Below are 136,438 nucleotides of genomic sequence, written 5' to 3'. Positions count from 1 at the left end.
TAGGACAGTCCTCTCGCAGAGGCGGTTTTGGTTAAGCCCGCGATTTATCTGGGCGTTTATGGCGGTGAGTGCGGTGGTGGTGCTGTGCACTCGTCGGAAACCGTGCTAATGTGGGGCTGGGGCCAGGTGTTTCGTGTAGAGTGGCAGTAGGAGGGCTTCAAGTGTCTTCACTACTGGAGAAAGGAGAGTTATCGGCCGATAAGACTCCCCTTGGTTGCCGGCTTTCCCAGGTTTCAGTAGTGGGACCACTCTCCCTGCTTTCCACTTGTCAGGGATGATGAGAGTGGCCAGAGGCAGATTGAAAACCCTTGTGAGGAATCCTACTCCCAGGGGTCCCAGATGCTTCAGCATCAGCGCGTTTAAACCGTCAGGGCCAATGGCCTTCGATGATTTCGACTTGTTGATGGCCCCCTGAACCTCATCACCGGAGAAAGTAAGTGGCGCACTGTCGTTCGTCAGTTTGTGCAGCCTTCTGGTAGCACGACGTTTGGTTCTGTCGCCCAGAGGATGCAATATGAAAAGCCGGCTAAAATATCTCACGCATCTCTTTGGGTCCGACGAAGTGCAACCGTTGAAGGTGATAGCCACCTTGTCGTTGTGCTTCGTCGGGTTTGACAGGGACCTAACGGTGGATCAGAGCTTACTCACCCCAGAGGTGAGGTTGCAGGTCTTCAGGTGCTCAACCCATTTAGTCCGCTTATGCTGATTTACCAGTTGCCGGATCTCCAAATTGAGATCCCTTATGCGGGGATCCCCGGGATCGGCCTGGCGTAGGTGGTAACGCTCGTTTGCTAAACTGGCTGCTTCGGCTGGGAAATGAGGACGAATGTCCTTATAGCTTCCAGCAGGAATGAAGCGAGCCGCAGCAGCTGTGAGCACCTTGCGGAATGCGCGTTCGCCTACGCGCACATCAGTGGGGGTGGGAAGAGCGGCGAAGGTGTCCTCGGTGAATTCCGTGAAGCCGGCCCAATTAGCTTTTTTAAAGTTAAAATAGGACCGGTGATTCGCGGAAACAAAGTGGGCAGGTCTTTCAATCGAGACGATAATGGGCAAGTGGTCTGATGCAAGCGATAGCATAGGTCGCCACGTTATACTATTTATCAGACCCGCGCTAGCAATTGTTAGGTCAGGCGAGCTGCTGCAATTGCCCACTACCCTAGTGGGGGCGTCGTCGTTCACTGTGCTGAATGTCGAATCGTCTATCTGCTCTGCCAGTTGCTGTCCCCTACGATCATTTGGCAGGCTTGAATGCCAAAGATCGTGATGCGCATTGAAGTGACCTACAACCAATCGGTTTTCACCTCGGATGAGCGCACCTATATCAGGGTGATATCCTGCCGGGCAGCAGGTGACAGGGGGTATATATATATTATATATTTCGAGCTCGGCATCGCCTGACCGGACAGCTATACCTTGACATTCTAAGGTGCTGTCCCTGCGGTCGATTCCTTCATCGATAAGACGATACTTCACTGAATGGTGGACTATAAACGCTAGGCCACCACCATTGTCTCGCTCGCGATCGTGTCTGTGCACGTTATAGCCATCCCTGGTGATCATAGATGACCTAGCGTGCAGCTTTGTTTCTTGGACCGCAGCTATTTTAATACTGTGCCTGCTCATAAAGTCAACTATCTCGTCGACCTTACTCGTGAGTCCATTGCAGTTAAATTGGAGAAGCTTGAAGCTTCTCGGTGAGGTCTGTGTGATTCGGGTGGTGAGGGACGCGTGGGGTTGTCGACGTTAGACCTGCTGCGCAATCCACTATGGTTGTTGCGGCCAGATGGTGGTGGTCGGCCGAGCCTCCGCGGGCGGTAGTGGGTGCAGAGCTCTGCAGCAGGGATCAACGTAGGCAGTTGTCCACTCACGGGTGGTGCGCAGGCCGGAACATCTCCGAAAATGGCACCAGCCATTGCAAGAATTGCACTGGACTGATACCAGATTCCGAGGTATTATGGCCTGACACACGGAACAGACTGTGCGGGGGACCAGGAGCTGCTGGTTTGTCCCCGCACTGGGGTTGGAGCAGGAAGGAAGGGGAGGGGTTGAAGGGGAGTTGTGTTGCTCCGATAGGCTCCTCACTGTGGAGGTGTGGGTAGTGGTGGCGGTTGGTAGTGCCGGCCTATCAGGGGGTGTGTTAGCCGTGGAGGCATCAGACGCCTATGGCGGGAGCAACACGTGGCCACATACCGTGTGGACCACTCCCTATGTGACTTAAGACCCGAACAGGTCTTAAGGTGACTCCACCCGTTGCACTTGTTACACCTAACCGAGGTGGAGTTCGGGTGAAGCCGTTTGTGGCAGACGCAGCAGTAGAATACTTCTGGCCCAGGGTTGGATTCGAAGAAATTTTTATGGCGATATTTAAAGTAATTAACCACCCGGTTCTGAATTATGCTACACCCGTCTGATCGCCTGGCACTAGTGATTCGCAGTGGACAAAGCTCCAGACCCCTGATGTCCCTGTAAAGTACTCAGCAAGCAATTTCTGCTTGAGTGTTACCGTAGAAATCATCCTTGCAGACATTTTCTAGAGCCTAAGCCACCTGCCAGGCGAGTAGGAGGCATCTCTTCAACTACACTGACGAGAACAAAACACAACTGCAACTACTGCACCGGACATTCATCGGAAGACTCTAACCACCTTCCTAAACTCCCGACCCCCGAATGCCGTTATCGAAGGCCAACCACCAACTATTGCAGGCGATGGGCTTCAGCTGACTGGCGAGACCCACGTAACTTTGGCTCAATTACGGTCTATCCAGAATTGACTCCGACATACTCAATATATGTCCGGTAAGTCCACTCACCCTAACACCCCTCTCTCTCTCTCTGAACCCAACCTGTCGAAACAGCACGTTTCCTGGGTCTACCGTTACATGAGTTATACGATGATGATCGGTGACTACACCGCACTGGCAGGGCCTAGTAAACTGCTACAACAACAAAAACGCCGGAAACCAATCACAAAAGAAAAATTAAAATTTGCGCTGTATTATCTGAAATTTTTCTTAGACTTAGCATTTTGCTCAAGATCGAGATGTATTAAGAGCGTAGTATCACAACATTAATTCCATTCTTTCAATTCCAAACTTCTCAAATATTTTATTATAATTAAAAATTATGTACATTTACAAAATGGACATTTACGTTTTTTACAAAGGTTAGTTCCTTAGTTTATTCGTTTAGTTTTAACAGTTTTTGGTGCAGTTTCTTCTTCCTCCATTCTCGCTATTCTTTTGTCCACAATATGCCTAAGCCGTCGTGGTTGTTTGGTCAATTCTGTTTTATTCATCGGTTCAATTATCTGGCCTTTATGTGTTATAACTGCTGGTCGGGTTAGCATACGGAAAGCAGTCTCTGGAACACAATTCCGTCCAATTGTTGTTCGTATACTCGATTCGTATTCAGCGACAGATGTAAATGGAAAAGGCACATCGGATACTAGATGAGAGCGTAACTGTTTACTTGCTGTCTCATTTATGTACAGACTGCCTTTATTGTCGTCTCGACGTTTTTCCTTCTTGGCTAACTTAAGAACCAGTCTTTTATTTTTGTTAGCCCTTTCTTGTTCCGCGGAAATACCAGCGCCTGCCCAAGAACCCCAACCAGGCATGAATAAATCAATTTCAGCGTCTTTGATCTCAGTTTCCTTAGCTTTATCTCGCGTAAAATCTGCGATAATATCATCATCTTCAAATGCCTGACTGATTGTCATCTGCTGATCCAAAAGCAAACTATTGTCCTCGTCTTCACTACTCATTTCAACATCGTCTGCAGTATGTAATGTATCATTCAAACCAATAAAATTCTTTACATGCTGCTTAATTTTTACATCCGCCAATTTATTTGGATCAATTGTGGCCGGAAGATTCTTGTCATTTGAAGAAGGTATGGGCAGTAGTTCATTTACTTTTGCAGTTTGTTTTGTTTGATCCGTGTCAGTTTCACCTACTATTTCGTTCAAATCAATAGCAGTTTTACTTTCATTTATGTCTTCGTTATTAAGTTCTTCGTCAATCACTGGCGTCTTTGCTTTTGTTTTAAAAGATAGTTCCTTCAAATTATTCAGTTCATCCTTATTCTTTCGATTATTCTTGTTGTTGTTATTCTTCTCTTTTGATAGGGACTTTTCAAGAAGTTTTGCTTTTTTTGCTAATATTTTCATTTTTTTATTCAACCTTTTGTTAATTTTGTCTTCTTGCTTATCAAAAATGCTGTCGATATTAATACTACTACTTTGATCGGGCACATTAGTTGCACTGGTATTCGAAATATCTTCAACTAAAAAATCTCTTGTCTCTCCTTCAGCAATCTCCTGTTTAACTCCATCAGATATTTTTTTGCTCTTTTTGGCGTTTTTTCCTTTTACATTAGTTTTATTCTTTCGCTTAATGCTCTTTTTGCCCGGTTTGATTCCAGCAACATTGGTAATTTTGTTTTCGGTACTTTCAGTTTTTGCCGTCCCATCTTCAGTGCTTTGTTCTTCAACATCAGAACGTTCGCTTACATCTTCAGCTAACATCTTTTTGTACTCATCTAGCATTTTTTCATTTCCATTTCGTTCTAACCAGTATTTCCTCCAATTTTCTCCTTCGGGTTCGGTAGTTTCATCTGCCTTCTGAACGCTTCCTACACGTGTCCAGGGATTAAATGGATCAACGTCATTCACATTCTTTTCTATTTCCATTTGTGAGAATTCTGCTCTATTGTCATCTTCATTTTCATCGTCGCTATTATTTTTCTTTTCAGTTAACTGTCGACTGATCTGTAACTGTTCAGCTAAATCCTTTCGTACGTCCTTATCGTATTTGGCACGTATCTGTAAATTTTTTGCCCAAGTTCCGGTATTCTTATGACGTAAACTAGCTCTTTCCAACACTCGGCTCTTTTCTAATTCATGTAACTTTTCCAAAGCAGCTTCTGGATTAGTTTTTTGCAAAATCTCAAACTGTTTGATTTGCTCGTGCATTTTTTGTTTTTTCATTAATTTATGATACTTTTTTGATTTAATTTTATTCTGTTTGCGTGCTTTCAGCGACTTTTGCGACTCCCTCACTTTCAGATATGCCAACTCTTTACGGCGCGCAATAAGCTCATCGCGAGTTAGTTTTTTCTTCAACAACTCTTCTTCACGTTTCGCAAGCTCGTCTTCATTCTCTGTATCACCTGCCAATGCACGCTTTGCGGCTTTTAATCGCGCATGTTCTGCTTCCAACTCGAGCGCCAATTCAGATTTAATCGACCGTTTCAATGGTCCACGATGTATAGATGTATCTATGTATATAGTTTCTGAACGTAAAGGAAACACCTTAATAGAGAGAAATAAATACAACTAATTCCTACTGTGTCTTTAAAAAATACTCATATTCACATACTTGTGTCTCTGCATTACGATTTTGCGCCACAACTGCGTCCCAGCGCTCCAAGTCTTTCTTTGCCTTGTCATAGCCGATTCCTCGCTTAAGACGTTCCGCTTGTGGCTTTTCCAGTGGCTTTTCAAGCACTTTTTTCGAAGACTGCGCAACCTTAAATTGTTTTCCAGCATCTATATGACGTTTGGTTGTTTTTAACACCTGGACAATGTCAAGTAAGCCAACAGGATGACGTACATTGGACTCATCCACCGGTTTAACCAACTGAAACTCATCCTGCTGCCGTATAGGTTCGTTACGGGTGGCCTTCCTTACATGTTGGACTTTGCCGAGATTGCTTATGCCTTGTAAAAGTTTCTTGTGCACTTTTGGATTGAACTGCTCTTCGTCGCTCATGGTAATATTTAAACAAAAAATGTAGATAAATAGAAACACATGCGTTCACGAACTGTCTGTCATACCTTTTCAACTTTTGACAATAAATTGTTGTAGATTCATTGCACAGTGTTGCATTATATTAGCACTGTTCACGTACTATTGGATAGCAGTTGTTGCACATTATCGCATTTAAAAAGCATTGAACTTTAATAAAATAGGGAGGTAACATTTAATTGTCAAGGGGATTTTAAGTTTTTACTACATAACATTTTTTCCTTCAATTCACCAGTAAACAGTTGTTTACAAGCATGTTAGAGAAAAACAAGTTGTGATTTTTTTAATTAAATACAAATTATGGGAATTAATTACGAAATATTTTGAAAATATAACGAACAAAAAATTTTCGAGTTTGTAAATTTAAGCAATAAGAATGCCACAATCGTTCTGACTTTCTCAAAACATGCAGATTCTAAAGTAATAATAGTTTCCTTAAGGGGTTAGGGGTAGCCAGAGGGCCGAAAAAATGATGATTTTCAAACATTATTTTTGCTAATCAATAAAAATAAAAACATAGCATTAATACCTCATGTTTCGACTTGACTTTAGCAAAATTTCAATAAAAAATTCATATTTGTAAAAGTTATCGCGGTTTGGGTGGAGCCCGTTTTTCCAGAAGTTCCTTGCGGTGATCAACACAAGTCCTTGGAGATTCATCTAAAATCAATCGGACAAGAGAAACTAGTTTTATTAATAAATAATTTTGTGCCTGATCGAAGCTTTTTTTCAATATTAACAATATGGTGTTTTCAGGAAATACTTTTCAGATTTTCGAGAAAAACACCGACAATTAATTGTTAATAAAAAACCGAAATCGTGAAAAAACCAATCCTTCGATCAGTCACGAGTTTTTTTTTTTTTGTTTTTCAAAAGCATCTTAAATATTATTGAAATCTACCAAGCGGTTTTTAAGTTACAGTTATCACCAGTTCAAAAAACATAGTTTTGAAAAAAACGCATTTAAAGTTTTTGTTTTTGTTTGTTTTTGCCCGAGCGCCCTTTGTTAATTGTTGAATAATTCGAAAAGTATTTGTCGGATTCACTTCAAATTTTCATACAATATTTTAAAGATATTATACTTTAAGAAAATGCAAACATCCAATTTTTTGAAAATTTTGACTACCCCTAACCCCTTAAGTGTGTTTCTGGCTTCATAAAATCCGTCAAATTACGCTCCTGTGCAGCAACGGAAGTCAAAAGATTGCTTCTGTAATAAATAAAATAATCACAATCCAGTTTTGTTTCATAGTATAAGGGGGGTCGAATTTCGTGGCATAAATATTCCTAAAATAGAACTGTCATCATCCATTTCTGGAACAACGTCAAGACGCACGCTGCAAATAGGAGTAGGAGCTCGGCCAAATACCTAACAGAAGTATACGCGCCAATTATTATTATTTTTTTTAGAACTGTCCTCATTTGTAGGTTCATTTTAGGTATATGTGTTAATAAGCTAAAAATTAAAGGATCGCTTTAATTGGTAATCTTTTTATTCAAAAATTTTGTAACCTACCTAAGTTGTATTAAAAAATGTTAGGCTATTTAAATTTATAAGCCAAACAATTTGTAAAATCTACCTCAAGTATAAACGAACGATGAGCCCATTACTGCATTCAATAACAGGAGTCATCCAAGCTGACTTAAAATGCCGATAATGAATAGCACAGTTAAAACCTTTAAGACAACGTGAGTTTCTAGCCTTCCCCATCACATAGAGTTTCAGTTGGTGAGATCTTGTCGAAATCGGGTTGTTTTGGGAAGATCCCAACTTCAGTATTCAATTCGCCTAGAATTCAATCTGTATTCAATTCGCGTGGTGCTATAACTAACAAATGACATTAGAAATTCGTTATTGAGTTATTGGTGACGTATGTGAAACCAAAACACAAGGATGATAAGAGATTGCGCCCTCTGAATTCGCTGAATTCGCTGTGTCATCAATATTCGCTGCAGAAAATGCTGTAGTTCCGATAGTATCGATAGTCCTAAGCCATCGATAATGTTTTTTTGTAAAAACAAACCATCGATATATCGGTATTTTTTTTACCTGTACTGTTCATATGTTAGGATGCTAATATTATCGCGAGTTTACTGTATAGTTTAAGTTATACGGAACGGACGGGTTCTAGGCAAGGCGAATCTATTAAAGGTGGTGTTAGTGAATTAGCTGATTTGTTTTTTGTTTCTTTCGCTGCGTCCATATAACTGTCAGCACAGAATAAAACAAGGCGAATTGATTTTTTGTTTTCTACTTCGCCAATACCTTGCTGTGACAATCAAACGTACGAAACATTGTTGTTGGTATCGTGCCATCACCTTTAATAAATGCGCCTTGAGTTTTTGGTAAAATTATAATTTATTTATTCAATTACAAAGCAATAATAATTCTTAAACATTAGGGGGGCATCTTCATCTGAAATAAAATTCCGCTCAGGCTTTTTAGACGCATAAGGATTCAAGGTTGGCGGTAAAACTACATTCAAATGACGGCTGGACTCCTGCACCAAACGTGAAATGTCCAGTGGTGACTCATACTCTGTGTACGAAGTAACCACTATTGGGCATTTTATATTGGTAGCGACTCGAATTGTTTCAGGCCATGTATCCTCCACTTGGAATCCATTATAACGGTATAACCCAGCATTGAAAAAGCAAACTTCAAATTATAAAAATAATTAGTTTAAAACCCTAAGTGTACGAGTATGTAAATTTGCTTACTTAGATCGGGCGGAAGAAACGTTGGTAGGCTGCAGTAATTATGGTACAACTGACTTTGAAAGCGATAATTCACCGTGCGCTTCAATTTTCGACATGATTTGCAACACCTAAATGTATGCACAAAAATAAATAAGTTTTAAAATTTTAATAGATTTATTCCAACTGTATTTACTTAGTTTTCATTAATTGCTGAAACGGAACGTTGCCCTGATTCAGCTCAGGTCCAATGAAAACAACGTTAAGAGTTGTTGTATTGGGATTTATATGCAAGAAGAAAAGCTCCCACTTATGCAAGGCATCCACTTCGAACTCGATTTCGGCGCCTGATTTAAGAAAAACGTGTGTAACGGGATTAAAATAACAAATTCGTATTCGATTTATGTATTTATTATCTTATTTCTATATATAACCTATATCCCTACAAGACAGCTGACCATAATTTAAGCACTCATATTATCATTATCACTCATTAAACTACACATTTTCGTTCTAGCCATGGGAAAGTCCTGATAGTTTCCCCTAGTCGGTGTTATATTCTATCTCTCTATGTGTTGGAATTTTTGTCAAAAGTGCTCAGCACTGTCTTGTAGGGATTTGAGTATTAAAGCGTTTTTCAATAGGTGCGCTTCAACTTTTTTCCCATAGGGAAGGCGAACGACGCAATATTTTTTATTGTTCGCTTGTCATTTGTAAACTTCATTAGTATACATTTCATCATGGAACGCTACACACTTGAGCAACGATTGCAAATCGTGCAAATTTTTTATGAAAATAATCGTTCTGTTGCTGCTACTTTAAGAGCAGATTTTCCAAAAAATCATCTTCAGAGATGAAGCTCACTTTTGGCTCAATGGCTTTGTCAACAAGCAAAATATGCGTTACTGGGCAGAAAGCAATCCACACGTGATTCATGAGGCACCGTTGCATCCCGAAAAAATCACTGTTTGGTGCGGTTTACATGCCGGCGGCGTAATTGGCCCATATTTTTTCGTTGACGCGAACGATCGCCACGTTACTGCGAATGGAAATCGATACCGCGACATGATAAACGATTATTTTTGGCCGCAATTGAATGGTATGGACTTAGACGACATGTGGTTTCAACAGAATGGGGCCACAAGCCACACAGCACACGCTACAATTGATTTGTTGAAGAGTAAGTTCGATGAGCGCATGAGCGGTCGAGTGGCCGCCGCGCTCGTGTGATTTGACGCCTCTAGACTATTTTCTTTGGGGTTATGTGAAGTCATTGGTCTACAGTAACAAGCCGGCGACGATTTGTGAGCTCAGAGCCAATATTGAACGCGAAATTGCTGGAATTTCGGCCGATTTATGCAAAAGAGTGGTCGAAAATTGGGTTCAACGATTGGACTTCGTAAAACGTGCACGCGGTGGTCATGCAAAAGAAATCGAATTTCATACTTAAATGTATATGTTCAAACTCGATAATAAAAAAAAAATTAGTTAAAAAAGTAAACCGTTTGGGTTTTATTAAAAAAAAAAAAGTTTAAGCGCTCTTACTAAAAAACGCTTTACATATACGCATTAATACTAAATACCAATGAGGCGTACTCACCAATGAGGTGCACAGTTACTTCTTCCGATTTCTTTAAATTACCACATAACTTTAAAGCAAACCAAGCAGTTAATGGGCACGTAGAAATCTGACTGAGCGCAGCGAATTCACAAGGATCGCGGACGGCTATTTAATATATTATACATAAATACTGTTAAACAATGAATAAAAAATTTAAATCTCTTTTACCGCAATCTAATTTGGTGAGAATCTGTTTAGTGTTACAGCATGCGCCCGGTATATCAGGAAGTATTTTACTAGGCAATGCTGGTTCGATTTGTCCAAATTTCGCCTGTAGTAACTCCAACTTCTTAAATAGTTGGTGGGATTCGCACCACTGGTCATGTGATTTATTTAAATGTTCCGGTTTGTCGCGACAATACGCTGCCTTATAAATAAGCTCATATAATATAATTTCTCTGTAAATCCTCTTAAATGTGTGTTTGTGTATAGGTGTTTTTGTGAATCCACTTAAATGTGTGGAGGAGTGGATTGGGTGTATGTGTTTTTGAGGCTCAAATCGATTATATTTTACTTAATACCTGCCCACAATGTTCGCAATCCACAAGTTTCTTAAAATTGTATTCACGACAAGATCCGTTACAGCAAATGCGTGGAAACAATATCACCTCTTGCTCGGTGGCAGTCAAAGGACGATTTATTATTGACTCTATTTTGCGTATTGTAACAATGCGATAAGAACGAAATTGTTCAGCTGTGAACTCACCACATTTGCGAAAAATGTGTCCGCCTGCAAAAGTAAAAATAAATAGCTGCTTTAGTTTATTTAATAAGTTAAAGAACAGCTAGCAAGCACAAAACCTTAGATTTGTCTACGCCAGCTGTTCAAGTTTTCAAGTTTTAGAAAATAAAATAAAAGTACTAGCCGACGGCCTTGGCAGTCAGTGCGTTAGATTTAAGTATAGCAATTATTTATTATTGTTTCTCTTTATATAAATAAATAAATAATAATAAAAGTTGTTATTGCTATCACTGTATTGAACTCAATTGAGCAAACAATCTGTATATTTGTGGTTTTGAATACCTTTGAAAATGCAAGTAAATGGGCTCGACAACGTCGAAACAAAACATATGAGCAGGGCGGATTCATACACATACATATGTATCTATTCGCTTTGATATGAAAAACACAAAAATTTTGCAACAGCCCACATTCTGTTTAAAATTTTGTCTACATTTTTTTTTTTTGCGGGAATGTTAGTACAACTGTCCTCTATAGTGTCGCAGAGTTTGAGCGGGATCTGAACGGATAAAAACGTCGACAAAGTCAAGAAAATGATGCTGGAAAAGCATCATTTAAGTTTGAGGGAGGTAGCTCGTGACCTTAGCGTGTCTCACGAAATAATTCGCAACATTTTACACCATCAATTGGGCATGAGATGCGTCAGTGCTCAACTCGTTCCAAGAGAGTTGAATTTCTTTCAAAAAATTCATCGGAAGAAGGTGGCTGAAGACATGCTTGAGCAAGTAAATTCGGACCCAACGTTTATCCAGCGCATCATAACAAGCGACGAGACGTAGGCATATGAGTTTGACATGCAAACCAGACAACAGGCGGCTGAATGGCGCTATCCACATGAGCCGAAACCCAAAAGCCCACGTCAAAGTCGATCAAAAGTGAAAGTCATGCTACTCGTTTTCTTTGATTATAATGGTGTTGTGTACTCCGAATTCATTCCAAATGGTTCTACGGTAAATAACGAATATTATTTGGAAGTTATGCCACGTTTGAGAGAGAATATGCGTAGGAAACGGCTCAATTTGTGGAAAGAAAACTCATGGATCTTGCACCATAATAACGCACCGTCTCACAAGGCTCATATTGTGAACACTTTTTTGACCAAAAACTCGACAAATATCATCGAACAACTACCGTATTCATCGGACTTAGTCCCCTGTGACTTTTTCCTTTTCCCAAAACTTAAATTGCCACTCCGCGGACGCGTCTTTGAATCAATAGAGGCTATTAAGGAGAATTCGCTGAAGGAACTGAAGAAGATTTCTTCAAACGCGTTAGCATAAGTGTATTGCTTCGAATGAATCCTATTTTGAAGGCGACGAAATAAATTTTGATGATTAAACAATTATTTCGCGTTTTATTGAACAATTCCCAGTACCGTTTTGACAGAATGTATATAGTGCCTCCTTACGATTGTTGACTTCCGCGAAAAACAACTAAAATCAAAAAAGTTAAGAAAGTTTTCAAACAATCAGGGACCAAGCAGGTAATTTGGTACTTTTCTCAGATCGGTGTAGAGTGCGGATTTTGCGCAAGGATATTGCTAACGCTATAAAATATAATACTTCTATTGAGCGAAAATGTTATCGAGTGAACCTTCTGCCATAGATCTACAAATAAGAAAGGAGCCAAACATTTTCGAAATAGCGCCTCACAGACGAGTCAAACCCTAAAAACAAGGCATAAAAAACACGTCAAAATCTATCCAAAATCAATGTTTTCTTGAGAATTTTCTTTGATTTTCCTCATATGGGTCCCTCCAACTCCTCCGCTAGGCCAAGGAGTATATGAAGAGTATTATATGGGCGTATTGAAGCAATTGAGGAAGAATGTTTCTAGCTAGAGGTCAGATAGTGAAAAAACAACTCGTGGTTTCTTCATCACGATTATGCGCCAGTTTACATACTTGTATATAATCTTATACGCAAGTATTTGGCCGTAACGTAACAACCGTAACACTACTCCGCAATCTCCATATTCTTTTATTTAAGGCGCTATGCCACTATAGCAGGAAAAATAAGCCTATTTGAGAATTTTTCTCAACGGGACGATGATATTTCTGCGTTATACTTAAGCATTACTTACTCAATGATTTAAGTTAAATTTGAATATGCATTATCATTATAATACAAACCTTATGATACAAAAAGTTTTTTCTAAAGCGGTCGCCCCTCCGCCGACAATGGAAAACCTCCGAGTGTATTTCTGACATGAAAAAAGCTCCTCATTAATAATACCATTTCCCGTTCGGCGTCGCCAATTATCGGGCTGATTATTATATACAAAGTATTGCCCTAAGTACTCGGCTTTCACTGTCCCTATCAGAGTTATTGTCACCATCGACAGCCGAATAAATCGTTACATATGTACATATGTATGTATGGGAAAGTTCCTATATAATAAATTATCGCAACTTTACTTTCAGATCATATGTGTGCAACAAAATGCTACGGAGGCTTTTTAAGCACATATGCATATATTTGGTGAGTTATGTATGTCGAAATATAAAAACAAAAAATATTTTTCAATTCATGAGTTTCTTTAATAAAATCAACTTAGTTGTAATTTTTAAATATTTCAATAGTTTTGGTGTTCATGTGTCGCAAAATACTTGCAAGTGGGGGGGGGGGGGGGAAAGTGAGAGAGCAAAATGAAATATCATTTTGAGGGGAAATTGCAAGTTTCTACTGAATAAATTTTTACTTGTAAGTATTCGCAAGGGAGAAAAACTACTTAGTTGTATAATAATTATTATTTAGATGGAAATTATCATATAATTTAGTTTTTTATGAATAAAATATTTGGGCACTTTCGATAAATCACCTTATTTCCCTGTAATAATTTTTAATCTTAGATGCATAAATGCTTATATTTTATAGACGACAATATATCAATTCAATTACAATTGAGATGAATTTGCTTGCTTGTATTTCATTAAAACCCATAAAATAATTACTTGAATTGAGAAATTAAGTTAGCATCACCATTCCATCTTCGCGTTAATGGCCCAAAGCAATTAATTAATTTATTTCGCCGATTTATATTGATCAATTAGGGGATACCCACACACGTGCAAGTGGACCTATGTATATCACAAACCTGTTTGCACAGCTATGCATACATGTGTGTGTACGTCCCTATGGGTGCTCGCACGAAAGAAATTGATTAAGTATTTCCCGCCGTCTGGGGGTTGGGAACGTTGCCAAGAAAATTGCAAAGAAATTCATTCACATACACTCGCGGCGACAGCCAAAATAGTGATATAGATTTACTTGCTTTCACCTCCGTCATAAATTCACATTTCACGCATATGATATATACATACATTTATATGTATATATATAATATGCGTGTAAATCAGATAATTTATCACTTGCAAAATTGTGCTTTGACGACTGCTTTTTTAAATTGGGCGTGCAGGGATTCCTATAAATACATGTAAATACACGCATAATTGCACGTGAATGTGAAGAATAATAATTTTCTTATTTTGAACAAAGTGAAGAAAGGATATTTGCATCTTCATATATAACATAATGAAAATAAGCATATCAACTGAATATATAAAATTTGTCAAATAGGTCAAAAGGTCTGTCATTATATTTATGTTACAATTATTGTATAGTAAGAAATGCCAGATCTGAAGATCCAATGAAGTATTCTTTGTTGACGGCAAGGTATAACTTGATACATAACTACAGAAAAGGTTCAAACTTCGCCTGATGTCTCAATTATGGTTATTTCGCCCAATACAGGAGAGGAGAGATATGAATATTAAGCTATGGGAGTTTAGTTACAAGAGAGGCGCGTATACATATTTAGTTATAACTGACAATAGGCACCGTTTGAAAAGAGAGATATATCTCAAGGATGATAGATAGCAGGTTTGCTCGGTAGGTATGCTGAAAAAAAAAATTGAGGGGAACTTTGGACTCTACATCATTCCTTTTGTGTTTCACTAAGCTAAAGCTAAATTTTGTGGAACACAAAACGAATGACGAACGACTGTCAAATTTGCTCGGAGCCGAATAACGGTCTGCTAGGTAGTACACCTCTAAAAATCTTTTCACCATGATCCACCTTTTAGTTCCAATCGAAGTTTGAACTCCATAGCACGTTTAATTTTTGTTTTATGCGTGCTTTTCGAAAGTAACATTTTTAGCGGAGTCATGAATTTGAGTGACGCACATAACAACAGGCTTTTTTGCCCCTCATTCAGCAGCAGCACATAATGAATGAGTCAGATAGTGACTGAAGATGAGTATGAACAGGAGATCCACAAAAATAAAGTCAGCATTGATTGGCACCCTAGCGGCCAAGTCCCGACTGAAAGCATCGTTGATCGCTTTTATTCTTTGCTATTCTACTCCACGGCAGCGTTCACTGTATTATATATGTATACGTGACTGAATAGTACCATGTTGACGTTCTAGAGCGGCAGCCGATACGAAATTTCAATTGCGGCCCGTAATCGATGTTAACGGCTGAATTTTCTCCGCATCAAGGCGCCGGTCCATTTCTCGTTTATTGTATGCACAAAAGGTCTCCACTTGCAATTTTTTCTCATTCCCAAGATTAAGTCACACATCCAGGTAACTTATAATAAGGATGTGCATTTGGTCAAGAAAGCTGTAATCGCCGTACTGAATGGTTTAATTTCGAAGGATCGCCAAAACTGTTTTCAATTGTGCGAGCAACTCAGGAATCGTTGTATAGAGTTTGAACATCCTTCTATTGAGAACATCCATAATCAAATTTTGGCCCGTAACTTAATTTTCTTGTGTTTCATTGTTGAAAATTGCAGAAGCTCGTATTTCAGATATAACAAAACTTGGTGTATTAGAGGTGTATAGTTGATTTGGCAGTAAAATGATATTTCTAGAGCCTGTGAGTGTAATTGACGTTCGTCATTTCTAGAAATTATAAATCTTCCGCTAGGGTGATTAATTTTGTCCCCCTGTTGTAGCAGAGGTTCCTCGAGAAATTGTACAAAAATTACGCTTCATACGCTAATTGGGATTCGGACTAAACAAAACAAAGGGAGCCATAGAACTTTGACTGGCGGAAGTCTAGTTACACCAGTGAGGCTTCTTCGAACGATATTTTTAAACCGATTTTTGTGATTTTTACATTTTTAAAAAGATTAACGCTTCTGTAATTTTATGTCAAAATTTTGAGTAACTTAGATAAAAACTGAGAGGGTTATAAAACTTCCTCTGAAAAAATTTCGCAAGGGCAACTTGGCACCAGTGAGACTTTAGGTTCATTTCATTAATTTTTTTAAATCGATTTTTGCGATTTTTATATTTTTAAAAAGACTAACGCTTCTGTAATTTTATGTCAAAATTTTCAGTAAATCAGAGCAAAACTGATGGAATTATAAAACTTTGACTGAAGGAATTTAACAAAGGCAACTTGGCACCAGTGAGGCTTTAGGCTTATTTGACCCATTTTTTTAAACCGATTTTGGTATTTTTTACAAATTCTATTACTATCAACCAACTAAACATCACGGAATCTGCGATTTTCATCTCAGAAAAAATGTATGGACCCATTCTGCCTATAACGGCTCTACCTAACATATCTTTATATTAAATTCAATTTCATTGTGGGAGAATTCTGGAGACTGAAGAGGTTAAATACGTCCAGAATTTTAAAAAAATCAATTTTTTTGTACAGATTATTATTCTTTGTAGTTTTAGGCGTATTTCTGTGGAATGGAAGTCGATTGTAAAAATTCCTCATAGATACAAAGTTATGGTAGAAAATGTAAGTGCCTGAGGAGAGTTTGATGCGCACAGGTAGCTGTCCTTTGTTTGAGGCAGCTGGCCGTTACTTTCGGAGCCTTTCAGCCTGTCGGTTCTTTTGTTATTCTAAAGTATGTATAGGGGCATCTATAAAACATTATGAGTGTACTCGTATGTGTAGGGTCGATATGTTAGGGTTTATAAAACTAAAGATTAGTTGTTTTTGATCATTCGAAGCGAACATTTGTGTGTCTTTTTTGCCTCAAGCGAAATGCACTTGCAGGTTTAAACTCGTTTCGAGCAAGTTAGTGATGTGAAGAAGAAAACCCGTGCACGTCGCTCAAGAACAGCCGAAAATATTGCTGTTGTAGCCGAAAGTGTTGAAGAAAACCCAGGTTTATGATTCCTCGTCGTTCTTGGAAATTAGACATTCCACAAACATCATTACACTGTATTTTGCATAAAGATTTGGGTCGTAAGACTTATAAAGTCCAGTTAAGACAAGAACTCAAACCGGCCGATCATCAACAACGTCGTGTCTTTGCTGATTGGGTCGTTGAAATGCATGAAAATGATCCGGAATTCCATCGAAAAATCATCTTGAGTGATGAGGCCCATTTCCACTTCAGCGGCTTCGTCAACAAGCAAAATTGTCGGATCTGGGGCTCAGAAAATGCAAGAGTTATTGTTGAAAAGCCTCTCTATCCTCAACCTGTGAATGTTTGGTGCAGTTTATGGTCCGGCGGAGTCATTGGGCCTTACTTGTTCGCAAATGAAGCTGGAACAACAGTTACGGTGAACGAATTGCGCTATCGATAGATGATTAACGATTTTTTATGGCCGGAATTGGATGGTATTGCTCTGGACAACGTTTATTTTCAACAAGACGATGATACGTGCCACATAAGCAACGAAACCATTGATATTTTACGGGAAGAACACCTCTTATTGGAAAACCCTTTATAACTACCACTTTACTTAGTAAGAATTTTTTTTATTTTTTACAGATCCATCAACATTTCATGGAGAAACGATGCAGACCGTGGAGCAACTTTTTTTTCATTGTACTTTGGGTCACGTGAGTTTTTATATACTAATTTTTGTAAAGAAAAATTAAAATAATTTTTTTTTTATAAAGTTGAAGTACTAATAAACAATGTATAAACTTGTTTATATATATTTCTATTGTTATCCCTACTAAAAACAGGTTTTTTAGTGCGTTTTTGGCGCTGCTGGCCCTGAAGTTAGATGATTACAAAAAATACTGTGCTAATAAAAATACAAAAACTTGTTGGAATCCTATCTACAATACATGTGTGTTTACATTTACCTACATATATGGTACATACATAATATTTTACAATTATTTACCAGACTCATCTGCCACTTGCTGTAAGGCGTAACAAATTTGCCGATGCTGCACGTCGCCTTTCATGTGCTCCGCCGTACAGTAGTATACCAAATTGCATCGATTGCAGGGAATTTTCGTTTGTGTTGCCAGCTCATTTTTGCAAAACTGTTTAGAAAAGATTACTTACAAAATAATTAAAACTCGAGCTCCATATTTACGTACACTACAGAGAGCTACCAAAAAATGCTGGCGCGGTTTGAAAATGTACTCAACATAATCCTCTTCATCATCTGAAGATGCAATATCGCTTAGTGGCCCTTCGTTGAGTAGTTTTTGTAAGTTTTCCAGCAAAGTGTTGGGCAAATCGGTGCTACCTATATGTTTTTAATAAAGATCTTTTATGTTTGTAGTAACTAAGAATTAATTCGTAAATACTGTACTGCTAGATGGCTATTTAAAAAACAATGGCAATTATATTATAATTATCACGCGTTAAACAAAAATAAATATAAACACGAATTGTTTTCTTTTACCACGATTTTCAATATTTGAGCCGTTTTCTTTGAAAGTGGTATAAATCCATTTAATATTATATGGAGATATTTGAGGATTTGCATTTGAATGGTTTGAAAAATATTGGAATATGTTAAAGCACTGATTTTATGTTTTTTAAATATTAAATTGATTTAAATATATAATGTAATTATTTTTTAAGTGTGATTAACAAAAATGTATACTTTTAATGACTTCAGAAGGACTTACACCACTTTCGTGTAAAAAGAGAATCAGGTGAAAATAATATTAAAAAATTCTTTTTAGAGTTCACTTAAAATTTTTTTCGTACTTACACATTTTAATTCATTTAGAAATAAATTATTAAACGGCGAGATCAAAATCTAACGAGTCTCAGAGACTTTTCTTGATACTAATTTAAATGCTTCGTACATGCGTCGAAAAATCTCACGTTATTCGCTCTATTGGATTCAAGCCGTTTTCTTTGAAAGTGGTGTAAGTCCATTTTGACAAACAATTAGTTAATGATAAAAACAATGAAAATTTTAACAGATGTTTTTGGAAAAAGTGTATAAATAAAAAGTTGATAGTAAATTGTATTCATTTTTAACACTAAATAATTTTTTGTAAAAATGAACTTACACCACATTCAAACAAAACGGCTTGAGTCCAATAGAGCGAATAACGTGAGATTTTTCGACCCATGTACGAAGCATTTAAATTAGTATCAAGAAAAGTCTCTGAGACTCGTTAGATTTTGTTCTCGCCGTTTAATATATTAATTTATTTCTAAATGAATTAAAATGTGTAAGTACGAAAAAAATTTTAAGTGAACTCTAAAAAGAATTTTTTAATATTATTTTCACCTGATTCTATTTTTACACGAAAGTGGTGTAAGCAAAAAATTCGTGTAAAAAGAGAATTAGTCGTATATCCTTTCTTAATTTTTGTCATTTCTTTCGCTGGGTCGTTTTATGCTTCTGGTCGAAATAGGTGTTATGTTTTTTTTTTGTTTTTTGTATTGTTGTTTTTTTTAGAATAATTTTTAAATTTGAGCTTTTCGCATTTAATATTTCATTAATAAATTTGTTGTTTTTAACAAAACGTATCACTACTCGGCTCTCAGTGACTCACCATTTGGCGTAATCAGCTGTTGTAGTGACGTAAGTATAGAGATTTGTATGGATTTATTTTTATTTTCAAATTATTTTGTTCTTTTCATTCTCTTCCTTGTTTACATTAACCTAATCTAACCTTTTAAGTTTTTTGTTTTTACTATCGCTAGCCATTTGGATTTTGCGGAAGATTTTTATACCTTTGCACGTTGTCCATGCCGAGTATCGTAAGGGATGGAACAATGAGCTGTATGAGCTTTACCACGATTACAGATCCAGTGGTTTTGCTGGCTGCGATAAGTCGTCCGAATGGATACAAAGGCTCCGGCTCTGAAAGTATTCGATGCGGTACCAGCTGGTGGTAGCAGAGAAAGAAGAAGGCCGCCTCTGCGTTGAAAAGATCAGGTGGAGAAGGACTTGGCTTCACTTGGTGTGTCCAACTGGTCCCGGTTAACACGAGAAAGAAACAAGTGGCGCATTTTGTTATACTCGGCCAAAATCGCAAAAGCAGTTAACGCGCCAATCAAGAAGAAGAAGAAGCCATATTGAGACTTTCTTCTTGGCATTGTCGCTCCTGTCACCTGAGTTCTCGTCACAGCCAAAATGATGGTAATTTTTCCAATTAAATCTGAGCAAACTTATAATCACGGCCAGGGCAGGCACTTCTTACCTTGACGACAAGACGATTTCTTTTGAGCTCATTTTACCAGAATTCCCACACGGTACCTCTTCCGCATTTCATCAGGTGCGGCTTATGGTGCTCACACTCACTACGGAACGGAAATTTGGTGAGAACTGATTTACATGGGGCTCTGATTAGTTTCATCATGTCAGCTGATACAGGCGTACATTTACGTTGGCGAGTGTGAGCACCATTAGCATTCATTTTCAGTAGTAGGATGAAAAATTATTTGGACCGCTAATTTTCTCTAAGTATTTACAATTTAATGCTTATTTAAAAAAATTATTTTTAAACAATTTCAACACCAACGCAACGTAGAACATAAAACGCACCCTGCATACTACTCATTGACATACTTTAAATTTTTAATCATTACACTGTGCAACAAAAATCAACTTTTTTGGTATCCAAGAAAAAATTCACATGCATGAAACGTCATGACAAGTATAGATTTTTTATAGCATCCATACTATAGATTTTTTATTGTATTTCATAGCAAGAAAGTTCAACTATTTTTTACATTTTTATGAAACAAATCAAAATTTTATCAAATTTTAAAAGTAAATATTTTTTTATATTTCAAAATTTTCAAATTTAAAAGTAAATATTTTTTATTTATCAGCTGCATACATCCTCTTTCGTTTGATATCCATATATCAGAAAGTGAGTATAAGTGTTTAAACTATTTATTGAAAATTTAGTACTTTGAAACTTTATAGTCCTTTAAAAAATTAAATTTGTGAGATAATTAAAAACTGAGTATTTTACTTAATATTACAATATAAAATCTATAGTTTGGCGAACACATGAATCATAATTAAAATGTTTAGGCACGCATTAAAAACACCGTGGAAAGTTTCCATTCTACACTGGCAACCGAAATTGGAAGTACTGCATTTACGAACTAAACTCAGCTTTGTTTATGAAAGCCTTAATATTGCATACCGTTAGCCACAGAACTTTCCAATTTCTTTTGTAAATTAGCAACAAAAGTACTTTGCTCAGCTAATTTGTTGTCCTGCGAACTTTTCGTTGTCACTAATTCTCTCACACCTACTGCATTTCCGCTCACTTTGTCTTTACTTGAATTCGAACCCTTTTGTTGGTTTATTTTGCTTATCTTTTCATCAACGCAATTTGTGTTAGGTTTCTGCTCACTATTTTGCTGTTTTTGTAAAAGCTTTGCACGTATCATTTGTTGTAATATTTTCAAACTTTCATTTTGATCAAACATAGTTTGTGACACCACTTGGTCTTGGCTCGTGGATGACGTTTGATCTATGCAACTTTCAACTCTAGAATCTTTAACCGGTATTTCCTGTGCTTGCACATTCGTAACGGTACTTTCTTCGGCACCGTTAATTTTCCCTTCGTTCACGGCACTTTTAACTAATTCTTCGTTAAATTCTTTCCGACCTGATTCCTCCTTCAAACGATTCGCCTTATTTCTTGGTCGGTTGCGCTGACGCGTTTTCCTTTTATTTCCTTCCATAACCGTTAATAAAGTAAAAAAGAAATACAAGCTTATGCAATTCTCCTATCAAATCGGAAAAACAAAAACTTTCGCATTAGTTTTACATAAACTGTTCACTTCGAATTTTCGCCACGGAATGCAAACCGCGGCAGGCAGAGGTACCCTCACATCTAATTTAAATCTCAGCAAATTTCTTGTACTATTGTTAGTACATGCAATCCATTTTAGAGAACAACAAATGCAGTGAGTATTCCGTTTAGCTATCCGTTGTTGCTGCTGTTAAATAGTTTTTTTTTGTGTCTGTCGTTGTTGCCAGTACCTACTCGCATTGACGATTTTCTTTGCAAATTTTGTTACTTATGTACGAGCATACATATAGTATGTATATTTCAGAATGGGATTTTAACATATCTAATGTCTATGTATGTTCCTCTTGTTTGTTGCAACGTTGAGCACAATGATTTTTTTTTTTTTTTGTTTTTGCTTTTTGTATCCATTAAGGATATTTCAAACGTTAGAACAGTATATGAACTAAATGTACATACCTACATACATACACTTCTATTTTAAAAAGCACTCCATTATTTATTAAAATATCTAGCTAATTTTTGTTCAAAAATATATGATTGATTTTTAGAAACTTGCCAAAAATAACTCCGGCACCTTTAGTACAATACCGGAGGAACACGCGCAAATTCAATTTTTTGAAAGGGCAAAACGTTTTTCTGAATCTCCTCACACTTTCCCAAAATTTCGTTTTCACCCGTCTTTCCAAGTACAGTCTGTGTCAGAAAAAGGTAATCGTGATTATTCATGAAGTATAAAAGATATATATTTAAAATTTTTTTACATGAAAATTTGTACAAAACTACCAGTCGCAATTACTCAATTACTCATGCTTTGAACCAGCTTTTCTGCGTAGCTCGTCGACAAGCAGGACTACATTTTGTGAACTTGACGCACGAGTTGCTTTAAATAATGGACTGACCTTCCGGCAAGATGAGTTTTCTTAGTTTCTCACACATTTTCAATGGGGTTGGCGTCTGGGGACTGGGAAGGCCAGTCCAATATTATGACGCCAATTGCTTGTTTTGTTGTTTCTCAATGTGTTTTTCTGAGAGCAGTGGTTTTGATGATGTGGGTCGGGAGGATATGTTCGCCTCCTTCAGTCGTCTTTTGATGGTGTTGATACTCACATCTATTCCCTTTTTAGCAAGAACTGATCGTGCTTGACGTAGTCACAAAGGAGGGTCCCGTTTAAAAGTTGGACCATCACTTTATCCTGCTTTTTTTGTCGTCACTCGCTTCAAGTCGCGCTCGGAAGAGTCATCAACATTTTTGTACACTTTATACCGCTGATTCCACATCACAACAAACTTTTTTGAGTTTTTAATTACTTTTGCAGCCGCGGCGTAAGACAATTTCGGCCCTTTCGAGTGCGTGCATAAAAATACCGCCTGAAAACGCTTCGCGTACTCCTCACTCATTTTCGGTTGCATTTACGGGGAAAGTTTCGAACGACACTAACCTGAGTTACCACTGGCGTCGTAGCCCTTGAGTGGGACTTAAACGCAGCAAAAAGCAGAACGAAATATATCTTGAAGTTACAAGAAAAAAACCAGTTATTTTCTTCTGATTCTGACTGTATATTGATTTTGATGCCTTCAAACCTCAATTAGACTTAAGTTGACACAAGGAAAAAACGTACTTAACGTTAGCTTGGGGATGTCATTGAATCTAGTTCGGTGTGCTGCTGCTGAAAAATTAAATGAATAACAAATGAAAAAATAGCATATTTAAAAAAAATAAAAAAATAATTCACGCGTACACTTCTGTTTTCTGTGTTTGGCCGAGCTCCTCCCCCTATTTGTGGCGTGCGTCTTGATGTTGTTCCACAAATGGAGGGACCTACAGTTATAAGCCAACTCTGAACAGCGAATTGTTTTTTATGAGGAACTTTTTCATGGCACACTCGGAGGTTTGCCATTGCCTGTCGAGGGGCGACCACTATTTCAAAAAACTGTTTCTATAATTTTGCTGTTTCAAGCACGGAAATTCTAACCTACATGCTCTAGAATAGTAGTCACGCACGAACCCACACTTCTTTCGCTCAAAAATTACAGTCAGTGGAGTGGTTTGAAACGAAAAAGCTCCTTTTGCCCCACAGTGCGCCACAGTCATGTGAGTGATCCACAAAAAAAAAGAGGTTGTCTGTAAAGTCGGTTTACTGACGATAGTTTAACGTGATAACGTCATAAGAAAATACTGATTGAATGGTTGCATTTTTCAAAAGAAAATTTTAATTTTATTTGTTTGATAGATATTTTGTATGGATATAGAGAATGAGTTAACATTAACATAACATATATTAACATAACATAACATAACATAACGTAGCATAACATAACATAACATAACATAACATAACATAACATAACATAACATAACATAACATAACATAACATAACATAACATAACATAACATAACATAACATAACATAACATAACATAACATAACATAACATAACATAACATAACATAACATAACATAACATAACATAACATAACATAACATAACATAACATAACATAACATAACATAACATAACATAACATAACATAACATAACATAACATAACATAACATAACATAACATAACATAACATAACATAACATAACATAACATAACATAACATAACATAACATAACATAACATAACATAACATAACATAACATAACATAACATAACATAACATAACATAACATAACATAACATAACATAACATAACATAACATAGCATAACATAACATAACATAACATAACATAACATAACATAATATAACATAACATAACATAACATAACATAACATAACATAACATAACATAACATAACATAACATAACATAACATAACATAACATAACATAATATATATTATCATAACATAACATAACATGCTGTTCAAGCAAGGTAACGACGCATGAGCAAGATAACGACGCATTTATAATATATACAAAATAACATTAAAACAACAGGTATTATTAACAAACTTGGTTTTATTTTAAATTCTTCAAGTAAATCAAATTAATAATAATCAAAAATTAATAATAATAACATTAAAACAACAGGTATTATTAACAAACTTGGTTTTATTTTAAATTCTTCAAGTGAATCAAATTAATAATAATCAATAAGAAGGCATATGCAGGTACAAATACGTGAATTTATATATGTACATATGCGCATATACATACATATATACGCTCACTTAAGTAGGAGAGAGCAAGATGTCGAACGTTGCCGTTCGTTTGCTTTGTCGTTCGTTCTGCGCTTTCGCTTGCAGTTCATTCAATGCAATGAGTAAGGTAACGACAAATGAGCAAGGTAACGGCAATGAGAAAGGTAACGACATATGAGCAAGGTAACACTAATGAGCAAGGTAACGACATATAAGCAAGGTAACGACACATTTTTTCGTGCGTGCAGCCTGCTAAATCGAATTATAAGACGTTATCACGTCAAAAGCGACTTGATGTCATTGGAGCTTCTTTGAGTTTTTTGAGAAGAAAGTTATATGCATATGTACATATGTATATGTCAACAACTCAAGAACAATTGCTAAACTGAAATGCGAGATTCTTACGCGCGTCTAAAATTATATTCCAAAATTTTGCTAGCGTATGCCGGCACTGTGCCAAAATGCCATCAAAAATTGCGTCAAAAAAACCAACGTCATTTGGCGGCAGATATTACGTTGTGTACATAACGTCAGAATTTTTTAAATAAGCGTTGAGTGTTTTTTACAAATTTCCAATGAATCGTTTTAGTGGGATACGCTATTTTGTCTATTGACTCAGAAGTTAAGAACTTTGGCGAGAATATTTATTTATATATTTATGTATTTAAGTCTGTGAATTTCAGTCCTTGCAGACTGTGATACAAAAGAAACTTAGATTAAATTATTGATATATTGCATATATTTAAAACACTATAATATACTAGGTTGTTCAATATGCCTTGCGGTTCGATAAGAAAAACACAATTTTATGTTTTGAAATACACTTTATTATTCAGTATAGTCTCACTGAACATCAATACATTTGTTCCAATTTATGAATTCCATCCCTGAGGTGAGAATCTGGTAAGGCGGCAAATACGCTTTCACAGCTACTATGACTTCATCAAAGCAACTCCATGAATTTTTTTAGGTCTGGAAACTGATGGAAGTCGCTAGGGTCCAAATCTGGTGAATACGGTGGGAGCTCCAACAATTTGAACTTTAATTCACGGATTTCAGTCATTGTCAAAATGCTCTTGTGACACTGTGCATTGTCCTGGTTATTTTTCAATTCTTTTCTTTTGCAAACTGGGCCTTTCTTCACGATTTTTTCCTTCAGCTGGTCGTGAGGGTTACAATAATATTCAGAATTCATTGTAAGCATTATTAGCAAGTAATCCATAAACAAAATTCCTTTCGTAACTGGTGCCAACACCTTCTTAGCCGATTTCTGGACTCGAACTCGTTTTGTAACTGAAAAACCAGGTTCACACCACTCTTTGCCCTCTTGTTTTGTTTTAAGATCATGGTGATAGACCCAAGTCTCATCCATAGTGATGAATCGACGCATAAAATCCACCCTATCCCTTCGAAAATGTTCTAATTGTTGCAGAGAAAGGCGCATTCGAATGTGTTTTTGAGAACAAGGATCAGAGAACTTAGTGGCATTCCGTCTGGCGAAGCCCAATATGGAGAAGGATTTTGAACTAATATAATTTATATGGTTATTAAAAGAAAATTTGTATGGAAAACAACGCCAAGGCTCTCAATCTCACTAACATACTGAAAGATACAAGTCGAGATACTGTACTAGGTACGCGAGAGATAATGCGAGATAATTACGAGTAAGACATTTGAAAGCACTTGGACAAGTTCAGCGCAGCATGTGATTTCTGGCACCAGTTTTAATATCATTAATAAATAGCACAAATAAGAGCGGTCACTCGCTTGCTTCCTTGCGGAACACCAGACGTGGTACCAAAGGTCGTAGATAAAATAAATTATTACAACACAACGTCTATTAAGAGTTTATCCATTACAGAAAGGTAGAATGAAACCCAAAACAATCTAATTTTTTAATTAAAACACTATGCGAGACTTTGTCGAAGGCTTTCGACTTACTTTTCCTAGAAATCCCGTAAGCTCAATAATTTATAGCACTTCGAAGAAGATAGGTTAGGTTAGATTACTTCAATAAGACAAGACACTCGATAGCCTTAAGGTGCCATTGTGATACCTGCAATTGATTTCCATCACCTAACTAAGTTGCTTAAATCTTTTTAGGAAGGTAACTAACCCCTAGAGGGAGACATTTTGCAAATTTCCCAGGACATTCACAGAGGAGTTGTTATACCGACTCAATTTCTACTTCATCTCCACAATTCCTGCAGAACTCATAGTGGCTAGGGTGCCAATAATGCAGTGAACCGTTATAACACCTGTGAGGACTTTGGTAGTAGATCTGTTATATCAAAGCAGACATTTTGTCCTTTTAAGATTCATAGAGAGAGCCAGAGTGCTTTGGAGATTCTGTAGTTAGTAGTCGGAGGCCACCTTCTATTGGTTTCCACGATTGCGCTCAAGTCAATCGCAGTGTACAGCTCATTTAAAGGAATGCAAAAATTCTCTACCACTCGCTGAAGGTCAAGCTCAGAGTCTTTAGCTCCACTCCATAGTGGCCGGATGGTTTGGGTTTTTGGATAAGAGAGAGCGACCACCTGCATTCTTTAACACATCTTGAATTGATGTGCGCTGAGACCAGTGTCTGGATCGCTGCTTGACTATCAACAAAAATGGTAAGGTTTGCGGAGGCAAGTCCATTAGTTTTATCGTTTTTGCCGTTTTGTCTATATCGTAAATCTCAGCATGGAAGACGATACACCGGTCTGAGAGTCTAAGGGAGCAATTGAAGGATAATTGTTCCGAGTACACTCCCGATCCAGTGCATTATCCATAATTGAGCCGACAGTACAAATATGATGACCCTTATAATCTAATATGACTCTGGTCTGGCAATCCTCTCTGTAGGGTATTCTTATTTTATTGTCTTTGTTTATGTGGTTTTCGATGCTTTTTGCAAGTGTTCCACAGATAGTAGAACTGTTGCATGGCCGTGCGTGTTTTCTTTTAGCATTCCTGCTGCTCTGATCATGGAAGCAGATTTGGGCGCTATCCCTTTAACATATAAATCAATGGGTAGAATATATTAGATCACTTCCACCGTCACCTGAGGCGTCGATCGGAGCGCAATTCCTACACAAGCTAATCGTAGGACTTTTATGAGATTCTTTAGGTAGGATTGTGTCTGCACCGCCTCCCATCACACGAAAGCCCCATAAATCGTCCTGTGGCTTACATCCGGTTTTAGACACCAAATGCTCGCTTTTTTGCCAAATGTCCTCTCACAGATAAAGTGAGCATTAAAAGCTTTCTTCATCCTTTCCTCCGTGTTTCTTTTCCAAGAAAGCGTTGAGTCCATTATTATTATTATTAAATTTGTATAATAACAAGTTATACAAATATAAGGAGGCAGCACCACTAGCAGCATGGGCCATCCGCTAGCTTTGAGTCCAGATGTATGCCAAGATAGCGTGAGGAAAATAGCAGCAAAATATTTTTTTTTTTACTTAAAATAGGTAAATTCTATTGCTAGGAAATGTATTAGTATGGGAACGCGTACGTCTGCACTAAAGACTAGTAAACAGTACTACCACTTACTGATTTCATGTATTCGTACATACGAGTATGTAGATTTTCCTAGCAACGAATAAAATTAGTAAATAAACAACGTCAATTATTAAAGCTGGCACAAACAATTTAGTTTTTCGCTCTGCTCAACAATGAATGCAACTAGCAGAACTGGCTTAATACCAGCTAAGAGAAGAAATTTCTTAATAAAAGAAAAGGTAATATTTTTTAAAACTTTGCAGTCACTTTTTGAAATATAAATACCTATAAACACTTGTAGCCAAAGAAATTCACTGAGGATTTACCACTGAAATTTGAAGCTATGCCAATGGCTCTATCGTTACGACCATTTGGTGGCCTATATAACCCCTTTGCTAAGGGCTGCTCGGTACTATGCAACCATCCAGCGCCGTCAGACTTAAAAGATATTATAAGCCAAATGAAAACTTCGCTGGTAAGTGGGTACCTAAACCCTGTATACATACATCCATGCACATATACCGTAAATTTATGCTCATTTCCCATTAAATAAATATTTCAGACAGTGGATGGAAAAAGTGTGCACTTCCCAAAAGATAAAAACGTTGGCACACCCATCAATGAGCATGATAATATACCCGAAGACCTTGTCCGACGTTACACTGGCACCGACTCACGTCCCCTTACACCAACTCCAACCGTGACCAGTGCGCATACACGGAATAGCACAAGTTCCTTTTTGAACAATCGACGCTGCATAACACCTGAGTTGGGTAAAAATGAAATCATCAAACGGAAAAAAATTATTTTGGATTTACGACGCACACACTCTCAAGAGACACTGTACTGGAAGCCATCGTCGGATATGTCACAAAGTATTACGGATACGGGTGGCGTCAAACCTAAAAGTGCTGGCGCCAATGAGGAGAGAAAAAATAAGCAGCAACGTTCCGAAGATCAGCGGCCCAATACTTCATTAGGCAATGCACCAATTAGCGATGATACTAAAGAATTGGCAGGCGTTGAAATAAAGAAAGTACAAACTTGTATTAATGAGCAGCATATCGACGACGGGGATATACGACGGGGCAAGAAACGAAAAAAGATAAGACCGGCAACTAGTAAGTAGCCATCATTAAATATATTACCACAAATAAGCATTTAAATAAGTATTCTTGTTTAGCTACAACAACTACATTCCATCTGAGCGAAGATCCAGAAACACAAGTAGCTGCACTTGGCCCGGACTCCCTTAATCCAAGTACACGTCCTAGTCTTATACCGAATTCGGCTAGTTTGCTACCAGGCAAAGAAAAACGAGACAGCGAACAAATACTATTGAAAGGCAGCTTCCTCACAGATGAGGCATTTCAAGCATTGAAAACTGAGCTGGATATTGATGTAATTGAAAACACCTTTGATAGATACGTAAGTAATATTTCATATTTCATATCAAGGCGAATCTATTAAAGGTGGTATCAGTAAATCAGCTGATATGTTTTTTTTCTTTCCCGTGTCCATGTGGCTGTCAGGCCAGAATGAAACAAGGCGGATTCGTTCTTTGTTTTCTACTTTGCCAACACTTTGCCATGACAATCAAATGTACAAAACATTGTTGTTGGTCTAGTGCCACCACCTTTAATGAATGTGCCTTGTTTTATTTATATTCATTGTATTTGAAGCTTATACTTTCTTTGTATAAAAACTCCTTTTCCAACTCAGTTGAATAGAGCTTTGCGCGAAGCAATTAAGTATCTGCCGGAAAAGAAGCCAAAGCCGATCAAGAAAGTTTTAGAAGAAAATGAAAATCCTTCATTCGTATCTCAGTCAAAAATGCCACGTAAATTGTCAAAGTCTGCAGCAAGATTTGATGTTCCGTTGAATCCCAAATTACTAGAAGGTTATGTAATGCCACACAGCTATAAAAATTCTATTATAATCATGAGTTTATCTTTAGATATGACTGTTTTAGAATACCTTAGCCAATATGTGTGGGTCTCCAGTCAACGAAAGCAGCTTTTTAAGCGCGTTTTTCTTCAATATTTGCCGACTGAAATAATTGAAACCGAAGAGGCCGCAGATGTAAATCTATTAAAAAGCAATGGAAATGTCGATGAAGACTCCTTACCTGTACTGAATGAGTATGTGGAACGTAAAATTCCCATGAAATGTATAGCCAAAGCACTTGAGGATGTTTTGGAATTTTATGGTACTGAAAAAAATATATCGGAAATGTTACGCTTATTAGACTATGAGAAGGAGACGTCGTCGAAAGAAATCAATTTTCGTACTTGGTGTGGTATTGTATCACTTGCTGAACGATTGGCGCTGGAGAACCCGAGTGGTTCGGATTCATGTGATGAGGTGAATATTATGTATATTTTTGTATTTATTATCAGTAAAAAAAAAATTATAATAGTAAAATTGTTACTCTACTTAAAAAGCTATATTCGGCGAAGGCTTTCAACTGTTAAATATTTACTTTTCTATTAAATGTCGAGTCGTAATGGTAATGGTTGTACAGGATAGGCTTAGCCTTTATGCACTGTGACCAGATGGATCTATTGTGCGCCCCTAATTACTTAATTAACTTAATTACAATTATTTAGTATACCGAGGAATCGAACCAGCTCCTTAGGAGGGAGCGCAATTGTAGGTCTTCCTCCTCTAGTACGAGCCCAGGATTCTGTGTCTCCTGTGGCCTAATGCCTCTTAGTTGGTAATTAAGTGTTCCATAGACTCCTCTTCATCACAACTAAACCTGCATGATCTTGTACTGGGTTATCTAGTAAAAGTGTTTATTACAGGCAAAGTGACCTGTAAGTGCTCCACAGAGTAATCTGAGGCCCTTTTTATCTAGGATTAGAGCAGGTTTTGCTCTGTTGGCATTGAATTTCAAAAACTTTTTGGAGTTATTAAGGCCGCTTGTACCGTTCCAATGTTCCCTGATTTTAGTTTGGATCCCTTTTTTGGTTTCCTGTTTTATATTATTTTTATTAAAACCGAAAAATAGGGTTGGTGCAATAAATAGATCTTCTGCCCCTTTTTTTGGGCATGAAAGTCTGCCTTCTCGTTTCCTTCGTGTCCCTCATGTCCTCGGTGCCTAAATCAGTGAGACCTGATTATGAGTGGCCAGTTTGTTGAGTGCATTTTTACACGCTATTAGGACTTTTGACTTGAATGTGTCTCTATTTCAAGGCTTTGAGGACCGATTGCATGTCCGGAAGTATTTTAATTTTTACTTTCTCGAACCCCATTTTGTTTATAATTTCCACTGTTTCCATTATGGCAAAGAGCTCCGCAGGGAAAATTGTGTGCTCTAGGCCCCACTATTCCTGCTCCTACTCCATTTTTGTGAGTCCTTATTTAGCCATGTTGGATTAGTGTTCCACTCTTCCCTAGACGGGAAGATAACCTTGTATCTCTTTATAAAATTGCGTACGAGTTCCATGTGATCATTCGCCTGGGTTATGCATACTGCATGTTGAACCCTGTTCAAAATATTGAGGTGTCCAGTAAGATCTCCTGGTTTAAGTTTTCCTTTCATATAAAAAAGGAAGCAGAAGAAGAAGAAAAGAGAAGCTTGCATGGTAGCTTCCTCTTGTATTGATAATGTAGCGGGTGGTAAATTTAATAGCGCTTCTATGCCAGCAGTTGTGGTAGTTCTCATTTCCCCTGTTATGGTTAGGCACACCAGCCTTTGTCGTTTACACAGTTTTGATATGGCAGTAGTTTGATTTGTTTTAACCCACCATACCAAAGCCCCATATAGTACAATAGGTCTTACCATTTGAGTGTAGATTCAGAAGGTAATTTTAGGGCTCAGACCCCAGGATATACAGAAGAGTTGCTTTGTTGTCCAAAGGGTTTTCGTTACCTTTTTTATTACTAAGTTGAGGTGGACCTCCAAAGTGAGTTTTTGATCCAAGATAACTCCTAGATATTTAACCTATTCCTTTAGAGATACCTTATTTAAGGCATTCTGCATTAAGTCCTTTATGGTCCTTTCGTCGAGTCGTAATCGGAATATAAATGTAGTGAAATTAAAAATGGTATCATCAATTGGTTCCATATTTGTTTCTTTTCCTGATGAAATATAAAATTAAATTTATCTGAGCTAAACTATTAAATTTATGCAACTTATATCTTTCAGTTGGAAAAAGTGGACTTTGGTAGCCTAGAAGAGAGATTGGAAAATTTCGATATACAAGAAAATTTATTGGAAGTTTTCAGAATAATTCGTTCAACACATAACATAAAAAATTGAAGCTCCGAAACAACTGAAGTATTAAAAAAAATTAAAGACATCGAAAGTGTATATGATGCGTATCAAGGCGCATTCATTAAAGCTGGTGACACTAGACCAACAACAATGTTCTGTACGTTTGATTGTCAAAGCAAAGTATTGAGAAACTAGAAAATAAATGATGAATTCGCCTTGTTTCGATCTGAGCTGACAGCCACATGGACACGGCGAAAGAAAGGAAACGGCTCAGCTGATTTACCGATACCACCTCTAATAGATTCGCCTTGATGCGTATAATGCGATGATGACAATTCAGAATTTGAAAATTCGGATTAGTTGTGCATATGGCATATCATAAGCCATTTAATAAATAATACTTTCTTCTAGAACAAAAAATTAATTATTTCATATTATAAACGTTGTGAAAGTAAACGATGTGAAATTTTACACGATAGAATAACGCGTTAAAATTATTGAAACTTATTAGGAAAATGGTCAATCTTTAAGAACATATCGCAAAACTCGTGATTTTTTAGGTGGAAATAATTGTCCGAATAAGTCGACAATTCAAAGGATAGTGAACAAATTTCAAGAAACTGGTTCTATGGAGGATAAAAAAGCAACTGGCATACCAAAAAGTCGAGGTTGTGTTGAGAGTATTGCTGCTGTAGCGCAGTGTAGTTGAAGAACCTTCAACAACGATAGCTCCAAGTTTTCAACAATTAGACATTGATGAATTTAGTGTTTTAAATTATGTAATTTTTCACATATACATATCGTTAAGAATAAATTTATTTATTTATAATACAGGAATTAAGCGATAAATCGCCTAACTACAACATAGGAGCTCGAGTAAATAAGACCATTCCCATGGCAGCCGGTTCTACGTTACCGGAATGACTCGGGTTTTTCCCGACCAAGGGCTGCCGCCCCAGTAAACTAGCCCTGTCTAGTGTACCGTATCCTACCCCCAATCTTTCGTCACAGGAGCAACTCATTGCAGCTAGTTTGCTCCAAATACTTCTCTTCCGGGCTGGCGTCGAACCCGGCACGTCACACTGCCGCCACAAACAACACTTCAACGGTAAGGAGCCCCCACGAGCAACACAACTCCCTCTCTGACCCACAACCCTCCTGCTTCTACCCCAGTGCGGGGACAAACCAGCAGCTCTTGGTCCCCCGCACAGTCTGCTCCGTGTGTCAGATCGTAGTTCCTCGGAACCTGACAACTGTCCAATGCAATTCTTGCAGGGGCTGGTGCCATTTTCGGAGGTGCTCCGGCCTGCACACCACCCGTGAGTGGACACGCGACTACGTTGCCCCCTGCTGCAGAGCTCTGCACCCGTAACCGCCCCCAGTGGCGCGGCCACCAGTCAACATCAGGCCACAACCTATTTTGCGGAACGCACAGCAAGACCAACGCAGACAACATCACGCATCCCTCACCCCCCGAGTTACGACAATATTCCCGCGAAGCTTCAAGCTATTGCAACTTAACTGCAACGGACTCACGAGCAAGATTGACGAAATAGTCGACTTCATGAGCCGGTTTGGAATCAAGATAGCTGCGGTCCAGGAGACAAAACTGCACGCTAGCTCCCCCCTGATTACCAGCGACGGCTACAACGTGCATAGAAAGGACCGCGAGCGAGACAACGGTGGTGGCCTAGCGTTCATAGTCCACCATTCAGTGCAGTATCGTCTTATCGATGAAGGCATCGACCACAGGGACAGCACCTTAGAATGTCAAGGTATAGCTGTCCGGTCAGGCGATGCCGAGCTCGAAATATATAATATTTACATACCCCCTGTCACCTGCTGGGCGGCAGGATATCTCCCGGATATTGGTGCGCTCATCAGGGGAGAAACCCGATTGGTAGTAGGTGACTTTAACGCGCATCACGATCTTTGGCATTCAAGCCTGCCAAATGATCGTAGGGGACAGCTATTGGCAGAGCAGATAGACGATTCGACGTTCAGCACTGTAAACGACGACGCCCCCACTAGGGTAGGGGGCAATTGCTGCAGCTCGCCTGACATAACAATTGCTAGCGCTGGTCTGATAAATAGCATAACCTAGCGACCTATGCTTTCACTTGCATCAGACCACTTACCCATTATCATCTCGATCGAGAAACCAGCCGACTTTGTTTCCGCGGATCACCGGTCATACATCAACTTTAACAAAGCTGATTGGACCAGATTCGCGGAATTTACTGAGGACATCTTCGCAGCCCTACCCACTCCCACCAATGTGCGCGCAGGCGAATGCGATTTCCGCAAGGCGATCACAGCCTCCGCGGCTCGCTTTACCTGCTGGACGGATCCGGGACTTACGTCCCAATTTCCCAGCTGAAGCAGCCGTTCTGGCGAACGAGCGTGATCGCCTACGCCAGGCCGATCCCGGGGATCCTCGAATAAAGGACCTCAATTCGGAGATCCGGCAACTGGTAACCCAACACAAGCGGACTGCATCCTCCGGTCGACAGATCCAAACGTTGTGCTACCAGACGGTTGCACAAACTGCCATACAACAGTGCGCCGCTTACTTTCACCAGCGACGAGGTTCAGGGGGCCATCAAACATATGAAACCATCCAAAGCCATCCTAACGGACTAAACATGCTGATGTTAAAAAAGCTGGGTCCATTGGGAGTAGAATTCCTCACCAAGGTCTTCAACCTGTCTATGGCCACTCTCATCATTCCTGATAAGTGGAAATTAGAGAGAGTGGTCCCACTACTGAAGCCTGGGAAATCCGCCAACCAAGGGGAGTCTTATCGTCCGATAACTCTCCTTTTCCCAGTAGTGAAGACGCTTAAAGCCCTTCTACTCCCACTCCTCACAGAACACCTGACTCCAGCCTCACACCAGCATGGTTTCCGAAGAGTGCACAGCACCACCACGGCACTCACCGTCATAAACACCCAGGTAAACCGTGGACTAAACCAAAACCGCCCTGCGAGAGGACTGTCCTAGTAGCGTTCGACCTACAAAAGGCTTTCGATACAGTCAGCCACGCCACGCTACTAGATGACATTTTACAGTCGACACTCCCGCCAGGGCTGAAGAGGTCGACCGCGAACTACCTGAGTGGTCGTCACTCGTCGGTGATATTTCGAGACCAAACTTCAAAACAGAGAAAAATAAGGCAAGGAGTTCCTTCGCGATGGCAGACACCTTGCCGTGGTGCGGAGGCTTAGTCGAATCACTAACCAGACCTTACCAATGGATGATAGTGTTGTCACTTGAATGCCTTCCAGTATTGAGCGAACGCACTTCATTCCCTTGGTTAGGGCTGCTTTTTGAACGATGACCAAGCTCTGCCCTGGGTCGGAACAAGGTGTTATACGACCCGTGCCGAGGTTCAGCCTGGCTGGGGACCCAGACCAAAAATAGCCCAGTCTTGAACGGAGTGCTCCGGATACCTGGCGACCTCCGGTTCTATCTAGCCTTACCTGTGCACACGGACCTCTGCACAGGCGGACCTCCCTTGTCCGACACTCGTGGGACCAAAAATGAATTCGTCAAATAAGAAAAACTTTTTTCACAAGGAGGTCGGTCCTCCCAAAAAACCGACAAAGGTGGCTTCGACTACTGCTACAGCCGAGAGCAAGGCAGTGGTCAGACCGCCGATATTAGGAGTTAGAGGGGGCCTAAGCGAAAGGGCTGGTCCCAGCACGAGTACTGCAGGAGGCAGCGGGGGGCGAGGAGGCTTGGGTAAACCGGCCTCAAATCAGTCAAGGGCAGAAGCTGCGAGGGCAACTCTGCGCAGGACAAACAACCCCCATCCCACCTCAACCTCTTATAGAGGACGGGGGTCGGCACCTGCTTCTAGGATTCACCGGCAGGTTGCCATAGAGGGGCCTAGTACCTCTAGGCAGTTCATAAGCGTAGAACGGGGGGGGCCGGCTAAACATGTCCGCCCCTCCAAACAAAACTACTACGAAAAGAAGGCGGCCAGCAGGGTCCTATTTAGACTAGGAGAGGTAGCAACAGACCAGCTAACCGAAGACCAGGCTAAATCGCTAGAGTGGGCAAAGGGAGTAATATCCGACTTGGGAAAACCGGCGGATGCTACTCCCAAAAGACAACGGTCTGCAGAGCAGACAATGGAAAGGGCCGCCAAAAGACAGAAGGTAGGTGGCCAAAAACACCAAACTTTTAGTGAGGTGGTAAAAGGCGGCGGTGAGATACTGGCCGTCATCGACAAAGGAGAAGAGGAAGGAGTGATTCCTAAGGAAAAATGGAGGTGGATTGAGGAGGCTATCGCCGAAGTGTACCTCCAGATCCTAGAGGAACACCCCGGACCTCCTCCCCTTTGTCATGACGCAGGCTGGTATCAAGGTAGAGCCAAACTCATCGCCTGCGAAGACACTAGGTCAGCCACGCTCTACAGGTTGGCTGTAAACAAGATAGGAGAGGTTTGGCCGGGCGCCAAACTCGAGGCGGTCAGCAAGGATGAAATTCCGAGCAGGCCTCGAGCTCGAGTTTGGATTCCGGCCAAGCCGGCAGAGCCAAGCAAAATCGAGGAAATTTTCAAATCCTGCAACAGAGACCTGCCAACACATAACTGGAAGGTAGGTAGAGTAGAGGAGCCAGTAGAAGGTAGACGACAGGTGATGCTCATCCTCAATGGAGAATCGCTCGGCCCACTGGCGCAGAAAAATAATGTCGTGAGGTTCGGGTTCGTTGACGCAACCATTCGAATCTATCGCAGCGACGGGCCAGCTTTGAACTCAGATGAGGAGAGTGACAAAGCCAGTTTGCGGAGCGATACTGCAGAAGGGTTGGCCAACAGCCAATGTTCAACCGACTCGGAGAGGCTGACCGGTGTGGGGCCGCTGTTTAATGAAGATGATCTCCTCGCTGACATTGAGGGTGGGGAGACCTCGGAAGAGGACGTCGAGGTCACGATGGTGGAGATGAAACGGACAGATTCTCATGAAGCTGATCCAAATTAATCTCCACCACTCCAAACTTGCGTCCGCGCATCTTTCCGTCCGCTTGGCTGCCGGTGGACTTGACATAGCCCTCATTCAAGAGCCGTGGATATACGGCAATAAAATCTGCGGACTCGGAGTGAAGGGCTTCAAACTGATTGCCGTACAACACAGAGGTAAGATCCGTAGCTGCATCCTCGCTAAAAACAATATAAATATCTTCTTGCTCCCACAGCTTAGTAGCGGCGACATGGTAGCGGCTAGCATCGAGCTCGGGAAAACCGGTTTTTGGCTAGCCTCCGCCTATATGGCCTACGACAGGGATGCTCCGCCGGACGAAGTCCGTACTCTGGTGCAAGAGGCAGCCCGGAAGAACAAACACTTGGTTGTCTCCTGCGACGCAAATGCTCACAACATCCTGTGGGGAAGCAGCGACACTAACGCTAGAGGTGAGTCACTACTAGACTTTATCTTAGAAAATAGAATTAGTGTTTTGAATATAGGCTCAGAGCCGACTTTTGTTACCATGAACAGAGAGGAAGTTTTGGACATCACCCTGGCTTCCGACATGTTCTCTAATCACATTAAAAGATGGCGAGTTTCAAACGAAAATTCGTTCTCAGACCATCGGTATATTGAATTCGAAATCGACACTAGGTCTCCCCAAGTTAATCAGTTCAGGAATATACGGAAAACTGACTGGGGAGTTTACAATAAAAAATTAAGAGCTCTACTGCCAAAGAAAGCCCCCAAAACCCCCACTACTTGTGGGGAGCTGGATAAACTGGTTAATCAGGTAACTAGAGCAATGAATAGCTCGCTAGCAGCAAGCTGTCCGGTTGTCCGACCCAGAGGGAAGTCTAAACCACCTTGGTGGTCCAAGCAGCTAACCTCGCTACGACAATCCCTTAGAACACTATTTAATCTGGCCAAGGCCACGAGAAGGTCAGAGGACTGGCAAGCCTATAAGGCTGAACTGAAAAACTACAAAAAAGCAGTTAGAACTGCGCAGCGTGAATCATGGCAAAATTATTGCAAAGAAATTGAAGAGACTTCAGAAGCGGCCAGACTAAGAAAAATTCTCTCAAAGACGCCATGCAACCTAGGCTACCTACAAGGTCAAGGGAATACATGGACTACGTCAAGTGAGGAATCATTAGGTCTTCTTCTAGACACACACTTTCCAGGAAACAAGCCGGTGGAACAAAACCATTCCGCCAACAATGAAAGGCAATCCGACCTAGGAAATCTCTTAGTTACACAATCAAAAATCGAATGGGCTATTAACACTTTTGGTCCTTATAAATCGCCAGGAACGGACGGTATCTACCCCGCTGAACTGCAGCAATCACGGGGCATTGTACTACCGTATATCAAAATTGTCATTAGAAGTTGTCTTAACATGGGCCACATTCCGCTAGGATGGAGGGAGGCAAAAGTCTCCTTCATACCCAAGGCAGGCAGGTCCTCACACACTAACCCTAAAGACTTCAGACCCATTAGTCTAACGTCTTTTCTTCTCAAGATCCTGGAGAGAATAATAGATGAATACATACGGGGTGTCGTGCCTTTAAATAGGCTCTCTTCGGCGCAACATGCCTATACTAAAGGGAAATCCACAGAAACCGCCTTACACGCACTAGTCGGGTTGGTGGAAAAAAGCTTATCAGACAAAGAGTTTGCATTGGTTGCTTTCGTAGACATAGAAGGCGCCTTCAACAATATAAATGCAAACGCTATAGTAGATCCATTAGAAGATTTTGGAGTTGAACCACATGTCGTAGCCCTGATAGAAGATATACTCATCAAAAGAAAGGTAACGGCTAAATTAGGAAGCACTACTCTAAGCAGACAGGTCTGCAGAGGCACACCGCAAGGTGGAGTCCTCTCCCCTCTTCTTTGGATTTTGGCAGTAAACTCCCTGTTGCTAACCCTGGAAAGAGGGGGTTGCCACGTCACAGCTTACGCAGATGACGTAGCAATCGCCGTTAAGGGCAAATATCCTAACACCCTTATGGATATTCTGCGCTCTAACATGGCCACGCTTAGAAGCTGGACTGAGAGCAGGGGACTCGATATAAACCCCTCAAAAACTCAAATAATTCTCTTTACAAAGAAACACAGGCTCCCTATAATCTCCCCGCTAACTCTTAAGGGTGTGGAGATTCCTTTGAAAGAGAATGTCAAGTACCTAGGACTCATATTAGACAGGAAACTCACGTGGAAATCTAATATTGAGGAAAGAGTAAAGAAGGCCAACGTTGCATTATACACTTGCAAAAAAGCGGTCGGTATCAAATGGGGACTTACACCCCGTATTACGCACTGGCTCTATACTTCGGTAGTTAGGCCAATCTTAATGTACGGAATACTTGTATGGTGGCCATCTGCTCAAAAGGCGACTTACGCTAAAACCATGAGTAAGGTCCAAAGAACAGCTTTTTTGTGCATCTCTGGCGCCTTAAGGACTACTCCGAACAAAGCGCTGGAAGTGCTAATCAACTTACCTGCCCTAAATCTGGTAGGAAAACACGTGGCCGCCGCCTCGGCGCTCAGATTAAAAAGTATGGCGCTATGGAAAGACCGGTTCTTTGGCCACGCTTCCATTTTGCACTCTCTGAATAGTCATAAACAAGAAATAGACTACTCTATCCCTAGACTCACCTTTGAAAGACTCTTCAAGACGAGTATACCGTCAAGAAGGGAGTGGCATACAAGAAGGCCATGGAGAAGGGGGGAATTAAACTTTTATACAGACGGCTCCAAGCTAGACGATAAGGTTGGCTACGGAGTTTTCTCGAAAGAATTAGGACTGGAACTATCCGTTCGACTACCAGACTACTGCAGCGTCTATCAGGCAGAGGTATTAGCTATAAAAGAAGTGGCTACATACCTAAATACGCACGCCTTAACAAAAACGACTATAAATATATTCTCGGATAGCCAGGCGGCCATCAAATCAATGAATGCGGCATTACTAAGATCGAAGGTTGCACAGGAATGCCGGGCAGCTCTAAATGATATTAGTGACGTATTCAAGGTCAGCCTCATTTGGGTTCCGGGACATAGAGATATTGAGGGAAACTGTAAAGCAGATGAGCTAGCCAGAAAGGGTACCGCTCTCCAACTGCTGAGTGATAAAAGTACCATTGGAATACCCATGGCCACGAGTAAACTAATAATAAAAAACCACTTTATCCAAGAGGCCAATAGGTCATGGAGAAATGAAGATACGTGTCTAACAGCTAGGCTACTATGGCCGCAAATAAACAGGAAAAGAACAAAGGAATTGCTTAGTCTCTCAAGAGACAATATCTCGAAGGTCGTGGCTTGCTTAACCGGTCACTGGCTATTTGGCAGGCATTCCTCGAGGCTAGGAGTCTTCTCCCATGAATATTGCAGAAGTTGCAGAGATGAGGAAGAGGAAGAAACAGTTGAGCACTTCCTCTGCAATTGTCCAGCCCTAGCTAAAATCAGAGCAGGTTGTCTAGGTAAACACTTTTTTAACTCTCTTACAGAACTGTCGGGCGTGGGGTTGGCATCAATACTACGCTTCATAAGAGCCACGAAATGGTTCCACGAAGGAAGATAAACGAGGTTCCCGTGTAGCACAGTGGTATCACAACGGACCTGTAAGGTCTAAGTGAGTTGGTCGTGCAGACCGACTACCACCATAACCTAACCTAACCTAAGGCAAGGAGTACCGCAGGGTGGTTTCCTTTCACCCTTGCTTTTTAATTTCTATATTTCGAAACTCCCCCAGCCACCAGAGGGAGTCTCACTGGTCTCATACGCCGACGACTGCACGATAATGGCGTCGGGCAATGACATTGATGGCCTATGCACCAAAGTAAACGACTACCTCGCCCGCCTTTCGCGATTCTTCACTGCGAGAAACTTAAAACTTTCTCCCACTAAATCCACGGCGAACCTTTTTACCACCTGGACAAAGGAGGTCAAGCTGCAACTTCAGGTCCACGTCTATGATACCCCAATACCGACGGTAAATAACCCCAGAATATTGGGAGTCACCTTAGACAGGTTGCTCTCCTTCTCAGCGCACACAACCGCTATTGCAACGAGAGTACAGAATCGCAACAAGGTTCTCAGGTCGCTCGCCGGCAGCACTTGGGGCAAAGACAAAGAAATGTTGCTGTCGACTTTCAAAGCAATAGGCCGACCGGTTCTTAACTATGCTGCGCTTGTCTGGTCGCCAGGAACCAGTGATACGTAGTGGACGAAGCTCCAGACCTGCCAAAATACTGCTATTAGGACCGCGACAGGATGTCTCCTGATGTCCCCAATTCAACACCTGCATGACGAGGCTCACATGGTTCCTGTAAAGGAGCACAACAAAATGCTCGGCAAGCAGTTTCTGCTAGGGTGTCACCGTAGGCCTCACCCATGCAGACACCTGCTTGAGCCTGAGCCACCTCCCAGGCACATCAGGAGACACTTCCTCAACTACGTGGACGAGATCCAGGACAAAACAGACAGGCCACTCCAGGATCAGACAGTGTACAGACAGGCCATAAACGACATTCATCGGGAGACCCTTACCACCTTCTTAAGCTCCCGACCTCCGAATGCCGTTATCGGAGTCCAACCAACACCTATTGCAGACGAAGAGCTCCAGCTTCCCCGAGAGTCCCGCGTAACCTTGGCACAATTACTTTCTGGATAATGTAGCGGGTTAAACTCCTACATATCCAGAATCGATCCCGACATACTAAACATATGTCCGGCATGTGAAGGCACCCCGCACGACACTAACCACCTTTTCACATGCCCCATCAAACCCACTCATCTAACACCTCTCTCCCTCTGGACCCAACCCAGTTTCCTGGGCCTACCGGTAGATGAGCTAGACGAAGACGACCGGTAATCACACTACACTGACAGGACGAAGATACTGCTACAACAACAACAACAACAAGTAAATAAGACCTTCGGCTTAAGAATTAAAGAAAATAGTGAAATCGGTAAGAATCTAAGCATTTTAAACATAGCATAAGGTTCACCCTGTGCGTGCGAATTGTAAACATGTGGACTGGGCTTAACGATCAGCTGATTTACTAAATGTCAATTTATATTGCATTAAAACGATATATACACAGTAATTAAATTTAGGGAAATCGAATTATAAGCAGAATCAAATTATATTAACAAATTAAAAATGGCAACTTTAGAAGACAAGTTAATGGGTGAAAAATTAGAGTATTATTGCAGCAGTAGTGAAGGTGAGGACAATGATGGTGATGATGCTGGCAGCAATAAAAGGGGCACAGGCGGAAGTAAACAAGGGGCTACTGGTTACACCGACCCCAACGTATGTCCCCCAGCACCGGGAGAAGGATACCGTTCTCAGGTTTCTACTAACACTGGACCTAAGGGTGTTGTACAGGATTGGCAACGTTTTAAGCAACTTCAAGCAGAGAAGCGCGAAGAATCTGAACGCCAGCGTATAGAATTGGCCAAAAAGCTGACCATGACGACTGCAACTGCCAAGGAAGATGAAGAGCGGAAGCGGCAAGAGGAAATCGATGCTGAATTAGATGAACTCATGAGCGAAGAATTCTTACAACAATATCAAAAACAGCGTATGGCCGAAATGTTGCAACAATGTGGTCATGTAAAGCAATTTGGAAAAGTTGCTAATTTAACAACTCACGATGAATTTTTAAACTTTGTTGAAAAAGAGAACAAACACACCACCGTCATAATACATATTTACGATAAGAACTTAAGCGCTTGCTCGACTCTGAATCGTTGCCTTGATACGCTAGCGACTGAATATCCGTCCATAAAATTTGGCAAAATATGTAGTTCTATTGCTGGAATGAGTCGCGATTTCCGCTCTAAAGGACTGCCTGCTTTGCTAGTGTACAAAGCACAGGCACTAATTGGAAATTTTGTTCGGGTCACTGACGATTTATCAGATGATTTCTTCCCATCGGATGTGGAAAGCTTTCTGATCGAAAATGGCATATTAGTCGACAAAACACTGTATAATTAAGAAAAAAATAAATGATGTAACTAGAAAAAAATAGCCTATACAATTTGAAGAGAATGGTGAGTAAAATAATAGTATTTCCAATATATGTATGACTATTTAAAAATATAAAAATTTCGTTACAGATAATTAATATATTTTTTACAATGTGCGATAAATCAGAATAAAGTTCGTGCTATGTGTAACGTCGTAATCATCGGCAGAAAAAAAAATTAGAGCTGTCGGTTTTGAGATATTTTATGTAGCTTTGTGAAGTGTCACAAAGTTCCTAAAAGGCAAGGAGACTTAATATACACTCGCGTGGATGTGTAATTTTACGGCGCACGTAAGATTTCATAACTTTTATTGTCACATATTGTAATGCTGCGTGTAACTGGAGGTCTGTCGCTGTGCCGTTTATTGTAAAGGTTTTCAAAAAATGACAACTACAGCAAATTTCTTTATATTTATATACAAAGTAAAAATGATCACAAAAATTAGTTAATTAGATATACACTTTAAAAGATAATGGACCACGACCAATTTTATTGTTCTACCCAAAATTAAGGGGGGAGATACATGTAAATGCTTAAATTTTCCTTGATGTTTGTGATTTATTTTTTTTATTAAAGAGTCATTATATGTTTTTAAAAATTGGCATGTATTTTGTTTAAATATTAAAATAATACAAAAAAAATGTTTTGATTATAATAATTTAAAATGGCGGGTATACGTGAAATTCTTCCTGTGAAGGTCGGAGCGAGGCTTTTTAATCGGCGGGCATTCTAGCATCGTTTCTAGTGATCTGAAAACCAAAGAACAAACATTTTTGTGTTTATTAATGTCATAATTTGTCGGTGAACCTAAAAAAATTAAAAATTCACGAAATACAATGCTTAAAAAAAGTAAAATGAATTTTGGCCCTAATTTTTCATTTTGTTTTGCTCTAAAAAATTGTTTTCTCAAAAAATTTTTGGAAACTTGTAGGTTCACATAGAAAGTAATATCATTAGAAAGATGTGTGCAAAATTTCAGGAAGATCGGTCAATAACTTTTCGAGTTATCGTGTCCGCCAATGCGAGAAATATAGTATTGAGAAAAACGTGACTAAAAAGTCCCAGAGCTCGAAGGCAAAGAATAGAGCTGTCACGGTTTACGCTCTATAATATGAGAAATGCTGAAAATTATGTTCTAAAAATTTGGTAACATATTCTGTTAGTATGGACCTTTCATACTAACATATTATGAAAAAAAAAAAAAATTTTTTTTTCAACATTTTACATGTATCTCCCCCCTTAATTTGTTATCCTCTGTATCGCTTTACATGACTTGATACCGCTCTCTTCATCCCCAACACTGTTGTTGTTGTTGTTGTTGTTGTTGTAGCAGCATAAACATTCCCCATACTTACATACTGACAGTCCTATCATCCTCAACACTCTTCTGTTTGCGAAGTTTGCTTCAAAGCAATGTAAGGCTAAGGCGAGCGCCATTGTTGTCCAGAACGAAAAACGTTCATTTTGTTAAACATCCGATAATCTGAAATATTTTAATTATACTCGTATACCATATGTATATGTTATAATTATTTATGTGTTAATTATATGTTATACCTTGTTATATTGTTTTATGCATAACACACTAACTAAAAAATTCACGATGTCAAAACATTACTGCACACATTAAATTTTCATTATATGGTACTTTCACATTCATATTTCTCTTTACTAGTTCACACTGGAACCTCCACCCTTCGTATGCGGTCCAAAGTTGAAAAACTAATTCGCCTCTAATGTGTTCCTTTAAAATTTGTACAAATGCTACATATGTATGCATAATAAAGTTTAAGATGAAAATATCAACTAAGTATACATATACTAAAATCTCAATTTCATAATACTATATTAAGGGGTGCCGGTGGTCTAGAGCTCGAAAAGTTAGGGTATTTTTAGCATTTTTTTTTCACAATAAAAAAATGAAAAAGGATATTTAAATTTTTTTAGACTTTTTATTTAAATTCTTTTACATACAAAAGTGAATTTTTTTTTTTTTTAATTTAAAACTGGCGCTGAAGTTGACCCTTCCGAAAAATTTGACAAAATGGCGCGGTTTTGAATATTACACTCTAAAAATCGGTTTTGTTTTGTATTTTAATAAAAAAAAAATACGAAATAATTGAAATCATAAAGGGTGTTTTTTTTAGAGGTTAGATTTTCAAGTTGGCACTACTTTTTTCGTAGATGGTCTTTTTGACAGCTGTCACTTGATTTATGCTCAGTTTGGTTTGCCATTTCATAATGAATAGATTTACACCTGAACAACGTTTGCAAATCGTGCAAATTTATTACGAAAATAATGGTTCGGTTCGCGCGACGCATCGAAGAAAATTTTGTTCAGCGATGAAGCTCACTTTTGGTTGAATGGGTATGTCAATAAGCAAAATTGTCGCATTTGGAGTGAACATAATCCACAAGCCATTGCTGAGACGCCGTTACATCCTCAAAAAGTCACTGTTTGGTGTGCTCTATGGGCAGAGGGAATCATTGGTCCATATTTCTTTAAAAATGAAGCCGGCCATAATGTTACAGTCAATGGAGAGCGCTATACAGCCATGATTAATGACTTTTTCGTGCCTGAATTGGACGATGTTGATGTGGACGACCTTTGGTTCCAATAAGACGGCGCTACATGCCATACAGCCAACGCAACAATCGATTTATTGAAGGAAACTTTTGGTGAGCGCATTATCTCGCGCCGTGGACCTGTGGCGTGGCCTCCAAGATCGTGCGATATAACACCGCTGGACTATTTCTTGTGGAGCTATGTGAAGTCGCTTGTCTACGCAGATAAGCCCGAGACGATTGACATCTTGGAAGAGAATATTCGGCGCGTTATTGCTGACGTACGGCCCCAATTGCTGCAAAAAGTGGTCGAAAATTGGGCCTCTCGGTTGGAATTTATTCGAGCCAGCCGCGGCGGCCACTTGCCCGAAATCATTTTTAAAACAAATGGCAAACCCTTATCTTTATAATAAAGCTAAATTCTTGGCCATAACATTAAATTATATACGTTTTATTTCATCTTGAAACCCTAACCTCTAAAAAAAACACCCACGATAACCATTTATGCTGTGAACAACATGTTAAACGATTCGGTTGAATATTTTTTTTTTTTTTTTTTGACAAAACCAGGCCGAAAAAAGTAGTTTTGAGATATTTGAGTTTAAAGTTTTGAGAGTGAATATTTTCTATTGATTCCGCCGCGTCACGAATCTGACTCTACCTGCTAAAACGGCTGTAGAATCGAAAATACTGGGAATATATCGTTCCAAAAATTTGACAGTATATTCTTAAAGGCCTATACTTTCGAAATATTAAAACAAAAAAAACAATTTTTTGAAAATTCTAGACCACGGGACCCCTTAACTCAGTTATTGTGCACTAATAAATACTTAAGAAAATTTAGATATTACATACTCTAAGTTTATGTAAAAATATGTATGTAAAAATGGTATTATATTTATATAATAAAGGATTATATCAATTTGTATGTTTTTCCATAATAAAGTTGTTGTAATATGGCATATAACCTTAGCGGGGCGGTACTGTGGGCATTTAGGACCCGTATTACAATATATACCTAAGTCATATGAATGAATCCGCTAGATGGCGCAGCGATTGTGAAAATCTCCAAAAAGTGTTGGCTACTCATGAAAAAAAATATATCTACAAAATTAAAATTAAAAAGATGGATTGATCATTTGGAAATCGTTCCCACGTCAGTCGGTTGTACGTTATCGGAACGACCCGGACCCGAACTGCCACTCCAGCAGCATTCTCTTCTGCTGCTACAACAACCACATTTGAAAATATTTGGAAAAATGCCTTTATGAGCTGATTTGCTGCATATTCAAAGAAATACAAGGTGGGGCACTATTAAACACCCTATCGAAAGATTTGTAATTTTTGCAAATGGCGTCGTACGTTAATAATATCTGACACGATTAAAGGCACCTAATAAAGATTTCCATCACTCGAAATATATATATTTTTTTATTTAGTAAGGAAGTTATTCAAAAACTGGCAGGCCGCAATTTGTTAGCGGCACTCACATACAAATGGAAATTGCAAACAATGATAACTACAGATTTTGCAATGAACCAGAAGAGAGCGAAACTCTTGAACACCTTCTATGATCATGCCCTGCATTAGCTGGAACCCGAATGAAATGTTTAGGAGCTCTACAATATCAGAGGTTCCAATGTCTCTCGGGGTTAGAGCTTCAGAGCTTACTTAGATTCGCAAAAGACGCAGGCTTATTAGAAGAAGCCTACTACAAGGAAACGTAAGGGTCACGCTCCATCTGGTACCACTAAGGACCAATAGGTCTATGTGATGGCTTTCAGCCAGCCAGGTCAACATAACCTAACCTATTCAAAACCAAAATTGATGACTAATTTTGCGCCACCCTGTATAAGTACAAAATTAAAATTAAACATATTGTTATATTATGATATTTGGCTACTATTTCGGTCATAAGAAGGTGAAGAGAAATTTAACGCTTTCTGCCCATTTTTAGTCGCTTCGACTACAGGGTTAGGTTAGGTTGAAGCGGTTGTCCACTGTGGAACACACTCAGGCTCATGGCCCATTGTGATGCCGCGTGGGGAACTAGCTCTCATTCCTCCTAAAACCAATGCGTACTTTTCAAAAGTTTTGTAACATCCTTAATTTCGACAGAACCGAGATCTTCCAATTCATTAAAGGATTGTCTACCCAAAAGGGCAAGTCTACATCTGGATGGAACAAGACAGTGACACAGAAGGGGCGGTCGTCTCTTCCTCGTCTAGACAACTTCTGCAGAAGTCATGTGTTTGCACACCCATTCTCTGGGCGTGCCTATCGATTAGGCAGTGCCCCTTAATAACTGAAATCAGTGTGTTAAGAGTGTGCTTATTTCTTCTTAGTAGAAGTTCCGTGCTTTTAGCATCGAGGGTCGCTCACAGCTGTTGGGCAATTTTGCAAGTGGCTTCATTCCGCCATCTTTCATTCGCTACTCTTACTATTTCTTCGAGGATACTACAGGGTTGAATAGTTAAATAAACATAAAATTATCTCCATATATGACATATTATTTTGGGAAAAAAGGTCGATTACTTTCGTTGGCTGCAGTAAGCGATATCTCGTAAAGTATCGATCAAACAATTTAAAGTTTATGCTCGTTGTCAAGTTGACATTTCACACTATACAAATTCTTTTGCTATTTGCAGTTGGGCTAGCCCATATTACATATATATAAAGGGTTTTCCAATAGCAGGTGTTACAGGTGAATAGATTGCGCTATCGAGAGATGATTAACGATTATGGCCGGCATTTGATGGTATTGGAACTGGACAACGTTTATTTTCAACAAGATGGCGCTACGTGCCACACAAGCAACGAAGCCATTGATCTTTTACGGGAAAAGTTTCCGAACCGTGTTATCTCCCGAAGAGGGGATCATAATTGGTCACCGAGATCTTATGATTTAACACCTTGTGACTTTTTTTGGGGCCACGTGAAAGAGAAGGACTACGCCAACAGCCCAGGATCGATTCAAGACCTCAAAGATGGAATTCGTGAGGCTATCGAGGACATAGGGCAGCCACCTTGCAATTCGGTTATGGAAAATTTCATTCATGTAAGCGTCTTTTTTCATGGCAGAAATACCCTTGGAGGTTTGGCATTGCCTGCCGAGGGGCGATCGCTATTAGAAAAAAACTTTTTTTAATTTGGTGTTTCACGGACCTATGTTCTCCGTTTTTCCGAATGGTAGTCACGAACCAACCCATTCGGCGACCGCCCATATTAAAAGTAAAAAAAAAAATATTTAAAAAAATTAAGCAACTGTATTGTTGTTGGAATCACAGCTTTCTTCATATTTTCCTTGCTTCTGTCTATATTGCCAAATTAGTTGATAACCATGAAGTAGAAGCATAAAACACCAAAGATATCTTCAATGCTTCCGATTTGCATTTCGTAAACTGCAGCAACGGTGACTGAAGGCTGTCGGCAGAAGTACATACATACATACCTCTACATAATTGGCCGATCTTTATTCAATATATATTCAATTTGATCTAAAATATTTTTACTTAGAAGAAATGGACCAACTTTTTTTTTAATTTAGAACTTTGACTTAACTTGACAAATTTTATTTCGTGTTTATTTTTACTTCGCGATCAACTGCTTTTGTCACTTGCAAATTCTTACAAGTAAAAATGTAACCAGCAAATATTTGCAACTTCCCCTCAAAATGAAATCCCATGAACACCAAAATTTGACAGCAATTGCAAGTTTAACTTTACTTTCCAGTTAAAATAAATATAAAAAAATTGAACACAGTTAACCAGCACTTATTAGTGCAAAATATCTTACTTACCTAATCGTATCGTTGCCTAATGAGGCCGATTGAGTACAACGCCTGCACAAAACTCGGCTGAAAAGGCCCAACCTTCAGCAGTCCACAAACCACAAGAAGACAACTGGCTAATGGTACCGGCCACTTACTGCTCAAGTTTAATAAAAAAAGAATCGCAAAGTTGCATTAGAAATTACATAACAATGCAATCACTTTGATTTACATATACATAGCACGAGCTTTTATTTATTTTTTAGAATTTACATTATAATTTACTAATACATTATATGTACTCATATATACATAGTAAAATTCGAAATTTTAAACTGCAATTGCATTTTTCTTTTTTCTTAAATTTATTTACATATATTGTGAATCATTAACTATACTCTAGCTGTAATAAAACGTACAAATATGATATAGATTTTTTAAAAAAGAGATTAAGAAGTATTCTTCTATTGGATAAAAACTCGTTTGAAATTTCAAACACACTGCAAAAACATCCTCAAATAGGATTTATACAAATACTATATAGTAAAAGCAACAAGTATTCATTCAGTTTAAAACAACTAGTCTGTTAGGGCTGTAAAAAAAAAACAAATTAAATAGTTCCGAAATTGTACAAAATAGAACATTCGTAAATTCAGATAAGTTTAGGATAAATTTGGATTTAAATTATACCATTTTGTAGTTTTTAACTAACCAAATTGTTCTCATACAAATACACATACATATGTATAATAATTATCATTACCTACATTAGATGCATAAATAATAATAAAATTGGTGTTTGGGGCTTTTTACCTACTTTGGGGCTTACCTACTTAAAGTCATAGTATTTGCTTGCCTTTTTCGCAAGTAGGTGATAACATTGAAAATTTGATTTATTTCACTCATTTATGCTTATATTATATTTTAATCACTCGTATTTATATTATATATAGATGTATGTAAATAGTTTATGTGCATATAATTGGTCAAGCTATGCCGCTGATTTGTAATGTACAGTAAGCACAAAATCACCCGGCTACTGTGGCCCCCACTCAACTGGTTCAATAGTTTAAGGGGTTAGGGGTAGTAGTTTAATTACAAGCAAAGTCTTCGCTCAACAATTGTATACGTACATATATGTACATATATTATATATGCATGTATGTGTGTATATGTTATTTACATATATGTATGTACATTTATATTATATTATATTTTTACACATATAAATTTAAACCCGCTATATTCAGGAAACTCTTACATTTAATTTGACATAGACCCTTTTTAAATGTAATTGTTTTTTTTTTTTTTGATTTTCATAAACTTAACTGAATTTTAATGTATTTTTTACTTCTAATTAATATTTGTTTATTATAATACAATATATTCAACCTATTTATCACTGCATGAAAAAAGAAAATAATTCCAATTTAAAAAAACGTACGTACAAAGTGGCACAAAATTAATCATCCAATTTTTTGAATAACTTTTTTACTAAATCAAGAAAAACATGACTTTGAGCGATGTAAATCTTTACATGGTCCGGCACTCAAAGTGTAACCAACTTCAGACCGCTCGCGCAGCGCATGCACGGGCTCAGCTATTTGTTAGTTAGTTGGCTAAATAGCAGTTCAGAGTATTGTTTACAAGCGTGCGAAAGCATTTCGCCGAGAGTAAACGCGAAAAAAGAAAATCAGTAGTGGATTTCAAACGTAATAGTGTGATTGCATTGTATTTGGCTGAAAAATCACAACCAGCGATTGTTCGTGAGCTCGAGCACTTTAAAGTAAATAAAGTTTTTGATTATCGCACCATTAATCGTTACAATGATACTGGTAGCATCGTGAAACGTCATGGAGGTGGGCATCAAAAGACTGCAACGTCACGTGAAATGGTTCAAAAAGTGAAGAAGCGACTTGAGTGAAAACCCCGACGAAGTGCCAATCAAATTGCGAAAGAACTGAAAATATCTGTCTGTAGCATCCGCCGCATATTGAAAAATGACCTTTAAGTCAAGTCTTACAAGATCCAAAAGGCGCATGATCTCACACCAAAGATGAACAAGTCAGACTTGAGAAAGCGAAGGAGTTGCTTCGCTTGGCCGAAAGCGGTCAATATCCGAACATTGTGTTTTCAGACGAGAAAATTTTTCAAATTGAGCAATTCGTAAAATCCCAAAACGATAGGGTTTATTTAAACGACCGTTCATACGAGAATTTGAGTCATCGATTGGCCACCAGGAGGCAGCGCCCGCCACAGGTAATGGTTTGGGCCACTGTAACCGCAGATGGGCGCTTTCCAATCATTTTCATCGAGCCCGGCGTCAAGGTATATGCGGGAAAGTATTCTTGAGGTTGCTTTAAGGCCGTGGGCAGACAAACATTTCGGTCGCACACCATGGACATTTCAACAGGACTCGGCACCATCTCACAGAGCTCGATTGAACCAAGAATGGCTAAAAAACAATGATCCGAAATTCATGACGTCCATACAATGGCTCTCAAATTCACCAGACGCGAATCCGATGGATTATTCTCTTCGGGCCATTTTGGAGAGCAAGGTCCAAACTAAAAGTTTTACCAGTCTCGAGACGCTGAAAAAAGCCATTGTCCGCAAGTGGGCCAAAATACCTGCAAGTCACATTCGGGCAGCTTGCGATTGATTTCTGGACAGTCTCAAGGCCATAGTCAAGGCAAAAGGTAGTCATATCGAGCAAAAGTAAATAGATTCTTAATTTTGTATTTTTTTTTAAACTCTGTAGTATGGCTATGGATCGAAATGCATGGAGAAAAATAGTGTAGGAAGCTAAGATAATTTAAGAAGATTATTAAACGGATTCGAATGCATGATATTTGTTATTATATACAATTAATTTTATTTACACATACACACTTAATAACTGTTTTTATTACATACGTATACGCTGAGCTAAAATTTTTTTAATAATTTTTTCTTAATTAAACATTTTGTTTATTTTACTTTATATCTGTAATGATTTATAAATATTTTCACTCGTTTTAGCTGCCACTTTATGTAACTTCGATATATGCATGCTATTGCTATTCTGAAATTCCATTTTTATTCTTTGTATATTTGTATATATGTACATATGTATGTATGTCCTATGTACGTTTATATGTATACATAGTAGCCCGCCAAAATATTAGAAACGTCCTAATCTAAATTTCCAATTAGATACTCATTTTTGTAAAAAAAAACCTCTTGCAGGCCGTTGATGATAGAATACAGTAGGCTGCGCATAAACCCGGTACCGTTACACAGATCTCAGTGAACTTCACAAAATCAAATTTTGGTTTGCGTAATTGTAGATGGTTATTTAAGACTTTTATATTTAAATAAAACTTTTTTCTTCATATTATCTTCTTTATATTAACATAAACTTACTTTATATTTTTGCTCATAGATTTCATCTACATTCACCCCACGAAAAAGTTACACGCAGTCTTTTTTCTATCATTCCTGTGTCCACTCTATTACGCCTTATGTTCGCATTGTTGCAACTGTATAAAAATAATTAGCGAACCCCCTTTTATGAAATATAAAACCAATTTTAAATTGAAAAATATTTTTTTACCCATTTTCTCTTCTCGCTTAGTGAAAAATATGTATGGGCACAAATTAGTTCTTAACCCTTTTGCATCATTCGACGAAATAATCCGCGCACAAAAACTCTCTCTTATCACCAAGAACGGAATAGTCCGCAATAAATTACTTTTTTTTTATTTTATTAAAGTTTGAAGAAAATCAAAAATTTTGGTAATCCTGTAACATTCTTAGCTTTTAAGCAACTTGCTTAGGTCAGCGCTTCCAAGTACTTATATATAGGGGAACATTGCATGAATTTTGGTTTTTTGGAAGCGCAAACCAAAATGTCATTACTTACAACAGCCGATGTCCTTTTTAATATTTTTTGTACATTTATATACTTTTTTTCTTTTTCTTCTTTACACTGAGCACTCTCATAACTCTTTTTATTGCCAATTGTTAACGAAATCTTTTCAGTACTCCCAAATACTCGTACATACGCAACCAGCGACTTGTTTTATGCGCAAGTCGCGAAGTGATTGGTGAATTGAAAGCCGCTTTAATAACAAGACTAAATAAAGTTGTTTTGTAGTGTTGCAATTGAGAAATTGCGTACTGTAACGAAGATTTCCAACAATAACAATTAATGTTATCTCGAGATAAATGAAAATTGAATTAAGACTAGTTATCTGTCAAGTTTTGCTGTTCATGTATTAAAAAAATTTGCAAAGTAGGGGAAAGTGAGAGAGCAAAAGGAAATTTCATTTTGAGGGGAAGTTGCAGATTTTTACTGGATAAATTTTTACTTGTAAGAATTTGCAAGTGACAAAAACAGTTGAACGCGAAGTGAAAATATATTATACACGAATACAAATTTCGGATTGAGCGAAAGTTCTAATTAAAAAAATGGTTATTAAAATGGAACTTGTAAGAAAAAATATTTTAGATAAAATTTAATATATATTGAATACGGATCGGCCAATGATATAGATGTATGTACTTCTGTCCAATCCCCGTTGCTGCAGTTTCCGAAACACAAATCGAAGGCATTGAATGTATCCTTTGTGTTTTATGATTCTACTTCTTGATTATTAAGTAATTTGGCAATATACTTATACATAAATGCATAGACAGAAGCAAGAAGAATATGAGGAAAGCCGTGATTCACAACAATAGAATTGCTAATGGAATGTTCTTCATCTGTTAGCGATAATGAAATGGAACAAATTATTGTGGACAAAATAAAATCATGTGATGCCTAAGCTCGTTATTTTGCATTTTATTTGCTTAATTTTTTTAAAGCAGAGGAAGAGCAGGGCCTCACCTGCATTGGAAAGATCAGGTGGAAAAGGACTTGGCTTCACTTGGTGTGTCCAACTGGCACCGATTAGCACAAGAAAGAAACGACTGCCGCGCTTTGTTAAACTCGGCCTAAATCGCGTAAGCGATTAATTTTTGTACTTTTTTCCGCCAACTATTTAAACAGCTGCTCGTGAAACTTGCAAATTGTTACTGGTTTTGCGTTCATGTACTTTTTTTTATATTTTTTTCTTTGAGAGCGAATTCTCGGACATTAAGTTACTGACAAGTCACTGGATAATTTTTACATGAAAATAAAAAAGATAATAATAAGCCCAACGGCTACTGTTCTACAGCCCAACTAACACTTAGCTCCTCGTCGGCGATATTCGGCGGTTCGAAATTAGAGCAACGGTGCATGAAATCTTTTTTTTTTTTAATATTATATTTTTACCTATTTGCTTTGATGAAAATAAGTATGGGTATGTTCAACAATGCATTATAATGCGCAACATACCATTTCAGAGTGAGCAGTGCGTTCAAAAATGCAAATATGGCAGTACTGCAAATGCAACGCGTTCTTAAACGTCATTTTTGTATCAAAAGTCGTGCATTATTTGCAGCAAAAATTTTCACACTGCCAATAAATACGCTAGTACAATGTCTGATGAAAAGTGTGTGTTTAATTATTTATTTTAGCTTTTAATACAAAAATTGATGAAAAATACGATATTTAAACTTTATTTTATTATACAATACTTTTCTTGGTTTTAGTGATTACTTTAGTACATCGGAGATAAAATTACTGCTCAGAGTCCGACTGAGCATGGAGAACGAGTTCACGTCGGGAAGGAGGAAAAAGAGCGTTCTCTGGGCTCTAAGGTCGTAGATGAAGTAAAAAAAGCTAATAAAGATTTAAAAATAGATAGAAACATCGCCCAGTGAAAATTTTCTAATTTACTCATCACATATAAGCGAATAAAAAAAAGAAACAATACATCCGGTAGAGAATCAACATAATGGCTTCAAAAAAAGACTTATTTTTGGGTATTTTCCATTTTGATATTAAACTTTTGACAAGATATGTCCTTCTTTTAAGCTTTACACGGTTTTTTTTCTTAAATTTAATAAAAGACTATCGGTTTTTTCCTCACATACATCGTCCATGACCAAACTTAGTAACAATTCCATTTTACTGCACAGCGCGTTCATAAATGCAACAAATCTATTTGCAATTTTTCAACAAATCTATCAGTTGCATGAATTGTCACATTGACAGTGCTGCCAGCGCTGCAAGTACTGTGCATTATAATGCGTTTCTGAACATAGCCTATAATAGATTTTTAATTAAGAAACGCCGATTCAGAAGCAATTTCATACAGTGGCACAGTAAAGTCTACATACCCCATTGAAAAACGAGGTTTCGAGATTTCTGTGAACATTGTAGCATTAGAATATATTCCAAACAAATCCAATCTAACAACAAACAATAAATTTTAATAAAAAAATTTTAATCCGAAAATATTTATTAACAAAAACGAACAAAATCCATTTTCCAAACACAGAAAAGTCTGCATACTTTGTAAAAAGAATGTGTTTCACTTAAAAGGAAATAAAAAGACAACAGAATTAATACTTGGTGGATCCGCCACGACTTTCTAGAACAGCATTTAATCTATTTTGCATGGAATTTACCAATACTTTGGTGTAATTATTCGAAATTAAATTTCACTCTTCAAGTAAAGCATTTTTGAGGTCCTGTTTATTTTTAATTGTCCTTTTCCTAATGCGACGATCCAATTCATCCCATAAATTCTCTATGGGGTTCAAATCCGGTGACTGGGGTGGGGAATGAAGTTGATGGGGCACATTATATAGTAGCCATTCTTTGACAACACCAGCGGTACGTTTTGGGTCGTTATCTTGCTGAAAGTACCAACCCGCCGTAAGACCCAGTTTACTCGTGGATTGCTTCAAATTATCTTTGAGAATGTCCAAATATACCCAATGTCCAAAATTACCCACCCCAGCTGCTGACATGCAGCCCCAAACCATTATGGAGCCACCACCGTGCTTCACCGTAGGAAGCAAGTTTTTGGGCAATAATGCTTCATTATTTCGATGCCATACTTTTTGTTTGCCATCATAGCCAAACAAGTTGAACTTGCTTTCGTCACTAAATAAAACATAAGCCCAAAAATCTTCGTATGGATCAATATATTTCTTAGCAAATTCGACTCGTTTCACCATATTTATTTTGCTGATGAATGGCTTCTTTCGAGACACACGGTTGTGGATTCCATTGCTTCTCAATAAATGTCTCACCGTTTCTGGATGCACTGAAGCAATATCCTGATTTTTCAGGGTTTTTGCAATTTCTATTGCTGTTATTTTTGGATTTTCTTGCACGTCTAACAATATTTTTCGCTTAGCACGAGGAGTCAGTTTAGGTGGGCGACCACTTCTTGGTTTGTTTTCTACACTATTAGAGTGATTATATTTCCGAATAATTGTTTGAATGCTTGATTTTGGATGTCCGACCAGTTCTCCAATCTCTCTTAAAGATTTTTTTCCTTATAATATTTCACAATTAGCTCTCGTACTTTAACACAGATTTCTTTACCCATTTTGGTTAAATTAACACAGCTACAATATTAATATCGAAGAACTAAACTTCTTTCTAACTAACGGTATCTAGTAAAGACGCCTGAAGTGATTGGTAGCACTGTTTGAGTACAGAACTGCATTTTGTGTACTCCACTAGAAAGCCGTATGCAGACTTTTCTGTGTTTGGAAAATGAATTTTGTTTGTTTTTGTTAATAAATATTTTTGGATTAAAATTTTTTTGTTAAAATTTATTGTTTGTTGTTAGATTGGATTTGTTTGGAATATATTCTAATGCTACAATGTTCACAGAAATCTCCAAACCTCGCTTTTCAATGGGGTATGTAGACTTTACTGTGCCACTGTATACATACACACATAAGCACATGTACAAGTATAGAGAATAAAATATTTAGCTATGATCAAAAAGTACCGAGAATGTTTAATTTAAACGAACCGCGCACATGGGAACCGGTTCATATTTTTTTCTTATGTTCGTAGGACTGTAAGACACACATCTGTCACTATTTATCCGTTTTGAAGTGTTTGAGAGATGCTGTACGTCGCAAACGGCCGGAAATGTGGGCAAACAATTCTTGGATTTTGTATGATGATAACGCGCCATCGCATTGAGCGCAAATTGTGCAGGATTATTTGACCAAACACCAATTAAATACCATCGAGCAAGCACCGTATTCACCTGATAGGGCCCGTGCGACTTCTTTTTGTTTCCCAAGTTGAAATTAACAGTTCGTGGAAAGAGATTTCAATCGATTGAGGAGATCAAAGAGAATGCGACGAAGGAGCTGAAGGCCATCCCGTCGTCAGCCTACTAGGAGTGCATGGAGGTTAAACGTTAGCACATGTGTGTTACTTCAGACGGGTCATATTTTGAAGGAGATAAAATAGATTTGCCTGAAGCTTAACTCTGTTTTGTTTCTGATTATAGCGTATACCGGTAAATAATGTGTTATACTCAAACATACATACATACAAATGTATGCATGCAATGACACTTTTGCAATGCTATTTTACAGTTTTTAGTAAATATTTACAGCACTTCTTTCTAACTGTTTCATCAGCAAAATTTATACTATTACGCTCTCAATTACTATCGATGCGTATATATACATATATGCATACATGCAATCAAGTAAATAACTTAACATTTGTTATTTGAGAATTTTCTTAATTTTTCTATGTACATTACAAAATATTGCTACGACTAAATTTATTTAAATTACATTTTATTGTATATGTATGTACATTTCACTTTTTTCGATCCACACACCTAAAATATTCATTTATTATTATTATAGTAATTGTTTTTAATTTAGCTTTTTGTTCCTAATTCTGCCACCGAACACCCTGTATATATAAATAATATTTGTATGCATTCTTTCTCTATCGAATTTTATGATGCCAAAATTTTTAGGGAAAAGTTTTTCATAGCTAATGCATTACTGCCCCTTAATTTTCAAATGCACTTAATTTGGCATTTTCCTATTAAGAATAAACTCCCGTAGCTTACTTCTATTAAATAAGTATCATAGTTTACTTGCACACAATTGCAAAGCTTAAATATTTGCATCCCTTTTGCACTCTTTCGGTTTAACGAATTATATCGCATGTAATAATTATTTTGCTTCAGATACCTTAATTCTGCTATGCTATTTTTTATTCTCATACACGTGGCACTTTAAATGTTATAGTTGAAACACCCGCTTCCGTTTGGGCATCATCACTGCTCTGATTTTGTATTGCCATTTTTTGATGATAATGTCCCACTTGTGGCGAACTAACGACGTTTTCCAAATTCCGCGCAATATTATTTATTGTGCCTGTCGTGTATACCAAATTATTGTTGCCGCTTACGTCAGCGAATGTTGGCTCTAGGTTATCGCAGACTTTCATAGTTTCAGTAGTGTCCATTAGCATACTATCAAGACCGCAACTCACGACGCAACCGTCGTCTAAACTTTCACCATCTACAACGAGTGCCTCACCATCCATGCCAGCTAGAAATTGCTGTTTGCGTTCAAGTGAACTGGTGCAGTCTTCCAAGCGATTAAATGGAAATGTTGGTATGAGAATATGTTGACTACTGTCATGTATTGAAGCGACATTGCCGCAACATTCCGCAATGGAATTTCGCACTGATGGTGGTGCTGTAGCAACTGGCAGCATACAACCACTGCCGCCAACTGCGGAAACATTACCGGTGAGGACGCCATTGCTATCCACGACACTGTTGCCACTACCGTTGTTGACTGTGCTACCACTACCCACCTGCTTTTCTCTGTGCCGACGCAATGAGGAACGCAACGGGTACTGTCGTGGCACGTTTACGCCAATTAAACGTCGAGTGGATGGACGTCGTACGGTTGTAGCAGAATACTGAATGGACTCGGCGCTATTACTCAAACGGATGTTGCCAACTATGAGAGCCGCATAGCCACCCGCATATGTAAAAACCGTCCCATGCGTGGAATTGGTCAGTTGTTTGACGTGACGTGACGTTTGGGTCGATATACAGTTGGTGGACATTTACACAGGTTTTGTTTAGGTGGAATAGTCATGGCACGGGGAGTTCGCAAAATAGATAGAAATGGTAAGATAGAAGGTATTAAGGTATAATTATATTTTATAGGCGAAAAAGCATGGAAAATTTTTTTAAAAACAAAAAAACAATAAGTATAATAATTTTTAGAATACAGTTATTGTCTGTATATTTGTATTGCATAAAAATGCCGCAAATGGAACAGGCCAATAAAAATAAATGAGAGATTAGCTGATATACTTTTTGCAAGTGCATTTTGCTATTGTGTGTGAGTCAGAAATTGTTGGGTTATGGTTAATTTGCTGGTTGTCTAGTCTATATATAGTTTTGTATGCTTCATGAAAGCAGGAGAAGGTTAAAATTATTAAAAAAACGAACACAAATTTTATTAACCCCATAGAAGACAAATATGGTTGTTTACATACGCAAAAAAAAGATAAACAAAACTTTAAACACTCGAAAAAAAAGTTAAATGAAAAACATTAAGGGGTCATATACAGTTAGAATTTTCGAACAAACGATTTTTTTTATTTTATTTTCTTAATGTACATATATTTAAGAATACAAACAGAAAATTAAAAATCGCTTCTGAAAATATTTTCGAAGTTACACGCAAATTCGAAATACACGCATGACCAACATTACTCGAAGATAGCTAAACCAATCTCAAATTTTGACACGAGCTTCTTAAATATATTTTTTAGTTTCTTAATCTAAGATTTAGGTTTTAGTTATTAATCGAAGATTTTTTCTCATCGTTCAATATTTTTTTTATAAACAATTTAAGGCCGAAATTTGGTCAAAAATCGATTTTTTGTTTTACAGACCGCCATTTTGTCAAAAAAATTTCTTAAATATATTTTTTTAGTATTTCGAAGATCAAAGATTTTTTCTCACCGACAAATATTTTTTTATAAACAATTTTAGGTGGAAATTTTGGTCAAAAATCGATTTTTTTTTTGAGAAACCGCCATTTTGTCAAAAAATTTATTTTGCTTATTCCTTCGATTAATTACTAGATTTAACATTACTTTAACGAATTCTGTTTGGTTTTTTAATTTCAGAGGATCCAATTCAGAGATATAGTGGTCACCGCAGAACGTATTTTTGAGAGGAGTTCCCGGAGATCAGGTGCAGCTCCTTTCCTAATAAATATTTTTACTAATACTAAGTCTTAAAATACAGTTAAAAGATAACATAACATTCGTACAAAATTTTTAGATCAATAAATTTAAGGCACCTTTCTGGTCTAGAATTTCGAAAAATCTATTTTTTTCATGTTATGATAGTTTATACTTTCAAACATATACTTGCAAATTTTTATATTGAAATTCGTTGTAGTTTAGACGTTACAGTCCTTTAAAACAAGACTGGTTTGGAGTACGACGCCCAGGTATAAGCGCGTTAACCTTGTTTTTCTCGAAACTATTTATTTTTTCCGAGTTGGCATTGGTAATTTCTCAAAAAGTACCGAACCGATTGATTTGAGTTTTTAATATTGTTGCTCTCGCGGGTAGCAGAATTATAATTTTATAATTCATTTTTCTATTTTTTTTTAAAGCGAGAACGTGAAAAAAATCCTTTTTTTTTGTTTTTCCAATAAACAGATAAAATATCTAGAATTTTTTTTGCTACGCACCAAAGCAACATATTTCCTGATGAATAATCGATCAATTTTTTTTTCCAGACGTACCTGAGCAGCCCAATCAGTGGCATGTGTTACGCCAGGGGAAGCAATTTTTTTATTATTGTCATGGAAAAAAAAATATATTTTTGTTTAAATTGTTGATCTAATGAATAAAAACGATTTTCAATTGATACCGATTGTTTTCCTTCAACTTTCAACGCTTTCAATTTTCACGTCTCTAGACCAGAAAGGTGCCTTAAAAGTTATCTCAGAAAAAATTCTGGAAAATTCGCTTTTTTCGGCCTTCTTACTGTATATAACCCCTTAACGCAACCAAAAACTTAAAGTAGTTAAAGTCTTTATCTTTCCGACAACTATCGAAATGTTATCAAATTTACTAACGAACTAACTAATAAAATTAACCACATAAATAACAGAAAAACACGAAAAAACGCACAGTGTTAAGAAAAACTAAATATATTTATTTTAAACAAGACATGAACAAAAAATGCACACATTTATACGCTATGACAATTATTTATTTAAATTGCTATGAAAGCATACACCGATTAAAATGCCAAAACGCATGAATAGTTTGTATGCCCTCAAGTAAAAAACTTAAACGACACATTTTTAATACATATAACGTAACTATGTACATACAAGTATTTATGACAAATAATTCGATATAATTTTTTATTACATGGACAATATTACAATGACCTAATTTTTACAAATAAATTAAAAAAACCGAATAGAGATTTTCACGAAAACTAGATTAAAAAAGTAAAATTTCAGATTTTACTCCCAAATACGTGGATACATTATAATTATAGGTTTGAATTGAGCTAGATACTCTCCAGGTCTGGCACTCCCCAAGTAACACTAAAGCCCCGTTTTGATAACAGGCAGATGATGGAGATGCAATGGAGAAAACTGATGGGATTTAGGTTGGCGCGTATGAAGTAAATAACTGCCGGAATGTTTACAACTAATTTCATCTTGTATGCATAAAAATCATTAAAATTACGCGTTACACTTCTGTTAATTCATTACTTTCAATTAATGTTAATTAGTTAATTAATTTCAATAATTTCTTCTTAATTAATTAATTTCAACAATTTCTCCTTAATTCATTAATTTCAAACGATTTAATTTCATTTCGCTTATTAATACTAGCAATAGTTCATTAAAAATTATTTATTTTACATTCCATAAACAATTTAGTTGTACCTAACCTCACTTTAGAGCATGAAAAAATCTTGCGGTTCTTGAAGGTAGTTCCGCTTTAATATTTTTAACAGAACCTGCACAGCTCAGTTATCAGGCATGCAATATTACTGATGTTAAGAGATTAAGCGCGTAGAATTTTTACGTTTGAAGGCATCTTCTTAAAAACCAAAATAGTAAATTATTATATTATATTGCGTTTAGTGGTCATTGATTTATGCAAACAACGAGTTTAATGATTCCAAATACCATATTTTAAAAGTTCAGCAGTTACTTTTACACCCTGTCTCGACGTGCGCTCGCTGATCGATCGCTCGCAAATCGTCTCTTGCGATATAATGCAAATGGAGACCGTGCATTGCAGACCTCATGCGATCAACCGCTTTATCGCATGCAATGAGCTGTCACTATGGGTGTTTTGACAGCTTTACACAACCTCCTTCCATTGGATAAATTGCATATCGGAGAAATTTAAATGTTTTAAAATCAAGTTTGAAAGTTAATTGCTCTTGTAAAATTAGATGATATTAAAAATTATTTGTACGCATGGAATTTTGGGTTTTGGTTTAACATAGAACAATCAATGGTTAATAAATCCAACATATTAACTCACAACTCTGAAAATTTGTAAATTCATGTTTTTGACTTTAGGAAGACGAATACTATATTCAAATACTATAATTTTAAACTACTGAACTGTTAATTTTCATTTGTTTTTTCTTTTTTTTTATTCGTACACTTTTAGACTGAAGGCGTCTACAAGAATTGAATTTTAATTGAGAACAGTAATGAGCCAAGAAATGCGAAGATATGAGTAACCAAAAACTTTTTAATTTTCAATATTTTGAAATTGTTTATTTTGAAACGTTAACCCTCAGTTGGACACCTTTTTTAAAACCTTCGGTTGAGCACCCGAGTCTGGCCTTTTTTCGTCCTATTCGAGAATCCTTTTTAGAAGGTTTTAATATCCATAAATCGATAGGAAATTAAATTTAAAATGCTACGTAGAAGCTCAAGTCGTTGCTATAATAGAAAAAAGGTATGTTAAATTCACGTCCAAAGTTGGAAAAGTCTGGTCAGACGGAGGGTAAAACACGTGAATTTTCGGTACATAGAATTGACAGCACAAAACATATGAAAGATGGTTTCCGTGAGATAGTTAAAATACCATCTGGGAAAAAGAAGCGGAACTAACTTCTATAATTCTTTAATTCCTGCTCTAGAGTAAACAAATTTTAAGGTTATGTACACAAGGACAATCTCGTTTTCAAAGCAGTTTTTTATTTAGAAGTGAGTTTTTTTTATAATCTAGCTAACCCGAAAAGCCCTGCATTTGAATTGTTTTTTACGAATATAAAAACGTTTAATACAGGGGAAAAGTATGCGAATGATGATAAAATATCAAATAGGTTGCGAGTTTAGGTTATGTATCATATATAAATTACAAAACTTTGTACTCTTCAAGGATGTCAGCTGACGATTTGTTTACAATTGTTGTATTGTTATATTTTGTTGTATTTTGAATTTAAAAGAGAAAAGTGAGCTTGTAATGTACCTTTAATGGTGGCTTATAACTAGTTGTGTATTATAAATAACGCCATGGCATCTTCCCTGATTGGCGTATACGCTCTGAATATTCTGTTAAAATGAAGCCGAGACTCGGGGAAATTTTAATATGAAACACTTTTTCCTAAGAGCATTTATAACCTTTTGTGTATCAAATATGAACAAAAATGGCAAAAAATATCGTTGAATCTTGATTGCATCAATTGCTTTATAAAAAGAAAGGCGGTAGCAAATTCACATACACTTATGCGCTAAATAATAGAATTCCGTTATTTGTACTACTACTTGCTTTCAAGTACTTTTTTTTTTAATTTTTAATTTTCTTTATTTTCATTTAATAATTCAAAATAGTGCTCAGCTCTTCTACAACAAACGTTGTACTATATTAAATCAAAGTTTCAAAATTTATAAAAGTTGGACAAATTTTCATTAAAATTTCAAACTTTTTAATAGGAATTAAAACAAAATTGGGTAAGCAGTTTTATGGCCCATTAAACTTTTGCTCGGAGTCGGCTTAAAACTGTAGCTCCCTCTATTTGGGGAACAACATCAAGACGCACATCACAAATAGGAGAAGGCCCGGGCTACTTCCATATCCACAAGCATCCAAAGCAGGGTGTAGATGGCAATTATTTATTTATTTTTAGCTTAAAAAAGTGCAAGTTTAAAGTGGCTCAAAATTCTCGTTGCTTTTCAATAATTTTTAACCTGAATTAGAATTAAGGGGTTCTATACAGTTAGAATTTTCAAAAAAATCGACTTTTTTATTTTATTTTTTTATAATATACCTACATATATTATATTTAAGACTACACACAGAAAATTTAATATCGTTCTGGTGAAGTTACACGCAAATTTGAAAGGGTGTTTCAGAGTGCTTGAAAGTGCTTTTCAAACTTTAAACGCGTTTTTCTTAAAATGGTAATTTCAAAGTCGGTGACCAGCATTACACGAAAACGGATAAACCGATGAATCTCAAATTTTGACACGAGCTTCTTAAATATATTTTTTAGTTAGATTTAGTTTAGATTTTTTCTCACCGATAAATATTTTTTTTTTATAAACCATCTAGGCCGAAATTTTGGTGACACAACTTTTTTTTTTTGTTTTTGAAAAACCGAAATTTTGGTCAAAAATCAATTGTTTTTTTTTTTTGAGAAACTGAAATTTTGGTCAAAAATGGTTTTTTTTTTTTTGAGAAACCGCCATTTTGTCAAAAAATTTATTTTGCTTATTCCTTCGATTAGTTACTAGATTTAACATTACTTAACCGAACTCTGTTTGTTTTTTTAATTTCAGAGGATCCAGTTCAGAGGTCACCGCAGAACGTTTTTTTTTTTTTTGAGGGGAGCTCCCCCAGTCAGCTGTAGCTCCTATCCAAATAAATATTTTTACTAATACTAAGTCTTAAAATACAGTTAAAAGATAACATATGTGTACAAATTTTTAGATCAATAAATTTAAAAATTTTCCCAGAAAAAATTCTGGAAAATTCGTTTTTTTCGACCTTCTAACTGTATATAGCCCCTTAAACATTTCAATGTTGCCCATTTCCTCCATGAAACGACTGCACTTTTTTTCTGCTATGAAAAAAATTCGCGTAAACTCAGAAGCTGCATAGAAATGCAAGTTAAGTTACAACATTTTAGAGAGCTTTTTTAGAGCAACTACTAGGATAAAAACTCGGCAAAAACACTTTTCAAGGATATGCATACATATGCGCCACATTTTTATATTTTTATTATAGATATTTAAGAATTATCTAATTATCTACTTATAACACAATAAACTTAGCAAGAGAAGGATAGTTTTTTTTCTTCTTTTTTTAGGGTTTCGGATATGAAATTGAGCAAATCAATGAAGCAATTTCGCATTGAACTTTTCAATGTGTTTTTTCTTTAATTAACCCAAGTATTAAATTTGAATTAAATGCACGCGCCTAACAGCATTTAAAGTATTAATATTTGTACAAAATCAAATTAAAAAATAACAACATCAACATATTCACACAGACATTAAATTAAACACAGAATAAATATATAATATTCTAAATAGTATTAAAGCAAGTAATAGTAACCAAAAGTGTCGTTAATCACAACACAAATTTTATTACTTCGGAATGATAATAAAAAAAAGCATTGTTTACAAAAAAAGCCGCAACTATTCGAATAATTAATTTTAATTACTTAAAATTATAATTAAAATAAGAAGTCTAAAACATTGAAGATGATTGTAACGAAATGGCTGCCGCTTTCAATGCGCGCGTTACTGCCGCTGCCACTGCCGTTCTCGCCACCGCCCGCCGTCGTAAGTAGGCTGTTAGCATTGGTTGAGTTCAACGACTGATACTGCGTCGATGTAGAAGCTAAACGCTGCCGGCGTCGCATCTGTTGTTGGCGACGGTGCACACGCGGTGTACTCTGCCTATAACGGGATGTATGAATGTAATCGACTTCTTCGCGCGCTCCAAGTGGCAAAACACGTCCAGCGTCACTTGTAGTGATTGTCGCTACAGAAGTATCAACTGCACTCAAAAAACCTGTTGAATCGGCGGCATATGATTCACAAGATGCTGGCTGATGCTGCGTTATTGCCGACACCTCAAATGCATCGAAATCGGCCTCATTGTTGTGATCATTGGGCAAGGAATATGTTAGGTAATTATGATCGATATCACTGCTGTGCTCGTCACTATCATCACCATCACCAGCACCGTTGTCACCTTCGCCATTACAACAATCAGCTTTGTAAAGATCAATGGTGGAATTACAGCGTCTAGCCGCAAATAATTGCTTACGCGGACTGTAGTACAAGCGTGACGATGACGACGAGGGCATTGGCGGCTCAGTTACAATTTCAACATCTAAGTCTACGTCACAATAACGCACGGAATCGGTCGAATGGTAGTGACTGGGCAGCATTGAACAACGTCGCTGCTCCGGATGTTGGCGTTGATGACTATGTGTTTGTGAATGTGGATGCAAATATGAAGGCGATTGCATGTTTCTTGTATGTGAGCGGATGTAATGATTGCGTGGGTGTAGATCATATCGTGTCGCCGTTGATTTTGACGCTGAATGTTTATAATGTGAATATTTAGTGTTAGACGAATTGCTTAGATTTTGGCGACTACTTGCTAACAATGTACAGTTAGTGTTATTGTTTACAATGTTAGAACTGTTATACATAGCATTCTCTATATAATTACAAGTATTTCCCCTACTACTGTTAGATTTGTGACTGGTATCGAAACAAAGTTTGGTAATAGTGGAAAATGGATTGCTTTGTAGAGTAGTGGTAGTGGTAGTAGTAGTAGTAGTAGGAGTAGTAATAGAAGTAGAAGTACTTGTAGTTGTAGTTGTAGTGAAAGCAGATGCTTTAGTTGTTGTATCATTAGAATCATATATATAATTGTTATTAGTAGAATTATATGAGGTAACATAGCTACCGATATTGGTTGTTGTACTCGCATCCAAATACACGCGCCGCCCACAGCCATTATGTGCAGCCGCAATGGTTGATGTTGGCTCTAATAAACGCCGTTCCGTTGCCTGTGCTCCACCAAGATATAGGTTTGTGGTGGCATCAACTTGTAGATGCTGTTGTACTTGTTTTTGTTGTTTTGGATCATATGAATTGCAGCTGTCGTCTGTGTCCATATGTTCAGCATGCATTTGCTGCTGCTGTGTAACATTCCTTTGTTTTTGTTGTTGCAGTCGTTTCTTATAGTATAAATAGAGAGCATTGCCATTGCGGCCACCACCACTGCCACTAACCACCAAACTATTCTCATCGTCATCTTCGGCGGCAAAGACGTCACGATGTGCGCGCATGTCGCGTGTGCTGCCACCGCCCAGATAACCGTGCGTTTGAAAGTGCTGGTGCTGCTGTAGTTGTTGCTGTTGCTGCTGCTGCTTTTGAACTGCAGCCAGACAACAATTGCTGCATGTGTTGGGCAAATGCAGTGTCAATTCGCTATCCATAGGGCCCAAAAACCATTCGGAACGTGTGCGCATGCGTGCAGTTTGACGTTCATGGACCTTTCGTTTTTTGATTTTTTTTTTTCGTTTTTTTTTTGATAATGCACCGCAAGAGCATATGAAGATTTGAAAGTGCAATTTTTCCATATATTTAAATATACATAAATTGTTGCATTGTCGAAAGGTGTTTTGGTGTTGTTAAACATTTATTTATTTATTTTTTTTTTTTGCAGTTGGTGTAGTTTGTTGGTTGGTGAACAGTATATATATATTTATATAGATATTTGTATGTATGTAGCACGAGTTCAGTTAAAAATATTTCGTTCGTTTTTATTCGGAAAGGTCAGAAAGGTGAGAGTCACAGTATTCCATTTCCAAGCGGCAGTTGTTCCAAGAGTGTTGTTACAGTTGTTGTTGTTGTTGTACGGATAAGGGATTTTTTCGGGGAGAAAAAGGGTAATTGGCAGAAAAAATTACGAGCTTAGTTTTATGTAGTTGTATTGTTTCTTTTGCTATTATTGTTTTACATTTAGAAATAAAATTTAAACAAGAAAAATTTGCAATTGCCGCGATGAACTTTGTCACAAAATAAAGCAGGTTTATACACAGCAACAAATTTTTATATGGAAAATATGAGAAACAAGTAATTTATATATGAATTAGAGTAACACAAACAAAAATAAATAAAAGGTAACGCAATTTATCCTTTTTTTTTTTGTTCTTTCTTCCTTTTATGCCAATAATTCCGGGTGCGTTAGCAAAATAGGAAATGATGTGCTTTCGTATGTGTGTTATGCATGTTGTGCTGTGTCTGTGTTACTAGAAATGTGATCAAAGTAGTAGCAGAGTTTTAGTTGTGAAACTTGCGCAGGTCTGAGCTGCGAAATATAAATAAGTGCACAGAATATTTGTTAAGCCTTAAAAATAGTGTAGACGCCTAAAAACGCTGAAATAGCCAAGCGCTATATTGAAAAAAAAAAATGAATGTAAAAGAGGAAACGAACCAAGTTTGGATTGGTTGGTGTTCTACCCTAAAATTTAACAATTTATAAATTAAATGTGCGTTTCATAATTATAAGACACTCCTATTTTTTCACAGTATTTTAATTTATAGATTTCAGAGGAAAATAAAAATTTTACACATCGTTAAAGTAACAAAAGTTATCTGTTTCATTACAAAAATTTGAACTATTCTTAATACATAAAAATTTTTTTTAGCAAAAACGTATTTCCAGGCATTTCAAAATGATAAGACCCTCTTTAATTAAAGTGATCGTTTAACAAAAGTATACTTTTTGGAATTTTTTTTCTGTCGTCTTCTATTTTAGTAATCTAATCCATTAGCGACACAAAATAACCTTTTTTCATCGATTCTGCTAACTTTTTAAGTAAATTTACATCCAGAGAAGCCCATTCTACCTTAATTGCCACTTTAAGCTCGTTGTAAATGCGCTCCAAACCATAACAGACCTCCACCGAAGTTGCGCTAAGAAAATAAGAGGCGGCTCTTGCGCAAATTTCTTCAATAATCAAAAAAAACCATCGGGTCTATCAAGGTTTCATCTTTTTTTCATCCGAAAATATAACCTTTTTAAAAAATAATATGAAATTGAGCAACATTAAAAATATTCCAAATATCTTTCTATATCCAAGTTGGTGTCTAGATGTTTTTCTGCAAACTGAAGACGCGCCAGCTTGTGCCGTGGCAAAAAATGAGGTCCTTTTCTTATTTTTGATATTATTATACGATTGCACCTCTGTAATGTGCGCCAAACTGTTGTTTTGAAACCTTATTTTGAACAACAGCGGCCAAGTTGGCGGAAGACCTAGGCGAGTTAGAAGCTTTTCTTATGATGGCTCGTTGTTCTCTACATGATAGTGATAATTTTCTTCCAGCGGGCTTGAAAATGTTGTAATTCTCAGGACTCCGTAAAAAAATTCGGATAACACAACGACAATTGTATCCCAAAGGTGTCTTTTGATTATGAAACACACTTTACATTGCCTTGAATATTAACTAGAAATTGCATTCTTTCTCCTCTCTATAACCATTCAGAAACAATTCTACGGGCTTCGGCATTTAATTATGTGCACAATACTGTGCAAAACAAAAGCAACGTAACGCTCATATCATTTAATTTATATACTAGTTTGGGGTAAAAGAAATCACTTTTTTCTCGGTAGATGGCTGTATTGATCGATATCTCCTAAAGTATCGATCAAACAATTAAAATTTGTGCTCATTTTCAAGGTGACATTTCACACCAAAAAAAATTGTTTGCTGTTTTTTTTCATTTGTTCTTTCTTTGATAGAGACGAAAATGCAAGCCGTTACTGTAGCTTGTTGTTGTTTTTGTAGCAGTAATACAAGTAAATTTCGGTTTCGTCGTTTCCGTTTTGGGCACTTTTGATGTTAAAGAAAATGTGTTAAAGCCACAGAAATAATCGAAGTTTGTCGGCATGTTCGTAGTCGTAGCAGGAGCTATTGGTTCGCTTGCACGGTAGTTTTCCCCCATCAAGAAACAGTGTAAAATTAAAACACGAAATTATTTTTGACCCATTGTTTTGAAAATAACGATAGTAGCGTCACTCTTAGCACAATAAATCACAAACTAACGAATAGAAGGTCATGACATTTTAGCAGCTGTCATTCTAAGGTTAGTACTAACTAAAAAAGCTGAATTTAACAAAACTAGTGCCGTCTCGACAAGACTCAGTTTTGCATTGGTTTCGTTAATCTATTTTGATTTCTGACAGACAAGCTAATCACCTACATGGCGGCCGTCGTAGCCGAATGGATTGCTGCGGGACTGCCACTCGGAAGTGTTTAGGATAGAAATAAGATTTTTTCTAAGTATTTTTTTCGCAGCTCGGCAGACAATGGCAAACCACCGCGTGTATTTCTGCCATAAAACAGCTTCTCATAAAAAAATATGTGCCGTTCGTAGTCGCTTTGGAACTGTCGGTCCCTCCAATAGTGGCACATGACCAACACGCATGCCACAAATAGGAGGAGCAGCTCGGCCAAATAGCCATAAAGGGTGTAAGCGCCAATTATTTATTTCTATTTTATTTTATATACATGAAACTAGCAAATAAAATATATAATATTTATATATCAACAACACAAATGGCGCTCTAAACAGTTAGAAGGCGTTGTTCTTAAGTAACGACAGGTGGGCATTCTCACTATTTAGGACTGGTAGCGGCAGGCTAATCACCTAACCTGCCAAAAAGTAAAATAGATTTACGGAACCCCAAGTGGAGTGAATAAAAAAAAAATGTATCAACCTTTAATTAAAATTTAGTTTTCGCTAGAATATTCCAACAAGTCGCTTTTTTACGTTTGCTGCTTTTGTTCTGCGCAATACTGTGTGGTGAGGTGCAGGTATGACAATTTTAATACAAGTCAAATGCTACATTTCCCCTACCCCCTAGAAAAGTTAGATAGAGTTTACACAACAGCAGTGGAGCTACATTCCCCTCCGCCCAGAAAAGTTCGATAGAGTTTACACAACAGCAGTGGAGCTACATTTCCCCTCCGCCCAGAAAAGTTCGATAGAGTTTACACAACAGCAGTGGGACAGATAAGAAATTGTTTGCACTATATTTTTGTATGTACTGGCCTTAGCAGCAACTAAAAAAACGTGATTTTATGTGCACCTCCTTCTAACGCGATATTCCGTAACTGCTGGTGGTGAACGGGCTTTTTTAAAAACCATAGTACCAAAAACCATAACGATTAAAGCTACAAAATACAACTGACATATGAAAATCATGCGCGACAAATAATAAGAATATAAAAACGTTATGAGTTGTAGTATAAAGCTAAGTGAAACTATTTTTACAATTTTAGCATAAGCAGAGAAGTACTTGAAGTGAAAGACATTCAAATTAAAAAAAAAAAATTATATATAAAAGAAAGAGTTTCAAATAAAAAATAAATTTCGTATTGCTGTAATATTTTGGTTTTATATGTATTTCTAAATTTACTGAGCACACACACACAGTTACGCCACTAATTATTTGCGAATCCAATTACAAGGTTACCAGAAAATACACAATTAATTTTTAGTTTATAAAATTATAAATTAAGTAAATGTATTTACAAAACTAAAGCTAAAAACAAAGAAAACAATTAAAATTCCATTAATTGAAGTCAAATAAAAATTGTTGACAAATCGAGCACTTATATAACTAGAAGTAGAAGTACAGTACAAGCAATACCAAACATTTCAAATTTGTCTAAAATTATTTAATGATGTATTGAATGAAATCTATGGCATTTTCTTGAATGAAAAAATTTTGCTTCGTTCGTTTTAGTTTCGGTTCCCAATGTCTTCTATATAAGTATGTATTTAAAAATACAAATCGAAATTTCAGCATAAAATTGTTTTATTTTATTGTTTTTTTTTATTATAATTATTTGTACTTTTCTGTTGTACATTAAAATTTTAGTTTAATTTCACATCAATTATTAATCAGCTATATTTTTTTTACAAATTCTTAGCAAATAAATATAGCATTTTTATAGATACCTACATCTTTAGAGGACTTGAGGTCATCTTTTTATAATTAATTTTGCTGTTACGCACTTTGGCCAAACAAGGAATAATGTTCGCAAAATTAAATAAAAGTTCGTTAATCGTACCAATTTCTAGGCAATTATGCACAAATTCAATAAATAATTTGACAATTTTCACAAACAAAATAATGTCATTTGCATACATAAATAAATTTATAAAAAATGTCTTTCGCATGAGTAATTTATATATTATACTAAAACTACGATTAAAAGGATAGGATATAGTGATTATCAAGTAATTATGATTGTGATTAGGATTATTCGAACAAAAAAAAAAAATAACAAAGAAGAAAAGTATTTTTGTTTTGATAATTCATTGCATAAGACATCCACTAACGGAAAAATTTGATAGAAATTGATAACTGCGATTTAATATACAGAAGTTCATTCGATTTGTGTAAAGTTTGACTAAAACTAAAATTTATTTAGTTTAACTTAAATTAATTTGTTTTCATTGGCAGTAGATTTTAAAGCATGCTTGCATTGAAAACTTTTTGAAATAAAATATTTAAGATATTTCTGCTTCAGCACTGAAGGCCCTAGTAGCAAGTGTGCTAATTAAGTTAGGGTTATATTGTACATATACATATATTCACTATAAATAATAATAATAATATTTCTGCTTTCGCGCACTTCCGCGTTGAGCCGCTGCACTCATAAACGTACATATTTCGATTTTCGTTATGCAAATATTTTTTGAGGTTATAACGCGCCAATTAATGTGCGCTCCTGCCGATTTGATTGAATGTAATATACCTATATGTGCACATATGCGTGTAAATACAACAAAAACAAGAAATTAGAGGAATATATTAAGTTATGCAAGCGGTTCATTCCGGCGTGAGTGTATGCTATGGACACAGAATCTGCGAGAAAAAAAAAAAATCCACTGCAATACAACACAGAATCTGCGCGAAAAAAAAATTCCCTGCAATACCACTGCAACGAAAAAATGACTGACCTTTCGCCTTAAAAACTCTGCTCAAACTATAATTTCATGTTAGTTCACACCTGGTGGCGCACATAAAAAATAATAGATCTTTCATGGGCTGTGCGATGTAAATATTAACTCAATTACAACTACAACATTTATGAATTTTTAATGCCCGTACCTAACGCCTAACCTCAATGGAAGTTAATATAAAAAAATAGAAATACATATTAGTTTATTGTTTGGAATACTTGTTGTGTGTAAAGCAGAGAAGTGAAGTGGGGAAAAATTAAACGAAAAAAGTATACAACAAAACTCGTATTTAAATCATACAAATGCATGTGAGTTTACAACGAAATTGAAATAAAATAATAATAAAAAATAATAATAATAAACAATAATAATTAATAATTAATAATTCTAAAATTGAGCATTAATTAACTTATTTGTTCGTTTTTTTTTATACCGAAATCCGTGAAGCAAGCAAGAATTCATCCCTCACCTGTGGCAAATATGAAAGACTCTTTGTGCTTTCGGCATAGCGATTGACAGCGCGCAATTCTTCCATAGTCATGCCACTACCACTTCCCACGCCGCCAACACCACCACCTCCTCCTCCTCCTCCAGAAGCTGAGGAGCACGAAGATGAATGACGTATACCGCGATTGCAGCGGCTGCAAGTGCGCGTTCTCATCGTTTTACTGCTACCGCCACCGCCATCACCAGTAATTTGTGCACTCGTCTTGCTGCTTTGCATTTTGTTGTTTTTCATTTTACTACTACTTTCGCATACTACTTCGCTGTTCATGGGTGTTGTTTGTGGTGCACGATCGCCACCATCAAGACTCTTGGAGCCGGCACGCAGGCGCCGCTGATGTTGCATACGCGTTTGGGTTAGTATTTTCTTTTTATTCTGACGATAGCGACGCCTTACTACGGTCACTTCGTCGTCACCTTCATCATCATTCGAGTCCGCAACATCAACGCTGTCCACTTCAATGGTGTAAGTGGTGTTTAAAGCAGCGTTATTATGGGTTGGCTGGCGATTATTACCTGGCGCTGTTGTAGTTGTTGTTGTTGTTCTGTAGTTTCTTTGCACAGTCTTACGTGGAAAGTCAGTTTTCAGATTGTTTTCTAAATCGTCGTCCTCGTTACTTATTTCAAGTTCAGCGGCGAAGTCTTCTTCTTCGTCGTCATCGGCATCGGCATCGGCTTCGGCATCAGCATCTACGTCGCCGAAATTTTCTTCATCGGCATCAGCATCATTATCGGTGTCACGTTGAAAATCCTGCATGTTTCGTTTCGGTATCGGCGAAGATGTCAAGGCGAATAGGCTCGGACCTTCTAAGGAGACAGATAGGCGTGCACATGATTCAATAAAAGAATGTTCTGGTGTTACGCCCAATGAAAGCACGCTGTTTTCTAAAGCTGAGCTTGAGCTGGTTAGCAAGGCAGGCGTGGAGCGAGATTCTTCCTGGGCAACTGTTATAGTTTTAGACGATTTTGATATATGTCATGTCATTTCACAATTGACGGACATTTAATACGACACACAGGCATAGGATGAGTAAGAGTGAAAGAAAAGAGAGATTTACAAATGTTTGGGTGTTTGGTTAAATTATTCTTAACAACATTTCATTACAATTACAATTACAATTTGAAAAACAATTTTTTTTTGGACTTGGAACTATTTAAAATTTATAAATAAACTGAAAAGCAATCTGCATCACGTGAAAGCTAAATGTTAATAAAGAGGAAAATGATATTCGAGATAGAAACCCATTCAAAATGGAAAAAGTGAAATGAATGAAAATGTAAAGCAGTTCGGTTGTTAATGATGAATTTTAAACAAGCGGATTAGTGACCACATTTAAATCAAATCATTTGAACAATAAAACTAAATCGGATAAAATAAGTATACAATACAATAGACAATTACTAGGACGACTTTATAGTGACAGAGTGAAACGGATAATAGACAAGATAAAGTTGGCGAAAAAGAATTAGTCACTGTTACGTCTTATTTTAAGTATCAACTACTTATGGTTAACTTGTTCGCTATTTGGACATAAGGTGCCAATTACACTGATGTTGGAAAGCAAATAAATAACCAAATTGGTTAAATAAAGAAAGCATAAAAATCTATGCGAATTATACTTACGCAAACCCCACCGCTCGCACTGACACTGCAGCCATGTCTTCTCTGCCTCCAGGGAGTGTTGTACTGTAAAACGGAAAAAAGGACGTTATTAAAGGATTACAACAAATACGGTGGCTTTCAAAAAGCAAAGTTTAGCAAACTAATTGCAATTTAATTCAAAATAAATAACATCCATTGATTAGATTAGATTAGATTTGTCAAGTCAAGCACTCAGTCAGGACACCATTGTATTACCTCCGGATAGATTTCAGTAGAAAGAATAGAGACAGGAAAGATAAAAAGTAGGTGGTAAAACGGATAAATTAGTTTGAGGTAACTCTTCCACAAATCTCTTGGATTCATTGAAGAATCTTAAGAGATCTGGAAGAGGAAGAGTATGGACTTTATCCATACTCTGTATATCGCAACCCAATATCTAAGTCTGATTCTGGAAAACGCCGGACAGCTACAGAAAAAATGCTCTGCAGTGTCGTCATCCTCAAGACAGGATAGGCCTGTGCCCCATGGCAGCCATATGCTGACCACAGGCGTGATTACACCCACCAGTACTCTCAGGTCCTTTCTGCTGAGTTTTTAGAGAAAGGTCGCTATTTCCGCGTTTGGTTCTTTCACAAAGCACTTAGCTACTCTGCACGAGTTCAACCCAAAGCAACGTCCTCTATGGGTAGAGCTCATGAAGTCGTCAATCCATAGTTGAAACGTTGCGGAATTGACACCAAGTAAGGGTTCAGGGCCTTGTGGCATACTTGTAGAGCTTTCATTAGCTAATTCACCAGCTAACTCGTTCCCTGTAGTACCACAATGTCCAGGCACCCAAATAAGACTAGCTTTATTGAGTTTTGCAACACTGTTCAGTTTTGTCTTACATTCACCGACTAACTTCAAAGAGCAGCGTGGGTTAGCAAGGGCTTTCAGTGTAGCTTGACTGTCACTACAAATTCCGATACTGCTACCCCGCCACTTTTTCTCAATTAGCCAGTATGCCACATTCAAGATGACAAAGACTTCCGTAAGAAATACCGTGACCATCTGTCCTGTGGCATAGGAGTACTTAGTGTCTTCGTCTAAGTCATCTAACATCCTCAAAAAATAAAAAACATCCATGAACCATTCTTTATAATTTTTAGTGGAATAACGCTGGTGTGAAATTCTTTGGTCAGCTTGAAATTTAAAACGTTCTCGTAACGATGAAAAACCTGTCGTACATCATGGTAAAAAGATTTTAAAGCAGAGCTCTTTCACACACCGTTACTCGGATCTGAGCGAATTCGACAGGATCAGCTGTTGGGCTGACGTCGCTTGAGGTGTGTTTACAAAAAAACTGAGATTGTGTTGGTGATATACGAAAAAATTCAACACTTCGTTGCTGATTGGAGAGAACCCGAGCGCAGTACAATGGAATTAATGTTGTCTGAGCGCTGTACTTGCTAGTTGTCCCGAAAAAAAAATATATATATGTGTGAATACATCTGAAATGAGCGTACACATTTCGGCTGCCGAATCCCCAAGTGACGTGTCAGCCAAAGTTCCACGCACAATTTTTTTTTTCACCATAGCTAAATAGCAAACCTGATAATCTACCATTCTTGATGTATGGTAATCGCGGGCAGTGGCTCTTCGGAGATCACTGTTGGTGATGAGGATGAGTAGAAATGAACGAGAATGGCGAAAATGATGTCAAAAAGTAGAGCGAGAAAGCTATATAAGAGTAAACCCGGAATGATGAAATGGAAGCATAAGCTATAACTCAACCAGAGCCTGAGTTAGAACCAGAACTGGAGCTAAAGCTCGTATCCATCAAGACTACTAAGCTTATTCCAGCAATATCTACACAACTCACTCGGCCAAAAAGGGCAACACGATTTCACACAACACCAAAAGTAATGAAGAATTGTGATCGTGCAGCCTAAACTCGTTTCTAAGCAAATTGTTTCGAATTGGACAGAACGACATTATTTACATTCGTTCACATCTAAACATTTTTTAACCCCTTGCCGTGCTTTAACGAGTCTGACTCGTGATGAAAATTTGTCCCAAACATGGATATGACGGAGCGAGTATAGATCGTCCGGCAAAACGTAAATATGACGAGCCGAGGTCGTGTACAGATAGTCGGATCAAACATAAACATCACGAGCCTGGGTCGTGATTGAATGTTAGTTTCTATCAGTACGCCACCAGAGTTAGTCACGAGTGTCATAATTGCTGTGACCTTTCTCGGGCGTAACACTTGGGCCCGAGTTTCGTCGAGCTAAATGGCACGGCAAGGGGTTAAACTTCATCAAGAACAAAAATACAACATCTTTCAAATGTGTTTAGGCCCCACTTATGTTCCAATTAATGGTGTGCGACGTGGTATTGTTTGACACATAGAGAGTTCCACAGTTGTATGACATTTCCAAACGGTACATTTTTCACTTTTCCTTTGCGTTTTATATTGATTAAATCAATCAGAATATTCTTTAAGTTTTCATTTTTTCACTTCTCTAGTGCTTGCCACCAAAATCATCTTTATTATTCTGTGATGGGTGAATACATAAAAAAATATGAATAGCAATCGAAGTTTTACTTACGTGCATATTTTTGTTGAGCCAATTTACCACGTGGTGGAGGTGGATACTGAAAGCTGCAAATCCATTCATCCTGCACTTTTAGAATACGCCCAGTAACTCTCGCATAGTATTCATAATTTTCGCGCCCAAACAAATCATGTGTAGCAAATTTATCGATTATCTGCTTCATAATTTTTGTGGCCACCTGTAAAACAAATCAAACCTTATTCATCAAAGAATAAACTAAAACATATTATAATAATTTTGTGTATTGAGAATAAATGTTAAATTTATATTAATATCTAAAATTTTAGTATAAAAAACCAAGTTATCAGGTCAGTCCATAAGTTCATACATATTTTACCCATAATTTCACTTTTGTACGAGTTTTGCATACAAAAAATTATTCGCGGAATATAACGGAACTTTTTATATTTTCTTTGATATATTGTGCATTCAACAAGTGATTTTAATCGCGGATAGAAGCACGTGTTGTTAAAATATAAAATGGAATCTTCGAACGCGTATAAGGGGCATATTTTGTATTTTTTTTATAAAAGTGGTAAAAATGCAACAACTGTTGCTGCAGAAATAAACACTGTTCACGGAGAGGATACCGTGAGTGTAAGGACTGCGCAAAAGTTGTTTTCAAAATTCCGAAGAGGTAACTGCGACGTGGAGGATGCCCCGCGCGCTGGTCGTACTGAAGTCTTTAAATCCGACCGCCTTGCTCGCACTCGTGGAAGCTGAGCCAAATTTGACAGTCGATATGATAGCTCAGAGGTTAGATTCATCGCATGGAACAGTTCACAGGCACCTGGTTCAGTTGGGAAAGGTTTCAAAGCTAGGAAAATGGGTTCCGAATAGACTTTCCGTCGCCAACCTTCAGTAGAGAGTGAATGTGTGTTCTCAGCTGCTGCAACGGCTTGAAAATGAAAGTTGTTTTAACCGTATCGTTACTGGTGATAAAAAAAGGGTCCTTTACAAAAATCCTGTTCGCAAACGCCAATGGTTAGATAAAGATGAAACACCAGAACCGACCCCTAGAGATAGCCTTCGCCCCAAGAAGATTCTTCTGCCTATTTGGTGGGATATGGCCGGTATTGTTTATTATGAACTTCTGGAACCAAACCAGACGATAACTGCTGATTATTATTCCCATCAGCTATCAAACTTGAATGAGGCACTTAAAAAAAATCGACCGTCTTTAGTGAATAGACGCGAAGTTTGTTTCACCACGACAACGCAAGACCTCATACCGCAAGGCAAACACCATGGTGCAGAATGATATTAGTAAACTCCTTTAAGGAGATCAAATCTTTTGGGTATGCAAGTAACATTTGTCTGATCTGGGTTCCAGGACATAGGAACATAGAGGAAATGAAATTGCTGATGAGCTTTCCAAGAAGGGGACTGAATTGGCCTCAGAGACCTCCTACCCGGTCATCGGCATCCCCCTGACAGTTGTTAAAGGGAAACTGCTCAAATTATTTCTCAGGAAAGCGCAGAAAAGATGGAGCTCCATTTCTTCGTGTTCTATTTCGAAAACTATTTGGCCCCAGTACAATATACGAAGGTCTCAAAAAGTCCTTTGGAATCCTCGCCAATTAATTTCCAAACTCGTAGCTATGTTTACCGGTCCCTGGACGATCGGCACACACGCGGAAAAGCTAGGATTACCATTTAACCCCCATTGCAGAAGCTGTGGGACCTTTCAGAGAAGGAGACTGTTGAGCATATTCTCTGTAAATGTCCGGGTTTGGCGGCTAGACAATTAAGGCCACTGCTCCTTTCTTCGACAGCCTAGGGCAGTGCGCCAACCTAAATCCCATCAATCTTCTCCATTATAACGGGTGATCAATTAAGAGTTTTTTTTTCATTTGCGTTTTTTTTACAGATCGCGCGCGAGTTGTGGCAAACTGTCATCGTGGATTTGTTGAACAGCGTTTGGCATTTCATCATGGAAAGACTCACACCGCAACAACGTCTACAAATTGTTCAACTGTATTATGAAAATCAGCGTTCTGTGACAAATGTTTTCCGCTGTTTTCGAGCAAAATTTTGTTCAGCGATGAGGTGCATTTCTGGCTCAATGGTTACGTCAATAAGCAAAATTGCCGTATTTGGGATGAAGAGCAACCAGAACAGGTTCAAGAGCTACCTTTACACCCAGAGAAAACAACGGTCTGGTGTGGTTTATGGGCTGGTGGAATCATCGGTCCATATTTTTTCAAAAATGATGATGGCCGCAACGTAACTGTGAATGGTGCTCGCTACCGTACCATGATATCGGACTTTTTGCTACCTGAAATTGAATCTAATGATCTCTGCGACATTTGGTTTCAACAAGACGGAGCCACTTGCCATACAGCTCGTGAAACAATGACTTTATTGAGAAGTCATTTCGGAGAGCAGCTGATTTCACGTTTAGGACCTGTGAGTTGGCCACCAAGATCTTGTGATATCACACCTTTGGACTTTTTTCTTCGGGGAGTCGTGAAGTCCAAGGTCTATGCTGATGAACCAGCTACGATTGTAGCTCTGGAAGCCAACATTACGCGTGTTATTCACGACATACCAGTCGAAATGCTCGAACGAGTGATTGAAAATTGGACCTTCAGAATGGACCACCTTAAGCGTAGTTGCGGCTAACATTTGAATGAAGTCATATTCAAAAAGTAAATGTCAAAGAATGTCCTTTCAAATGATAAATAAAGTTTTGAACATAATTTACATTTTTGTTTTTTTTTAACTATTGAAAAAAGCACGTCATGATTGATCACCCGTTATCAACAGCTCTGGCTGGCTGTAGATATCTGCCTGTTGGAGGTCTCATAATAGTATCAAAACGGCGCTTTAGTGCTACTTGAGGAGTGCCAGACACTTCAACCATTTCACCTACCTACCTAGCCCCCTATGCCAGAAAAATGGATGTGTAAATATGAAAAAATTGGAAAATCAATTATCTGGATTTTGGTATAACACCAAAAGATTAATAAAGTCAGCCCATTAACTCGAAATTTGAAAATTTGTACAGTCATCCCTCTGGCATAAGGACAATGAAATGTTGGCTGCGAAAAATGTCAATAAAATTATTTCTGTCATTTTATTGACATTTTTCGCAATTAAGGGGGTCTTCTGGTCTCCAGTGAAAAAAAAATCGATTTTTTTTTTTTGCATAATTTTGTTGTATGTGTATGCGAGAATACGCCACAGAAAGGATTTTTTGAAAATCGCATTTTTTCACATTTTTCTGGGCACCGAAGTGTACCCTCCTCCGGCCGTTTTATCATAAACTTTATCTTTAAACGCGTTTCCCCGAAAATCGTGTTTTTTAAGCATTTTGGTCACACTTTTCATAGTAGTTATACTCCGATTTCAATGGTTTTGGTCTTAAAAGGTTCGGAAAACTTACCGCTAAGTTTCCCCGTGTACGATTTTTGAAATTTTTTTTCATTCCATTTTTATAACCTTTTAAAATTCAAAAAATTAGCAAAAAAAAATTTTTTTTGCAAATTGTTGCATAACTTTTGAAAAAAATTTAAAAAAAAAATCTGTCACGGGAAAACTTAACCAGGGCAACTCTGAAGACAACGCATATCTAATTTTTGCTTTCTGATTACCCAGGTGGAAAAACCGTGACCAAAATGGAGACCTCTTTCGTTTGGAGGTGGACGTCTTCAGCGCCATTTCAAGGTCGCGGGTGTTAATTTTTTTCAAAGTCAAAACCATTTTTTAAAAGCCAAGACCTTTAAAATAAAAAAAATAAAAATTTTAAATATTCACAGGATTTGTCACAATCAATCCCCAAAAAAACCCTTCATTTCAGGGCCTCGAGACCAGAAGACCCCCTTAATCGGCATGTTAGTAGTTGCAGCATCGTTTAGGAGCTAAAGATCGACCAAAAAACAGTTTTAAACCTTTTGCGCAAAAATTTTACACATTTACATTAAAAGAGTGGATTTATTTTTCCAAAAACAAATATTTTATACGTTCACAACTATATTCAACAGCTGTGGCTAAATTCTTAATACTGTTTAATATTTTTAATATGGCAAACACCCCGGTTCTTCAAATTCTACTCAATCCAAACCAAATTTACAGCATCATGCCTTACATAATGTGCTCGGCTGTGAAGCGAGTACCAGTATTTGTACATCCCCGACCGAGTACCTCTGAATGTATGGACATGAGTTCACGTTCAACTTCGATTAGCATAAATCGATCTAAATGCCCAAATGCTCAAATGCTTAAAATATGAATTTATTTTGGTACTCTTACTCAGACCGATACTTCTTCCTCCAACTTCTCGTGTATTGTGCATATGCATGAATGAATATATGTATGTATTTATATATGGATGTTGCATGTTTTAACGTACCTTGAATTTAAGAACATCCTCCATACGAGCGGTTTTCCCATCACTAACGCACGATTGAAAGAAACTGGGTGCCACGGAAACGCCCAGTGCCTCACTGGTCATGCCAGTGCTAGCTTGAGTTGCATTGCTGGCAATAACACGGAATGTACCAAATAGTAAAACTAGTAAACGTTGAGTGTATTTCGGCAGTGATGTAAATAATCTAAATATAGAAGAATAATAAAAACGATAATTAAATTACAATTGTCGTCATTAGTATACAGTAACAATTACTCATAGCCAATGTAAATAATGATAAATCCTAAGTCTTCCTCTTAATATGCATTATTATTACTTCTGAAGGTGAACTAGAAGGGCAATATACTGTGAGCGTCAAATAAAAGTGTGCACCACTTATTGATAAGGCTGATAGGCTGGCGAAATCCTCCACTGAACCCTCCCCGAGGGTGCCAGCTGGTAATAAGTACCACAGTTTTCCTATTTTCAGGAGGTACTTAGCTAAGTTAAGGGTACTATGGGTAGGGTTCGATACTCCTCAATAGTACAGCACTACTCAAAGTACCTTTAACGTGGTCGGGGGTGAAGGGCTGGATTAAGGTGTGATGCGACCCGTGCCGAGAATCTGTCAGGCTTGGGGCCCTTCTAATAAATAACAAAGTCTCGAACGGAGCTTACAGATAACTGGCGCCCTCCGTAATAACTAGCCTTACCCGTGTAGTTCGGAGCTATGCACGGGCGGACATCCTTTCTCCGACACTCGTGGGTCCAAAATGCAAAGAGACTATCATAAAATAAATAAAAAAAAGGAGATCGGTCCTCCTTCTAATAGACCGACAGGAACAAACAGTTCCGCAACAAGAGCAACGGTCGCACCGAGTTCAAAGAAAACGCCATCCATCGGCTTAATAAGCCGATCGAAACATATAGCGACAGCCTCAGCGAAAGCGAGGACAGCTGACACACACTCAGAACTGGACACAGGTCCAAGTACAAGTAGGGGGGCACTAGCCCGGCAGTCTACTGCGATTCAGCCCCCAAAAACGGTCCCGACCGGAAGCAATGCTACTGCTTGCTCCGGTACCGAAGGATGGCCGCTTGTGAGGGTGGTAGACCCAGCGAAAGCGGGCTACCAGGATCGCAGAAACGAAGCTAGGCTCCTAAGGAGGGTGCACGAAACTCACCCAAAGGAAGGTGAAATGTCACAGGAGTTGAAAGAGGCGATTGAAAGAGCGAAAGCGAAAGGCACAAATCAATTGGCGTGGCGCCCAGAAGATCATTTGCGGAGGTTGCAAAAGACCGCCTTATCATAGGAGTCCTGGACGAGAACCACCCGGAAGGTATGCTCCCCAAGGCCCAGTGGAAATGGATCGAGGCCGAGCTAACGAAAGTGGCACTGAAGGTTATTCTGGAGAACCCCGGCCCCCCGCCTGCGTGCGAAGACTTAGGCTGGCACCAAGGCCAGATAAAAATAATAGCGTGCTGTATAAAGAGGCCATCTCCAAAGTCGGCGAAGTGTACCCAAATGCCAAGCTAGTGGTCGTGGACAGGAAGGATATTCCGTCCAGGCCGCGAGCAAGGGTTTGGTTACCTTCAACCGTCGGAGACCCGGAAGAGATTATGAAGCTCATTCGGGTCTGCAATCCGGACATCCCAACGCAAGAGTGGAGATATGTCAAAACTATTACCAACAAAAATAACGCGGAAGAATCGTAAGAGCAGAAGCGCGCCACCATGCAGGCTCTCCTGCTCCTCACAGAGAACTCAATCGAACCATTAGCGAAATGCGATGGGCAACTGAGATACGGTTTTGTAAAGGTGAAGCTTCACATTTATAAAACTGACACGGATGCAATTGAGTTCCTCGCCACTAAGGAAGGGGAAAAGCCCATGGGCGAACTAGAACCCATGAGCGAAACCGAGCCAATGAGCGAAGACGACCGGCCCACCGAAGAAGAATACGCCTCTTCAGGCTCAGAAATGGGCTTAGGGAGGCTGTACTTCGAACGGGAGGGTAAGTATTACACACAACAGCGTAAGTATTCCGAAAGAGAACTTTTGTGCGAAAGCAAAGAAGACCCAGACATAACGCTAACAGCTGATGCATCTTCTACAGATAAACCTTCATCACTGTAAAGAAGCCTGCCTTGCCCTCCTGGAGCGTCTGGCAGAAGATCAGTCGGACGTAGTCCTCATCCAGGAACCCTGGGTACGGAATGGCGAAATCTGCGGTCTGAGGACATCAGGATATAAAGTATACAAGATCAATTGTGAAGGTACTAAAAGAGCATGCATAATGGCAAAAGCACATCTTAATATATTTATGATTCAAAATTTCAGTAACGCAGATACTACGACGGTTAGCTGGGAAGTGAGCGGAAGCAACATCTGGCTAACCTCGTTCTATTTTACCGGAGACGACACAGGTCCACTGCCGTCGCCGCTAATAAGAAGCCTTGTGAAAGACTGCAAAGCACACAACCGCAAACTAGCCCTAGGAGGTGATGCCAATGCCCACCATACCGTATGGGGGAGCTCGGATACAAACGAACGAGGTGAGTCTCTCTTTAATTATATTATATGTAGTAAGCTTTTAGTGTGTAACAAAGGCAACGAACCTACATTTATTACGCGCAATAGACAAGAAGTTCTTGATATTACGCTAGCATGTCAAACCCTCTACGGAAAAATGACGCAGTGGAGGGTTCTGAATGAACACTCTTACTCCGATCATCGCTATATAGAAATAAAATTTGGGGGAAACAACTCACGGGCCCCGCCCGCCAGCAAGAACTTGAAAAAGACCAACTGGCATATATATAAACGGGAACTTAAGGAAAGACTTCCAAATGCCCAAAATATTACTATTGAAGACAGAGAATCATTGAACGAACACGTACAAATCCCTACGGAGGTCTGTAGAACTGCGCTAAACAAGGCTTGCTCCTTAATTAAGTATAAGGGGAAGAAAAAGCCGCCCTGGTGGTCAGAAGACCTGTCTACATTAAGAAACGACAGCAGAAGACAGTTTAATAGAGCGAAAGCGACACGAGAAAGTAAAGACTGGGACTGCTACTACAGTAAGCTACAAATTTACAAACACGAAGTTAGGAAAGCGAAAAGGTCTGGTTGGAGAACTTTCTGTGGAGAAATCGAAGGAACCACAGAGGCCTCCAGACTGCGTAAAATCCTTTCAAAAAACACTATACCACCGGATACCTCCAAAAACCGGACAGGAGTTGGACTACTTCGAGTGACGAAACTCTGAAGTTGCTAGTGGACACACACTTTTCCAGCAACGAATCATCTAACGTATTAATCAACAATGGTACAGAAAGACCAAACTCTGACATTGAAGAAATAATCATTGAAACTAGGATAACCTGGGCAGTGAACACGTTCAAACCATTTAATCACAACATTCACTCAACTACATCATGGAGTGGCTGACGGCCATATTTAAGGCTGCTCTGAAACTGAAAAGTGTCCCATCAGTATGGAAAGAGGTAAAAGTGGTCTTTATCCCTAAAGCGGGAAAAAGTTCACACACAACACCTAAGGATTTCAGGCCAATTAGCCTATCCTCCTTTCTGCTAAAAACATTAGAAAGAATTTTAGAAGAGCATATCATCAGCCCTAATAAGCTCAGCATCTCACAACATGCGTACTGTAAAGCGAAATCAACTGAAACAGCACTTAACTCACTTGTTACAGAAATCGAGAAGTCAATGTATTATAAAGAATTCACACTGGTAGCCTTTCTAGATATCGAGGGCGCATTCAACAACATCCTACCGGATACCATAATAAAGGCACTGACGGATTTCGGGATCTCTGGCGCTCTGGTTGAGTTCATCAAAAACATGCTCTTGAGCAGATTTGTGATCGCAACCCTAGGGGCCTCAGAGATCAAGAAAAAAGTTAGCAGAGGAACACCTCAAGGCGGTGTGCTGTCTCCTCTCCTATGGGTGCTGGCACTAAACTCATTGCTAAAGAGCCTAGAGGAGAGAGGACAGCACGTCGTAGCATATGCGGACGATGTTGCAATGGTAGTAAGAGGGAAATTCCCCAATACACTTAGAGAAGTCATGCAAGATTTACTAAACATGGTTGAAAACTGGTCAAAAGCAAATGGGCTAAGAGTCAACCCCAATAAAACTGAACTCATCCTATTTACCAGGAAACATAAAATTCCAAATATAGCTCCTCCGACCCTAGGTGGAACGGCACTGTCATTTAGTGATGAGGCCCGCTACTTAGGTCTAATACTAGATCGAAAACTAACTTGGAAGGCAAATGTCGAAGATAGAGTAAAAAGGGCGACAATAGCACTATACTCTTGTAAACAGCTGATAGGACTAAGTTGGGGTCTCTCCCCATCTATCGTATACTGGCTTTACACGGCAATTGTCAGACCAATCCTAACATACGGCATATTAGTATGGTGGCCAGCTTTAGATAAATTGTACATCAAAAGAACCATGGCACACGTACAAAGAATGGCCAGTCTTTGCATCTGCGGGGCCCTCAGAACCACACCCACAGATGCACTAAATATTATGCTTAACATTTTAGAGCAGTACGGTAAGCAAACAGCTGCCAAAGCAACTCTCAGACTAAGAGAAATCAGCCTACTCAGAACGTACCAAAGAGGACACTCCTCAATTTTAGAACAATTCCCCTGCATTCCCAGCACAACGGATTTCTGTAGGACCAAGGACATCAATTTCAATAAATCCTTTGTCACAGTATTTCCTTCCAAAGAGGAATGGGATAACGGGCTCATTGTTAAGATAAATGACTTAAACATCTACACAGATGGCTCAAAACTGGACAACCAAGTAGGTGGAGGGGTCTACTCCGACAAACTCGGAGTATGCCAATCATTTCGCTTACCTGATCATTGCAGTGTATTTCAGACGGAAGTCACTGCCATAAAAGAGGGACTTAAGAAATAAAAACGAGAGTATTATCCGCAAATGAAGTCTTCATTTACTCGGACAGTCAAGCAGCAATAAAAGCGCTGGAATCAAAAACGCACTCGTCAAAAACAGTTCTAGAATGTTTTAAACTACTAGATGACGTATCTAAGTGCTACAAGGTGCACCTTATCTGGGTACCAGGCCACAGGAACATCGCAGGAAACTGTAAGGCGGATGAACTTGCAAGAACCGGTACAACGCTCGATCTCGAACCGGATAAGGCGCTGATACCCATGCCCATAGCCACTTGTAATTTACTTATAGATAGGGAAACCATCAAAAAGGTAAATACAATCTGGCAAAACCTCACAACATGCGAACTAAGCAGACAGACATGGCCGAACTGGAACAGCGGTCGATCGAAGATCTTGCTAAGATTCAACAGAGAATCTATAAGAAAAATGATAGGTATTTTAACTGGTCATTGTTTAATAGGCAGCCACGCTAGAAGGTTAGGACTCCCTTACTTCGATTTCTGTAGAAGCTGTCTTAATACAGAAGAAGAGGAAACAGTCAGACACCTTTTATGTGAGTGTGAAAGCCTAGCTATGAGAAGGCTGAGCACTCTCGATACAGCATTTCTAACCGATGTAGCGGACATAGCCCATCTAAAACTAACGAAGCTCTGCTCGTTTATTAAAGCAACCGGATGGTTTGAAAAGGAACACGTAGAGTAAGGATAAGCTCCAGTGGTATCACAATGGACCTGCCGAAGGTCTAAGTGTGTCTTACGACAACCACCCTACCTACCTACCTACCTACCTATTAATAAGATTTGATTATTTATTTATTTTATTTTAGTTATTTTTTAAAATGTGTAAATATTCGATAAATTTTCATGGAAATTTCAAACTTACATATTACTCCGAATTTTTATAATTTTTTTTATCTATTTATTTTATATGAGCTATTTTTTATTTTATTTATTTTGTCATCCCCAAACCCCTTACACCCCCTAATCCAGGGTGTTATGCGACACCGTGCCCATTGGATGGTTTGCAGCCAGGGGGTTCACCAGACCGGCTATATTTCAACGGCGCCTTCCTAACACCGGGCCGCCTTAGGAAGTAACTGTGGCCTTGCCACGGCATGGGGCGCTGCCGTGGTGGACCGTTTTGAATTCCCCATTATATAAATAGACCACTGCGCTCGCCTCGTCGAGCAGGTGGTCGTACAAAAAAGATGAATACCAACAAAAATTTAAGTAACAAAACTTCCACTGCAGCGGGAGCAGGCTACAGTGGTCGTAATTCTAATGCCAAAAATACACATAACGCTCTTCAGCGCGGAGGTGCCGTTGTCGACGAAGACTCGGACCACGAAAGCGTCGGGAGCACTAACACAGCTGAGGAAGAGGCTCTTCTGCGTTCTCCGGCTGGATCCAATGGTGCTGCTTCGGATAGCAAGAACAGACCAAGGATCAAGCCTGATAGAGAGAAGCTGAAGGCCAAAGCCCGATACAAGGCCGCGGTCAAAGTTTGTGACCGATTTGGCAGCAAGTCCAACCTGACGAAGCAAGAGGAGGAACGGTTGGCTTGGGCCAGAGAGGAAATCAAAAATGGCTGGGCCTTCTACGCAGCAAAGCCAATGTTCGCAGCCTCCAATCCGAAATATGCGAACAAAATCGAAGAAGAGCTAGCCATCAAGAGGCAGCGTTCTGCGGATAGTGAGGCCTCAGGGCCATCAAAAAAGCAGAAGCACAGGCACGAGACGGCTAAACCGAAAAACGGAGACGAAAGACCTACGACGTCGAAAGCAGCGGCAGCGGCCAGTGAAATTGTCAAGAGACACCTCATAGTGGCACTCACTGACCGTAGCGACCAGCTGGGGCGAATGTCGCAGGAACGGTGAAGGTAGTGGAAATGAAGCTACTGGAAACCTTGTTTACTAAAATGGACGCAGAGCCGAACGCACCCATGCCAGCATTTGACGAAGCAGGGTGGTTCAGCGGCGTCAAAATCATAAAATGCAAGGATGACTTCACGCTCACATGGCTAAAGGAAGCAGTAAAAACGCTTCACGGCCTGTGGGAGGGGGCATCACTGGAAATTGTTGATCGCAGCTGCATTCCCTCAATACCGAAGGCAAAGGTTTTCATTCCGCGAGTGGTAAAACCGGAATATACGCTGTGACTACTACAATGACAAAATACGGACGTGCCGACAGACGATTGGAAAGTGTTGAGCGTGGCAAAACCAGCAACTACTGATGGTGGCCAGGACTACATTATCCAAATCAACAAGCCGGCAGAGGACCTGCTTTACGCACGATTCGGGAGGATGGCTTGGGAGTTGGTAGCGTGCACCTTCGCCTCAAAAAGCGCAACCCGGCAGATGACAACCATAACACGCTCACTGCGGGAGAGGTGGAAGAGGATATCGGTATAGAAGAGATCCTGGAAGCCTCCCTCAATATACAGGAAGTGGAGAAGGGTGACTTGGAGGTAATATCCAACCCCGAGAAGGTACTGAGGCCAGATGCTGAAAGTCCTTCAGATAAACCTCCACAAAAGTAAGAACGCCTCAGCCGAGCTCCTGCTCAACATAGAGGGAGTCGGCTACGATGTGGCTCTAGTCCAAGAACCATGGATAGCATCGGGCAACATAGTCTCCGGTCTAAAGTCACACAACTACAACACATATGTACATCCCGATTGTAAAAAATAAGGTAAGAACAGCGATAATGGTCAAAAAAAGTATATGTTCTTATATTGATCATAATCTCTCTTCAGACGATCTTCAGGAATAGGAAGTGTTGAGTAGGCCCTCATTCTCTGATCACAGATACATAAGCTTTCAGGTTATATTCCGCTCAAAAAACAAGCTTACAACCTTTAGAAATCTTAAGAATACGAACTGGGACTTGTATAGGGATATACTATCAAAAACACCAATGATACCCCGGAAATACACGTCACACGTCGCGCTTGAGAAAGGGGTTGAATTGTTTGCAACTACTCTTGTCAAAGCCTTTAAAAGATCCTGCCCTCCAACACGTAATAGACGCAAGGTGAAGCCTCCTTGGTGGAACAGGGAATTAGGAGCACAAAGGCGTAGAGTACATGAATTCTATAGGTTAGCCAAAGTTGCTGACAATGAGTTCTGTTGGAAAGAGTATAAGGATCTACAAAAAGTATACAAGAAAGAGATACGTAAAGCCAAGAGAGAATATTGGAAAGACTTCTGTAGCAGTATGGAAGACACTAACGATGTGGCTGGACTTAGGAAACTGTTATGCAAGAATCCGTCTATGCCAAGAACAATACGAAAAATTAACGGGGAGTGGGCTGACAGCTGTGAGGACTCTCTAAAAGACCTAGTCAGTACACATTTTCCAGGGTGTGCGGACACTGCAGATCTCGAACCTAGAGGAGATATTGTGCACGGAATCCCGACGAACGTAATCACAACCAACAAAATAGAATAGGCTATACAAAGTTTCGACCCATATAAATCGCATAAATCGCCAGGACTGGATGGAATCTTCCCAGCCATGCTCCAAAAGGTAAGCCATCTTGTGGTACCATGGTTAAGAACGATGTTCAGGGGATGCCTGAGGTTCGGCTACGTTCCTGTATTGTGGAGAGAAGCGAGAGTTGTGTTTATTCCAAAAGCAGGAAAAAGCAACCCTCTATACTCAAAGGAATACAGGCCCATTAGTCTGACCTCATTTCTACTGAAAACGTTAGAGAGGATTCTAGATACATACATTAGAGACACAATTGCGCCGGACGAATTATCCAAAGCGCAGCATCCTTACACTAAAGGCAGATCCACTGAAACTGCACTTCACTCACTTGTACTAAACATAGAAAAGGCGTTAGAATATAAGGAGTATGCTCTAGGAGTATTTCTAGATATATCAGGGGCCTTTAACAACGTGACAAAAGATGCTATTTTAAATAGCATAGAGTCACTTAATGTGCAACCCACGGTTTATCTATGGATAAGGCAGCTATTAGCTAGCAGAAAGATAAGAGCGGAGTGGAACGATACGAGCGTCACCAAATATGCATGCAGAGGTACTCCGCAAGGTGGGGTACTATCGCCGCTATTATGGCTACTTGTAGCAAATGAAATTCTTAAGAAACTTGACGGAGGGGCACCAAAACTAGTGGCATATGCCGATGACATAGCTATAGTAGTTACGGGAAAGTACGTGGACACCATCAGTAATGTGATGAACAACACTCTCAAAACGATACACCAATGGGCATCTCGCGCAGGGCTAGAGATAAACGCGGGGAAAACGGACATGGTACTTTTTACCAGGAAGTACAAAGTTCCGGCGTGGAACCTCCCGAAGCTAGGCAACAACGAATTACTTCTCAAAGATTATGCGAGGTACCTCGGAGTAATACTGGACAGCAAATTGCTGTGGAAGCACAACGTTGAGGAGAGGGTGAAAAAGGTCAGTAATACATTGTACGCATATAAAAGAATGCTGGGCGTTACTTGACGTCTATCACCCTCTCTGATGCATTGGTGCTACACAGCAGTAGTCAGACCGATATTGCTGTATGGAACCTTAGTATGGTGAACTGCAACAAAAAAACTGGCATACTTAATGCCGCTGGAAAGGATTCAACGACTCGCTGCTCTGTGCATAACAGGAGCGATAAAGACCACTCCAACGGCGGCGCTGGAAATGATACTCAGCATGCCACCTATTAACCTCATGGCGGAAAACCTGGCAGCGAAATCCGCGAGGAGGCTAATGGCTGCGGGGGTATTCACCTGCAGAACCTTCGGTCACAGCTCAATAGGAAAATGGAGCTCAGTGGCACGGACCACATGACTCCGTACTTTAATTGGGAGAGAAGGTTTCGCACTACAATTGAAGAGAAGGGATGGCACAAAGGCATGAAGCCTGGCCATAGAACTTTTCACATCTATACAGACGGCTCGAAAACTCCAGACGGAGTGGGAGCGGGTATTTACTGCTCAAAACTAGGAATAAGGCAGCCTATCAAGCTGCCAGACCACAGCAGTATTTTCCAAGCGGAAGTTTTTGCTGTGGGGAAGGCCGCGGAGCTAGCCTACACTAGAACAAGAAAGAACTCAACAATTAATATATACGTGGATAGTCAAGCAGCAATAAGAGCAATAAGCTCATATTGTATTAAGTCCAAAAATTTTCGACGGAGCAGGGAGGCCATAGAAAGGCTAGCCGGAAACAATAGGCTGCATATCTACTGGGTACCTGGTCACAAAGGCATTATGGGGAACGAAATAGTAGATGAGATAGCAAAAAGTGCTGTGAGACTACCATTTGAACAAGAGAACGACATACCAAAACCGCTAAACACAATATACAACGAAATGGACGACCACATGAAAAGGCAAGTGGAAGCTAGGTGGACTAACCTGACCACATGCAAAACAGCAAAAGTCATGTGTAGAACTAACGATAAAAAACTGACTCAATTCGTACTTACGCTCTCGCGAAAGGAATGCAGAACTATCATAGGTATGCTAACAGGTCACAATCTATTGGCTGTACATGCGTACAAGATAGGGATTGCTAACACAGACAAATGCAGAAAATGCAGAGAGGATGTTGAGGAGACTTTAGAACACCTTCTGTGCGTTTGTCCGGCATTATTAAAAACGCGACTAAGATGCCGGGTCTGGAAGACGTCTCAAAAGCGGAGCTCCCAGCCCTACTTAGATTTGCCAAAGCGCTGACATCCTACGTGATGTCTACTTTAGGTATTCATAGAGGTCGGTCTCCATCTGATATCACTAGGGACCAAAAGGTCTATGCGTGGCTTATTGCCAACTAGGCTAACCTAACCTAACATATTTATTTATTTAATTAATTTATTTTTTTTTATTTTATTTATTTATTTATTATTTTATTTATTTATTTATTATTTTATTATTTATTTATTTATTATTTTATTATTTATTTATTTATTATTTTATTTATTTTTTTTTATTTTGGAGAAAATGGCCGCCACCAAAAAAAAATACACAAAAATCAGTGTGATTTTGATCTATTTCAAACTTGCACTTGATTATACCAAAATTCAATATTCTTATAGAAATCTACCTAACATTCCTTTTTAATGTTCTGCTGTTTTCGCCCTTTCTAGTTGCTTGATTGCTAAGTCTTCACTTTCCCGTCTTCAGTATTTTTACTTTTTGCTTTTTGCCTTTAACCTTTTAGTTTTACCGACTTGTCACGATCAGCGCGCAGGAGAGAGAGTCTCGTTGCCCTTTTGGCTGCCAGGTAGGGTTGTATTTAGAAAAATGAGTAGTGAATACTTAACCGACGGTTACACCACTCAAATTTCGACTCATGTCCTCAACAACCATACTAACGAAGTTCGTAAATCTAAGTATGTACATACATAATAAGAAGAATCGTGGTATCAAAACTCCATGAAAAAGCAGTTGAGTAGTCTACTAGTCATTTTCATCTCATTATCTAGGCCATGTTATCGCTTGAAAATTACAAATGACTCATATATAATACACATATACAGCGACGGGCAACTAATTAACAACGGCGCACGTCGGCATTTCTGTTAGCCCGGCAAAGTTGTATAAATAAGCAGTGCTCTATTTCAAAATTTTCATTCATTATTATTATTTTCATAAAAATATTTAATTATTTAAATTTAGCTCTAAAATCAGCAGATCAAATAATTGCCAAAATGTACTTTGGCTATTATTCAAAATGAAAGTTGTGTCATAAGTGTCAACAAAAATAATGATAACTTTTCTAGATTGGCATACTTGAAACTGAACAACCATAAAACTATTTTTTATATAAAAATTGACTTTTGTTTATTATATGACCGTGATGTTGAGTTCGTTGGAAAAAATAATAAAATTTTTAAAATATTTTTATGAACTAAATTTCATTTAATGCTTAGTTTATACATAGCAAACCAAACCGGTTAAATTTGTTGCGCTTTTTTCTTTTAGTTATTGTTAAAACAAGTTCCTATACTACTGCGTTACTAATTAGTTGGCCGGAGTTGTATTTGCATACATAAATCCATACTTTTGTATTCTTTATATACTAGTTTGTGTTGTATAACTGCATTGAAGTCTCTATTCAATTACAACACCCGCTCAACTGTATATGTAGTCATTCATTCAATGATTCATAACTCATTTTGCCTAGGAAATTCAGCTGCAGACATACATATATGAAGACATTTGCTTTTGTGCTTAAAAATATAGTATTTTGACGAAACGGCATATCAAATGAAAATAAAAAAGACTAGTAAAAACTTAATGCGACAACTTATTTTATGGTCATTATTGTTCAGTGTGTGTGCATATGCGTGTAATTGAGATAGCACACGCACTACGCTGATTGGACAATGCAATGAATGACATGAAAGTAAGAGAAAAAGGTCAGCGAGTGTTGTCTCTTATGCAACCAACAGGAACTGATTAAAAACTACATGAAATATATTCAAAGAACAACAACAAATGTCGCAAATATAACTGTAGTAACACAATAAGCTACAACATTGTAAATAAAAATAAACCAAAAGAAATACAAAAGTGAAAATCAGTCACAGTCACATTTACACACACAAGTAATAAATATTATATTGTATGTAAGTAGATGTATACGCGTGTATACTCGTAGAAAGGCAAACGGTAAATAAATTTGGAAATCAATTCGATTTCAACAAACAAAATGAATGGAGGCTAAAACGAAAGGTTATTCATTCCGAAGAGATTTACTACGAAAACAACAATAACTTCGATTAGCATTTGAATGCTAAAAGCAAAAACATTTAAACACGAGTGAGCGTGCAAGCGGCAACGCTAAATAAGGTAGAAAAGGCGATCCTCATAATAAATATTAACCATATAGCAAAATACAAAAACAACGTTATTGCAAAACAAACAGCCCAATATCAGATAGGCGAAAATAAAAAATAAAATACAGTTTTATAATTTTTCTGAATGAATATGTGATTCACCACATGAGGGGAAACAAATATAGTATCGGGCAAATAAATAGAGATTATTTAACCCTACAGTAGTCGCGCCCCTGAAACTGACGTAATTGGTCGCGCGGTCTACATATGTAATCCATTTTAAAATTAAAAATACAAAAGATAAATATTTAACTCTTCCATTGCTTTTGTTTTAAGTATTCTTGTTATTGTTTAATTTATTAATATTAATCAAAAATAACATAAATAAACTTTCTGTTCTTACATAAAATAAATAAAAACCAAAACTTCATTTTTTAACAAAAAATTAAGATACTTCACAAAAGTATAAAATATATATAAAATAACCAGAAGATAATTGAGATGTTTTAATTGTTTTCGAAACATGACGAACATACAGTCTTGGAATGATCAGGACAAATGAATTTATTGCAAACGTTACACACTTTACGGGTGCTTTTATTACGGGCCCTTCCACAATCGTAGCAACGACCGACGTAGTTATTGTGCGTTGGACCTTGATGACTTACAACTTGTGGAAGATCCAAGAAGTCTTTTATTTTAAATGTCAGTGTTCTAGGTAGCGCGGTAAGTGTTAATCTTTGGTGAGCCAGTGGTTTCATCCAAGACAAGGCTAAGTCTATGAGAAAATCACGCCTTTTGACAGATTCATAGTTACGGTTTGCAGTGTAAATGCATAATGCGTTGAGAGCATTGAGGTTTACAAGATTATAGAACTTAGTCAGCGGCCACCTTGTCGAATTCCTAGATACGTCATAAAGAGAACACATCTTGTCAACCAGATCAACGCCATTTTTAGTGCGATTATAGTATGTTATTATTTCCGGCTTTCGTTGATCTCCGGTGTCAGAATCAATCGCTGTATCGTTGTGCATTGTAGACATGGCTATTACTACTTTGTTGGCTTTTGGTACATAAGAAACCAGAGTATATGGAGAGTGAGTGATTTTGAGGAGCATATTGTTAGAGGCAATTCTAAATTCCCGGGGAACTTCTCTTTTATCTTTTCGAACGGTAGCAACCATTGTAATTCCATTATCAAATCATTGCTTTGCTATTTTCAGAGAGGAAAACCAATTGTCCATAGTAATATGATATGTCTATTCAAAATTGGTTGCACCATTCTCACCACGATATCAAATCTCTCGTCGCTTAACCGAAATGGACCTTCGGGTTGTTGGCCGGCGTAAATTTCTAAGTTATAGGTGTATGGGTAATGAACATCTACAAGTGCAAAAACTTTCAGTCCATACTTAGCAAGTTTATTTGGAATATACTGCCGAAAAGAACAACGCCCTCTGAAGGACAAGAGTTGTTCGTCCAAAGTCATTTCAGCAGAGTAGCTGAAATTTACATATGTAAATATTATAAGAAAAGTTCCACAAAATTGTAAAATGAAAAATTATGCCAAAAGTCCACTTTTATTTACAAAGTATAACTAGCTATTAGCATAAAACCTAATTTAAAATACTTACGTAATCGGTCGCGCGGCATACATACGTAGACCATGAATTTCACGAACCTCTAGCGACACAACTGCATGCGACAATTAACAGCGGAAAACTGAGAGTGACTCTCAATTTGTTAGTTACAAGTAGCAAAAATCTCCGATGAAATCGATGCACGATTTTCAAGAAATTTAAAATTTAACAATGGTGGATTACATATGTAGACCGCGCGACTGCTGCAGGGTTAAGCAAAAACAAATAATTTTACGCGCACTACTACTCCGTATTGTTTCGTTAGTTGTGAGTTTTGAGTGGCAAAAGGAGAAATCGAAAAACCATTTCTTAATTAACATGGAGATGTCTTATCTTTGCATTATTATTATCAGTTTGACAGCCTTTTGTCATATGCTTTTGAGTAAGTTTGATAAATAAAGTTGAATAGTTACACAGATCAACAACGTTAACAACTTATTGTACACTTCAACAAATCAAACATCAATTCGTGAAACTTATAGAACTTATGAATTTTGAGGAGGATGTGTGGTATTTGATTATGATACCGGCAAACCAAGAGAAGCAGCCGAAAATTTATTTCTTCGAAATCATTGCTTTGTTGTTGAACTTAAGATTTTCTCTCAGGAAAAAAATTATAAAAAATATAAATCCGGGTCGTTTCGGTAACGTAGAACAAACAGCCGTGGGAACGACTCGCTGGTGGTCGCTAGTGCTGGACATCTACAATCGTATGAGAGGCAAATCTCGTATTAAGGGTACAAAAAAATTGTTTTTGATTTTGAAAATTGATTTGTGCAGATCTTAAAAAATAACTACTTCTGCTTCTTCTTAGTTAGGGCGATAACCGTTTTAGCGAATTTGGCCGAGCTTCATTAAGTTATATACAGTTAAAATTTTCAAAAAATTGTTTTTTTTTTTTATTTTCTTAATGTAAATATATTTAAGAATGCACATTGAAAATTTAATATAGTTCCGGTGAATATTTTCGAAGTTACACGCAAATTTGAAAAAGCGCTTCAGAGTGTTTGAAAGTACAAGGCCGGAACGGCAGCGTGTTTGTCTCAAAACGGTGTTTTCAAAGTCGAAGAAAAACATTACTCGTGAATGGCTACACCGATTAGTCTCAAATTTTGACACGAGCTTCTTAAATATATTTTTTAGTAATTTAGAGAAGATTTTTTCTCACCCATATTTTTTTTTTTATAAACAATTTGAGAAGCAATTTTTGAGAAACTGTTATTTTGTCAAAAAAGTTTTGACACGAGCTTCTTAAATATATTTTTTAGTAGTTATTCGAAGATTTTTTCTCATCGATAAATATATATATATATTTTTATAAACAATTTAAGGCCGAAATTTTGGTCAAAAATCGATTACTTTTTTTTTTTTGATAAACCGCCATTTTGTCAAAAAAATTTATTTTACTTATTCCTTCGATTAATTACTAGATTTAACATTACTTTAACGAAATCTGTTTGGTTTTTTAATTTCAGAGGATCCAGTTCAGAGATATAGTGGTCATCACCGCAAAACGTATTTTTTGAGAGGAGCTCCCGGAGATCAGCTGTAGTTCCTTTCCAAATAAATATTTTTACTAATACTAAGTCTTAAAATACAGTTAAAATATAACATAACTAGCAAACCCGGCCCCCTTCGCTGGGCACACTAAAATAGAATAGATATGGTTTAGAACAGAAAATATATGGTTTTCATATTATTTATTTCTTTATTCTTTATTCAAGCGCTTTGGCATAAACAATATTTTTTGTTTTTCTATTTGTTTTTGAGTAAATATAAAATATAAATTGAAAATCAGGAAAAAAAGAAGATTGTTTTTAAATTTCAAATCAACACATATGAATAAACAATCGTCTTTTTTCCTGATCATCCATGCATTTTTCGTTTCAATTTATATGTTTTATTAAGCATTGGAGCTTTTTTAACCATTATCCATTTATATTTTTCAAAAAAAAAAAACGAAAAAAATTGTTTTTTCCACGAACACATAATTTCACTCGGATTTCACATTAAATTCTCAAATTTCGTAAGAAATTATTCACTGTTCCAAAATCCACTCCAAAAAAATTCACAAACAATTTTTACATGTTGCACTTACGTTTTTTCCTTATGGCATCCAAATCAGAAAGAAATATTGACACATTGTAACTCACACTGTCAATTTGACAGTTCAGTTCCGCCCCAAGCGTTAAAAAAGTAAGCGCCATTATGGCTGGCTCAAAAGAACGCTATACCCGTTGCCACTGCTCCGAATTACAACCAAACTTTACGAAACCCATTTTCCATACTTACTTAACAATGTGCGTAAGTTTGGTTTAATTCGGTTCAAAGACACGGCGGGTCCACGTTTTGGCATATATTTCGAGACCCTAGTCATAAATAGGTATGAAAATTACCCCGTATTAAAGCACTTATCAACAGCTTTCATTTGATACCCATATTGTACATACACAACCAAAGGTTACCCGGGTCCACGTTTTGACCTATATCTCGAGACCCCAGTCACGTAGCGGCATGAAAAATACTCTGTACTAAGGCATTCACCAACAGCTTCAATTTGATACCCATATTGTACATACACGTCCGAAGGTTACCCGGGTCCACGTTTTGACCTATATCTCGAGACCCTATCTACCAATAGGTATTCAAACTATACGGAAATCATCTTCAATACCTCCTTAACAATGTGTGTAAGTTTGGTTTAATTCGGTACAAAGACACGGCGGGTCCACATTTTGGCATATATTTCGAGACCCTAGTCATCAATAGGTATGAAAATTACCCCGTATTAAAGCACTTATCAACAGCTTTCATTTGATATCCATATTGTACAAACACATTCTAGGCTCCACGTTTTGGTCTCTATCTCGAGACCCTAGTCACGGAGCGGCATGAAAAATACTCTGAACTAAAGCATTCACCAACAGCTTCCATTTGACACCCATATTATACATACACGTCCAAAGGTTACCCGGGTCCACGTTTTGACCTATATCTCGAGACCCTATCTACCAATAGGTATTCAAACTATACGGAAATCATCTTGAATACCTCCTTAACAATGTGTGTAAGTTTGGTTTAATTCGGTACAAAGACACGGCGGGTCCACGTTTTGGCATATATTTCGAGACCCTAGTCATCAATAGGTATGAAAATTACCCCGTATTAAAGCACTTATCAACAGCTTTCATTTGATATCCATATTGTACATACACAACCAAAGGTTACCCGGGCCCACGTTTTGACCTATATATCGAGACCCCAGTCACGGAGCGGCATGAAAAATACTCTGTACTAAAGCATTCACCAACAGCTTCAATTTGATACCCATATTGTACATACACGTCCGAAGGTTACCCGGGTCCACGTTTTGACCTATATCTCGAGCCGGTGTGTAAGTTTGGTTTAATTCGGTGCAGACACGGCCGGTTAGCGAACACACACAAAAAGTTGACTTTATTTTATATATGTATAAGATTTTTTTCAGTTTGTGTCCGAAAAATCCAAATATCTTACGGAACCCTATTTTTTTCCAAAATAAAATGTAATCCATGTTACTCGTGGATAATGTAGTTTTCGAATGGTGAAAGAATTTTTAAAATCGGTCCAGTAGTTTTTGAGCCTATTCGTTACAAACAAACAAACAAACAAAGTTTTCCTCTTTATAATATTAGTATAGATATGTATACAAATTTTTAGATCGATAAATTTAAAAGTTTTCTCAGAAAAAATTGTGGAAAATTCGCTTTTTTCGGCCTTCTAACTGCATATAACCCCTTAAGATAAAAAAATTCTTAGCTGCTGTAGATACGTTTAAGATTGAAGGTTCGTAGAAAAACAAGAAAAGAAGAATTAGCTTTGGCTTTTAGTAAAACATTACAATATTGCACAATTGCACACTGAAGCAGCTTCAGCAGCTAAACACCTTAGAAATTTCCAAGGCAGACAGACGGGCGATCGATTGCAGCCATAAAGTGTGTCAGTAAAGACGTCAATGACATTTGAAAAACAGGTTCAAACGCATACAAGTGGCGAGCACTCGTATACAATTTAATTTTTATTTGCGTATGTGCGTGCAACTGTGTAACTGATTCGTATTATTTCGCACATTAACCATAATCATATTCAAGAATGTCAAAAGAATATATACATACATACATACTATTCGAGTATATATACATATATGTTAAAAAGGCGACCTAACTTGCCAATAATTGAATTTGCATGCCCCAGTTCGCATGTTTGCCAGCGGAAGGGGAAAGTAGTCTTCGTCACATTGAAAGGTGTCAAATTTGACGATAGGAGCTTTACAAGCTCAATCTTTTTGCATGTTGACGCTAACTTATGTATATATAGTATACACACATACAAATGCATGTATGCAGCAGTTAATGCGTGTGTACCTGCACAAGTATTTATGATTGGCTTACAATAGCAAATACCACATCTTAATTGGCTCACTTAATATAGAAAAGCAAAAAGAAAAAAAATGTGCGGGTATTTTTTACCACACCAATACCAGGCGCTGTGGTAACTGTTTAGACATTTGTTATGCGGCTTGCATACCCATATTAGATTCACAATATTACTAACCAGTTGACAGGAAAACAAACGAACCTAACGTAATACTACATATCTCTCTCGTCAGATAGTCATATAAAAGTTGTGCATGTATTTGTGTGCTTTTATGACAATGGTCACACAACAACTCCACTTTCTTTACTGTGTTTCTAAATGTTTTGTTATTGTGTTTTTGACATCTAAGTATTCGTCATAGTTACTTTATTAATCCATTTGTATGTATTTAAACTCACTATACGGCAGTCTGGTTTATGGGTAATTTTATCACTGTAAACACAAAAGTAAATATTCTGTTTCTTTTTGTTTCCAGTATTTTTTGCTGACTGTATCTGCTATTTATCTTTTAGTTGCTACTGCAAATGGAATATCAACACAAAGGCAAAAACAAAGTCAACACATTTCACAATAAACAACATAAACAAAAGACAATACCAAGAAGGAAATAATAAGTAACAATTACTACGTACATACATACATACAATTCTATGTGCATAAGAGGTGCGTATGTAGGTACATATGTGAATTTGCAATAAATAAAATATGTAAAAGTGTTACATACCTTCTACTCAAATATGAACGAGACGTTATCAATAAAACGGTCCGCGGATGACATATGGCAAAAATAAATTTTTCGTTTTTTGGTAGGACTGTTATAAGCTTATATGGCAAATTTCAGCGTGATATGTCACATAGTTTGTTTTCTGTGCTACTGTAAACAAGTCAAGCTCGAGTGTGTTCTTCGAATTTAACGATGGAAATTCAAAGAATTTGTTTGAAATTTTGTTATTCCAACAAAATTTCGGCTTCAGACGCCTTAAAAATGTTGCGACAACCTATGGGGACTCTGCTCTATCGCGTGCACGTGTTTTCCAGTGGTACAAATCGTTCATCAACCCAAAAAACCACGCCAAAGTCGCTCAAAAATTAAGGTTAATCTGACTGTTTTTTTCGATTACGAAGGTGTGGGGCACTCGGAGTTCCTTCCGCAAGGCCGATCGGTTAACGCTGAATATTATTTAGAACTTTAAAGCGTTTGCGCGAGAACATTCGTCTTAAAAGGAAGGAATTGTGGGACAACAAGTCATGGTTCTTGCATCACGATAATGCACCAGCTCAGCTCACACATCACGTCTTGTTCGCGATTATTTGAATAAAAATACTGTTAATATCGTTCCGCAAGCACCGTATTCGCCTGATATGGCTCCATGTCACTTTTTCCTGTTTCCCAAGCTCAAGATGCCGCTCCGTGGAAAACATTTTGAGACAATTGAAGTCATAAAAGAGAATTCGAAGAACACACTCGAGCTTGACTTGTTTACAGTAGCACAGAAAACAAACTATGTGACATATCACGCTGAAATTTGCCATGTAAGCTTATAACAGTCCTACCAAAAATCGAAAAATTTATTTTTGCCATATGTCATCCGCGGACCGTTTTATTGATAACGTCTCGTTCATATTTGAGTAGAAGGTATATACTCTTATATAAGAGATCCAGCTCGAAATATGGGAAAAATAATTTCTCATACATACAGGGTCCAGCACTCGAAGTGTAGCCAATTACAAAGGTCATAAATTTGGTTTGGAAAATAACTTTTTTCCATTCAAAGTAAAAAATGTGTGAAAATAATACAAAATTAAGAATCAATTTACTTTTTCACGATATGACCACCTTTCGCCTTGACTATGGCTTTGAGACGGTCCAGAAACGAGTCGCAAGCTGCCCGAATGTGACTTGCAGGTATTTTGGCCCACTCGCGGACAATGGCTTTTTTCAGCGTCTCGAGACTGAATCTTTTATAATAGTTCGGAGCTCTCTCTCCAAAATGGACCAAAAAGAATAATTCATCGGGCACGCGTCTGGTGAATTTGAGAGCCATTGTGTGGACGTTATGAAGTTCGGAACGTTGGTTTTTTAGCCATTTTTGGTTCACTCGAGCTTTGTGAGACGGTGCCGAGTCCTGTTGAAACGTCCATGATATGCCGCCGAAATGTTTGTCTGCTCACGGCTTCAAAGCAACCTCCAGAATACTTTCCCGATAATATTTCGCATTTACCTTGACGCCAGGCGTGATTGAAATTATTTTTCAGTATGCGGTGGATGCTACGGTTAGGTATTTTCAGTTCTTTCGCCATTTGATTGGCACTTCGTTGGGAATTCGCTCTTGTTGCTTCTTCACTTTTTGAACCATTTCACGTGACGTTGCAGTCTTTTGATGACCACCTCCATGACGTTTCGCGATGCTACCAGTATCATTGTAACGAATAATGGTAGAGCATTGCAAGAGCATTTGACTAAGAGAAAGCTCTGTTCAAAGTGGGTGCCGCGTTTAATGATTCTGAGCAATGGCAAAACTACATAAATTTAACTTCAAATTGCTCCGTTTTTCTTCACACATCCAGCGTATTCGCCACATTTAGCTCCCAGCGATTACTGGCCTAGCCTAAGACCTAAAAATATTGCTCACCAGTAAGAAATTTCGCTCAAATGAAGAGGCTATCGCTGAAACTGAGGCCTATTTTGAGGCAAAAGATAAATCGTTCTATAAAAATTATATTAAAATGTTAGAGCGACGTTGGAATGATTGCGTAGTTCTTTATCGAAATTACGTTGATGAATAAAGCTAATTTTGAATACAAAAAAAAAACGTGTTTTCTTTGTTAAACCCAGGACTTTTCAGCCCATATGTTACTTAATATCCACAATGACTATAGTTACGAGTATTCATATTACCAATGCGTGGAACAGAAATCATTAGCATCAAACGTTCATTTTAAGTAAAACTTTACCAGTGTCCAAAAATGCAATTCTTTAAATTTGCTATTCCTTGAGACTTATTCTGAACAATACGCATATTTAAGGTCGCCCATGTGTTCGGGAGTCTACGGTGGTCATTTCGAAACGTTAATATTGTTCTTTTCCAAATGTTATCCTCTTGCTGTAGAACAGAATTTAGTCCTATTAACCGTCTTCCCTCCGGAATGGGGTTTTCTTAAAGTATTTTTAAATGCACAGCGGCGGCTATTTTGCCCTCCAAAATTGCAATATTGCCGATTTCCTGAGCGTCAAACATCCCCATACATCTATACCCCTCTTAGCCGATTTAACAGTGGGTAGAGAACACTTTGACGAGATTTTTTTTGTTTGTATGTTGTTGTTGTTGTTGTTATTGCAGCAGCTTACTAAACTCTGTCTGAGCTGTGTGGCCACCGGTCGTCTTCGTCTAACTCATTTAACGGTAGACCCAGAAGAAGAATAGAGGGGTGTTAAGTGATTAGATTTAATAGGTCGACGCCATACATACACCATATCATGCGATTATTTTAATCTGATTATGGATTGATCAGTCTACGGTATAGTATGCCATCAACTTTGAGATTTCATTATGTTCTCTTCATAAAATTCACTTTTTTTCTACATTTTTCTCACTCATCTAAGGAATTTTGCTAGCGTTGAGCGGCTCAACGGTGCTTTTGGCTCTCATGCAATCAGAGTCGTACTGTAGAGGTTGAACTTAAATGAATCAAAGTCGGAAAATTCTAATATCCGTTTGCCATCATTTATGTAAAAATAATATTATTTTCTAGATCGGGTTCTGGAATGTGAGTAACAATGCTATTTTTTTTACTCAAAAACTTACCAAAATAACGAAAAGCAGCTCCTTAAATTGCCCATTTATAAATCTCAGCCAAGCCGCACGAAATTTTTTTAAGAAAACCAGGTACTATCACAACAACTTATTTTTGCACTTGCAGGCTCTTGTAAGCGGTTCGCGTTTTAAAAAGTCAATATTTTATACTTTCTTTATCCGATTCACCTACTCACTTTCCCGCTTTTGCTAACTTCCGCATTTAGTTTAAATTGAATAAAGAGCTGTTTTTTTATAATCCACTAAGGGCAATACTCCCTCTGCTTGATAAACAAAAAATTACAATGCATTGATTAACCTGCTCTCAGCAATCGTGGCTACGTTTTTATGTTACAGACAGTATTCCTGCTGTCAACTGCTTGCAATTAATAACTGCATTAACATCTCAAATGCAACATAAAAAATGTGTCATCTGTCAATGAGACAGAGCTTTTAAATGAAGCTTGATTATCTGTGGCATTGTGTTTGATGAGTCAATTAGCATTTTGCGGGACATAAATATACTACTATATTTTAAGACTCACAATAAATGTGTGCATTTTGTCGTAACGTAATTTGAATGATCCAGGAGTTGATTGTCAGCCACTTCAGCGGAGTTTATGCAGACATTAATATTAAAACCAATTTTGCTTTAATTCAAAATTAACGTTCACATATATTAAATTCTTAGCTTCTGCTTTTATAGATTTTGGGAAATTTAATAACGGTATACAGATATGGATATAAAGTGGCTCAATAAAGAACTGGGACAAACCTTAGATAAAACTTTGTATAAAAAACACTGCTAAAATAAAGGCAATTTGAAACAATATTTTTCGATTTCTAAATGCTTCATTTATATAATTTAAGAAATAACAAAAACATAAGATAAGTCGTGTGCACTTCTTTTACAATAACAAAAAACTTTCAAAATGAGGAGAATTCACGCCAAAAAAGAACTCGGACATGGAAATTAATTTTACTTTAAAAGCCAATAAAAATAAAAATTAATATTTTGTGGGAAACCCTTTGGATTTAATAACAGCATTTAGTCGTTTCGGAATTGACTCCACCAAATTTCTGCAAACGGAACGATCAATTTTAGCACATTCGTCCTTAAGAGCAGCTTCAAGGTCCTTTTTGTTTGAAATTTTGTGATTTTTGAGTTTATTCTCCAAATGCGCCCATAAATGCTCAATGACGTTTATATCAGGGGACTGTGGTGGAGTTTCGAGCACTTTCGGGCAGTTATACATCAACCACAAGCGAACATCAAGCGCCTTATGCTTGAGGTCGTTGTCTTGGTAAAAATAAAATTGTTCCTTTATACCCAATTTTTCAGCACTTTGAATTAAATTTCTTTTTAAAATTGAGAGATATTGCTTGTGATCCATTATGCCATCATCAAAACAAAGATTTCCGGGTCCGGAGGCGGAGATACATCCCCAAACCATGACTGGACCGCCACCGTGTTTAACAGTGGCACGCAGGTTTTTCTCTTTCAGCTCCTCATTTGGCTTCCTCCATACATACGACTGCCCATCTGATCTGAATATGTTGTATTTGCTTTCGTCGCAAAATATCACATCTTTCCAGAATTCAATGTCCTTATTTTTATAGGTTTTTGCAAAATTAATTCGTTTGTTTTTATTTTCCTTACTAATGTAGGGTTTTTTTTCTTGCGACTCTGCCATTGAGGTTGTTTTTTCTTAGAACTAATCGCAAAGTTTCTGGATTGCAGCCAATTTCAAGATGTTCTTTAACTTGTGTTGTAAGTTTTGGAGCACTTAAATGAGGATTTGCTCTGACTTGGCTTACTATCCACCGCTCGTTGGCGTCCGTAAAAAGCTTTGGCCATCCTGTTTTCACTTTGTTTTCTACAGATTTTGTTTCTTTAAAGCGTTTTATGGTGTCACATACAGTTGATCGCGGTCGATTTACAAGTTTGCCGATTTCACGCATGGTTTTTCCATTTTTATGTTGCTCAATAATTATTTTTCGCACTTCTACCGAAATTTGGCCACGTTGTCGACTCATTTTACAAAAAAGAAAAAAGAAAATGCGTACTTGACACAATTTTCTTGACAGAATTTACTTCCAAAACTGTCGATCGTTCCTCAATTAACTGTATATAATTTAAAAAATGGGATTCCCCCATTTAAACTGTCAGAAATTACGAAGTGATGCCAGATGTCCGAGTTCTTTTTTGGCGTGAATTCTCCTCATTTTGAAAGTTTTTTGTTATTGTAAAAGAAGTGCACATGACTTGTCTTATGTTTTTGTTATTTCTTAAATTATATAAATAAAGCATTTAGAAATCGAAAAATATTGTTTCAAATTGCCTTTATTTTAGCAGTGTTTTTTATACAAAGTTTTAACTAAGGTTTGTCCGAGTTCTTTACTGAGCCACTGTATGTACATACAGTTATGCAGAAATGTTATATGTTTGATATTAAAAATGCATAATTCGAATGAATAGGCGGCCGCCGTAGCCGAATGGGTTGGTGCGTGATTACCATTCGGAATTCACAGAGAGGTCGTTAGTTCGAATCTCGGTGAAAGCAAAATTAATAAAAACATTTTTCTAATAGCGGTCGCCCCTCGGCAGGCAATGGCAAACCTCCGAGTGTATTTCTGCCATGAAAAAGCTCCTCATAAAAATATCTGCCGTTCGGAACCGGCTTGAAACTGTAGGTCCCTCCATTTGTGGAACAACATCAAGACGCACACCACAAATAGGAGGAGGAGCTCGGCCAAACACCTAACAGAAGTGTACGCGCCAATTATTTATTTATTTATTATTCGAATGAGGTTAATTTTAGTGCTTAAAGTAAAATTCACAGATATAAGAGAGAAACAGTGGAAATTTTAAGTAGCGAGTAAGTGAAATAATGAAGTTCCGTAGTAATAGTTCAAAATGGGAAAATAATAAATATTGGCATGCAAACGCTGTCGTCTGATAAATAAACCTCAATCTAGGAAATTGGTTTGGTAAATTTTCCGCAAAATGCATTCGCAAACATGCATGTGAATTGGAGCCTAAGTAAATGTTTAAGGAGACATGCCTACGAGTACATACACAGATACTTAAACAACTTTTCATGGTAACTTTACACTAAAATAACAACATACCATAGCCACAGGCAAGCACTCGTAGTTGAAAGCCAAACAAATTACATTTTTTTTATGCAAGACGAATGTACTAAAGATGGCAGCAGGGGTTAGGGGTAGTTAGAATTTTCAATAAAATGCATTTTTTTTGCATTTTCTTAAAGTATAAAAAATGCGTTTTTCTCAAAACTATTTTTTTTTTTTTGAACTGGTGATTACTGTCACTTAATAACCGCTTCCTAGATTTCAATAAAATTTATACTGCTTTTGAAAGACATAAAAAACTCTTGCCTGATCGAAGGATTTTTTTTTTCAAAAATTTAAACTTTGTTTTTAACAATTAATTGTTGGTTTTTTCTCGAAAACCTGAAAAATATTTCCTGAGGCCGCCATATTGTTAATTTTGAAAAAAAAACTTCGATCAGGCACAAGTTTATTTATTAATAAAACTAATTTCTCTTGTCCGATTGATTTTAGATGAATCTCCAAAAACTTGTGACTTCTGAAGCAATGGGCCATTCATCTCGCCATTTTAATTAAAGTTAAATAAAGAGTTTAAATTCAAAAGGCTTTTCATAAATAAAAAAATGAGAAAGTGTGCCATTTTAATTAAGTTAAAAAAAGAATTTTAATTGAAAAGGCTTTTCATAAATAAATGAAATAATGAAAAAGTGCACAATTTGTTTTAAATAAATAAATCACTTCTTTGTTCTCTACTCTTGCGTGACATTCTAATGTACAAAATGTTGTTGTTGACCACCACCTTTAACTTCCGTTGGGCACAGGCTTTTTCGACTTTGCAATAAAAAATAATTCAATTTAAGGGGTTATATCCTTGTCAGCCCGTAAAAATGGAAGATTGTCTTAATTTTTTTAAATATGTTTTAGAACTTTTAATCAAATGAGGAATATATCATACTGAAGGGTAACTCTCGAAGAATATATTTTGGTGTTTTTATTTAAAAAAATATTATTATTTATTGTTGATATCGCCCCTCCCCCGAAACGCCGTTTTTTAGAAGAGGCTTGCGGAGAGCACGGTAGCGCATGAGCAGCTCAACTGAAATCAAAAAAATTAAATGATTATTGTAGAAAAATGTTTTTAAGTGAATCTGAACGGTTTATTTACCCAAAAAAACGGTTGAAAAATTAAGAAAAAAATGTATTCCAGCGAACTATGCAAATATTTATAAAAAGTGAACCGTTCAGATTCAGGAGGGTGTAACTTCGAATAATTAAAAAACAAGTTTATGCAAATCGATCAAATAGTTTTTGATAAATAATGATCACCACAATTTTCAAAAAAAAACGACTTCGAGATAATCGTGTATAAAGTTTTGCGTGCACTTCATTTATGGATAATATTTCCGCTTCCACGGTCTGTAACTTTCGTTCTAGTGCTCCGATCTTTATGATTTTTATAGCTAACGACTTGAGCTTCCAGATAGCTTCCTAAAGTTTGATTTTCTAACGATTTATGGATATATATATAATTGGCGCGTACACCCTTTTTGGGTGTTTAGCCGAGCTCCTCCTCCTATTTGTGGCGTGCGTCTTGTTGTTGTTCCACAAATGGAGGGACCTACAGTTTCAAGCCGACTTCGAACAGCAGATATTTTTATGAGGAGCTTTTTCATGGCAGAAATACACTCGGAGGTTTTCCATTGTCTGCCGAGGGGCGACCGCTATTAGAAAAATGTTTTTCTTAATTTTGGTGTTTCACCGAGATTCGAACCTACGTTCTCTCTGTGAATTCCGAATGGTAGTCACGCACCAACCTATTCGGCTACGGCGACCGCCGAGATTTATGGATATAACCTTTTAAAAAGGATTCTCGAATAGGACGAAAAAAGATCAGACTCGGGTGCCCAACCGAAGGTTTTAAAAAATGAGTCCAACGGTGGGTTAAACTAAATTCAGGAACAACAGGCAGATCAAGTTTCAGTTTTAATTTTATATTTCTAATCTAATATATTATAATAATATTCCTAATAATTTAATCTGGGCTTTTCGGAAAGTAATTTCTTTTTTGTATTGTATTTTTTCACAGCTAACTCCACACTTAAGTCGCGAATAACAACACGTGAGATCGGTAAGAAGTTAAATTCAACTAACGAATTCAACTGTTTATGACCACCTGAAAGGCCTGTGTTTAAGATCGTCTTTCATTTTCACCACAAAAATACGAAATTACTTTCCGAACAACCCAATATATTTTTTTTTGATTTCTCCCTCAGCCGGTTTATCTTTAAAAATGTATTATTTTCTTACCTATTTACAAGTGCCATTTCCTAGTGTGCATTCGCAGTTAAGAATTATAAAATGATATCCAGAAAACTACTTGCGGACTGCTCAAGGTTTAGACACTAGCATAGTTGTTCGCAATTGTTTCCATTAGCTCAGGTATTCCTACAGGGTATGTTATTACTGACGTCTTAAGTGGCAATGGCCACTACTTACAAATATAAATAGTCTATACTACGTTTATATCGTCATTTCCACAAGTGAAATACGTCATTTAGGGACTGCCCTTTATATCTAGCAGCCAGTAGCATTTGTTTACTGTGTGGGTGTAACCGCAAAATTAGGAAAAACATATAAATACGGCACGTACTTGCGATTAAACCTCCAAATACAGCAAAAATAAAATATATACAGCGCGTCAGCCATTTACAAGGAAATTATAATTTTACTCCATAAAAAAGTTGTTTGCAGCTGGGTATTCAGCTTATTTATAAAGGCGTATAAAACAATGTATCAGTTACTATTAAATTACTTTAATATTTATGTTTTTTTTTACTTTTGGCGAAATATTACGCGGCGTGCTTTTGGAAAACAGAAATAGGTTAGCGCCGCCCCTTTGCCTCCCATATAGCAGAAGCTTTGATAAATGTAAAAATCGTTACTCGGTTACACATAAACATAATATTCCATGCTTGTTAATCAATTGTATCCATTTATAAATACAAATAGATTTGGCTATACCAATATAAAGGGTGATTCAAGAGTAATGCAAATCTTTGACGGCAATTATTTGTGATATGCAATTTTTTTTTTTTTAATTTTTTTCACCTAAACGAATAGGTTGAGAAGTCAAACTGCCGCATTTGGGGTACTGAAAATCCACATGTCATTCATAAACCAAAAGAAAAAAATGTGCATCCACAATGAGTACTTTTTCGAAAATGATGCCGGTAATGCCTGAATTAGATAACATGAACTTAGACAATATGTGGTTTCAACAAGACGGTGCCACTTGCCACATAGCGCATGAAAAAAATGTAACTATTGCGAACGAAGTTCCCAGGATGCAATATTTCACGAAACAACGAGATCAAATAACTGTCAAGATCTTGCGATTTGACACCACTGGGCTTGAGACGATTTCAGAGCTGAAGAACGACTTCACAAGCGTTTTAAATGATATACAAAAAGTTACGTAAAATTTTTATTTGCGAATCCAGTTTTGCCAGAGGAGTTGTGGTGGATATTTAGTGGTTGATGTGTTTCATACAAAAATACCATAGGCTAAAACAACAATGCATTAAAAAAAATATATCAAGAAATGTTGTTGTATTTTATTTATAAAAGAAGGGCTGTGGTCTTATTGGATCACCCTTTAACTGAAAAAATTATTTAGCATATAATGAAAAGTCCAGCCAATCACCGTAAGGAGTCGTTAAATTGAAATATTTTTAATATTCAAAAGTATAAATAAAAATTTAAGGGTTAAAAAACGTTCAACTCGGATTATGGGAAGATGTACAGTTGTGTTCATATTATTAGCAACTAAAAGCTTTATAAGTATTATGACCAGTCATAGGTTTTTGACTCTAAGAAAATTATTTTGCGGTAACACGCTTAAAGGGTTAGGGGTAGTCAGAGGCCCCAAAAATTTTGATTTTCAAAGAAAGTGCTCAACAGTCTCCATAGCTTTTCCGCGAGTGTGACCGGTAAACACAGCTACGAGTTTGACAATTGAATGGCGAGGAGTCCATGTTTCGACTTGACTTTAGCAAAATTTCAAAAAACCAAAAAATTAATAACTGTAAAAGTTAGAGCTGTTTCTCCAGAAGTCCTTTGCGGTGATCATCACAAGTCCTTGGATATTTATCTAAAATCAATCGGACAAGAGAAATTTGTTTTATTAATAGATAATCTTGAGCCTGATTGAAGCTTTTTCTTGTTTTTCAAAATTATTATAACAACAAGCGGTTTTTAAGTTACAGTGATCACCAGTTCAAAAAACATAGTTTTGAGAAAAACGCATTTTAAGTTTTGCGAAAAGTATTTGTCGGATTCACTTCAAATTTTCACACAATATTTTTACGATATTATACTTTAAGAAAATGCAAAAAAATCCAATTTTTTTTAAATTCTGACTACCCCTAACCACTTAAGCGTGTTACCGCAAAATAATTTTCTTAGAGTCAAAAACCTATGATTATAATTAATTATTATAATTATTAAATTTTTTTTGTTCCTAACAAAATATCAGTTAAAACCGAATTAAGATTGTTCATAAAGGCAGCAATGTTATTAATAAAAAGTTCAACTTGAAATGGCCAATTGGAAAATAATATGAATATTTACGAAAATAAGTAATATTGATTTAAAGTTTTGTGTAGAAGAGTTTTTGTGAATGTTCTTCGACAGTTAATGCTTAAAATCGCATGCAATTACAGAAAAAGTCATCAAAAGGTTATTAGAAAGATGTAAACTCAAATCGTCATTTGGAGCGAAAACGCAGCAAATCATTGAAAACCTGCGTAAATAAGTTTTAAAGATAGTAAGTGGGCATCTTCTAACAGGCGCATCCTTAACACTTTATCGACCGGTTGTGGTTGAGGCTGCCACTCAGTAAGTACCGGCTAAATTTTCACTATGCATTGTGTTGTTCTTATTCCTTTTGTTTTAAAGTAATGGAATTTTATTGATATTTATACTTTATTTTGTATTTGTTTTATACAAGGAGAGGTCAGTACAAAGCTGCAAATAATTAACGACGTTGGTGCTGCGTAGTTATAAAAAGAGCAACCCACTGACAATAACCGTCGATAACCAAAAGCCGATTAATAGGCTACCGGTCAATAAGCGCTGGCAATCGAAAAGCCTATAAATAGGCTACCGGTCGATAAAGTGTTAAGTCTAAGCTTCTCCTGTTATTTGTGTCAAACAAGTGGCGGCTTACTTTTCCACCTACTATATTTGTGAAAATCGTATGAAAAACAGAAGTGTACAACAATTATTTCTAAGCAAGGCAAAAACATTGTAGAGCACTGTTATTAATATGAAACCAACTGTAAGTGTGTGTGTAGTTGTTTGTATATGCAAATGTTAGCCAAGAGATAAATGATTTTCTATGAGAGCGGCATCAGGCACATTGCGAAGCTTTTCTAAGTGGCCCAATGTATACTTGTGTATGTGATAAACAAAAACGTGGCACATTTCCCACTCGCTTCTGCCTAATGTGCTGAGCAACAGGCAGTTGGAAAGTGACAACACCTCCACACAACACAATCTCATCACCCGCGCTTTTCCGAATATAGCACAAAGAACACCACTCCGATGCTTCGTAAACGAGAGAGAGAGCTCAATCCACTTGAGTTTCGCGATTCGTAGACTTCTGCCACTCAAAATAGCGTTGCATGCAACAAGTAGCTGTGCCATGAAAGTTTGTACATACATATTTATACATACATTTGTGATAAGTATTTAATTTTCAGCAGTTTTTATTCGATATTTCACTGCTACGTCAAAGATCCCACCCAAAGCAGGAAGTTTACATTGGGTACATTCAATTTTGAATATCTATTAATTAAATAATTTATATATATAGCTTAAAATTTATTTCAGTTAACTTGATCTGGTAAAGGAGTAAGCCAAGTTGTTTAAGCAAAATTTCGACACAATTTGGATTAAGTGATTCGGAATATATTTTCACAAAATTGCGAAAGTGAATCAGAATTTCGGTAATAATTTTTAATAAAATCCAAAAGTTGTTCAATCGCCAACGTCATAAAAATGTAAATCTTACTAAATGAACACCAAAAGTTTCTAACTTTTTAATCGGAATTTTTGGAAAATGCTCGTGTATGCTGGAAGTCTTGTGAACTTTCTCCATTTATTTATTTATTTACAGTTTTTTTATATTTTTTAAATAAATTATAGTTATTTTTTTATTTTATAAATGAATTATAGTTATTTTTTATATTTTATAAGTGAATTTGTAAAATGTATGGCTTTTTCTCCATATTAAAAACATTTCGAGTATTCGTGATATGAAAATGTATACCAACGTCAACATCAACAAATTATTAATAATCAGAGCGATTTTTGAGCCACTTCAAACTTGCACTTTACTACATTATATTAAATTTAATGGGCTACAAAACTGCCTACCCAGAAAAATTCTTAAAAATACTGACTAAAAAGTTAGAAAAGTGGATTGGTTGAACTTTTTTATATTTTTTACAAAGTTAGAAACATTGCGTTATATGGTTTTTGGTGACGGACGAACTAAATTTTAAATAAATAATTAAACCAAAGAATAAATAAATAAAAAATTAAAAAAAAAAATTAAATAAAACATTAAATAAAACATTAAAAAAGTAAAAAAATGAAATAATTAATAAAAATTAAATAAAAATTAAAAAAAAAATCAAATAAAAAATTAAATAAAAAACAAAAAAAATAAATACAACATAAACAAGTATAAAAATTAAATAAAAATAAATAAATAAAAAATTAAATAAAAAGTAAATAAATAATTAAAAATTAATTAAATTAAAAATTAAAAAAGTACAAAAATTAAATGAAAAATAAATACAAAATTAAAAAAAAATCAAATAAAAAATAAAAAAATTAAATAAAAAACAAAAATAAATAAATACAACATAAAAAAGTATAAAAATTAAATAAAAAATAAATAAACATTAATTAAATTAAAAATTAAAAAAGTACAAAAATTAAATAAAAAATAAAAACTAAATAAAAAATTAAATAAAAAATATATACATACATATGTATAAAAAACGAGTATAAAAAAATTACAAAAAACAAATACATAGTCAAATCTTTGCAAAATGTCGATTTACTGCTTTGCGAACACAGTTGTATTTATTTACAAAACGAAAAATATATAAAAATTGTGTACAAAAGGTTGGTTTTTTTTTTATAAAATAAAAATTGCTTACGCTCGGGCGAAGCACTTACTATTATTCATATTAAATGTATGCTAACGAACTTTCTCTCTTGCTGCATAATCTCGAAACGAGGGGCACATGATGAACAACACCAATTTTGTTTTCGATTATATACATATGTATGTATAATATGTATGATCATTTAAAAGTTATCGCAGTTTTTCTCCATTTGTCTACATACATAAATTCATACATACATTCACATGCACTTTATAATTAGTGTTTGCACCAGTTAAAAAATAAAATGCTTCGTTGTGCGTAACGTCCTCTTTTGTTAAAAAATCTTTTGTACATTCGTACTTACATATGTATAATACGTATGTATGTTTGTATCTATGTTTGCCTATGCTACGCTCAAAACTCTGGGTAATCGATGGTGAAGCGCTTTTAGCAGCTGCAAGCATGTTTTTGTTCCATTAAGTAATGTTGTTGTTAATGTCAGTTGTTTGTTGCATTACGCCATTACGAATTTCAATAAAAAATTCATTTTTTGTTACAGTACCTCGACCACTGTAACCTCAAAGTAATGAAACATAGCGATAATGCATGTGCATGTTCCCGTATATATCCATTACACAAACACATTATGTAAAGGGTACTACATTAAGAACACGCCGTTTTTTTTATAGAATTTCTACTGAAATCAATACTTAATAAAACAGATCGTTAAACAAAATTACAAATTCTTTTTGATGATGTAAATGGCTATATCACTTTTTTCAGAGGTCAAAATTATCAAAATCGTTTAATAAATTGTATGCACCGTAACCTATAAGGGGGCGTCCATAAATTACTTGAGGTGTTTTTTTTTAATTTTCTATACCTCCCTCCCCCCCTGGTGAGATGTCGTGAGATTTTATTCAACCCCCTCCCCTATCCCCCAATCTCACGTGAGATTTTTCAAAATGTGTGTTTCTTCTGTAAACGCGTTGGATTGTTATTGTAAAAAGAGAAAAAAAAAAATTGCTTCGTGCTTTTATTTACAATTAGTTAAGACTAGTAATCAATATTGCTGAGAGTTATAAGTGTAATAAAAATTTAACAATAGAAGATTTAAATCGTTACTACTGCGGTTCAAAAAAGAATATCTACTCTAATTCAGTCCACGGAGAATCACTCTAAGCCGTTGACGCTTGCGCACAGTAACTCATTAGCTCGTCTTGTGACAATCCGTGAGGGTCGCACTTTGCGGAACATATGCGCTTGCTTAGCTGGTGCAATGTGAACTGCTCGCCTGTGCTCTGCAGCTCTTGTGATAGATGCGATGTAAATGCCGCATGACATTCCGTCATGTTCTTTAAAGTCCGAAATTGTCAAACGTCCATCAACCTGAGTGATAGGGTATGGAGGTGGCAGAAAACGGTCGTGACGAATCATATGCAGATCACTCCGGCTTGCGCTGCAGCACTTAGGTCAACCTCCATATGCAGCTTAGCAATCTGTTTCTTCATAGTATCTTGTGCTGGAGTGGGACGTACGTTAGATGGTGCAGTGTTCGACATAGCTTCATCCTCATCTTCACTGATCACAAGAAGCTGATTTTGAATTATGTGAAAACAGTGAAGGAAATGTCCGCGCTAATATTTTGTAGTTATGATTTTAGCTTATTTTATCAAGAATTTCACTATTTCAGTTTTTTTATGCTATTAATTGTAACAATAAACTTTATATAAAAAAAAGTATTTTCTTAAAAAAATATATATTTAACCTAAATTTTGAAGGAATGCTAAAGTACACCGAACTTTTCTTTCAGTGGATTCCCTGAGAAGCCGTTCAATCTTATGTTTAATGCGATGTATTAACTCTTCTTTCTTCGGGAATTTTTACTTCGCAGTATTCCATAATTTTATCACATCGTCGTGGCAGGACTTCTTCGCCTTATAGACGTATCTTTTGACGTATGCGTTATAAAAATCTTGATAGCTCATTTTAAATTAGTAAGAGCATGAACTAAGTCGAGTAAAACATTTACAAGAATAAACAAAGAAGGTTGGAACCTGTCCGTGTGCCGCTGCCACTCAGCTCGTACGCTCTTGTTCATCGAGTCGCGTGTTCGGCTGATAGTGGCGCGAAAACAAACGAAAGGCTACACTGTACCGTAAATTCAGATTAAATTGAGTTATTTGGTGTAAAACAAATATGGTGGTTTGACAGTAGTAATGTACATATAAAGGCGAAGTATGAATGAAATTATTTTCTTTCGAACGAATTAGTGAATGATCTTAATCATACTACGATCACGCTTAAGATTAAATCTTAAGCATGTTCAATCTGGATAATGGACCAAAATAGTAGTTTTTTTTTGTTTCAATCAGAAAAAAAATTGCGTGATATTTGCCGAGACCCCCCCTCTCTCCAACGTAAGATTAGATGAGATTTGACTCGACCCCCTCCCCCCTTAAACATCTCACGTAATTTATGGACGCCCCCTAACTCCTGTAATAATAATAAACAGTTATCTTAAAAATCCTTTCCCTGTGAATTGTTTAAATCTCATTTAGAATTTTCGACAATCGTAATCGTTGTACAAAATTACAAGTAAAAACACTCTTATTCTTCCTATATTTTTGACAGGGACTAAGGTGTGAGTTTGACAAGCACTTAGGTTTGTGATGGTGCAAGTGCTTGTTTTTTTTTCGAGCATATTGACGAGGTTGCATGGCAAATTAGAATTTTTATTTTTATTTTTTAACATTCAAAATAAATAGAAAATCGACAAAAAAATACAAAATAATATCTTTGACCTGGAAAATTTCCTACAACAAATATTTTTAATATATTGCTTGCTGAAATTTAATCGATTTTCTATGAAATTTAATCATTTTTTATGCAACAATACTTCATAAAAGAGCGTTTTGGGGTCAGTTGATCTCAGCTCTAGGCATTTTTTGAGGACCAGCTGAGAGCGTTTTTACTTATGGATCTGTGCAATGATCGTAAATGTATTTCTAAACTTTTTTACATATATCGTTTTATGATGATGTCTCACAAGTTGGAACGTCAAAACTATAAAAATAACAATTAAAAGATGTCCGTAAAGAAAAATTGACCGCACCTATTTAAAGACCCGTACCTCATAAAAATGCAACACTCGCGCATTCTCTCATTTTGGTTACACTGCCGAGAGCTTGCGACACATTTCTACTTTTTGTTATTATTTCCGGTTGTAAAAAGTGAATTTACTAGGAAACCTAACTGATTATGAGCAGAGAATCAAACATTTCAAAAGATAATTTTGTATGCACTACTTTCCAATTTTCCAATGTAGAAAAATATTCCATTTGAATGGCAAATGAATTTTTTTCAAGGGGAGTTTAATTTTTTATGTAAGCAATAAATGTTACAATATGAAACGATGCTCTTTGAAATATTATAATATAAAACATTCTAAATATTATATAATATTAATCTATACGCGTTAACAAAATAAGTACAAAATGACTTAAATACGCAGTTTAAAATCGAAATCTGCTGGAGGGGAAATATTTCTCTGAAGTAGCACAACTTACTTCTCTTGTTGTTGTTGTTGTAGCAGCAAAATCATTCCCCACACATATACGGGGAATGCTGCTAAAGTTACAGTCCTTGGCCGGATATAAATCCGGGTCATTCCGGTTACGCGAACCGACTGTCGGACAGTTAGCTTTGTACATCAAACTGACGGGCAGAGCATATTGTCATGTTAAGATCTTTATTGAAATTTATGAAATAGGAATTGAAACATAAATTTAATTTTATAAATTTAATTATAATTGTACTATATTTTTTTAGCTGGTGACAAGTGTGTGCACGATTTGACAGCAAGCGTCGTCTGACAACGAAAAATTATTTAAAAACCAATACTCAAAGACATCAGCAAGAAGATTAAAAGGGGCAGAAAAGAACTTTTTATAAAACACTATGACTGACAAAAGCATAAAGTACTCAATGTGTTCCAAAATAACAAATTGCAATACATTGAGTGGAAGGTATCAGACGACTAAAACCCCAAACGAATCTTGGTTGGAGAAGTCAAAATTGAAAGACAATTTGTACAATTGAGTGTATGCAGCGTTGCATAATTAATAATAAATTAACCAGTTGCCACAAAATCGTACGTCACATTTAAAATTTGTTGTTTTCTTCTTTTTTCCCCACAACACGTTTTTGCTATTACAATCAGTAGGATTGTACTGCGGTGTTGTTGGTTTATTATTTCTAAAAATATATATACATACTTATGCACCTACATATGTACGTATGTACATTTTTATACTCCAAAACGTGTTTTTCTCTTCAACTGGTTACCGCTGCAACTTTTCTGCTCTAACGGGCTAAATACAGTGCACTCGCGAAAACTCGAACACACGATAACTCGAACATTCGGAAACTTGAACTTCTCCATTGACTACTTTAAAACTCGAACAAAATGTAGCCTCTCTAAAACTCGAACAATTATTTTCTTTTTTCATGGAAAAACATGTGAGAAATTGTCGTTTTGCATGTGCTGTAACGGCCAGTATTCAAATTTTTGTCGTTATGTGCGTCTTTTGTTTCATTCTAAGGTGCCGCACTGGCTAGGTTTCTTGCTAATTACGGAACTTTTCTTTTAAATTGATTGATTGATATTTGCGCGGTTAAGATGAAATTTATTTGCGTTTTATAATGGGACGAAAACCAAATGCTTTGAGTTTATCAAAAAAGGCTGAAATAATTAACGAGGCCAAGAATGGCGTTAGTATCACAGCTCTATCCAAAAAATATAACACTGCCAAGTCCACAATTTGTGGAATTGTGAAAAATGAAAATAAAATTTTGGAATGCGTTAATAACATGCTATCGGGCCCTGGAAAACGTAAAACGCTTCGCGCTTCAGAATTGCCAAAAATGAAAAAAAAAAGCTTTACATGTGGCTTTTATTACAACGCAGCAAGAATTATCCTATAAATGGATTAATTTTGGAAGAGAAAGCTAAGGAGTTACATGCCAAATATGGCGAGAATGGCTCAACCTTCTTTGCCATCGATGGATGGCTACAAAATTTAAAAAAACGGCGTGGCATACGATTGATTTCAATCTCAGGGGAAAAACTATCCTCGCGACCAGAGTTAGTGGAGCCTTTCAAAACTCAGTTACAAGCTAAAATTCAGGAGCTTGAACTATGCCCAGAACAAATTTACTTATCTGCGTTGTAAATCCGGGTTATATTGGAAGCTCATTCCGGGAAAATCATACGTTTCTAGAATGGAACCGGGAAACAAATCTGAAAAACAGCGCATCACATTTCTGACGTGTGCGAATGCTACTGGGAAACACAAGGTTAAAATGCTTGTCATTGGAAAAGCCGAAAATCCGCGTGCATTTAGGCATTTTAACTGCCCAGTGGAGTACCGAAGCTCAAAATCAGCCTGGATGAGGACACGTTAAGATCCGAAAATGGTTTAATTAGAGTGATGTTTATGCCGCCGAATGTAACTCCTTTGATTCAACCAATGGATCAAAACGCAATAAGAATAGCAAAGCTACATTAGCGAAATTCTCTCTTGGCAGCTATTTTCTCCGATGATTGCGATTTGATCCAATCATTAAAAAAAATTAGCTTGAGAGATGCTGTTACATTTTGGATAGAGCTTCGAATAAATTGAGACAGGAGACGTTGGCGAAATGCTGGACAAATATTTTAAACTTTGCAAATCTGAAAGACGATGACGACGATGACATTCCACTTAGTGTCTTGAAAACCCAAATAGAAGCTGAAGCTAAAAGTATGGAAAAAGAAGCTGCCGAAATTCTCCTCATCTACCTCATCCTGAGGTAGTTATGGTTTTGATGTAAATAAAAAAAACACGATAACAATAATAAATATTTATTAGGCTACTTTCACAGAAGAAGAAATAAGAGACTGGAATAACGACGACTTGATTGAAGAGGTTGAAGCTATTGAAGAAAGCGAGTCCGAAGATGAAGTTGAAGCTACAGGTGGAAATGAACAAAAGTGCATAAGTTCATCCGAAGCCGTAACAATTTTCAACAAAGCTATAGCATGGGCAACTGCTGAAAAAATTAGCCCGAGGAACGTTAATGTGCTACAATCACTGCGCGAAAAGGCTGTATTGAATGCGGTAGAAAATAAGAAACATCAAACCAAGATCACTGCTTTTTTTCTAATAATTTGTAAACAACATTCATATTTACTAACATTTTTTATTAAATAAGCTGACAATGAACTACAAAACATGAAACCAGATAATCTCTTTGATTAACTATGCCATAAAAATGGACAGGGTATAAAAACTGTTAAAACGAATACATATATGTATATAATATTAAAAATACATAACGTTCGAAAACTCGAACATTTCGATAACTCGGACAGGGCTGGTTTCCACGAGTGCACTGTAATAATAAACTTATAACTTTTACTAACAACTGCAGCACAAAAATTGTGAAAATAGAATTATTATTAATACTTCTATAGAAACAATCATAATTTCGTGCTGCTCCAATTATCATGTTGAATTTGGTAATGAAACTACAGTATACCTGCAATCATTGATAAACTCATAGAAAGGATATGTGAATTCAGTTATTTCAGCAGTCGATAAATTAAGAATATACCTACAGATTTATATGTATGTACACATATACATGTGTCTATGAGATTTATTTATTTTTCGGCATATATATTTTTCAAATCTTTTAATGTAATGTTAAATTGTATTAATGAATGTAACGCTATAATCGCATTGCGCTGTTGGCAACTCATTTGTAATTCAATGTTTTTACTACGCTTTGAAGTGGTTTCACTTCAACTTCAATTCAAGATTTCTCGAAAGAAAACTGCGAACTGTAAGCGTACGTGAAATAAAGTAAAAGTAAAAGCAGTTTTTCTCATACAATTATTTCTCACCAATTATGTTTGAATACATACATGCATATGTATATAGTACATATGTATGTACATAAATACCTATTGGGCAGAAAAGGCATAGAGCACGAAAGAAGTTATAAAACTGACTCCAAACTGGTTTAATCAGTAGTATAAATTTATTAACAAACACACTTACAAACATATGAGGGCATTATTTTTAATTAAATATAACTTAAGCGGTTTAACGTATTTCAAAAATTTATACGATTATTTAGCAGCAGAAACGCTTCACTTCCAATGGGCATATCCATATTTTCAGACTCGGTGAGAGTTAATAGATAAAGCCACAGTTTTTGACCAGCCTAGATCGGAAAAATAATCAAGTACCTTTAGTGGGGTTATCTAACAAAGAAAGTAATAGGAGAAACCGAGAATTCCTTCATGTTAAACTAAGTCCCTATAAGTTTTAATTCATCCCAAATTTATGCAGACGCAGCCGATTTATTTTTACTAACAAAAAAAAAAATTCTGATGAATGTAAGGAGGTGATAATGCGGTCTGGAATCAATTTATATATCCGCACACATTTTGGTAAAATGTAATTTTTGCTGGCTGATAACATTTCGAAGCAAACTCATTGACAAAGAGACAGTCGGTTCTACGTAACCGGAACGATCCATGATGAAAAGATTTTTAGAGATGTACTACCTACCAGACTGTTATTCGGCTCAGAGTGAATTTGACAGATATACCGACATCATGCGAGTTACATATGCACATAGACAGGTAAAGGAAAATGATAAGTTTGCAGAATTTATCAGTCAAATAAACCAAACAACAGGAAAGTAATATGATATCATTCCCGTTGATTTCCCAATATTTCATTGAACTCAAAAATAAGCATTTTTGATAAATAAGCATTTTTTGATAAATAAGCATTTTAATCAATAAGCATAAGCATTTTAATAAATAAGCATTTTAATAAAATAAGCATTTTAATAAATAAGCATTTTTGTTATTGAGCAATATAATATGTTGAATAAGCAATTATGTATACAGTTGTAAGCTTTCGTTAAACCTAAAATTAATTAATAAAGTTAGTCTGTGACTGAAACCTTAGAGTCAAACAACTGTCTTGCATTTTTTAAAAACCCCTTTTCTTAAATCAATTATAAAATTGGCGCAGTCGGTTGTCCTTTCAAAAAAAAAGTAATGAAAGGATAGTGATACGAAATTACGGGATAAAGTAGTGAACAAAAAATTACAAACACTATAATACCCATACTAATCCTGCGAATCCGTAGCCAACTCAGGAGTTGACCGGACCCTCCAGGGTATAAATTAAGAAAATAGTGCAGTGAACACTTACAAAGTGAACGCCACTATAAATTAATACTACAGTGCAGTGAACACTTACAAAGTGAACGCCACTATAAATTAATACTACAGTGCAGTGAATACTTATAAAGTAGACACCACCAAGATAAAAACAAAGGGAGCCATCAGCTTAGCAAACAAGCTAGCTGATACACCAACAATCAAAAAAATTAGCAAAAGGCAGCAAAGTTTTGACGAAAGAAGGAAGATGGAGCAGGCTCAAGGAAGGATACCGCCAGAGGATATAGTGGAAGAACTGGCGAGGAGAGAACATCAATTGGAACAGCTAAGACAGGCGTACATCGAACTACAACAACGGCACGCAACCAATGACAACGACCTACAGAGAATAATGAAGAACATTACTCACCTTCCGACATTTACGGGAACCGGCGAAGTAACAGTCAACTCCTTCATGAGCAGTGTCGAATATGTGCTATCAACTATTCAAGACGAAGGAACGCGAAGAGAAGCGACAAAAGCAATATTCTACAGAGTGATTCAAGGTGAAGCAAAGGACGTAGTCATCAACATTCCTCAACCGGACAATTGGAGTCAAATAAAGAAGGCGCTTAAACTTCGTTACAAGCCAGATGTGGAGCCTTACGAAATATACCGAAAAATCTGCAACCTGCGAGCAAACACGGTAAGTGAATTGGCAACAGAAGCCCAAAAAATTAAGTATAAGGCAGATGAAATTAATGTCTATTATAAAGGAGATGCAGGTATAGATTTAAGTAATATAAATAGTGTACTGGTGAACAACTTAAAAGAAATCACTCAGGGGACATTGTTGGACAAGATATATGAGGAACATGACTTATATACAATATTAGAAATAATGACAAAACGACGATATGAAGACAGTTGCATCCGGACAGAATTCAAAAAGTTTAGAAGAACAGACGAACAGTTTAAACAGAATAAAACATATCACCAATATAAACAGCGTGAAAAATATTCCCACGAAGGTAATAAAGACAATCACTCAGGCCAAAAGAGGTGGAATAACCAAAATTTTACAAATCATTGGGGAAATAGGGAGAACAATTCAGGCCAAAGGAGATGGAATAATCAAAATTTTACACCAAACTGGGGAAGTAGAGACAATTATTCAGGTCAAGTAAGGCGAAATAATCAACATTTTTATAAAGATAACAATTCAGGTCAAGGAAGAAGGAATCAACAATTTTATAGAGGCAATAACTTAGAGCAAATAAGGGAAAATCGAGGAGAACCAATGGAAATAGATAATGTGGAAAGAGATTACGATAGATCGCCAAATGCAGGACACCCTAACCATAATTGCAGCCAAAATCGCTTGCAATTATCTAGGCAAAGCTATGGAGAATCTGAAAATCAAGGAGAAATCAACAATTCAATTTTTTTTATGAAACAGCCTCGGAATGCTTACCAAAAATAGAAATGAGAATAGAAAATAAAAATTATAATGCATTGATAGATACAGGAGCTAACCTAAGTTTAGTTAATAGTGAAATAAAAGACTTTCCTAAAATAAAATTAAAAGACCCAATACGATTCAGCACAATTACTAACAAAGATATGATAAATTATGAAATATGCACAGTGGCACCAACAGAATTTAATCTTCCCAGCAACGCAAGAGTGAGATGGAAAGCAACTCCACTCAAAGGAAGAAAATACGATTTTATAATTGGCATGGATATACTAAACTTTCTAAATGCACAAATAGATATTGAAGAAAAGAAAATAATTCTAAACCAAAAGGAATGCAGTTTTTTAAATGACCCATTCAATTTTACCCAAATTCATAGCCTTGAAACTACTGACTTAAGTTTAGACAGATTATCATTAGACCATCTGAATGCAGAAGAGCATAGAGAAATCACAAAATTACTAAAACGATTTAATAATTTATTATTCAAAGAAGGCGATAAATTAACTAACACTACGGAAATTCAACATGAAATCAAAACTACAACTCAACAACAGATCAATTCAAAATTATATCGATATCCACCCCAACATGAATTAGAAGTAAGAAAACAAATTAAAGATATGGAAGAACAAGGCATAATTCAAAAAAGTCACTCTAAATATTCAAGCCCTCTAATAGTAGTACCAAAAAAACTAGATAATTCAGGTGAAAAGAAATACCGTTTGGTAATAGATTACAGAAAACTAAACGAAGTTACAATAGACGATAAATACCCACTTCCAAATATTGACTCAATTTTAGATAAATTAGGAAGAGCTCAATACTTTACCACGTTAGATTTGGCAAAAGGATATCACCAAATTTTAGTAAAAACTGAAGATCGCGAAAAAACGGCATTTGTAACTCCACATGGGTTATATGAATTCATAAGAATGCCATTTGGTTTAAAGAACGCACCAGCCACATTTCAGAGGCTAATGAACGAAATTTTAAGAGACTATATAAACAAAACTTGCGTCGTATATTTGGACGATATCTTAATATTTAGTACATCATTAAGTGAACACATCAATGCAATACAGGACATATTTAAAGTTCTTGAATATAAAAATTTGAAAATACAAATAGACAAATGTAATTTTTTAAAGAAAGAAACGGAATTTCTAGGGCATATCTTGACAAAAGACGGCATGAAGCCGAACCCAAATAAAATTAAAGTAATTGAAAATCTTGTATTACCTAAAACTGAGAAGCAAATAAAAAGTTTTTTAGGACTTACTGGCTACTATCGGAAATTCATTAAAGATTATGCCAAGGTAGCACAGCCAATTACAAAATATTTAAAAAAGAGCGTAAAAATTAATGTAAAAGATCCCACATATATAGAGGCTTTTGAAAAACTTAAACTATTGATCAGTTCGCATCCAATTTTGCGATACCCAAATTTTTAAAAAGAATTTACACTTACCACAGATGCATCAAATTATGCAATTGGCGCATTTATATCACAAGAAGGACATCCAGTATGCTTCGCGTCAAGAACACTTAACAAACATGAGCAAAACTACTCAGCAACTGACAAAGAATTTTTAGCTATTATGTGGAGCGTGAATTATTTTAGACCATACTTGTATGGAAGGAAATTCAAAATAGTAACAGACCATCAACCAATAAAATATTTACATTCAAAATATAGAGGTAAAGATATGTCACCGAGACATCAAAGATGGCTATTAAAATTAGGAGAATATCAGTTTAATATAGAATATATTAAAGGAAAGGAAAATAGAGTAGCAGACTTTCTAAGCAGAATAGAGAATAACGAGGACGTTATTAAAAATAAGGAGGAGGGTGAAAATACCAGCAAAGCACAGTCATTACAAAATTTAGAAGATTATGAATGTAACGTAAATATAATCGACAATTTAGATGACGATGTGTCGATGGAAACGGTCCATTCAGCTGAAGAAAACTTAAATGATCATTTCTATATTAAAGACGAGATAGTTAACAAATATAAAACACAAATTATTCTAACAAACAATAAGATAGAGGAATTAAAAAGGCTACATGGAAAAAGAATAATTTTTGTATCCGAATACGATTTCAACAGGATGAGTGAAATCTTCAGAAAATACATAACAAAAGGAAAAGTAGGAATATTCTCGGAAATATCGGAACGAAAATATAACATAGTTCAGGAAAAATTAATAGAAATGTATTCCAACGATAAACAAATAGAGTTTATAAAATGCACAATAAGAGCACAAGATATCGAAACCGAAGTTGAAGCGGTTAAACAAATTTCGCTATATCATGTTAGAGAAAGCATGCACTCAGGTATCCAAGAAACATATAACCAGCTTAAAAATAAAATTTACTACCCGAAATTATTGGAACTAATACAAATAGTTATTAATCAATGTGAGACATGTCAGGAAATTAAATATGATAGAAGACCAATCAAACCAAAGTTCTTTCACACGGAAACACCCACAAATAAGGGAGAAATTATTCATATAGATACCTATGTCATGAAGAGTTGCCACTTTCTAACAGTTATAGACAAATTTTCAAAGTATGGAGTAGCATATTCTTTAAACGACATATCATATTACTATCATTGAACAACTGGAAGACTATTTCACTAAAATAGGTAAACCGAAAAAGATAATAGCTGACAACGAATTTAATGTGACAAGGATTAAGGAATTTCTAAGCAATGAAGACATAGAACTTCATTTAACCAAGCCTAACAGTCACACTGGCAATGCGGACATTGAGAGATTCCATAATACCATTTCTGAAAAGTTCAGAATGTTACATAAATTAAACAAGGGCATATCAGTTAAACAGTTAATACAAAAAGCTATTAGAAACTATAATGATAGGTTTCATTCTACTATAAAATTCACTCCTTACGAGGTACATAATAATAAAGTGAATCAAGATGTTGTAAGAAGAAATTTGGAACAGATAAAGGAAAAAACAATTGACAAACTAAATAGAAACAGAGAAGAGTATACAGAACAAAGAACAGAAGGATTTATAAAGAATTACAAGGCAGTTAGACACAAGGAACAACCCAAATACAGAAAACACAAATTAGATAAAGTCCATCCAAGCAATATTAAACGACCTTTAAAATTTACAGACATGGATCATGATGATAGCAATAATACTAACGATACGACAATGTAAAGGTATAATGACTTTGACGGAATTAACGGAACAAACCGGATTTATAGATTTACAAATTAGAAACCAAGAAATACCCAAGGATAGTGACATAGTACTACACATGATTGACGTTTACAAACTAGAAACTATTATCAACGAAATGACGGACAATATAATATTAATGAAATTAGAAAATAAAGAGACACTACAACGAGAGTTGTTAGACATAAGGAATAAGTTACTAACGCTCATGCCAGTAAAAACTAGAAATAAACGCGGACTAATTAATGCAATAGGTAGTATGTCAAAATGGTTTTTTGGTACAATGGACGAAGACGATAGACAAAATATACAAACGCACTTTTTACAGACGAATGACACAATGAACCAACAAATCAAAATAAACAATTATTTCAGTTCAGCTATAGAGCATCTCAAAGAAATTGTTAAAAGTGATAGAGTAAAAATTGAAAAAGAACTTAATTCTATTAATAAATTTATGTATGGCGAATATAAACAAAATTTATACTTAGACCAGTATACAAAGATTCAGTTATTAAAAAGTAAAATTGAGCAAATACAAGAAAATGTTGTATCAGCCAAATATGGAATATTACACCCAAATATTTTAACTAGTGAAGAAATAGTAAAATATAATATTGATTATAATAAGCTTAAGTATCTACAATTAGGCACAGCCATTTTAAATAACACCTATCTAATATTCGGCATTAAGATACCTAAAAACTTTGAATATGTAAAAATAAGAAAGGTTATTCCAATACCTAACAAAGAAAATAACGAAATAATAATAAATAACGAAGCAAAAATAGAAGAAATATTCATTTATGCAAATAAAACTTTATTATTTGAAGAAAATAAATCTTTAAAAAGAATGAAACCAAGTAAACACTGTATATTAAAACAAAACTGTCACCTCACCAGAAATAAGGATCTTGAAATTCTAGCCATAGACGTAAAAACGATTATTGTTAAAAATGCTGTAAATTTACAAATGAATCAAACATGTAATAAAGAGAAACCAATTATGAATGGAAACTATATCATAAGATATAATAATTGTTCAATTAAAATTAGTGACTACTATTTTTCAAATTATATCGAAAACATAGAAGAAAATATGGAAAGTGTAAAATATGAAGACATTCGGAACTTTACAAAAAAAATTACATTCGATGAAATATTGGAGGAAAATAGATCAAATATAGAAAACATTTTTAAATTGAAAATTCATAGTAAAATCTCACATATCTGCAATGTACTAAGCATTATCATAATTCTAATAACTGTCATTGTTGTTATCAATAAACACAAACGTATAACTATTAAATTAAATACCCGAATTCAGGAGAATTCTAATCTAAAAGGGGGAGTAGTTACATATGCACATAGACAGGTAAAGGAAAATGATAAGTTTGCAGAATTTATCAGTCAAATAAACCAAACAACAGGAAAGTAATATGATATCATTCCCGTTGATTTCCCAATATTTCATTGAACTCAAAAATAAGCATTTTTGATAAATAAGCATTTTTTGATAAATAAGCATTTTAATCAATAAGCATAAGCATTTTAATAAATAAGCATTTTAATAAAATAAGCATTTTAATAAATAAGCATTTTTGTTATTGAGCAATATAATATGTTGAATAAGCAATTATGTATACAGTTGTAAGCTTTCGTTAAACCTAAAATTAATTAATAAAGTTAGTCTGTGACTGAAACCTTAAAGTCAAACAACTGTCTTGCATTTTTTAAAAACCCCTTTACTTAAATCAATTATAAAATTTGCGTTTTGTATTTCACAAAATTAAGCTTTAGATTAGTGAAACACAAAATGAATGACGTAGAATTCAAATTCCCCTCCATTTTTTTTTCCACCATACCTAATGAGCAAACGTGGTATAACCCCGCAAGACACTAACCACCTTTTCACATGCCCCTTAAAACCCACTCATCTAACACTCCTCTCCCTCTGGACCCAACCTATCGAAACAACAAGTTTCCTGGGCCTACCGTTAGATAAGCTAGACGAAGGCGACCGGTGATATACACTACACTGACAGGGCTTCTATTACTACAACAACAATAACAACAGCAAACCTGGTATCCATCATCCACGAACCGAATTTATATCCGACCATGGACTGTTACTACAGCAGCATTCCCCGTATATGTATGGCGATTGTTTATACATACTGCTACAACAAGAACAACAAAGAGAATTATAACTTGCAACTTGGGCGTGGTTTTTATCCGATCTCAGTAATATTCAAGTCAAAAATCTTAATGCGGTGGAGAGCAGCAAGTATACCAAGTGGGGTCAAGTTTTACGGTAACTATTCATATACAGTAGATTCTGTCGACCTATCGGGAATTGTACATATAAACAAGATTCTAAACCAGCTAAGCAAAAACTCATCACACATTATATCAAAAATGCTAACCTTACAAGTATGGAACCGCCTGCATCACCATCCAGATCAGACGTGTACATTTCCTCAAGTGACGGAAGTGATTTACCGCCAAATCCTAAACGAATGCGCAACATGCGGGTATTGTCTGATTCTATTTCTGACGATGTAAATTTATTTTTCGATTCTGACGTTTCTTAAATAAAGATATAATTTTCAAAAATACAATTTTTTGTTTATGCGATTTTATTTAATTATTTCAGATTCATGCGGTCTATGGAACGTATTTATAGTTATCTAGTACCCTTTTTTATGCGATTTTATTACATTATTTCAGATTTATGCGGTTCTTAGCACTTTTGAAACGTATCTATAGTTTTACTATAGAACTGGTAGTTTTTTTTATGCTGTTTTTTTTTTGCTGTTTCTTGCGGAACGTATATACCGCATAAAAACAGAATCTACTGTACACGCATTTACAAAAAAGGGGGGGTGACACAACTATTTTTCCAAATTTTACTCCCATTGTATTTTGGGTTCATATTTGTGAAACTGTAACTAAGTTGACTTATTTTTTGACTTTTTGACTTTTTTTTTTTTTGGTTGACTTATTATATACTTCATTTTTTGTGAATTATCATTATATGGAGAGTGGCCCTGGTTTTATTGCACCAAACAAGGTTTGGTATCTAATAATAGAATTCAAGATTATCAAGCTATTAATTTAAGGCCCGTCTGATGGAGAATTTGTAGAAATTTACCTCGTTACGGGCATTACATTGAGAGATCCCTATTAGTAATTGATTACGGAGCATTGGGATATGCTTGAGGTAGGGTAAACCCCTTCTTATGCATCATGAAGGTAGTCGGTAATCATTGCGGCGTATAACTCAAAGTTAAATTGAAATCCAGATACCAGCTATCCGAAAGAAAAATTTCCTAAGTTTAAGAATTATATTAATTCAATATATTCATTAAACCTATACTTATATATAATCACGAACATTATATGCACGTATAAGAAGTTGACTTAGTAAGGAAACGATCCGATCAAATTGATGTAGTACATTTTACATTCCCAATGTACGTTTACGTATTTTGACCTAAATTTCAATGCGAGCTTTAAAATCGTATAAATTTTTTTACACCAAAGTACATTTTATATAAATTTCTCAGTTGTAAAGCAAACACTGCTTAAATGAAATACCCTTCTTTTGCCATAATCCACATTTTTTTCTCTCATTACTTATGTACATATATAGACTGCTCACCTATGCAAACGCTCTATCTGCTCCGTTTCATTTTCCAGCTCAATTATGTCAAACAATTCCTTCTCGCCTGAACGCCCGAAAATTCCATTAGGTATTTTACGCAAAAATTTTTTCAATACACTGGCAATAGTATAAACGGAATAGTTGTCAACATTCACTAATCGACCTGATTGCAGGAAGTGAATCAGTTTTTTCATAGCGCCTTGATGGCCGGGTGCACGAAAAACATCTCGCCTATTGGGCGATTCTTTATTAAGTTTAAGTATAAGAACCAGTAGTGGCCCGGGAATGTTGTCGTTGTTTTTGCAAACCTCCTCCAATGCTACACCAAATTTCACTTTTTCTAGGCGATAGGTATAGTCGGGCGCCGAAGTGCCGGGATGGCCGCATGAAGTGACAACGCTGCTAATGTCTGCTGCACGTCGCGCCCAGCTGGACATTTTTAAATGCTTTCAATGATTGTCGCAAAGATCCAAAATTTTCAACACGATACGCGGCGAATCAATCGGAAGTAATCTAGGTCGATAATGCTTTAACTACTTCGATTTTTTTAAATACGTGTATGTACCAAGCCTTTGTGGCAGCTGTTGTGCCGCCCAGCCCGCCACAATTTTCCCCTATACTTTTTTTCCTTTAACAACTGCAATTTTTTATAGTAGCAATTTATGCAGATTTCCCTTTTTAATCGCTTTCACTTTTCGTTTTGCATTCTTTTTTTTTTCTTAGTAAACTTTTTAATATGAAAATTCACGCCTCTCGTATTATAACTCCTTGTACTTTGTAAGTATTTATTAAGCTTGTGGTTGACTTCAACAAATGGTCCTTGCGAAAACAAAACGTAAAAACCTTTTTTGCCGATAATTTAGTGCGAGAAAACCACATTAATAATTCGAAAACTGGAAATACTCATAGCAAGCACTACATTGAATTTACGATTCTTGACGGCTTCATGTTGCCACTCCTGTGTGAAAATTTGTGCCCGTTTTCACAACTTACTCACTGTACTCCGTCTAGCCACGCACACATTTTCCCGCAAACCCACAATTTCGTTTTGCGATCACTAAACTTTTATGTGCATTTTCTGGTTTTCTACTCAAAAGATAGACACAGTTTTCACTTCATTTAAATTAATTAGATTTAATCCTCAAAAATTTTAGGTTTCGGCGTTTCATTCCGTCACTTAACACCATTGTTGTTGCTCCAACGCTGTGTACACGAGAAATTAAATGAAATGGAAGTTTCAGGGTTGCAATTCAGCATTTCAAATTGGTGTTGGCATTGTAGACTAATATGGCATGTTTGCATTTAATAATAACAGCTATCATCTACTTCAGCTTTGAAACGGGCAAGCTTTGAGGCAATTTTTCGAAACCTGAACTGCTAGGATGGGGACCTTCGTACGCCTTCAAGCCTTCAATGCATGATGTCTGAGCTGCGCCTCTACGAGAAAAAGTAAATCATGGCGATGGAAGAATATATAAAATTTTTTTGAAGAAATCAATTCAACTTACATAAATTTTGCTAATTTAGATACAATTCAGAATTGCAGGTGGATGGTGACGAAAATTTCACGCAGTTCTGAGAATATGACTAGTTCATTCACTTTTTTAAGACATTAAATTTTGCAAATTTAGATACAATTCAGAATTGCAGGTGGATGGTGACGAAAATTTCACGCAGTTCTGAGAATATGACTAGTTCATTCACTTTTTTAAGACATTAAGGGTCTGATAGAGTGGATCGACTCGATCTAAAATATATTTTTAAATTTCAATAGAACGATTGAAGCGTCTTCCCTGCCACTAAAAATTGAGTAAGAGGCATATTGCAAAATTTCAAACATGGTTAAGTCTCAAACAATTATGTAATTTATTTAGAGAAAAATCTTTATCGTACTTTATTTATAGATTTAGTTTTTTCTTCCCTGAAAAATGTATTTTTAATTACTTTATATTCTATTTTTTAGTTATTTAAATAATGTTCGATAGTTACTCTGCTTATTGTTGTAATTAGTCTGTAGTCTGTGGAATCATAGACTAACTAAATAAATAAGGTTAGGTTAACCTAAAAAAATAATTTAAAAGTTTCATTTCCCCCAAAAGAATGCTTGCCCAGTAAAATCGCAAAAAATATTGTTATAATTATATAGCTGATATGCAGTTTTAATTTATTGGCATTTAAAATATAAAAAGAAACGCTATTTTTCTGTGTTCGATCTTAAATATTCACAATGCACTACCCATTCACGTTGTCACAATTGTTGTTTGTGAAGGAATGCGCTGTCATTTTACATGATTGACGCACTCTGCATTTGACTTCATTGCAAAAAGAATTCACTCAGAATCTGTGCGGCATTCTTTTCTATTCATCGTATAAATCAAATAATGCTTTAAAACAATGAAGAAGCGGGAGCACACCGTACTAGCTCACTTGATATTTTCAAAATGGCATAACTGGCAACGCCTGTTTCAGGTTGTTGTTCAAGTTGCCATTATAATAATAATAAATCCACCTTGCAACGCGTTCAATCAAATTTGACAGTTATAAAATTATCAATTGAGTATCGAGAAGTTCAGTTAACGACGGTATCTTGAAAATTAAATTATTCGTCTAAAAGAAGCGAGTCACTTTGACAATCAAGACACAAAATCAGCTGCTCTAGCGCCATAGCCTTGAACGCAGTCGGCTTGATGGCGACGTCCGCGAACCATTACCAAGGTCTCAGTGATGATGGAGAGGAGAATGAAGTGGTGCCGATGGTGATACCGCTACTTTGCTCTTAGCGAATTTGACAATATCAACTGAATTTCGTAGTCACATCCCGAATACTGGAATAAAAAAATTTCTTAAACCTGCGAAACGATATAAAAATTAAATTTTATTAAATATTTCGCTGCCTTCGGTCTACAGTTTTTTTATTAGCGCTTACCAGCAGCTTATTTTCCCGGATAACTCTATCAGAATTAACTGACACTATTTACCAACAGACTAAAAATTTTTTCGATCTACCGATTGTTGCGCATAAGCGCTTCTTCAGACAATGAAAAAGGGCAGTAAGGGTAACCAGACTTTGCTGAAAATGAAGTTGTAATTTCAAGCTAAGTTACCACTGATTAAAAATAATATTAACCGGACATTGCGAAAACGGCTCTTAATATGCTGCTGAGCTCATGTAGTGCGTAAAAAAGGTGTCACTCTTTGGTTTCGAGCATAATTAGCTCTACATATTTACTAAAGTATATAATTTTTCGGCTAAAGTAGGTGTTTTCTACTCTTTTCTTATTCATTATCGGATTTTTTGCAGACATTAAGTAATTATCACCTTTTATTCATTTGTGAATGAAAATGTAATAATTTTTGCAAATGGCGTCGAACGTTCATCATATTTGACACTTGTGAAGTATACATAAACATACCGGTGTACAAAAACTAAAGGTGGCGCCTTCCAAAAAGGATACTTTATTTTTCGCAATTTTGACAACCGGTTGACGTCATCACTTGGAATAATATTATACAATATAAACAAAATAGAAATTACTTGTTTGTAACTATTCAGGGAATGGCTTATTAATAATTTGATAAATTCTTGGGTAAACATAAACAGAACAGCAATGGGGCGCAAGAGCCATATAAAGGCAGGCAACAACTGTAGGATCCAATTTTTTTTTTTTTGTAATGTAAAATGCCACCTTAGGAAATAGATAGAAGTCACATGAAGAGTCGGCAAACAAGAAAATGGTCTAAAACTAAACTGTGTTATCTGGCAAGGAAGAATTTTGTGCGAACAAAGGCTATGATTAAAGAATGGGCACGAAAAATATTCGTCGGGCGAAAATCATTACAACATCAAATTTAATCAAATACTTTTTATTTTATTTTCATATCTCATATTCTCATATCAATTCC

At 36.8% G+C, this 136,438-nt stretch overlaps 5 protein-coding genes and 1 long non-coding RNA gene across 10 annotated transcripts; 2 read left to right on the top strand and 4 right to left on the bottom strand.

Annotated features, from left to right (window-relative positions):
* Positions 1-3,071: 3,071 nt before the first annotated feature.
* LOC129241651 (U3 small nucleolar RNA-associated protein 14 homolog B) lies at positions 3,072-5,839 on the bottom strand. The gene is made up of 2 exons (XM_054878094.1): positions 5,379-5,839; positions 3,072-5,311 (listed from the first exon to the last, which is right to left on the bottom strand). Exons 1-2 carry the CDS (start codon positions 5,769-5,771, stop codon positions 3,173-3,175), a joined length of 2,532 nt encoding a protein of 843 aa, XP_054734069.1. The 5' UTR covers positions 5,772-5,839; the 3' UTR covers positions 3,072-3,172.
* A 2,331-nt stretch (positions 5,840-8,170) lies between these two features.
* Positions 8,171-21,897, bottom strand: LOC129240992 (uncharacterized). The gene is made up of 9 exons (XM_054877102.1): positions 21,218-21,897; positions 18,185-18,336; positions 17,983-18,127; positions 10,647-10,855; positions 10,294-10,492; positions 10,105-10,230; positions 8,701-8,851; positions 8,529-8,635; positions 8,171-8,466 (listed from the first exon to the last, which is right to left on the bottom strand). The coding sequence occupies exons 1-9, from the start codon at positions 21,762-21,764 to the stop codon at positions 8,171-8,173; spliced, it is 1,932 nt and encodes a 643-aa protein (XP_054733077.1). The 5' UTR covers positions 21,765-21,897.
* A 6,744-nt stretch (positions 21,898-28,641) lies between these two features.
* Positions 28,642-33,059, top strand: LOC129242533 (uncharacterized). The gene is made up of 7 exons (XM_054879220.1): positions 28,642-28,708; positions 28,771-28,944; positions 29,032-29,590; positions 29,653-29,897; positions 30,192-30,369; positions 30,427-30,833; positions 32,623-33,059. Exons 1-7 carry the CDS (start codon positions 28,643-28,645, stop codon positions 32,734-32,736), a joined length of 1,743 nt encoding a protein of 580 aa, XP_054735195.1. The 5' UTR covers position 28,642; the 3' UTR covers positions 32,737-33,059.
* Positions 33,060-42,761: 9,702 nt separating this feature from the next.
* LOC129242505 (phosducin-like protein) lies at positions 42,762-47,175 on the top strand. Of its 2 annotated transcripts, XM_054879180.1 has the most exons (3): positions 42,762-43,729; positions 43,796-43,995; positions 45,381-47,175. In XM_054879180.1, exon 1 carries the CDS (start codon positions 42,834-42,836, stop codon positions 43,671-43,673), a length of 840 nt encoding a protein of 279 aa, XP_054735155.1. In that variant the 5' UTR covers positions 42,762-42,833; the 3' UTR covers positions 43,674-43,729; positions 43,796-43,995; positions 45,381-47,175. The 2 variants fall into 2 exon arrangements, with proteins under 2 accessions (XP_054735155.1, XP_054735154.1); XM_054879179.1 differs by lacking the exon at positions 45,381-47,175 and having other exon boundaries at positions 43,796-44,119.
* Positions 47,176-58,756: 11,581 nt separating this feature from the next.
* Positions 58,757-133,758, bottom strand: LOC129242504 (uncharacterized). 4 transcript variants are annotated; one of them, XM_054879176.1, is made up of 7 exons: positions 132,533-133,758; positions 83,063-83,264; positions 78,703-78,886; positions 76,130-76,192; positions 74,471-75,450; positions 67,921-68,512; positions 58,757-59,927 (listed from the first exon to the last, which is right to left on the bottom strand). In XM_054879176.1, exons 1-7 carry the CDS (start codon positions 132,970-132,972, stop codon positions 59,173-59,175), a joined length of 3,216 nt encoding a protein of 1,071 aa, XP_054735151.1. In that variant the 5' UTR covers positions 132,973-133,758; the 3' UTR covers positions 58,757-59,172. The 4 variants fall into 4 exon arrangements, with proteins under 4 accessions (XP_054735151.1, XP_054735153.1, XP_054735152.1 ...); XM_054879177.1 differs by lacking the exon at positions 67,921-68,512 and having other exon boundaries at positions 59,805-59,927; XM_054879175.1 differs by lacking the exon at positions 58,757-59,927 and having other exon boundaries at positions 66,639-68,512.
* Positions 133,759-134,662: 904 nt separating this feature from the next.
* LOC129241464 (uncharacterized) lies at positions 134,663-135,745 on the bottom strand. Its single transcript, XR_008582139.1, has 2 exons — positions 135,462-135,745; positions 134,663-135,384 (listed from the first exon to the last, which is right to left on the bottom strand). It is a non-coding gene; the product is annotated as an uncharacterized LOC129241464 (long non-coding RNA).
* Between the last annotated feature and the right edge of the window lie 693 nt (positions 135,746-136,438).

The sequence above is a fragment of the Anastrepha obliqua genome, chromosome 3 (assembly GCF_027943255.1).
Source record: "Anastrepha obliqua isolate idAnaObli1 chromosome 3, idAnaObli1_1.0, whole genome shotgun sequence".
Lineage (NCBI taxonomy): Eukaryota > Metazoa > Arthropoda > Insecta > Diptera > Tephritidae > Anastrepha > Anastrepha obliqua.
This window is presented reverse-complemented; position numbering and strand designations above follow the sequence as displayed.

What these genes read in the sequence shown, in the direction of transcription:
- LOC129241651 (XM_054878094.1), bottom strand. Translation starts at nt 5,771, where the DNA reads ATGAGCGACGAAGAGCAGTTCAATCCAAAAGTGCACAAGAAACTTTTA. An exon ending in ATCGTAATGCAGAGACACAA is followed by an intron (nt 5,312 to 5,378) that starts GTATGTGAATAT and finishes CTCTCTATTAAG; the next exon opens with GTGTTTCCTTTACGTTCAGA.
- LOC129240992 (XM_054877102.1), bottom strand. Translation starts at nt 21,764, where the DNA reads ATGGAAGGAAATAAAAGGAAAACGCGTCAGCGCAACCGACCAAGAAAT. An exon ending in GGAAAGTTCTGTGGCTAACG is followed by an intron (nt 18,337 to 21,217) that starts GTATGCAATATT and finishes AAAAACATATAG; the next exon opens with GTAGCACCGATTTGCCCAAC. An exon ending in GCAAGTGGCAGATGAGTCTG is followed by an intron (nt 10,856 to 17,982) that starts GTAAATAATTGT and finishes TTACTTTTGCAG; the next exon opens with GCGGACACATTTTTCGCAAA.
- LOC129242533 (XM_054879220.1), top strand. Translation starts at nt 28,643, where the DNA reads ATGAATGCAACTAGCAGAACTGGCTTAATACCAGCTAAGAGAAGAAAT. An exon ending in ATTTCTTAATAAAAGAAAAG is followed by an intron (nt 28,709 to 28,770) that starts GTAATATTTTTT and finishes AAACACTTGTAG; the next exon opens with CCAAAGAAATTCACTGAGGA. An exon ending in AAAGATAAGACCGGCAACTA is followed by an intron (nt 29,591 to 29,652) that starts GTAAGTAGCCAT and finishes ATTCTTGTTTAG; the next exon opens with CTACAACAACTACATTCCAT.
- LOC129242505 (XM_054879180.1), top strand. Translation starts at nt 42,834, where the DNA reads ATGGCAACTTTAGAAGACAAGTTAATGGGTGAAAAATTAGAGTATTAT.
- LOC129242504 (XM_054879175.1), bottom strand. Translation starts at nt 132,972, where the DNA reads ATGTCCAGCTGGGCGCGACGTGCAGCAGACATTAGCAGCGTTGTCACT. An exon ending in AGGATGTTCTTAAATTCAAG is followed by an intron (nt 78,887 to 83,062) that starts GTACGTTAAAAC and finishes TTTGTTTTACAG; the next exon opens with GTGGCCACAAAAATTATGAA. An exon ending in GTCTTTCATATTTGCCACAG is followed by an intron (nt 68,513 to 74,470) that starts GTGAGGGATGAA and finishes AAAAAACGAAAG; the next exon opens with GTCCATGAACGTCAAACTGC.